General features: G+C 42.7%; 1 protein-coding gene across 1 annotated transcript; it reads right to left on the bottom strand.

Moving 5' to 3' along the window:
* Positions 1-1,664: 1,664 nt before the first annotated feature.
* On the bottom strand, positions 1,665-99,686 carry CRISPLD1 (cysteine rich secretory protein LCCL domain containing 1). Its single transcript, XM_044293229.1, has 15 exons — positions 99,505-99,686; positions 94,604-94,927; positions 55,203-55,321; positions 54,985-55,117; positions 50,215-50,330; positions 50,029-50,129; positions 48,601-48,783; positions 46,517-46,577; positions 46,077-46,143; positions 42,098-42,228; positions 41,024-41,067; positions 40,856-40,928; positions 30,186-30,261; positions 13,598-13,731; positions 1,665-5,413 (listed from the first exon to the last, which is right to left on the bottom strand). The coding sequence occupies exons 2-15, from the start codon at positions 94,859-94,861 to the stop codon at positions 5,362-5,364; spliced, it is 1,548 nt and encodes a 515-aa protein (XP_044149164.1). The 5' UTR covers positions 94,862-94,927; positions 99,505-99,686; the 3' UTR covers positions 1,665-5,361.
* Between the last annotated feature and the right edge of the window lie 44,493 nt (positions 99,687-144,179).

Genomic DNA, 144,179 nt, shown 5'->3' on the forward strand with positions numbered 1-144,179 from the left:
TAGAAGCCAATTTTCCTCAATTTAGTGGAAAAAAAATCCTTCCTGACTCCAATCAGGCAATCAGAATAACTCCCTGGATCAACGACCCCTCTCTAGTAGCTATAGCCTGTAATATTATTACACTCCAGAAATACATCCAGGCCCCTCTTGAATTCCTTTATTGTACTCACCATCACCACCTCCTCAGGCAGAGAGTTCCATAGTCTCACTGCTCTTACCGTAAAGAATCCTCTTCTATGTTTGTGTACAAACCTTCTTTCCCCCAGACGCAGAGGATGTCCCCTCGTCACAGTTACAGTCCCGGGGATAAATAGTTGATGGTAAAGATCTCTGTACTGACCCCTGATATATTTATACATACAGTAGCTATTAGATCGCCCCTTAGTCTTTTTTCTAAGTGAATAACCCTAATTTTGATAATCTGGGTACTGTAGTCCACACATTCCAGTTACTACTTTAGTTGCCCTTCTCTAAACCCTCACCAGCTCTGCTATGTCTGCTTTTTTCATAGGAGCCCAGAACCTTTCTATATGTAAATGAAGGTCATGGAGTAATTCGGTAATCTTCTTACACTGTCTGAATCACCAAATCATCCCAGTGCGTCTGAGATTAAGCGCATGTGCTGTTAGTTTTCTTTCCCCTTCTCCTTATCCGACATGGAATAATTGATGAGCAGCATAGGCAATATTTTTTTTTCGAGATATTTTGCTAATTTTTTGCCTAATATTCTCCATATATTCGCAAATTCTAGAATTCATAATCTCCAGTCATTATTTTCTCCAGTCATTATGATCGGCAATGTAATATGCGCGTATTGCGCTCGCAATACAGGCGTGGCTCACTTTTGCTACATTTTTCAAGCTGCTAGAAGTTTCCTAAGACTGAAGAAAATGCACAGTACAGTACTACCTATCACACTACCTAACACCCTGCACTGGAATCAGCTATACTACATCAGGATATAACCTACACTGACTATCTCCCACTAACTATCTGTACTATATATATATATATATATATAAGCTAACTATCTAATGTAATTGAATAAGGATCCAAAGCACAGAGCACAGCAATGTCACTGCTCTTTCTCTCTCTCTCTCTCAGAACTGCAAAAAAACTGCAGAAAACGGCTGCTGGGGAGTTTCCTATATATAGTAAGGGGGAGGCAACTTTCCTATTGGTTGCTAGGGATGTTGCTAAGCTCAGACAAAGATATTGCAGCCTTCTCATTGGCCCACAAGCAAGAAGCAGGGAGGGTACTGATGAAAAATATATATATTTGCGATTACGAAGATATAGCACTATATTCTACATCTTTGCAAATTCTCAAAGTGCTGATATTCGCGATAAAAATTAGCAATTAGAATATTCGTGATCAACACTGCGTGGAATACATTGAAATGATTGGGATGGCACTGGGATGACTTGGAGCAGGCACTGGGTTGTTAATCACAGTGAGATAGAACGGCTTGTGGCAGTGACTCCATGACTCTAACCAATGATTTTGCTCCAATGTGATCTCCTACTCTACATAATTATTTGCATACAGAGAATTGTGATGACAGGTTCCCTTTAAAATTAGCACTCCCAATCCAAATGTTATGCTTTGTCATTTGATCAACTTTTTCACACAAACACAGAAAGAATAAGAAATCATACATTCCTTCTCACAATATATATTTATTATGTTATCTCTAATAGAAAATACAACACAGAGGAAGATTTCATTAAAAGAACGTGACTAACAGTTGGTAAAAATAGTGTTGTGAAGATAATCATAGAATGTAACTGCACTACAAAAGAAATTCCAGCTGCAACATCTTCAACCTTTAGAAGGCAATATCTCATATAAGCATGTTTTATAAGTAATATTTTTATACCAACATGTGGACAGGGTGCAACAATAAAAGTGAATGCACATTAACGGCATTATAAACTACTTTGCTGTACACTTCCTGGCCTGCAGGAATATTTGCCAGGCTATAAAAAAAAACACCAAAAAGTTCCAAACTTTTTGTAGAGTAAATTCATTCATCATAAAAATATATAACAAAAGTAACAATCCTACTCAAATATGAACAATATTTACACAATAAAAACCCTAAGCATCATTTTCAACAACATATTGTTTTATAAGAAATAGCAGCAATAAATGATCCACTGCAAACATTTATGTATACAGATTTTAAATGTGTTGTCTCAACCCCCTTTTTGATTCAGAAACATGTGGCAATTTCTAAGGTTGAGCCCCAGTTGACACCTCATGGGAAATGTAGCATTATGTCAGCCCTTCAAATAAATGGCGCCAAAGTGCTGTGTGGATGGGCTGTTTCCACCAGAGTGAGAACTGTCTTTCATTAGCAGCTCTCCGCACTCAGAGAGAGGGTACCAATTTGGACACTCCCTCTATGATATCCATAGGTCCTTTGGTTTTAACCACATCCTTATTTATTTATTTATTTTTTAAAGATAATCAGTTGCCAAAATGTGACAACCCCATTTATTAAAATCCCACGGTGACTTAGAAATTACAGCTCATGCTGTGGACATCAGTCCTGGTCCAAAGTTTAGAACTTCTGGACCTTCTCATGAAGGAACATTGAAACACATGGCTACCACGGTCCAACAGTGGAGTAGAAAGACTTCACAAAAAGGTCAGGATGGCAATACTCAGGGCCATTGTGTTCAGCATTCAAAAATCACAATGGGACAAACTTACAAAGTTGTTGCTATGACTGATTCTTCACTAAATCCAATAAAAAGGTATAATGGGGTTATAATGGATCTCCTAATCCAGTATAAAATTTGCAATAAGATATTTCAGTAATACTGTAGGTCAAGATAACATTTTTTGTGTATTATATTATGTGTCTTTCAATTGGTTTTATGTAACAAATATGGTCTTGAGGGTCAAGACTCAAGATGGGATTCTATAGTAAGAAGAGGAAACTACTGTAGGTTTGAGACTCAAGGCATTTAAAGAATATTCAATGGAAATCCTCACTTTTCAAAATAACTTGACTGTGGCAAAAAGCACAGGACTTTACTTACATGATAATCCATTTTTAACAATCCATTTGATAGAAGTGTCAAATAATCCTAAAGCTAAGCAGAGAGTGTCACTGCTGGAATTCCCAGTCATCTGTTGGAGATACTGACAGCAAGAATTCATTTTTCCTTTGGTATCACCACAGGGAAAATAAAGTATTTTACATTGCCTATTGAAATAAATGGGCTGCCTATGCATTTTCTTTGTGTTTTGGGTTCTCTAGAAAAAAAATATTCTTTATGAAGATTCCCCACGCTGGCAAAATACTATCATGAATTGCTGAGTTGGATTACATTTAATAATTCAGAATTCCCTCACAGGATATTTGAAAGTGTTTACAACCCTATTAAAATAAAGTTGCACGTTAGTAGTAAAAAGTTTGATGCTAAAGTCACACATAGCGGTAGTGGTGTGGCAAAAAAGCTGCACCTCAACATCGGTAAAAAATAATTAAAGAAAGAAATTGAAAACCTGTGATAGCACACTGGGAAGATTTACTTTCAGATTTTGAGTTAAGATAAAATTACAGATGAAATAGGCAGAAACTTTGCCAAATGTGACACACACTATGTGATGCATCTTGTTTTTCTCTTCCTTATGCCACCCCTTGGCTGGCTTTTTTAAATCAATATTTTGAATCAAAAGAATGGAGCACACCTTCAATAAATGGGGTGCATTGTGCAACTTTTCTTAGCCATGCTTCTTTTTCAGATACATTTCTAAATGGTCGTGTGGTGCATAACAATTTTCTGTAAATATAATAATTATGCTACAAAGTATTCCGCTTTTTTGCCATAATTTGTGCCAGATTAATTTAGCAGTTTGCTTAGTAAATCTACTCCTTAAAGAAGCAGTTCCATGTTATGCACCTAGAAATGCTTCTATTATAAGTAATGGTCAAAATTTGTACATGTTCCTGTCAATTTTGCAGTCTTCACCATTACAGTAAAGGTGGAAGACTGCTGAAGGACAACCACAGAACAACAAAACAAAAAGTGAATACAAATAAATCCACCAAAGTCATCTTATGCCCTGAAAACAACGGCACTGTATTAATGGGATTTCATAAAGTCACTTGAGAAAAGTGAAGGAACCTGCATCCAGGATGAAGACCCTTTGCTGCCCTATCAAAGCTTAATAAGTCATCACAATTGTACCTTTAAATTGTCGTACCAACAGGAGGCTATAAATCTTGACAGTTTCACTTCTCAATTTTAAGAACCAGGAATCCACTTATTTCTAGTAGCAGATACAGGTAAATTGGTCATATGACCATTTCACAGTTCTGTAAATTAGAACCTGAGAACGATTGGACTCGAACATGTATGCACAAATATGTTGATCCTCACCACAGTGCTCTTGGAAATTGAACTATAACAGTATATTAGATACATTTGTTTTCTGGAACTTGGATCAGATCACCCTTAGAATAAATCATCAATGCTTGACTAGCAGGTGTCTGACTGTCAGCCCCCCTGCTATCAACAAAATGAAGACGCTGCAGTTCTCTGCAGAGCTCTTCATCCCATTGATCATTTACACAGTTACAATGGCTTGTTTGCATAAATGTCTGTGCCTGGAATTGCAGTTCTTTCCATTGACTTGGATGGGACAAACTACAGAACAATACTCAGCTGTCCATATGGACATGCCACTGTGCTTGTGTGCTTGTGTAAATAATGGAGAGCAACATCCCTTCAAGATTGGTGACTAGTGGGGATCCCAAAAGGAAGTCCCCACTGGCCTTACATTAAGTCCATGAGAATCCTTTGATTCATAATTAGACAAAGAATTTTTAGATTTTCCAAGCTCCTTTATGAGTGATCAAACATTCTGTAAGAACTAGAAGTTTATGTTGTCTCCTCCACATGGTGCAGATTATACATTAAGGGGTTTAAAAGTGCCCATTCCCAAAGCCAAATACAATGCTAGAATATCTAAAATTGGATTAACTGTGTACTCTCCTTTAAAATGTTGCTTGGTTCATTATTTAGGTCAGTATTACTAATTTCATTTTGTGTTTGATTTTAAGGGCTAGACTGCCCCAACCCAAAGAACTGAACAATAAGGCATACTTCTGAATACACCAGTGGATCCTAATACTATAGCTTCAATGCCAAGAAGAGGTCAGATACAGCAGGAATTAATAAACTCTAAAAAGTTAATATTCTATAATGAATACAGCCTCGTTTTACTATGATCCACAAATGTTCTTACAATAGATATTATGGACTGTACAATAATACACTTTTATACAAATCTTGAGACATGTTCTTCTGGATTGTTGGACTTCTTATATTTCCACTTCCTTCTCAGATGACAGCAAATATTCTAAATGCCTTGCTTCCCAATGGGTTATGTAAACTGCAAAACAAAGAAATGTGATTTCTTTAGGACTAGTTGGCAATGGCAGCCATCTGAAAGAGGTCATGGATTTGCACAAGCTATGGCAATAGTATGGACAGAGCCTAAAATTGTAATTAAAGTAGCTACAAACCTGGCCTCTATTTGGCCTATCTTACAGAAGTACAGAAATAATGCATTCACTAAGGCAATGTTGAAAAATCAGTAATTGGGTTATCTTCTTCTGTTAGATATAACTCTTACTTTCCTCCTTTTCACAAAAGGAACAAGCTACAGTTCTGTAAATTAGTTTAGCCAAATGGAGATAATCAGTTGTTGGTTTCTCCAATTGTGATAGTTGGGAGAAGCCACAGCTGGCCATAGGCTTCAGGCTACTGCAGGCAAAATTGAGAATTACGTGGTGGTCATTCTAAAGAAAGGCTGTCAATTTAAAGCATGCACACATCGGGTCCAAATCAGCACCTGCTCCTATGGTTGATAAACCCTTGGGTGAATGGGACATCAAAACTTTACCTTTAAACTTTACTTTCAATATATACATGTTTGTGTTTATTTCCTTTGCTAAACTTACACAGATGTGAACATTTAATCTAAAAAGATTTGCACCATATCATAGTAGAATGCCATTTGGGTAAAAATCCAGATGGCTATATCTCTGGAACCCCTTGTACCCTCAGCAGAAGCATCCGATTTGCATAGGGAGATCTTTACCAAATACAATGTTCTTCTCTGACATTGTCTCTTTAATTGATTAGAAGAAAATGTTTTATTCGCTGTCTATGTATTCTAATCAGCGGTCTTTAAATATCAGGAATTATGGCTTATCTGATCCGCTTATGGTAATTTTAGGAATCTTGCTGTAAATGGAGACTGAGAGCTACAGCATACAATCACTTTTGGCCTCATTGCGTGCCTATGGTGAAGCAGTTTTAGGTTCTTAGTAGAAAGCATTGAATCAAATATTACATTATACACAGCAGAAGACTAAAACACAGAGCTGGTCTGACTTGTAAGCAGCTTGTAAGGGTATGATTTATGGGATTACAGGAGACAAGCAGTTATGGTACCACAGCTTCTCCTGAGTTTGCTAAATACCATCAGTTACACAATTTAATAAATAACAATGGTCAGCTTATTCGACTTGTTGCACATACACTATGAATTTCTGTAATACATTGCATGCATTGCTTTATATGAACATGCACATACTTTTTTCTCCTCTACAAAGGGGAAAACATAACATGAAGTGATGAAAAGACCATCATATAAATGTGCATAATACATTTAATAAGTACCCTAGATTATCTATTGGTGTAGTATATTGCATAGAGTGATACCTGAGTGGTATGGTATATAATGTTGAAGACAAATGGCTGCTCACTTCGTGTTGTGATTAGTCACAAGTTCACAACAACTATAATGGTGTTGAATAGTGTTGAGTGAACCCGAACTGTAAAGTTTAGGTCCGTACCAAACTTTGAGAGTTCGGGTAGCTGGACCCGAACTTTGCCGGAAAAGTTTGGGTTTGAATTCGGTGTTTGGGCATTTAATAAAGCTTTTGAAAAGGCTGCAGGGCAGCCAATCAACAAGCTTTTAAGCTGTGGGCACTTAGAAGCCATCACAGCCATTCCTAGTAATGGCAGGGCTGTGATTGGCCGGTGCATCATGTGACCCAGCCTCTATACAAGCTGGATCATGTGTAGCTCTGAGTGGTGCAGGGACAGGAAGCAGGCAGCTGAAGTGAGGGAGAGTGTTAGAAATCTTGCTACTTGTTTTGTGAGTGACTTATAACTAATTTTTGTGGGTGCAATACACCAGCTTTGCAACCCTGTCACAGAAATATAATAATACATCTGGCTGTTAATTCTGTGAGTGACCTATAGTGATTTATTGTGGGTATTATGCCCCATCTTTGTACCCCTGACACAAAAATATAATAGTTAATCTGTCTGTTAGTTCGAGGGGTCACATAGACCCATTTTTTTTGTGTGAGATACACCTGCACTTTATACGTGACAGGGAAATTAATATAGTTAATCTGACTGTTAGTTTGGCCAGAGACATACAGTATACCCATTTTTGGTGTGAGGTACAACTGCACTGCATACGTAACAGGGAAATTAATATAGTTAATCTGTCTGTTAGTTCGGTGGGTGACCTCAAAGAATGAGGAAAGAATCAAATAAGGGACGTGGCCCTGGTCATGGTGCTGCTGGTGCTGGTGGAGCTCCTGTTGCAGGGAGAGGACGTGGTCGATCTGTGCCAGCTACATGCCCAAATGAACAAGTAGAAGCCGTAGTAGATTGGATGGCTGACAGTGCCTCCAGTTCCTTCACATTGTCTCCCACCCAGTCCCCTGATGAAACCGCAGAGTTGGCACCTGTCTTTCACCTCACCCCTTGCAAATCAGCCAAGCAGTCTGAGCCCCAAGTCATGCAGCAGTCTCTTATGCTTTTTGATGACTCTGCTGCCAGGGTTTCCGTGGGCCATCCACCTAGCCCTGCCCCAGAAGTGGAAGAGATTGAGTGCACTAATGCCCAACCACTTATGGCTCAGGATGTGGACATGGGAGGACCACCGCAGAACGTCTGATGATGACGAAACACAGGTGCTAACTGCAGTGGCTTTCTGCCGTGTGCAGATCGGCAAGGAGGACAGGGATGAAGAGTGGGTGGAAGATGATGTGGAGGATGATGAGGTCCTAGACCCCACATGAAATCAAGGTCATGAAAGTGACGTGTGCAGTTCGGAAGAAGAGGTGGTTACACAGCGCCATCTGGACAGCAAAATAGGAAGCAGGACGCAAAAAAGAGAGTGGCCGTCCCCTAGCCAGTATGCCTGCTACTGCCCACCGCACCCAGGGACTGAGCACATCAAAGGTAGCTCAAAGGAGTTCCCTGGCGTGGCAGTTCTTCAGACAATGTGCTGATGACAAGAAGCGAGTGGTTTGCAATCAGAGCCTGAAGCGAGGTATAAATCTTCTAAACCTGAACACCACCTGCATGATCAGGCATCTAAATGCAAAGCACGAGCTGAAGTGGAGTACACACCTGAAAACCCACAAAAGATCTCAGGCTCCTCTTCCTTCTCTTCTGGAGAGACACTGGCACCTGCCACCCCGCAAACCCGGATGCAACACCACCACCTCCACCACCATCACCCGGAATGTCCACACTGTCCCATGGAAGCGTTCATCCCCAAAACACTGGAGAGAAAGAGGAAGTACGAATCATCCCTGCCCTGCACAACCAAGTGGCAGTCAAAATCAGGTGTGCTCTGCACAACGCCATCTGTGGCAAGGTCCACATAACTACTGATACGTGGACTAGTAAACACGGACAGGGACATTATATCTCCCTAACTGCACACTGGGTAAATGCAGTTGCGGCTGGGCCTGAGGCGGATAGCAGTTTGGCTCATGTCCTACCACCACCAAGGATTGCAGCACATTTTTCGTTGCCTCATCCTCCAACTCCTCTTCTTCCTCCAGTCAGCGTAACAACTTCACCACCAACTTCAGCACAGTCAGGGGGAAATGACAGCAGGCTGTTTTGAAACTCATCTGTTTGGGGGCAAAAACACCACACCTTGCAGGAGCTGTGGACGGGCATGGAAAAACGGACCGATGAGTGGTTGGTGCCGCTGAGCCTCAAGCCTGGCCTGGTGGTGTGCAATAACGGGTGATATCTCATAGCAGCTCTGGGGCTAGCTGGTATTATGCACATCCCTTGCCTGGCGCAAGTGACCTGCTGCAGAATATGCGGGCCGTCTGCTTACTTTCGGCGTTCTCACCCTGCTGCTGCTCGCCTGTCTGCGCTGCTGGATGGAAGAGGGTGTAGCACAAGAGGGATCATTTCCACGGTTATCAGGCCAGTCATTCACAAGTGGCTCAGAGGGTGGGTTCTTGCACCAACAGAGGCCAGGTACACAACTGTCCAGCCAGGACAGACCAGCCAGGCCAACTGTCCAGCCAGGGCACCGTTCGGCAGGATGAGGAGGATGATGAGGATGACAAACCATTCACAGCAGGGTGGCACCCAAAGCAGCTTATGGGCATCAATGGAGCTTGGCTGAGGGATACAGAGGACACAGACGATACCTCTGGGCAGCCTGGCACACAAGTGACCACATGATGCATGCCTGCGCATCGACCGCCGAGTTGCCCACATTCTAACCAGTGCTGATTACTGGGTGGCCACCCTGCTGGATCCCCGCTAATTCCGTCACTGGAGTGTGATCCGAAGATGCGCTGCTGATGGCATTCACACCTGACAGCAGGGGCTCAGTGGAAGCACAAGGCGAAGGCAGAGGAGGAGAAGGTTGAAGTAGCTGTGGCACTGACAGCACCTCAGAAGGCGGGTTAGCATGGCCGAAATGTGGAAAAGATTTGTCAGCACGCCACAATAACCAGCACCACCAGCTGATACGAAACATCTTAGCAGGAGGCAGCATTTCAGCAACATGGTGGAACAGTACGTGTGCACATGCCTACACGTACTGACTGATGGGTCTGCCCCATTCAACTTCTGGGTCTCCAAATTGGGCACATGGCCTGAGCTTGCCCTTTATGCCATGGAGGTGCTGGCCTGCCCTGCAGCAAGTGTATTGTCCGAACGTTTGGGGGTAATCACAGACAAGCGCAGCCGCCTGTCCACACCAAACATGGACGAGCTCACGTTCATTAAAATGAACCAGGCATGGATCCCACAGGACTTGTCTGTACCTCGTGCTGAGCAGTGATGGCCAGTTTGCAGTGTTCGCCAATAAACACATGCGGGCTGCCATCTTAACTCAGGCAAGTCCGGCGATGCACAGGTAAACCCTTACCTGTGCCTGCGCCGGGAGCCAGTCTGAAATCAAATGCGGTCACCGGCAGCAGGCAGTCCCGAGAACAACCCGATGAAGGCCCCCGGTGGCTGTTCTTGGAACATGCCTGCTCCCGGTGACCGCATTTGTTTCAGACCGGCTTGCGGCACAGGTAAGGGCTTACCTGTGCATCGCCGGACTTGTGAGTTAAGATGGCAGCCCGCATGTGTTCGTTGGCGAACACTGCGAACTGGCTATCACTAGTGCTGAGTAGACAAATATACCAGCCGCACCCAGTCATTGTTATACTCTAGCGCTCAATTTCACTTTGCATTCTCTTTTCTATTTCCCAATGTTTTGGGGTCTTTCCAAATTTATAAAAAAATAAATAAATAATGAAAGTAAATAAAGGAAATAAAATAAAAAACAACAAAAACTGTGTTGGCTACCTCCTCCTTCTCCACTGCCGCTTCCACCTACACTGCCACATCCACCGCCTCCTCAACCTCCTACTCCACTTTGAACTCTGCCTCCTAGTTCAAGATTATTATTTTTTTTATTCTATGTTATTTTCAGTAATTTCCCTATCCACATTTGTTTGCAGGGCAACTGTCCTGCTCTTACCCCCATTTTGCTTTCTTTTGCAGCCCTCTACCCTTACTATGACTATTTTACAGCCATTTTAGTGCACCAAAGTTCAGGTCCTCATCGACTTCAATGGGGTTCGGGTTTGAGTTCGGGTCCCGAACCCGAACTTTGACCCGAAGTTTGGCCAAACCTGCCGAACTCAAACATCCATGGGTCCGCTCATCCCTAGTGTTGAATTAATATGCAGCTGATGGCTGGACTTACTACTTAGTCGAGCAGACTCACGTCGAGGTTATTGGAGTGCCCAGACTTGCTGATTTGTGGCGAGAGGAAAAAAAAAAAGGATCAGGGACCTGCCCCTTACTCAGATGGAAGAAAGAGGCAGGTCCCCGAAACACCTCTTTTGGATTTTATTATGTATTGTTTTGCATATTTCAAAGAATATCGTTAGGAAAGCTCTGGTCCAGGATCCTTTTGTTTCTTTTTTTTTCATCTATTGGTTTGTCTGGTATTCCTGCTTACCCCGATTAATTAATTATAACTAAGGAAATCTATGGACATTTTTGGAGAATATTTTCTTGCTTATTGCATTGGCTTTAATCTGAAATAAAAGCATACTTGCAAGTAATTTATTTACATTCTTACATTGAAGGCTTCTCAGTCCTATTCAGTGTGGAATCCATCAGATAAACTCTATGATTGCTCAGTCTGTAGCCTACCCCATTTTTCTGGAGTGCAAATCTAAGATGAGATCTTCTTTACAACCAAGTAAAAAAAAATAATATAATCAAAAAGGCAGGTCAGCTTTTTCAGCAATAAGGAGCACAAAGGAACAGAAAGAGACATCAGAGAACTTCTTTAATGGATTTCACAGTGAATGGGACTGAGCCGCCTGCAATATATGAGAATACATATAATATGCAAAAGTCGAACAGGTCAACATTTTTTATTAAAAAAATTGCATCTATGTTTGTTATAATATAGTCAATGCAATAAAATAATTACTTTTTTAGCAACTGAGGCTGAGCTGCAATACCAGACACAGCCAATGAACAAATGTTGTACTGTTTTTTGAGAAAAATTGCAGACACTTCTTCTAACTTTGGACAGCCCGCTAAGGGCTCATGCACACGACTTTGGTTTTTGTCCACATCTGATCTTTTGAGGGTTGGATGCAGAACCATTTACTTCAACGGGGCCACAAAAGATGCAGACAGCACACTATGTGCTGTCTACATCTGTATGTCCATTCCATGGCCCCCATGGCCATGTGTCCTAATCTTGTCTGTTTTACACAAAATGCAGAACACAAACAGCTGGCATCCATGTTTTGCAGATCCACAATTTGAGGACCGCAAAAACGGCAATGCCCATGTGCATGAGCCCTTAAGTATTCATACTTTGCTTACCATAATATTTTAATACAGTTAACTACAATATCCAACTCCCCCATGCCATACTGACAGGACTCCAGGAAGCTGGGATATAGAGATCTGTTAGTCACAAGCCTCATTCTGGTAGTCAGAGGTCACTGTTGTTTTTTTCCCCCCTGTCCATTAAAAATAAATAGCAGCCCTCTAGTCATTACTTTTTTGTCAAGGGAAACAAAAGAACCAGTTAAACAGTAGATTTTGAAGCCAAGAAAGCCTTTACAAACTATCATTGCCTCGGGTTCCTTGAACATTATAAGCATGATATGGGGGAAAGGGATGTCTTATGAATTACCGTGACATGAAAAAGACTGTCACTGTGCACAATTTTAGTTATAAGGATCTCCTGATGATAAGTTTGTCACAGGATGTCCCACTGATGTTACCCCCCAGTGATGATCTATAGTCCATGGGGGAACCTGGAAGTAAGTGGTTAATTTACAAGCAGCACAGACGCAGTGCCCATTTAAATCAATGTGTCAATCAGGCAATGCACGGCCATCTTGGAGCCTACATAGCGAGAGGTTCCTTTTGGAACTGCTCTCCACTTGGGCTAATAGATGAAGGTCATGAACCATGGGCCCCCTCTTGATTTTCTCGAATGAGAGGTAGAGCATACATGCGAAGGAGTGAAGGATTAGAAGGAAAATGGCCAGCTTGTACCTCATCTGAGCACGTTGTTCTGTGTAAAAGCCTGCTGAGGCTTGTAAAAAGGTGCCACTTGAAATCCCCACTACCAAAATGTTAATGTAGGAAAAACAAGAGCGGTGCGCTCACCTGGCTATGATGTGAGAGGAGGCACGGACAACGCCGGGGGTCTAGGCGTCAGGGTAAGCATCCAAATAAAGCAGAAGAGAAGTCCAGCTTCCAAACAATCGTGGCAACTTTATTGTTTCAGTGCATTAAAAAACAAAAAGACAGTCCATGTCTACGCATTTCAGAGCTAGTGGTGTTGATCCTTATTCATGACATTTCATGAATAAGGATCAACACCACTAGATCCGAAATGCGTAGACATGGGCTGTCTTTTTGGTTTTAATGCACTGAAACAATAAAGTTGCCACGATTGTTTGGAAGCTGGACTTCTCTTCTGCTTTATTTGGATGCTTACCAAAATGTTAATGTCTGACAAAGGGTCCCTTCTGGAACCAGAACATGTTGCAAATTAACTAATAAAAGCATCCTTTGCATTTGCACAGTACCCAGACTATATCTGGGAGGTAGCGCTGTGAACTGAAGTCCCTGTTCTCCTCTTCCGCACTCCCGTCTCTTTCTTCGAATTTGTATGGAATGTGAAAAATGGAATTCCTAAGCCAGACAGCTCTTAACATTAACATTTAATTTACAGAGATAAGTATACCTTTCTGAAGTAATTCCATTTTGGGATGATCCAAAATAGTGTTTCTTTTTATCAATTGGCATAACATCCACATAGCCTCCTTGAAGATTACGGACTACACCAGCGTGAAGGGCTGCCTTGCAGATACTTGAGATCTTTAAAACAGATTGGAAATTTCAATATTGCTTGGATAAAATTTTACACATGCAATGCTAAATATTTCCCAACATCCTGTGATAGATTAAAAACTAAAAACTACATGGAGACAAGTATTTTATGGCATGAGAGAAAATCTCCATCCTTCCCGTACATCATTTCAGAATAATCAGTAAGGCCCCATGCACACAACCATATTCGTCATCTGTCTGCTCTCCACATTTTGTGTGGATAGCACACTGACCCGTTCATGTCTATAGGGTCATGCACATATCCGTATTTTTGGCAGATCAGTGTGGCTGGTCTGCTAATTATAGAACATGCCCTAAATTTTTTGTGTAATGAAGACAAGAATAGTCATATCTATTGATGGGGGTGAGAAACATGGAATGGATTTGACACATGTCAAAGACAGTCCCAACAACTAGGAAGTCAGTAACATCTTCCTCATACTATCTGCTTTACAATGCGTCTTTCCTGTAATGAGGACCTTTACAATGCTAATAAGAGCAAAGACTAATGGCCAATCCCTGCTCTTATAAGCACTGTAAAGCTCCTCCCATCCACCTCTGGAACCTACCTGCTCCTGTCTCAAGAAAACTAACTTCACACCATCGTAAATATGGAGTAAGTGCACTTACTCTGCTATTTTTGGAAGTCCCATAGGAGTGAATGGAGAGAGTTGTGCATATATGGCCCCCTCTCCATTCATGGTGGCATGGTGGCCCAGAGATGGAACCTTATGACAACTGCCAAGTGTGTCTATTTACTTATAACAACTTTTTTATTCACATTTTAGTAAGATTCACATATTTTGCTGAGAACAATTCAGCTTTAAGAACATAGCTGGGAAGATTTTTCTAAAGGGGTTGTCCGGGCCTTTACTGTTGATGACCTATCCTCAGAATAGGTCATCAATATCAGATCGGTGGGGGTCTGACACCCCCGACGATACGATAAGCTGTATAAGGAGATGGCGAGCCCAGTGCGCATGTGCCATCTCGCAGCTCTCTTCTTGTTCACCGTTCAACCATTTTTATATCTTTGCTGGAGAGTAGAAGAGGTACAGATGAACATATGACTGCAATATCAGACTAGATGGAAGACAGTAACCATGCAAACACATAGGTCTGCACAGCAGCTACAGAGCTTCTTATTGACCAAGAATGTATTGCAAATTAAATGAATTATTTTATTTTAGATTTATAGCAACATTTAAAAGGGTTGTCCGGGATCTTTTTCTTTTAAGCCACTAAGGCTAGTTTCACACCTTCAGCAAGGTATCCAGCAGGCTGTTCTGGCAGAGAAACACTCTGAGAGTACACTGGGTCTGGCCTACAGATGTAGCAGGATTAACACTCAAACTCTTAACTCCAATTTCTTAACTCATCGTGTTATCTTGAAACAAAAGCCATTGAAAAGCAAATGAAGGTTTTGCTTAACGCATTTAGTTTAGATAACACTCATGCTTTATGTAATATGTTAACTCTACTGCATCTGTAGCTGGATACTGCTGCATTCACCAGCGAAGCTCAGTGTCTGTAATGGGATCTGGTGGGATCCAGCCACTTCCCGGCATGAGCGCCAGATTTTGGCAGGACAAAAAATAGTGAATGCGCCAGTTATTCTCCAGCCGAAACCTGGCTTAATCTCCACCAGATCCCTTTATAGTCAATGAGCTCAGGCGGTGCATGGCCCTATTGGCTATGCTGGATACAGTGAACTCTGGCAGGCTGCTCCTCTGCTGCAGCAACCTGCTAGATACGTTACCGCAGGTGTGCAAGTAACCTAAGCGTACTAAAACGGTCAGTTCCACGACTCTCCAACGAACTGTCTCCCCCGCAGCGAAAATGTCAGATACATCGTTCACATCACCACTGCAGCCAATCACTGATCTCAGTTGTGACTCTTGCCTGTATGCACGTAACTGCTCAAGCCAGCGATTGGCTGCCTTAAACATTAATGAGATATGTGACATCATTGCTGCAGAATTTGCTTATTTATTTTAATCACATTGCTCACCCTTAACCACAGTATTAAAAACATTGACAACGACTTTAACATTGTTTGCAAAGGTGTTCATAGCATGTAAGGTATCTTAAAATTGAAGAAAATACTTTGAATTGTCTTGAAGGGCAGAATGAATTTTGTTACCATTTCTGGCAGATGCCTTCAGCTATATGTGACACAAAAATTGGGCACATTTACAAAAATACAATTACAAATAGCATGTGAAGTGAGGAGTAGGGATGAGCGAACTCGAACTGTATAGTTCGGGTTCGTACCGAATTTTGGGGTGTCCGTGACACGGACCCGAACCCGGACATTTTCGTAAAAGTCCGGGTTCGGGTTCGGTGTTCGTCGCTTTCTTGGCGCTTTTGTGACGCTTTCTTGGCGCTTTTTGAAAGGCTGCAAAGCAGCCAATCAACAAGCGTCATACTACTTGCCCCAAGAGGCCATCACAGCCATGCCTACTATTGGCATGGCTGTGATTGGCCAGAGCACCATGTGACCCAGCCTCTATTTAAGCTGGAGTCACATAGCGCCGCCCGTCACTCTGCTCTGATTAGCGTAGGGAGAGGTTGCGGCTGCGACAGTAGGGCGAGATTAGGCAGATTAACTCCTCCAAAGGACTTGATTAACTGATCGATCTGCAGCTGTGGATCATTGAGCTGCTGATCCTCAATTGCTCACTGTTTTTAGGCTGCACAGACCGTTTGTCAGTCTCATTTTTCTGGGGTGATCGGCGGCCATTTTGTGTCTTGTGGTGCGCCAGCACAAGCTGCGACCAAGTGCATTTAACCCTCAATGGTGTGGTTGTTTTTTGGCTAAAGCCTACATCAGGGTGAAGCTGTCACACCAAGTGCATTTAACCAGCAATAGTCTGTTCATTTTTTGGCCATATACAAAATCAGGGGCAAGCTGCGCCTGTCACCAAGTGCATTTAACCCTCAATGGTGTGGTTGTTTTTTGGCTAAAGCCTACATCAGGGTGAAGCTGTCACACCAAGTGCATTTAACCAGCAATAGTCTGTTCATTTTTTGGCCATATACAAAATCAGGGGCAAGCTGCGCCTGTCACCAAGTGCATTTAACCCTCAATGGTGTGGTTGTTATTTGGCTAAAGCCTACATCAGGGTGAAGCTGTCACACCAAGTGCATTTAACCAGCAATAGTCTGTTCATTTTTTGGCCATATACAAAATCAGGGGCAAGCTGCGCCTGTCACCAAGTGCATTTAACCCTCAATGGTGTGGTTGTTATTTGGCTAAAGCCTACATCAGGGTGAAGCTGTCACACCAAGTGCATTTAACCAGCAATAGTCTGTTCATTTTTTGGCCATATCCCAGTCTAATTCTGTCACTAAATCCATACCGGTCACCCAGCGCCTAAATACTAGGCCTCAAATTTATATCCAGCTAAATCTGTCCCTAGTGCTGTAGCTGGGCGAGTTATTTAGTGTCCGTTCAAGCACATTTCTTGTTCTGGGTTGAAATACAATTCTCAATTTAGCAATTTCATAATTTAGTGGTTCCTGCTATATCAGAGCTCTTTGAAATCTATCCCAAAAAGGGTATATAATATTGAAGGTGCACATAGGGTCATTCAGAGTAACTTCACACACACCCGCTACTGTGTATTTCCAAGTCTAATTCTGTCACTAAATCCATACCGGTGACCCAGCGCCTAAATACTAGGCCTCAAATTTAATTCCCTCTAAATCTCTCGTTACCCACCGCTGTACTGTTGTTGCTGGGCAAGATATTTAGTGTCCGTCAAAGCACATTTTTTGTTCTGGGTTGAAGTACAATTCCCAATTTAGCAATTTCATAATTTAGTGGTTTCTGCTATATCAGAGCTATTTGAAATCTATCCCAAAAAGGGTATATAATATTGAAGGTGCACATAGGGTCATTCAGAATAACTTCACACACACCCGCTACTGTGTATTTCCAAGTCTAATTCTGTCACTAAACCCATACCTGTCACCCAGCGCCTAAATACTAGGCCTCAAATTTAAATCCCTCTAAATCTCTCGTTACCGTTGTCCTGTTGTAGCTGGGAAAGTTATTTAGTGCCCGTCAAAGCACATTTTTTGTTCTGGGTTGAAGTACAATTCCCAATTTAGCAATTTCATAATTTAGTGGTTCCTGCTATATCAGAGCTATTTGAAATCTATCCCAAAAAGGGTATATAATATTGAAGGTGCACATAGGGTCATTCAGAATAACTTCACACACACCCGCTACTGTGTATTTCCAAGTCTAATTCTGTCACTAAATCCATACCGGTGACCCAGCGCCTAAATACTAGGCCTCAAATTTAATTCCCTCTAAATCTCTCGTTACCCACCGCTGTACTGTTGTTGCTGGGCAAGATATTTAGTGTCCGTCAAAGCACATTTTTTGTTCTGGGTTGAAGTACAATTCCCAATTTAGCAATTTCATAATTTAGTGGTTTCTGCTATATCAGAGCTATTTGAAATCTATCCCTAAAAGGGTATATAATATTGAAGGTGCACATAGGGTCATTCAGAATAACTTCACACACACCCGCTACTGTGTATTTCCAAGTCTAATTCTGTCACTAAATCCATACCGGTGACCCAGCGCCTAAATACTAGGCCTCAAATTTAATTCCCTCTAAATCTCTCGTTACCCACCGGTGTACTGTTGTTGCTGGGCAAGATATTTAGTGTCCGTCAAAGCACATTTTTTGTTCTGGGTTGAAGTACAATTCCCAATTTAGCAATTTCATAATTTAGTGGTTTCTGCTATATCAGAGCTATTTGAAATCTATCCCTAAAAGGGTATATAATATTGAAGGTGCACATAGGGTCATTCAGAATAACTTCACACACACGCTTCTGTGCATTTCCAAGTCTAATTCTGTCACTAAATCCATACCGGTGACCCAGCGCCTAAATACTAGGCCTCAAATTTAAATCCCTCTAAATCTCTCGTTACCCACCACTGTACTGTTGTTGCTGGGCAAGATATTTAGTGTCCGTCAAAGCACATTTTTTGTTCTGGGTTGAAGTACAATTCCCAATTTAGCAATTTCATAATTTAGTGGTTTCTGCTATATCAGAGCTATTTGAAATCTATCCCTAAAAGGGTATATAATATTGAAGGTGCACATAGGGTCATTCAGAATAACTTCACACACACGCTTCTGTGCATTTCCAAGTCTAATTCTGTCACTAAATCCATACCGGTGACCCAGCGCCTAAATACTAGGCCTCAAATTTAAATCCCTCTAAATCTCTCGTTACCCACCGCTGTACTGTTGTTGCTGGGCAAGATATTTAGTGTCCGTCAAAGCACATTTTTTGTTCTGGGTTGAAGTACAATTCCCAATTTAGCAATTTCATAATTTAGTGGTTTCTGCTATATCAGAGCTATTTGAAATCTATCCCTAAAAGGGTATATAATATTGAAGGTGCACATAGGGTCATTCAGAATAACTTCACACACACGCTTCTGTGCATTTCCAAGTCTAATTCTGTCACTAAATCCATACCGGTGACCCAGCGCCTAAATACTAGGCCTCAAATTTAATTCCCTCTAAATCTCTCGTTACCCACCGCTGTACTGTTGTTGCTGGGCAAGATATTTAGTGTCCGTCAAAGCACATTTTTTGTTCTGGGTTGAAGTACAATTCCCAATTTAGCAATTTCATAATTTAGTGGTTTCTGCTATATCAGAGCTATTTGAAATCTATCCCTAAAAGGGTATATAATATTGAAGGTGCACATAGGGTCATTCAGAATAACTTCACACACACGCTTCTGTGCATTTCCAAGTCTAATTCTGTCACTAAATCCATACCGGTGACCCAGCGCCTAAATACTAGGCCTCAAATTTAAATCCCTCTAAATCTCTCGTTACCCACCGCTGTACTGTTGTTGCTGGGCAAGATATTTAGTGTCCGTCAAAGCACATTTTTTGTTCTGGGTTGAAGTACAATTCCCAATTTAGCAATTTCATAATTTAGTGGTTTCTGCTATATCAGAGCTATTTGAAATCTATCCCTAAAAGGGTATATAATATTGAAGGTGCACATAGGGTCATTCAGAATAACTTCACACACACGCTTCTGTGCATTTCCAAGTCTAATTCTGTCACTAAATCCATACCGGTGACCCAGCGCCTAAATACTAGGCCTCAAATTTAAATCCCTCTAAATCTCTCGTTACCCACCGCTGTACTGTTGTTGCTGGGCAAGATATTTAGTGTCCGTCAAAGCACATTTTTTGTTCTGGGTTGAAGTACAATTCCCAATTTAGCAATTTCATAATTTAGTGGTTTCTGCTATATCAGAGCTATTTGAAATCTATCCCTAAAAGGGTATATAATATTGAAGGTGCACATAGGGTCATTCAGAATAACTTCACACACACGCTTCTGTGCATTTCCAAGTCTAATTCTGTCACTAAATCCATACCGGTGACCCAGCGCCTAAATACTAGGCCTCAAATTTAAATCCCTCTAAATCTCTCGTTACCCACCGCTGTACTGTTGTTGCTGGGCAAGATATTTAGTGTCCGTCAAAGCACATTTTTTGTTCTGGGTTGAAGTACAATTCCCAATTTAGCAATTTCATAATTTAGTGGTTTCTGCTATATCAGAGCTATTTGAAATCTATCCCTAAAAGGGTATATAATATTGAAGGTGCACATAGGGTCATTCAGAATAACTTCACACACACGCTTCTGTGCATTTCCAAGTCTAATTCTGTCACTAAATCCATACCGGTCACCCAGCGCCTAAATACTAGGCCTCAAATTTATATCCCGCTGATTTTGAATACAATACATTGGGCCAAATAATATATTTGTTGTTGTGGTGAACCATAACAATGAGAAAAACATCTAGTAAGGGACGCGGACGTGGACATGGTCGTGGTGGTGTTAGTGGACCCTCTGGTGCTGGGAGAGGACGTGGCCGTTCTGCCACATCCACACGTCCTAGTGTACCAACTACCTCAGGTCCCAGTAGCCGCCAGAATTTACAGCGATATATGGTGGGGCCCAATGCCGTTCTAAGGATGGTAAGGCCTGAGCAGGTACAGGCATTAGTCAATTGGGTGGCCGACAGTGGATCCAGCACGTTCACATTATCTCCCACCCAGTCTTCTGCAGAAAGCGCACAGATGGCGCCTGAAAACCAACCCCATCAGTCTGTCACATCACCCCCATGCATACCAGGGAAACTGTCTCAGCCTCAAGTTATGCAGCAGTCTCTTATGCTGTTTGAAGACTCCGCTGGCAGGGTTTCCCAAGGGCATCCACCTAGCCCTTCCCCAGCGGTGAAAGACATAGAATGCACTGACGCACAACCACTTATGTTTCCTGATGATGAGGACATGGGAATACCACCTCAGCATGTCTCTGATGATGACGAAACACAGGTGCCAACTGCTGCGTCTTTCTGCAGTGTGCAGACTGAACAGGAGGTCAGGGATCAAGACTGGGTGGAAGACGATGCAGGGGACGATGAGGTCCTAGACCCCACATGGAATGAAGGTCGTGCCACTGACTTTCACAGTTCGGAGGAAGAGGCAGTGGTGAGACCGAGCCAACAGCGTAGCAAAAGAGGGAGCAGTGGGCAAAAGCAGAACACCCGCCGCCAAGAGACTCCGCCTGCTACTGACCGCCGCCATCTGGGACCGAGCACCCCAAAGGCAGCTTCAAGGAGTTCCCTGGCATGGCACTTCTTCAAACAATGTGCTGACGACAAGACCCGAGTGGTTTGCACGCTGTGCCATCAGAGCCTGAAGCGAGGCATTAACGTTCTGAACCTGAGCACAACCTGCATGACCAGGCACCTGCATGCAAAGCATGAACTGCAGTGGAGTAAACACCTTAAAACCAAGGAAGTCACTCAGGCTCCCCCTGCTACCTCTTCTGCTGCTGCCGCCTCGGCCTATTCTGCTGCTGCCGCCTCGGCCTCTTCCTCCGCCTCTGGAGGAACGTTGGCACCTGCCGCCCAGCAAACAGGGGATGTACCACCAACACCACCACCACCACCTCCGTCACCAAGCGTCTCACGTCACACGCCAGCGTTCAGCTCTCCATCTCACAAACATTTGATAGAAAGCGTAAATTCCCACCTAGCCACCCTCGATCCCTGGCCCTGAATGCCAGCATTTCTAAACTACTGGCCTATGAAATGCTGTCATTTAGGCTGGTGGACACAGACAGCTTCAAACAGCTCATGTCGCTTGCTGTCCCACAGTATGTTGTTCCCAGCCGGCACTACTTCTCCAAGAGAGCCGTGCCTTCCCTGCACAACCAAGTATCCGATAAAATCAAGTGTGCACTGCGCAACGCCATCTGTGGCAAGGTCCACCTAACCACAGATACGTGGACCAGTAAGCACGGCCAGGGACGCTATATCTCCCTAACTGCACACTGGGTAAATGTAGTGGCAGCTGGGCCCCAGGCGGAGAGCTGTTTGGCGCACGTCCTGCCGCCGCCAAGGATCGCAGGGCAACATTCTTTGCCTCCTGTTGCCACCTCCTCCTTCTCGGCTTCCTCCTCCTCTTCTTCCACCTGCTCATCCAGTCAGCCACACACCTTCACCACCAACTTCAGCACAGCCCGGGGTAAACGTCAGCAGGCCATTCTGAAACTCATATGTTTGGGGGACAGGCCCCACACCGCACAGGAGTTGTGGCGGGGTATTGAACAACAGACCGACGAGTGGTTGCTGCCGGTGAGCCTCAAGCCCGGCCTGGTGGTGTGTGATAATGGGCGAAATCTCGTTGCAGCTCTGGGACTAGCCAATTTGACGCACATCCCTTGCTTGGCGCATGTGCTGAATTTGGTGGTGCAGAAGTTCATTCACAACTACCCCGACATGTCAGAGCTGCTGCATAAAGTGCGGGCCGTCTGTTCGCGCTTCCGGCGTTCACATCCTGCCGCTGCTCGCCTGTCTGCGCTACAGCGTAACTTCGGCCTTCCCGCTCACCGCCTCATATGCGACGTGCCCACCAGGTGGAACTCCACCTTGCACATGCTGGACAGACTGTGCGAGCAGCAGCAGGCCATAGTGGAGTTTCAGCTGCAGCACGCACGGGTCAGTCGCACTACAGAACAGCACCACTTCACCACCAATGACTGGGCCTCCATGCGAGACCTGTGTGCCCTGTTGCGCTGTTTCGAGTACTCCACCAACATGGCCAGTGGCGATGACACCGTTATCAGCGTTACAATACCACTTCTATGTCTCCTTGAGAAAACACTTAGGGCGATGATGGAACAGGAGGTGGCCCAGGAGGAGGAGGAGGAGGAGGAGGAAGAGGGGTCATTTTTAGCACTTTCAGGCCAGTCTCTTCGAAGTGACTCAGAGGGAGGTTTTTGGCAACAGCAGAGGCCAGGTACAAATGTGGCCAGCCAGGGCCCACTACTGGAGGACGAGGAGGACGAGGATGAGGAGGAGGTGGAGGAGGATGAGGATGAAGCATGGTCACAGCGGGGTGGCACCCAACGCAGCTCGGGTCCATCACTGGTGCGTGGCTGGGGGGAAAGGCAGGACGATGACGATACGCCTCCCACAGAGGACAGCTTGTCCTTACCCCTGGGCAGCCTGGCACACATGAGCGACTACATGCTGCAGTGCCTGCGCAACGACAGCAGAGTTGCCCACATTTTAACCTGTGCGGACTACTGGGTTGCCACCCTGCTGGATCCACGCTACAAAGACAATGTGCCCACCTTACTTCCTGCACTGGAGCGTGATAGGAAGATGCGCGAGTACAAGCGCACGTTGGTAGACGCGCTACTGAGAGCATTCCCAAATGTCACAGGGGAACAAGTGGAAGCCCAAGGCCAAGGCAGAGGAGGAGCAAGAGGTCGCCAAGGCAGCTGTGTCACGGCCAGCTCCTCTGAGGGCAGGGTTAGCATGGCAGAGATGTGGAAAACTTTTGTCAACACGCCACAGCTAACTGCACCACCACCTGATACGCAACGTGTTAGCAGGAGGCAACATTTCACTAACATGGTGGAACAGTACGTGTGCACACCCCTCCACGTACTGACTGATGGTTCGGCCCCATTCAACTTCTGGGTCTCTAAATTGTCCACGTGGCCAGAGCTAGCCTTTTATGCCTTGGAGGTGCTGGCCTGCCCGGCAGCCAGCGTTTTGTCTGAACGTGTATTCAGCACGGCAGGGGGCGTCATTACAGACAAACGCAGCCGCCTGTCTACAGCCAATGTGGACAAGCTGACGTTCATAAAAATGAACCAGGCATGGATCCCACAGGACCTGTCCGTCCCTTGTCCAGATTAGACATTAACTACCTCCCCATAACCATATATTATTGGACTCCAGGGCACTTCCTCATTCAATCCTATTTTTATTTTCATTTTACCATTATATTGCGATGCTACCCAAAGTTGAATGAACCTCTCCTCTGCCTGTGTGCTAGGCCTAAATATATGCCAATGGACTGTTGCAGTGGTGGCTGACATGAAGCCTGATTCTCTGCTATGACATGCAGACTAATTCTCTGCTGACATGAAGCCAGATTGTCTGTTACGGGACCTCTCTCCTCTGCCTGGGTGCTGGGCCTAAATTTATGACCATGGACTGTTGCAGTGGTGGCTGACGTGAAGCCTGATTCTCTGCTATGACATGCAGACTGATTCTCTGCTGACATGAAGCCAGATCGTCTGTTACGGGACCTCTCTGCTCTGCCTGTGTGCTAGGCCTAAATATATGCCAATGGACATTTGCAGTGGTGGGTGACGTGAAGCCTCATTCTCTGCTATGACATGCAGACTGATTCTCTGCTGACATGAAGCCAGATTGTCTGTTACGGGACCTCTCTGCTCTGCCTGTGTGCTAGGCCTAAATATATGCCAATGGACTGTTGCAGTGGTGGGTGACGTGAAGCCTCATTCTCTGCTATGACATGCAGACTGATTCTCTGCTGTCATGAAGCCAGATTGTCTGTTACGGGACCTCTCTGCTCTGCCTGTGTGCTAGGCCTAAATATATGCCAATGGACTGTTGCAGTGGTGGGTGACGTGAAGCCTCATTCTCTGCTATGACATGCAGACTGATTCTCTGCTGACATGAAGCCAGATTGTCTGTTACGGGACCTCTCTGCTCTGCCTGTGTGCTAGGCCTAAATATATGCCAATGGACTGTTGCAGTGGTGGGTGACGTGAAGCCTCATTCTCTGCTATGACATGCAGACTGATTCTCTGCTGACATGAAGCCAGATCCTCTGTTACGGGAGCTCTCTCCTCTGCCTGGGTGCTGGGCCTAAATTTATGACAATTGACTGTTGCAGTGGTGGGTGACGTGAAGCCTGATTCTCTGCTATGATATGAAGACTGATTCTCTGCTGACATGAAGCCAGATTGTCTGTTACGGGACCTTTCTCCTCTGCCTGGGTTCTGGGCCTAAATTTATGAAAATTGACTCTTACAGTGGTGGGTGACGTGAAGCCTGATTCTAGGCTATGATATGAAGACTGATTCTCTGCTGACATGAAGCCAGATTGTCTGTTACGGGACCTTTCTCCTCTGCCTGGGTTCTGGGCCTAAATTTATGAAAATTGACTCTTACAGTGGTGGGTGACGTGAAGCCTGATTCTCTGCTATGATATGAAGACTGATTCTCTGCTGACATGAAGCCAGATTCTCTGTTACGGGACCTCTCTCCTCTGCCTGGGTGCTGGGCCTAAATTTATGACAATGGACTGTTGCAGTGGTGGCTGACGTGAAGCCTGATTCTCTGCTATGACATGCAGACTGATTCTCTGCTGTCATGAAGCCAGATTGTCTGTTACGGGACCTCTCTGCTCTGCCTGTGTGCTAGGCCTAAATATATGCCAATGGACTGTTGCAGTGGTGGCTGACGTGAAGCCTCATTCTCTGCTATGACATGCAGACTAATTCTCTGCTGACATGAAGCCAGATTGTCTGTTACGGGACCTCTCTCCTCTGCCTGGGTGCTGGGCCTAAATTTATGACAATGGACTGTTGCAGTGGTGGCTGACGTGAAGCCTGATTCTCTGCTATGACATGCAGACTAATTCTCTGCTGACATGAAGCCAGATTGTCTGTTACGGGACCTCTCTCCTCTGCCTGGGTGCTGGGCCTAAATATATGCCAATGGACTGTTGCAGTGGTGGCTGACGTGAAGCCTCATTCTCTGCTATGACATGCAGACTAATTCTCTGCTGTCATGAAGCCAGATTGTCTGTTACGGGACCTCTCTGCTCTGCCTGTGTGCTAGGCCTAAATATATGCCAATGGACTGTTGCAGTGGTGGGTGACGTGAAGCCTGATTCTCTGCTATGACATGCAGACTGATTCTCTGCTGACATGAAGCCAGATTGTCTGTTACGGGACCTCTCTGCTCTGCCTGTGTGCTAGGCCTAAATATATGCCAATGGACTGTTGCAGTGGTGGGTGACGTGAAGCCTCATTCTCTGCTATGACATGCAGACTGATTCTCTGCTGACATGAAGCCAGATTCTCTGTTACGGGACCTCTCTCCTCTGCCTGTGTGTGTGCTGGGCCTAAATATATGCCAATGGACTGTTGCAGTGGTGGCTGACGTGAAGCCTCATTCTCTGCTATGACATGCAGACTAATTCTCTGCTGACATGAAGACAGATTCTCTGTTACGGGACCTCCCTCCTCTGCCTGGGTGCTGGGCCTAAATATATGCCAATGGACTGTTGCAGTGGTGGCTGACGTGAAGCCTCATTCTCTGCTATGACATGCAGACTGATTCTCTGCTGACATGAAGCCAGATTCTCTGTTACGGGACCTCTCTCCTCTGCCTGTGTGTGTGCTGGGCCTAAATATATGCCAATGGACTGTTGCAGTGGTGGCTGACGTGAAGCCTCATTCTCTGCTATGACATGCAGACTGATTCTCTGCTGACATGAAGCCAGATTCTCTGTTACGGGACCTCTCTCCTCTGCCTGTGTGTGTGCTGGGCCTAAATATATGCCAATGGACTGTTGCAGTGGTGGCTGACGTGAAGCCTCATTCTCTGCTATGACATGCAGACTAATTCTCTGCTGACATGAAGACAGATTCTCTGTTACGGGACCTCCCTCCTCTGCCTGGGTGCTGGGCCTAAATATATGCCAATGGACTGTTGCAGTGGTGGCTGACGTGAAGCCTCATTCTCTGCTATGACATGCAGACTAATTCTCTGCTGACATGAAGACAGATTCTCTGTTACGGGACCTCTCTCCTCTGCCTGGGTGCCGGGGCCTAAATATCTGAGAATGGACTGTTCCAGTGGTGGGTGACGGGAAGCCAGATTCTCTGCTATGGAACCTCTCTCCAATTGATTTTGGTTAATTTTTATTTATTTAATTTTTATTTTAATTAATTTCCCTATCCACATTTGTTTGCAGGGGATTTACCTACATGTTGCTGCCTTTTGCAGCCCTCTAGCTCTTTCCTGGGCTGTTTTACAGCCTTTTTAGTGCCGAAAAGTTCGGGTCCCCATTGACTTCAATGGGGTTCGGGTTCGGGACGAAGTTCGGATCGGGTTCGGATCCCGAACCCGAACATTTCCGGGATGTTCGGCCGAACTTCTCGAACCCGAACATCCAGGTGTTCGCTCAACTCTAGTGAGGAGGACTGGGGACTTGGTTTACACTATCTCAATATAAAGTGCATTTTTGTCCACAAGTGGCTGGGTCAATACATAAGTTTAACACATTCAGACCAACATGTCTCAGCTCACATATCAGTTGCTTGCCAGAGGTCAGTCCGTGTCAGACTGGGAGTCACTAAGGGAAAGCTTTCTGATGGTTTTTCAAATGCACTGGCCTGAAATCCTTAGTGGAATAACAGATTCAGGCCGAGCCATGTATCAAATATCATTAGAGTGCACTTTTGCTTGGACAGCCTGTTATTAGAGCACAGCAGGTGTTTTAGACAGTAATCTCTTGTAAAGCTGTCAAAGATATTCTAAGACCACGGCACTTAACTGTCAAAACAGACCTTTACACCATGTGCCAGGGAGGCATTTACTCACCAGCTTTCCTGCAAAATCTAAATATTTTAATTTATCCAATTATGGTTTTTATACCTGACTGTGAAGAAAGTGTGATGGACAAAAGCCTGCTAAGTAGGCAGTTTACTTAACCTTCCATCCTTTGATACCTCCTACATGACTTATACATACGTAATTCTTATGGAAATATGGTTACATCCCAGGGGTATAAAAACAGTTTGGGCAAATGCCGTCATATCCCAAAACCACTATGTGTAGTTTACGTGCTCTTACACATGCTAATATTAATAGGTCCGGTCCTTTACCAGGTCTTATAATTCATAGACTGCACAGGAAGTTCTCCAACTTTTGCATTTCAATGCCAAGATGCATTGCAACAGCCTAATAGTAGAACAGATAAGAAAAAAGACAGACTGTGCAGTGATGAAATGTACTGTGCGGGACGCTTGTGCTTAAGAAGTGGCACTTATGTCTGTCTGCTCTAAGGCCTATGGAACGGTTGCAAGCTCAAGTTGAACGTTTCCCATCCCTCTTTCCTAATGACTGAGTGAACCCTTCTCTCTCCACAGGAAGCACAACATTAGTAGACAAAGCTGGAGAAACCAGATGAAGGGTCACTAAAGAAGTTTAGGACACTTCAAAGTATCAGACCATCCAGATCAGGTTTCCAGACCTACAGCAGGAGGGGAAACCATTTTATTATGTATTTCGAAGCTTATCTGACCTTTAGAAGCTTCCTCTACCCTGGTGCTTTTCTGATCTGAATGTCAGATATGAAAGGAGAGAAACGGAGCTGTGTGAAGTATATTTAGATGATTTGGAGCAAGATTTCTAAGTAAATCGTGAGAGGACTCCTAGGAGACACTGAGAGTCCTGCTGACCCCTCTCACACAAGATAATTGATATACACATTAATACAGAGGGCTGTGAGGCACTGTGTATAGGTGGAGTAATCAAGACTCTTAGGCCTCTTGCACACGAATGTTGTGTGCCCGTGGCCATATTGCGGCCAGCATGCGGCGGGTCCGCAATACACGGGCACCGACCCGTGTGCACTCCGCATCACGGATGCGGACCCATTCACTTGAATGGGTCCGCAATAACGAAGATGCGGAACGGAAGCACAGATCGGAACCCCGCGGAATCACTACGGAGTGCTTCCGTGGTGTTTCTGTCCGTGCCTCCGCTCCGCTAAAAAATAGAACTTGTTCTATTTTTTTGCGGTGCGGATCAGTTCACAGACCCATTCAAGGTAAATGGGTCTCGATCCGTCCCGGCCGCTACACGGACATTGCCCGTGCATTGGGGACTGCAAATTGTGGTCCCCAATGCATGGAACGGATGCACAACGTTCGTGTGCAAGAGGCCTTACTGTATCTCCTATGAGTCCTGAGTCCTGGATTATACTCCACTTTTTACTCAGAAATCCTGCCCCAAATAATAAAAACCTATATATCACTAAACTCAGCTTCTCTCCTTATCATATCCTTCTCTCAGATCAGGAAAGCAACATAATACTGATAAATGACAGAGCAAAAGGAGGAAACATTCCTAAAGGTTGCTAAGCAGGTGATGAAAGTGGCAATAAGTTTACAGGTATGGACACCTCTGCATCATGTTGGTTATTATTCAATTCTTTTATTGGCTTTAATTGAAATTGTTGCTTTGTTTGACGTCTAAATGTATGCATATATACAGGACACAGAACAGCTTTCTGCAGCTGGCTATGATAAATCTGTCGGACTTGCTGTCTGAAGGCTCAGGTCTCCGGTCCTTCTCCTGAATGGTCAACTAAGTTTGTGGAACCCAAAGATTTTTTTTTTTAATAATTCATAATTTAGCATTTAGCATTTATCATGTAGAGAAAGTTAATACAAGGCACTTACTAATGTATTTGTATCCTTAATTTTCCCAACACATTATACACTGCTTATTTCCAGGAGTTACGGCCACGGCTGCAGCGCAAATACAAGATGGCCGGGATGGGGGCTGCTGTGCATGCGTGTCTATGCGCTTGCCTATGGACCAGGCCATCAGAGAGGCCAAAGCTTTTTTCTATAGTGTGTAAGCATGGCTGCAACTGCTGAAGAGGCCATAACCCAGTCCACGAGCAACGTATAATGTGATGGAAAAATGAATCCAGGCAGCAAAGGAGGCAATATGGATAATACCAATACATTAGTAGGTGCCTTGTATCAACTTTCTCTACATGATAAATTGCTGAAGTGAGACAACCCCTTTAAAGTTACTATGACAAGCTTCTTACTTCTGCTTCTCACCTGTCTCTAAGAGGTAGACTAGCAGTGGGGTCCACAATGTGAACAATCAAATAAGGAAACATGTTCACAGACTTCCTCCCCAGCTGACCTATGTGGAATTGGACCATTGGCAAACATTACATAGCACTACTAGGTGAGTTTATTAAAATTTAAGTGAAAACTAGAAAACTTACATCAGAATAAATACGGGTCCCGAAAACTCGAGCATAATGTGGACTTGCTTGGGCACAGTTACGTGGACAGTACACCCTAAACAAAGCAAAGAGAACATTATTACACCACCTATAACACATTCTGTATATGACATGTGGCAAAAATGTCTTTGTACTTCTTTTAGGCTGCTGGAACTGGCTAAATAAAATAACATAGAAATGTCACTGTAATTCAGGCTCTGTATGACAATTATTGCACTGCAAACAATGCATTTTGTACCAAAAGTCTGCGAGATATCCACCACATCTGAACATGGCATAAATGGTAACATTTACCAATGTCCATCTTCCAAAACTAAATGACTGCCATGTATAGGAACTGAGAAGTCTAGTCCGATTAGAATGTAGATTCACCTAAATATACATATACAGCCCAACAGCCAGGGGCGTAACTACCACAGCGGTGAACCATGTGACTGCTATAGGGCCAAGGGCAAGAGGGGGCCCAGTCTTAATTGGGATTGTCTCCTCTTCTTCTGGAGGTGAAAACTTGGTCAGGACCCTCTAAAGGAGCAACTTTTATCAAGTGAAGCAGTGGAAATATGTCCCAAGGGTCATTGAAAAGGGTGTAAGCAGAAACCCTTCTGTCCTGTGTGGGGGGCCTGGTTTGATCCTTGCTATGAGGCCCTTACTTCTCTATGTACGCCACTGCCAACAGCAGTTCTAATCCTTGCCTAAGCTCCATAAAAACACTGGACTTTATTTTATTAACATGGACTCTGTGAACTCTATGAACATCCCTGCAGATTTATTTGGTATTTGAAACAAAAATAGTCTTGTCTTTTATCTTTAAGATATATTACATTGTCTTTACCAGAATACAGTCTGTTCAGAGCAAGCATGCATTTCTAATTAGGCCTCTTTCACACTTGCGTTGTCCGGATCCGGCGTGTACTCCACTTGCCGGAATTACACGCCGGATCCGGAAAAACGCAAGTGAACTGAAAGCATTTGAAGACGGATCCGTCTTCAAAATGCGTTCAGTGTTACTATGGCAGCCAGGACGCTATTAAAGTCCTGGTTGCCATAGTAGTAGTGAGGAGCGGGGGAGCGGTATATTTACAGTCCGTGCGGCTCCCGGGGCGCTCCAGACTGACGTCAGAGCGCCCCATGCGCATGGATGACGTGCCATGTGATCACGTCATCCATGCGCGTGGGGCGCTCTGACGTCACTCTGGAGCGCCCCGGGAGCCACACGGACGGTAAGTATGCTGCTCCCCACTAGACTTTACCATGGCTGCCAGGACTTTAGCGTCCCGGCAGCCATGGTAACCATTCAGAAAAAGCTAAACGTCGGATCCGGCAATGCGCCGAAACGACATTTAGCTTATGGCCGGATCCGGATTGATGCCTTTCAATGGGCATTAATTCCGGATCCGGCCTTGCGGCAAGTCTTCAGGATTTTTGGCCGGAGCAAAAAGCGCAGCATGCTGCGGTATTTTCTCCGGCCAAAAAACGTTCTGGTCCTGAACTGAAGACATCCTGATGCATCCTGAACGGATTTCTCTCCATTCAGAATGCATTAGAATAAAACTGATCAGGATTCTATCGGCATAGAGCCCCGACGACAGAACTCTATGCCGGAAGAAAAGAACGCAAGTGTGAAAGAGCCCTTTACTTGTCTAGATTTTGGGTATGACAGGTTTCTTGATACAGTTTATGAAGCCAAAAGCAGAAGTAGATTATAAAAGGAGAGAAAGAATTAAAAGGAGTTGCCTGAGTTAAATAAAAACTGAGGCAGCAGTGGTAAATGCAATAAAAAATTTATAAATTATTTTTTTTTTTAAAAACACACAAACATACTCACTCGTTGTCTCTCTAGTGTTGAGCTAATTGAAATATCCAAGGTGGAATTCGATACGAATTTCAGGGAAAATTTGATTCACCGTAAAGCTGAATTTCCTTGTGCTTCATGGTAACTAATCAATTTTCCCTGAAATGGAGGTACAAAAAGATGCATACTCATCTCATCTATTTGAGCTCGAAGAGGCCGACGCCATATGACATCACCACACCGGCCATCACACACACGGCACAAGATTTTGCGCAGGAGCTTCAATCAAGATGGCCGCAGCGGCCTTTTCGTGCTGAAATGGAGTACTATATTTTTTTTTAACTGAAAGCCCTCATTTTTCACCTCATATGCCACGATCACCAATGAACGCAGCATCAGGAGGGTTCAATAACGGGGTGCTGCACAGTCATTGTGCCCACTACTAACAAACACTAAACTTCTGTGCTCTTGTTGGGACCCTCGGGATAAATACAAAATAACAATCACGGTCAATTGACCACCAAACCCCTTTAGGGGTCCCAACTTGTGTGTAATAAAATTACATACTTTATTATTATTTATTAATTAAAAACTACAAAACCGAAAATGAACCACACGTGTAAATTTAAAACTGTCAGGGTGAAACAGGGGGCAGTTATTGATTTCACTAGTAGCGGCAATACTTAATAAAAGCTTATTTAATAAAGGCGAATTGTGTGGTGTTTTTATTTATTTCCACAACTTTTCATTTAATGACACTCGTTGCCATGTGTGTTTTTGACCATGTGCACAATGTGTCAATATTTTATGTGGTGGATTTTCTGTGTGGAAGTTTCCTGCGGAGATGAGATGGAGCTTGCTATAATGCTCCTACTTGCTGCAATAGGACTCCATCATTCTGTTTACTTTTCTCCCCACATTGTTAATTTGGATACAATGTGGTTGTAAATGTGTCCACTGCTGCAACTTTACTGCTTTGAACTGACAGTATAACCATTGATGTAGTAATGGATCTAAGCCGCTATCTCAAGCACCCGCACTTACAGCTGTAACTGTGCTTACATGCTGTTAACTAAACCCAGGCACTTCTAGTTCACACACTCTTTGTTATATGTGCTGGTAACTGACCCTATACACTTTCCCTGCTAAGTAATTGGTAGCGTCCCCATGCTTAGCTACGGCTAAAAACAGACACTACCCCTCCCGACATGTTTCACTGTGTGTGCGGCTTCGTCAGGGGAGTCGGGTATTAGCCTGATACCCCAACTCCCCTGATGAAGCCGCACACTGGTCAAGTTTGGTAATGCCGCATTCGTATCGAGCCGCGGAATAAGAATGTCAGGTCATTTTTAGTGCATAGTGAACGCTGTGATGTTAAAACCCCAAAAACCTTGGTGGAATTCTGTTTTGTTTTTGTTTTTTTTCAAATTTTGCCACACAAAGAATTTCTTTCCCGTTTACAAGACATTGTAAATTAAATGGTGGCTTAAAAAAATGCATTTTGTCCCGCCAAAAATAAGCCCTCATATAGCTATGTGTTAACAGAAAAATAAATAAGAGTTATGGCTTTTGGAACATGATGAGGAAAAGTCAAAAACGTCAAAAAGAAAATAGGCCAGCTCTTTAAGGGGTTAAGGAAAAACAAAGCCTAAACTAAAAGTGTGTATTTCAATCCTTTCTGTTTCAAATGTTTGTTATGAGAAGATCTGAAGTAAGAGCCACTGATGTAATACGTAGTTTCTATATTGTGAAGCAGCAGATGCCAACAAAGGAGGAGCAGTGCAGATCAGATTGCTTACTTTGAAACATTTTTCAATGGAGAACAGGAAGACAGAACACATAAAATAACCTGCGCGTAGGAGGGGATTTCAGCAGACATATAATCATAACAAATAACAAGTTTCAGATTCCATCGAGTAGAGATTTTGGATCTCCTCCACTATGCCACAAAAGCATTCATGGATTATTTTCACATACTGCTAGAGATTAAATGGCAAATTGTTCTTAGTTTAACAGTTTTTTGCCTCTGAAAATATAAGTCTTGTGCCAGATTTATCCGTCACACAATTATCTGTCAGATGTAATCTGACCTAAAGGTTTTAATACACATTAAGAAAACCTTGTTTGAACCCACTGGCAACCTAATGAGCTTTAGGGTCTTACAACTCTCTTCAGATAGCAGATGTTGGGGGGAATTGTTTGTTCCCATTAGGAGATAAGTCACTGTTAGAGATAGAGAGACTTTTCCAGGTAATCAGAGCACTTTCGAGTCAGGTCGAATTTATTTGGACCTGAAACGAATTGGACTGGAGATTCAACCAAGTTGGACCAGAATTGATTTTTTTAAAATTCATTAACCTCTATCCATGACATCCTACCTACTGATTTTGTTAAAATTTTGATCTATCGGTCATGTGCACTAATGAATATGAACTATGGTAGCAATGATACAACAGAAAATTCTAAAAATGACTAACCATTGTACAAATTCTCAGATCACCAGAATAGTTGCTGAGCATGTGACCAGCTTTTACCTCGAATCTATGGGATTATATTAAAGAGAAATGCCAACTAAATCACCTTCAGAATTGACATGTAGTTTAAACATACCAACTGAGATATGATTTAGAGTTTGCAAGTCAAGACTCATGGCATATGTTTTTAAGATGCCCAGTGAAGAAAATCTCTTTTCGGGGGTAATATTTTCTTATTTAGTTTTTATTCATGAAAAGTAATAGAACTTTTGAATGATGTATCTTCATAAAAATGTCCTTCCTTTATCTGATGTCCACAGAACTGAGTGCCACTCCATGTAATGACTGAACCAGCATGATCTTCTCTCCTCACTCTCAGTTGAGCAATGTATGGGTTTCCCCCAAAATAGCTGTGTGACACTTACACGAAAGGTCATGGTCTCAGTAGAGCTGGCCTCTATACACTCCATGTCATAAGTAGGTATAGGGACAGCTAAAGGAGCTCTGTCAAAGACCACTACAGAAGTCAGCTTCCTGGATCTCAGACAGCAGTACATGAGGGGAACTGTGATATTGGGTTGGCTGCACTTATGCTTTCAGGTTCACAGTTAGGCTGGTGTTAAGGGTGTTAACAGTAATTATAATTACAGCACTAGTTGTAAAATAGGCCATCAGTCTTCCAGCTGTCCCTGAACACTAACAGGCAGCTAGGCGTTATGGGAGGTTGACCTCATACATTGCACTCCCAAGGGCTCAAAACATTAAATCTCATCCTCCGTTTGAGCACTGATCATTTTCTCTCTTGATTGACTGCTGACGCAGTTCATTAATGACTCTTCAGGAGTAAATCACCTTTCCCAAAAGTCTTCCCTGGATTTACTGTAAATGACTTGTGAAGCCATAATTTTCTACTGGTGTAATAATCAACACCTATAGATCATAAATGACGTCAGACTGTAATAAACTCTAAGAATTTGGATTGTAAAAATTCACTGTGCAATTTGTAAATTTTATTAGTTAACATTTTCCAAGGACCCATCGGAGGATATTATTTGGAACATCCACCATTAATTTATAGAGAATATATAAATGTCCACTTTAAAGTATATCATAAGATATGACATCATTACTGTGCACACACGTTAATCATTTTAATAGGCTATTTGTGACTCACTGCCATAACAATTGCCTCTAGCAACACAAACCTGTCTCCAAATGGGAAGGTCTTTACATTATGCACAGGAGAAGGTGATACACAGCCATGTCACCACCAGCTTATATCCAGAGTAACCACCATGTGCAGCACAGACAGCAGCTACACGGGCTGGGAGTAATTCAAAAAAGGTCCTAATAGGTTGTCATAGGTATCTAGACTTCAGTGAATCCCACAGCTGCTAGAGGGTACGTGGGGAGGATCTATAGAGCACACATTGATCAAGCTGGTCCCATAGCTCAACTGGGTACACGTCTGGAAAATTTTGGGGCCAGGGTAGTACTTAGAATTCTTGATCATCTCTACCAACCAGTGTTGGACTTTTCAAGCCATATGACATGTTAAATTGTCTTGCTGGAAGATCCTATCCACCCTAGGGCAGGCAATCCACATGCATGGGTGTACATGATTTGCAAAGACTAATTTATACCCAAATTGGGTGGGAGTGCCTTCCAGATGGATGAGTGGGCCCAGAGAATTCCATGAAAATATTCTCCAGACCATAATTCTGCCACCACCATCCTGTGTTTTTCCAGCAATGATTGCAGGGTGTTTGGCAAGCTGAATGCATTTAGGCATGCAAATCATCAAGATCAGTTACTGGCAGCTCCATTTGCAATTTCCAACCAGTGAAGCAATGGCATAACAGATGTGCTAGATACAGAGACAAGTTAAGATATGCTGCAGACCATGGAAGCATGTTTAGGCCATGAAGAATGCTCGCAGTAGCACAAGCGTTGTCCGGGGACACTTTAGAGAAATTGCCATACTACTGGGTCCACAACCAAATCAATGTAACACCAACCTGTTTGTGTACTTGAAATAAAGACGACAGGTGTCTGGGGACTATACATCATGCCACCCCATAATCCTGAAAGTAGTACCAGTGTGACAATACCTGGAGAAGGCCTCTTCATGGAAGTGCCTTTGTGGTCTCCAGCTACTGTATCATTGTATTTGAGCCAAAAGTGGAACTCATTGCTGAAAAAGATAGACCTCTGCTCCAGCCTCCTTTACAGTCTTACTGTGCACCATGATAGCCTTTGAGAGTGGTGTAATGAAGTTAATGGTACCCCTGTAACTGGACATCTGGCTTGTAGCCTAATATCGTGCAAACACCTTCTGATGGTTTATGTAGATGCTGTTTGCCACACTAGGCTTGGGATAGGACATCCAATTTCACTTGCAGTACAGAATGGATCACTACACACCATTCTTCTAATCAGGTGATCTATCTGTGCAGAGATTCACCTCCGTGCACCTCTTGCTCTCATTCTAATTCATTGTAGTTCTCCTAACCTCCGGGACATACAACATTGAACAGTTGACATCTCAGCCAAGGCACATTGAGATCTGCCAGAGAGATAAACCAAGGTCTCTCAGTTCATGGATTCTGTCCTTCTCATTTTGCATACGTAGCGATAACTGGGACATCAATGAACAGGAAGGACTTGATCCGATTTTTGAGGTTTCATATGGCTAAAAAAAACTGCTTTTAATCAGTTTTTTATGCCCCTCCCACGTGCCACAGATTAGAGCTAGGTGCTTACAAATTCGATAATTTGCAGATATTAGCAACACTTGCTACTTCCTCGATTTGTAGAACCTTATGGCTTGTCATTGCTGGTGTTGCAATATCAGTTTTGAGGAATGTATGTGTATTATACTTGCATTTGACATCACTGCTTGTATAATTCCAGTGTTGTGACATTGCTGAGTTAGATTATCCCTGTACTATAACATTAGTGTCTTTATCATCTCTGTACTGTGATATCACTGTGTATATATTCTACCAATATTGTGTGCACTATCCTTATACTGTGACATTACTATGTACATTATCCTTGTATGACACCGTTGTGTCCTATAGCCCTGTGCATGCCCATAAGCATTTATGAACATGTTGCTGAAAGTAGTCATGGTGGAATGGGGCCCCATTCTACGTTTTGCTATGGGCTCCCATGGTTACTGTTGTGCTTCTATTCCCCAGCCTTCTCTAAAGAAAGTACAGCTCATAACCAAGATGTTTCATACCCCATATTAATTTGGTTGCCTATCGTACCTTCTCTAGCTGTATGGTATCTTTATTATGGACCAGTGCCCTAAATTGGATTGTGTACTCAAGATACAGTTACTCCCATGCTTTTTAATGAGGTGAAATAATACTTTCTTCTGTAGAGGCCATTCCTCTCCTAATACCGGGAAATATGTTCTGAGCTTTTGATGCAGCATACAGGGCATTGTATGTTACAATTTGCCATTTTGCTGCCCATTTGGCCAATTTATCTACAGTAGGTCAGCCTGCAGTGATTGGACTTTCTGAACTATATCAACAACACCACAGAGAAGACCAACTTTTGCATCACAGGTTAAATAGTAAGGGTCAAGTGACTCTCAGGCCATTATAGAACATCAATGTTAACTCCAAGGGGCCCTTTCAATGCTTTCTAGTATAATGCTTTTATGGAATTGAATGTGGTTTTCTAATAAAAGAGAGTTAAATCTGTTTATAATGAAAAGTTTTGGAGATTTCTAGTAAATCTTGTGTAACTTATGATGGAGTAAAATACGATAAAAGCTAATGGAGCAGTTAGATAGGATAGGTACATCTTTCCTTGAAAGAGTCATGATTTCAATTTCATGGATTCTGTTTGAATTAAAAATAAAAACTATATGGGGGAAATGTAATAATCATCTATGGCAGGTTTCTGGCATAGAAAAGTCTGAAATGTTTTGTGCCAAAATGTGTGCTTTTTCTCCCACATCCAACACCCTTGACACTTTTTTTTTTTTAATGGATCGGGTGTGGGTAGGCCTGTCGTAAATGGGATCTTTGCTGCTGACACATTTAACAATATGTATGCCATAAAACTGTCACACATTTAATTTGCTGGCATGGGTTTCATTTTCTGGCATGTGCCAGCAAGCTTTATTATTAAAGGGGTATTTCATTCTTGGTCTTTTATGCTCTAGATGGGAATAAGCACACTAAGCATCAGACGGGGGTGGCCAGACTTCGCTCTGCTGTTTCCACAACTCCCAAGAAGTAAATGGGAACTGCACAAACAGAGTAGCACAACAAAGTATATTGTTTCCATAATTCAAGAGTTACAGAAACAACATAGGTTGAGGTGTTCTGCTGTTTGTGCAGGGAGCCGGTGGTTCACTGCTACAGGGGTTAATGCATTTTCACTGCAAGTTCTGTGATCACAAGGTCTGTATTTGGGAGGGAGAGTTAATATACCAGTCCAAGATTCAGTTGCTGGGTGTGGGTTGGTCCCACCCCTCTGATCTGGAGCAGAAAAGAGTGTGTGTGACTAGCTGATGAGTAAGGACCTGCTCTGTGTGTCAGTGGAATTACAAAGAGAAGCAGCAAGCAGGAATACAAGCCCCTGCAAGCCAAGAACAAATGGAAAAGTGAGACTGAAGCAAGCCAGCCTCTGAGGTCAAGAAGCATTGAACTTTACATAATGTTGATGGCCAATGCAAGGAATAGTACATGAATAAAAAGACAATGGAGTTAATGCATGTATGTAGGCTATGGACTACACTGCATTTGGTTGGGGTGATAAGCTTCAAGTACCCAGCATTATTACTAAGACATACGGGCCATCTGTTAAAAGTTTACACACTGCAATATTGAGTGCAATTTTTTTTTTTTAGAGAAAGAATCTGCAACTTTTGGCCAAATTGGGAAGGAGCAGCATGCAGTGGCTCAGTGGTTATCACTGGTGCCTTGTAGCATTGGGTTTGAATCTGATCAAGGACAACATCACATAGATTTTGTATGTTCTCCCCACTCCAAAGCCATATGGATAGAAAACTTAGATTGTGAACTACACTGAGGACAGCAAGTAATGATAATGTCTGTAAAGCATTGTGGAAAAAGGTCAGCGCTATATAAGTAAATAAATAACTGGGAAGATACTTAGAGATGTTATGAAGCCTATTCCACACCATAAACAGACTTATTGATAAATTGAGAAAAAATATATTTTATAATATGCAAATGAGCTTCTAGGAGCAGGGAGGGCATTGCTCCTGCTTCTAGAGGCTCCGTTCTCCCACATTTGGCCACGCCCTGCTACACTTGATTGACAGGGCCAGGCAGCGTTTGTCTCCTCCTGCCGACAGGCTCACTCATTGCGCCTGCTCCAAATACTGAACAGGGCGGCGCATGCGCGACATTTCCACGGCAGACCGGGCCGGCAGGAGGAGACCAACGCTGCCTGGCCCTGTCAATCAAGTGTAGCAGGGCGTAGCCAGAGGTGGAAGAACGGAGCCTCTAGGAGCAGGAGCAACACCCCCCCCCCCCCACTCCTAAAGGCTCTTTTGCCTATTAAAAAAGTTATTTTTTCTCAATACTGGCGGCACGCAGTGAGATGGCACTAATATAGTTATGTTGAGCTGACATTAGTACATCACTGTCAGCCAGGTTAAAAACCATTTTCTTACTGACAGAAACCCTTTAAAGGGAACCTGTCATTAACTTTATGCTGTCCATATTATCAGCAGAATAAAGTAGAGGCAGGTGAGTTGATTTCAGCGGTCTGTCATTTAAAAGTTAAAAGTAAGTGGTTGCCGAGAACCAACATCACAGTCATTGCAGACTGGGCCTGGAAAAGAGTCCCGGCCCCCTGAGAAGAGTCCTGGTTACTCATGAAGTCCTGCTCTCCCCCCACCTGCTGATGGCTGACAGTCTTCTTCCTAATTTTCTCCCTTTCTCTCTAGGAGAGAACTGCCAATCATCAGCAGGTGGTGAGAGAGCAGGAGATTAGGAATAACCAGGACTCTTCTCAGGTAGATTTGACTCTTTTCCGGGCCTGGGCTGCAATGATTAAAATGCTGGTTCTCAGCAACTACTTACTTTTAGCTCATGAGTGACACACCGCTGAAATCAGCGCCTCTGTCACTATTGTATGCTGCCCTCAGTGAGGTCAGCATAAAGTTGATGACAGGTTCCCTTTAATGCCAATTGGACATTGTAAGTTATGCTTTACAAATTATGCAAAAGGTGCTGAAAATTGAAAGTTATTGTTGCCTGCTGAGACAGACACTTTCTATCAAACACATGTATTTAAAATAATACTTTATGCAACCCCATTTCTACAATTCCAATATTTACCAATTCAATTAAAAGTATAACATTTATATTTTGCATATACCTCACCTTGGACAGTGCGAAGCTGGAGTTTGAAATGGACATAATTGCTCCACTGTTGTCTCACATGTCACAGCCTGAACTGTATAAACAATATGGAAATAAATTATATATGCATATTTATTGTATTGGATTTGTTTTAATTGTACAATATTCACACCAAAGTTAGATACTTACATGAAACTTTAGAGATTGTAAAGGAATTAGCTGATTGATATTTTCTGTTGGATAAAGAAATTCATATTTAGAGGTGTTTTCATTACTGATATTTTACTGTTAGGTATAGCAAACATGATGTAAGCAAAATAAAATTACAAATCCTGAACAATTATTTATTTCTAGGTTCCTTTAAAGAGTAACTGAGTGTAGTAATATTACAGGTTATAGTTCCTAGAAATCTGGAGAAGGGTTATTGATCCAGGGAGTTATTCTTTGTTTATTTATTCTATTTTATTTTCCAAAATACAAAAAAACGAATACATTATTGGACCGTCCAAAAGGTCAGTTTACAATACACCATCATATATTAACATTTTACCCCAAATACCCACCCACCCCCATTGAAGGGAGTTATTCTGATTGCAAAATTTTGAGCCGTGAAGGATTTTTATTTCCCTAAGATGAGGAAAATTGTCTTTTACCTCATGAGAATTTTTGCTTTCCTCTATCAACTTTGCAGGATAATATGCTGAGCTGGAAGAACATATGTCTTTTTTCAGTGATACAATCTATTTTACTAGTCTACCATATGGATTTCTATGTCAGGCTAATTCCTGACTCAATCATATTATAGAAAGGTTGGGTTCACCTAAAAATCCCCTGCCATTACACTGTAGTCAGTGGATGAGCAAAATGCCTAGAACAGCAACCTTCTGCACTCCAGCTGCTGTGACACTACAACTCCCAGCATGCAAACATGGTTGTTTCAGCTGTTGTTACTCCCACAGAAGTGAATGAAGCATTCTGGGAGTTGTAGATTCTGAGCAGCTGGAGGTTGATGATCCCTGTCCTAGAACCTTACATAAAGCCCAAATCTTGGACTCTTGCATTATTATGTCTAAACAATAGTCACCAGAACATCATCGCAGGTTCCTACTGAAATAATCTCCTTACAAACCAGGTACATCTAAAAGGCAAAATTACTAACAATTGAAAGCTTAGAAGAATTTTCTGGAACTCTACGTCAGTATGCCACAAGTTATAGGGACCCAATGGTTATTAGTAGTTAAAAGCATTTATAGGGGAACTCACCCAATTGCCTGGACTCCATTTCTGTAAGATTTTATGAAGTAATTTCTTCTCCCTTGTCGAGTAACATCTACCCATCCTCCTTCATTATCTATTACACCAGAATGAATGGCTGCTCTACAAATACTTGATTGCTGATAAGAAATAGAAAATTTTCAATGGATTTTGTAACAAAATAATGCATAAATATGATTTTTGACTTATAAATTGAATAAGGGGGGGGAACATAAAACACTGAGGCAGATTTACTAATCCAGTCTAAAATCACAGCTAAACAGCCTAAACAAGGCATGGAGAAGATGCACCAAATCCCTCACATTGGCGCACACCGTGTGATAGATTTGGCACATTTTAGACACTGTGCACTTCTATAGGCACTCTTGATTGGCTTATTTTAGACCAGTATTTTGCACCAAAAATGATGCACAACATTAATAAACCAGGCAAATTTTACAACTCCACTTTTATGGAGACGAAACAAAATTAGTTTCAAGCAGAAGTTTTACAGTGTAATCAAACCCTTTCCAAAAGCTGGCATTTAGCTGTGAACGAGTCCCCTTCATCTACAACATCTTGTCATATGACATGTCACCCTATTCCCATACACAGCCAAAAGAAGGTAATAGGCGAGGAAAACGTATTAACTACTGAACCTGAAAGGGTTCCCCAATGTGGAAACCTCTAATGGCCTCCAAAATAAAAAATTACAGAACGTAAGAAGTTTATCTTACAAAAGGAAAATAAGCATTCCTTCTTTTCAGAGTCAGCACTGCACCTGCCATTGGAAATTCAAGCTACTTAGACTTTCAGCTGACTATAGACATGGTTGTGGCTGAGATAGAGACACAATGTGGAACTAGTTATTAAGAAATGGTACAGGTGATGCTTCCCTATTTCAGGGGGTTTTCAAGAATGTAACTATTGATTACCTAGTAGTTGTTTTTATTAGCTGCGAAGCCGGAAAAAGGCACCGGAAAGATAAAGCATTTAACACTGTAGTGGCCATTCCTAGTTACGGTGATGCTGCTCACAGTCAAATCAAACCCCGCTTATCTGATATTGATGTCATATCTTAAAGTGGTTGTCCAGTTTCAGGAGGAAACCTGCCTGCTCTTTTCACCCGGCGGCAGCTGGGTAGACAGAGTTCAACCTATAGAAACCAAGTGGCGGTGCAGATCGGCCATCTAAGTAATAATCTATTCTTTAATGCAGGCAGAAAGCATGTGTGGTCTGGTTTCCTGCTGAAATACAGTAGTACAACCCCTTTATACATAGGTTAAAGGGATTTATTATGGTTCAATTGCAGGGGTGTGCTTAAAGGGGTTGTCTTACTTCAGCAAATCACATTTATCATGTAGGTAAAGATAATTCAAGGCACATACTAATGTATTGTGATTGTTCATATTGCTGTAATGACCGGTGTCACGCACAGGAAGGGAAAAGGGAAGGCCCGCTCAAGGGAGAGGGAAAGGTGGTGACCCCTGACTCACCTTGCGGCTGGCACCTGACTGCCCTGACGTCCCTAGACGGGTTCCTCACCCGTGCGGCGATCACGTGCCTAAACCCTGGCTTTCCCTAAAATGAGCCCTAGATAGTGAATGGGCCGGTGGGATCGCTAGTCCGCACCACTGACACTAAGGCCTCTTTCACACGGGCGTCATGTTTCTTGCCCGGATAAGAGGCGGGTGCGTTGCGGGAAAATGCGCGATTTTTCCGTGCGAGTGCAAAACATTGTCATGCGTTTTGCACTTGCGTGAGAAAAATCGCGCATGTTTGGTACCCAAACCCGAACTTCTTCACAGAAGTTCGGGCTTGGGATTGATGTTCTGAAGATTGTATTATTTTCCCTTATAACATGGTTATAAGGGAAAATAATAGCATTCTGAATACAGAATGCTTTGTATAATAGTGCTGGAAGGGTTAAAAATAATAAAAAAGTTAACTCACCTTCTCCTCTTGTTCGCGCAGATGCCACTCTGTTCTTTAGCTGTGGACTGAATGACCTGAGGTGACGTCAGATCACATGCTCCAATCACATGGTCCATCACCATGGTGATGGAGCATGTGATCTGACGTCATCAAAGGTCCTTTAGCCCACAGATAAAGAACAGACCGGCATCTGCGCTAACAAGAGGAGAAGGTGAGTTAACTTTTTTATTATTTTTAACCCCTCCAGCACTATTATACAAAGCATTCTGTATTCAGAATGCTATTATTTTCCCTTATAACCATGTTATAAGGGAAAATAATACAGTGAATAGACTGTCACCTAGAACCCATGCGTGAAAATCGCACCGCATCCGCACTTGCTTGCGGATGCATGCGATTTTCACGCAACCCCATTCATTTCTATAGGGCCTGCGTTACGTGAAAAACGCACAAAGAGGAGCATGCTGCGATTTTCACGCAACGCACAAGTGATGCGTGAAAATCACCGCTCGTGTGCACAGTCTCATAGAAATGAATGGGTCAGGATTCAGTGCGGGTGCAATGCGTTCACCGCACGCATCGCACCCGCACGGAAAACTCGCCCGTGTGAAAGGGGCCTAAGAGGGAAACACCAGGGAGAGGACAGACAATACAGACAAACACATAGACCCAGGTGGGCGACCACAGCAGACCACAAAAGGTCCAACAGGGATCCGGAGGGAAACGTTCTGGACCAACAACCAGAGAATGCAGCAACACAGCTCCAGTGGGTCAGTATAGAAGTCCAGGCAAGAAGCTCTATATCTGGCAACCAGAGAAGTGTGAGAGGGGAATATAAGGAGGTTGGGAGTGCTGGACAAGGAACAGCTGAGGAGAAGGAGCTACGGATCCCTGAGTGAGCCAAAAAGGGTTGCAAAGCAAACCCAGAAAGCTACCATAAGGAAACAGCCCTATCTTACATAGAGCGCGCAGCCAACCGCTGCGACTTCCTGACCCCGGGTATAACGGAGACAGGCGTGGGTCTTGACACCCTCGTGACAATTGCCTCCATGCTTGCACACTATAGGAAAATTGCCCTTTTACTATAGTGTGCAAGCTCGGCCACCACTGCTGGATTACAGAGTGGTCGTAACCCCTGGATATTGTGATGGAGAAATTAATCAAGCCAGTAAAGGAGGCAATATAGACAATCCCAATACATTAGTAAGTGTCTTGTATTAACTTTCTCTACATGATAAATGCTGAAGTGAGGGAACCCCTTTAAAATACATTTTAAAAAAAGTTAAGCCACATTGCCAGTCCCATTTTTAGATCACTGGGGATTCAACCATTGGAAACCTCAAATCTCAAGAATACAGGGGCCCTGTATCTCACAGATATCACCTAAAAGATAAACTTCTTACGTTCTGAATTTTTTTTGGGGGGGGTCATTAGAGGTTTCCACATTGGGGAACCCTTTCAGGTTCAGTAGTTAATACGTTTTCCTCACCTATTACCTTCTTTTGGCTGTGTATGTGAATAGGGTGACATGTCATATGACAAGATGTTGTAGATGAAGGGGACTCGTTCACAGCTAAATGCCAGCTTTTGGAAACGGTTTGATTACACTGTAAAACTTCTGCTTGAAACTAATTTTGTTTTGTCTCCATAAAAGTGGAGTTGTAAAATATGCCTGGTTTATTAATGTTGTGCATCATTTTTGGTGCAAAATACTGGTCTAAAATAAGCCAATCAAGTGTGCCTATAGAAGTGCGCAGTCTCTAAAATGTCAAGCATGCGCACTGTCACTTCATTCATCTCCATGGGACTGCGAGAGAAAGCCAAGGGCAAGCCCTCAGCTATTTCCAGCAGTCTTGTAGAGATGACTGGTGCCCGACTTGCCACTCCATTCATTTCTAGGAGACAGCAACTGGACACCCACCAATCTAATAGTTATCCCCTATCCTGTGAATAGATGATTACATGGAAACCCCTTTAAGGACTTAACTGATGTACAAATAATACGTTCTACATAAAACTGGAGAAGCTTAGAAGATGGGACTTTGGTACTTACCATTTCATAGAATACACTTCCAATTACTTTGGAATTGCCCTCCAAACAGCCAGCTGAACATTCATATCTAAAAAATATAAATCTAAACTGTAGCATAATGCTGTAGTATAAATATTTAAAAACATAAAAATATATATAAAAAGTAGAGAATGTTAAGAAAAAAGAAAAAAACTGCATTTTAGAAAAGAAAAAACACAATAAAACAGCAGGAAATTAGGTAATAAATGAAAACAAACCATGACTCATCTGTTCAATCTGGCTAATGCTTCAGGGGTCCTTGATGGTCTTTGCAGACCAAGTAAATAAGGACTGAGCACTAGTTATATTTTTATTTTATCACCTTGCTACATTTATGATCATTTAAAAAAAAAACTTAAACATTTCAGTTACATGATAAGCGATTTTCCCTATATTGCATGCTTCTGAAGGTGCTCAATTACCTATTGCATGTTGTCCCTTTGCATTGATCCCTCAAGCGGACTTCACAAGTTACTATCTGAGCTTCAAGAAAAAACAAAACATAAAGAAACATTAATAGAAAACTGAAAACTATAAAGTTAAAAGGCAATTTTTTCTCTCCCCTCGTTCTAAGGGTCAGTGTGGGTCTCAGCACTCAGACCCCACCTATCTAAACTTTTGATAATTCCTTGACATATCAAACCTTTGGGAAAAGTTAGTAACCCTTACCATCCTGAAACCTCCTCTGTCCCCTTGTTGCTGTTCCTCCCCTCCATTGCATGATGTAGCAAGACTGTTCATGTCAGTGTTTGGCCGTACCAGTCAAGTGTTTTATCATGTCACAAGGAGTATATTAATGCTCGATAGTAAGGGCGGAGGGGACGAAGAGGCAGAACTGACACAGTGGGAGTTTGGGATGATGAGTATTTTTCTATAATTAGCAGTCTCCCTGTTTTAAAAAATTAAATAAAGTAAGTTGGAAAACTCCTTTAAAGGCAGTAATAATACATCTCCCCAACTGTTCATCAAATACAAAGACATTCTAAGTGAATCTACATAAAATCTGTTGATCTGCTGGTAATCAAATAGGTATGTGTAATTAAAAAAAAATAGACAACAGGAGACAACAGGTAAAACAATTATTGTGAAGAATATTAATATGTATAATGTATTACTATATAAAAGAGTTAAAGTAGATTTACACATGAAAAGAAACAGCCAATATTTGGGAAGGAAGCGTTTCTTCCCGACAACAGGCTGCCCGTTCAGTTGGGGTGAAGCACTGCATTTACATGCAGCGGTCACTTCCACGGTTTAAGAACGAGCGATGGCTATTGTGATTGCTCTTCTTTATATGGCTGAATTGTTTCTGGGCAGAAGATCGCTGTTTAGACAACAAAATCTGCTACCCAGAAACAATAATTTACTTGCTGCATGTCATATTCTAGTGAGGGTCATACGGACCCCTAGAACATTTCTCAGGCAAACAACACCAAGGCAAGAAATCAGACAACAAGGCAAGGACCATCACAAATGCTTTCTTAGCAGAGATCCAGACAGGACAGGAAAATGGAACAGCAAGTAAGGGTTAAGTGGCAGGTGATACTACTGGACCAAGTACGCTGTTTGACTTGGTGTCATACCCATAGGGCGAAGGCTCAGTGAGCCCCGTTCTTCACAGAGCTCCTGATGGTGGGGATGAACTTACCCGAGGGCTCACTGGTGACACCTGCAGGATAGTCCCGATGCACTTTGCCACTTACCTCTAGAGATTGATGTTAATTCAAGCACCAGAGGTCCACACAAACATAAGACAGACTGGAACCCAGACACACAAACAGTAACCCAAACATTATCGAATTGTAACCAGACAAGCAGATGTCTGGACCCCATGCGGAACGGATGAATGTAGGTCACAGACAGAGCTGCTAAGACAAAACGGGCAGAAACATGAATGCGAGGAAACATTAAGCAGAGACCAAGACAAGGTGACCTTGGTGTTTCAGTAGGTGACCACACAGACAGGGCACAAGCCAAAGCCCCAGGTCAGGTGCATAGATCCCTGCACCCTACAAAGCTGGAGACAGACTGACCCCCAAACCCACAGCTCACAGGATAATATAGCAGGTTAACAAAGTCATCTGACAACCTAGCACACACACCCAGACCAGAACATTAATCCCACCTGAACCGGACAAACAGGGAGGGGAGCATGTATCTACAGGGAACAGTTCACACACAGCCCACCGCAACTACAAGTCACCCAAGGCAACCAGTCTATACAGAAGCCTGCAGCCAGTTTGCAAGAGCAACTGAAGAGAGTGGGCACGGCAACCCATGACACAGTGAACATACTGACACTGCACTAATGACAGTTTCAACCAATGAACAAGCATTTCGCTCATTCATCAGGTGATCGGCTACACCTTAAGATGGGCAGATTTTCGAGAACGATTTTTCGCAGGAGCATCCGTCCTCGATAATCTGCCCAACTATCGTCATGTGTAAATCTACCATTACAACAATTTGTAATGAACATCCTGGGGTATCATGCTGCTTAACTCACACATTTGTTCTGTACTGATCACTTCATTGCTATCATAGCTGTCAGTCCTAGTGGAACTTGTTGGGGAGTGGGTCCTCGCTCTACTCTGTGAAGTTGTGTCAAGTGCCTTTGAACGCTGCCTCTCGATCTCATTGGTCTCTTCCTCAGGCTCAGGAATAGGATAGTGCAAATCTGAACCATCTCCTGAAGGAAAAAGAAGCATGTGGATATGGACCAGGCCTATACAACATATATATTATACATAAACATATACACAATATTGGTTGGGGTTAAATCCCACTTCATAGTGCATTTTAAAAATGATATTATAGCTGAGGTTGTGTGAAGAAATGTATGTTGGGAATGGGCCCAGAAGTATAGTCTACACACTCAAGTGACCTTGTTTGATCTCTAGGAAAAAGCATGGCCAGACCAGTAATAAGCATCTTCCCTACACGACTGCCAACTGTGTAAATCTCAACCTAATTACTAGTTGTGGTTTAAAAAAAGAAGACTCTGGTTCACTGGAGACTGAGGTGAGACCACCAAACTATTTCTCCAGGGGACGTCAAGATGGTCATTAATCCTCATGTCAGGAGGCATGACTCCAGTGTTGAAATGTCTTACAAAATATGGATTATTCAGTATGAATACACAAAAATACCAGATACACGGCCCTTTCACTGCAGTAGGTAAATATTATTATCCATGAGTATGTGCCAAGTGAGTTCAACAAACAATACCTTGCAGGTTATTTTTAAATCTTCAATGAAATGATTCACAGATTATATGCGTTTTAGAACATAAAACAAGATTAGCCCCTTAATTTAGAGGGGACTGAGCACTTCTGTGGGTGCTCCTGATGTACGGACGCAATGTAACTAAAAGCTCCGGCTCTTAGAGTATCCCAACTGATAAACCTTTGATTGCCGTAGTCCGTGACTGTGGCATTATCGAAAGGGGATTTTCCTCTCCGATTAGATTCCAGCAATCTGATCGGCCCTGGGGACGTAGAAAGGACCCCCGGACTGTCATTTCAGTGATCCTGCTGTTAGGGCACCCTAAGGTTGCTCTGATCCCAGCCTGTGCCATAGAAACACAGATAATGTAATGCCATACAGGAGTATGTAAGTATAAAATTATTTTGTGAGATAGTAATTCCTTAATGGGATTTTTGAAAGATGTAATAAAAAATTTATGTAAAAAAAAAAAACTAGCAAAAAATAATAAATATGTGATTATTTGACATTAATTACATTTTACTGCAAATACATTAAGTAAAAGCAAAAAAGAAAAAAAACCTACACTTATTAGGTATCTTCCTGACCAGGTATAAACAATAAACTGCAAAATGGTGTTCAAGAGTGAACATATGCATTGACGATTGTAAGTATGTCTTGGAGGGCTTATATTTGTAGGACTGTTAACAGTTAACAATCTATACTGTACCTCGGAAACAGAGATTATCCCTGCAACCTCCTCCATAGCTGGGTGGGCAAGCTGAGCAAGGACGGCCATGTTTATAGGGAGCATGGCCCCACCAGTTTCCCCTTTAAATATAAACAGGACTATTAATTTACAAATTACTAAAATAATATGCTTGTAATTGTCAACAACTTGTTTGTCTTTACTTACTTTGGAGAGTAATTGCACACTAGGTATATTGCCTTTGGCCATATTTGCCCCCAAACATTCATGTTGTGACACAGGTTTATAGCACAACCAATTCTACTGCTTGTCGCCCAAACGACCTGAACAGAAAAAGCAATGTAAAGATCAATAATATGATATATAAATAATATAATAAAAAAATGTTGTCTGCATAGTCGTCTTGGAACCCATGCGAAAGTTCATGTTAACTCATCTTAAACTGAAGCTTTGTCTCTGATTACAATTAACTTATACATTATACAGTACATGGAATTGCTCTTTTTAACCACAGAATCATCTAAATAGTATTCCATAGGGCAGGTGGAAATAAAAAAATATGGCTGCCCTTCTCCTGAAGACCTGGAAGCAGCTTACAGTTGAGTAAATAAATGCATGAATAAAACTTTTACAGACATTTACACCTGCTTTTTGGATTATCCTTGTCCTTATTTAATGGCTATGGACAACTTCTGAATCATTATTATTAGTTATCAATTTACATGTATTTGGGGCCAAAAGAAAAAGTTTTTGCAATTGATTTATAAAAAATAAAATCAAAATTGTTCACTGTTGGCTACTGCAGTTTCTATGTTTCACAGTACATAGCAGCCGCAAAAGGCCACCTCGTGACTGCTTGCTCAACAGACCCTCTCTGACCTCTTCTGAATGATATTCTAAGCTGCTTAAAAAAAAAACGAAGGAAAAAAAAATTATGGAACCTATTGCAAATATGTCTCCTAATTATTATAGTCATGATCTTTACATTTTGAAACCTTTGAAAACTGATCAATCCTCCCTTACACTACTGAATAAAACTTCCTCTGATACCTTCAGCATTGTGTCTGCATAGAAAGTCAATCATTCGGACATGAAGAAAAGTATGACCCATATCGTGAATGCATCTTTTATTCAGGTACTGGAGTGGTATTAGGCTTTCTCTGCACCACTTAAAGGGCTTATCCAACCCTTATAATGACTGTCCTAATGCCCAGGACCCTCATATAGGTTATACTTACCCACCTCCCCGGCACCTGCGTCACTCCTGCTCCCCGCATGGCCACCACTGTATCACCCCATCACGTCAAAACATCAGGTGACGGGCGGCGAATAGCAGGCCGCTACGGGGATGACCCTCCCTAACATCACAGGTGACGCAGCAGTGGCCATGCGGGCATCAGGAGCAATGCGGGTGCCGAGGAGAGAGGTAGTATAACCTATATGAGGGCTCGGGAATTAGGGGGGGGTCATTATAGGGGTTGGATAACCCCTTTAAGCTATTGCATCTTGTACTGTCAATAATTTTAGAAGAGGACCTGACAGCTCTTCTGATGTGTCTTAGTTCATACAGATGTGTACATCTTTACCTAGTTTGAATTTAGTTAAGCACTCTAGTTTCTTATTAAACATATTCAACACCATGGCCTAATATTCTAATGCTGTGTAATAGACATTGCAAACTTAGAACCTGCAGTCAAAAAATGTTGATTGTGTCTTTTGGGATGACATGTAACCCAGTAGCACATTACCATATATGTCACCAGTGATAAAGGGAAGGGTGTGTATGGGAGGTAGGAATGAACAAACAATTGCACTTGATCAATTATATGAAAACCACCAATAACTACTATACTTACCTATCGCAAATTACCTTGTGGCCCTACCCCACAATTCAGAGTTTCCCTTGCCAAACTTTTGGCTGAGGGTATGTCTCTAGGAGTTTTGAATGAAGAAATGAGAGACTTTTTACTAGTCCCTCATCCAATTGTCCCTATATTCCACTCACTGCCCAAAGCCCACAAGGAGGTATTCACCCCTCCCATGAGACCTATAGTTGCAGGTATAGGCTCTTTGAATAAAAGACTAGGTCAGTGGGTGGATCAGATCTTGCATCCTATAGTACTACAGGCCCAAGGTTATCTCCGTGATAGCAAGCATGTTTTGCAGTCTTTTCAGGGCATTCAGTGGAAATCCAGTTATTATTGGGTAACTTGTGATGTTGCCTCTCTGTATTCCAGCATACCACATGAATCGGCACTACAGGCTCCGTCGCATCACCTGAACAGTTACAGTTCTTACAATAATGAGCTAAAACTGTTTACTTTGTCCTCAGTTGATTGTTTGCTGAAACACAATTATTTTGTTTTTGATAAAGAGTTCTTCTTACAGGTGCAAGGCGCATCTATGGGGGACAAATTCACACCTTCTTTAGTCAACCTTTTTGTGGCGTGGTGGGAGGAGTCTTATAGTTTTTCTGAAGATACTCCCTTATCACCACACCTAATATGGTATGGCAGATTTATAGATCACCTCCTCATTATATGGGGGGTTGCCAAGAAGACATCATTTATTTTGAAACCTTTATCAATAACAACGATCGTAACTTAAGTTTCACTTTAAATTATGAATACAACGAATATACATTTTTTGTATTTGCCGCTTACTGCATATAATCATGATATTGTTTCTGCCTCTTACAATAAACCCACTGCGGGTAATTCTTACTACATGCAAAATCTTGTCATCCGCTACACATTATTAAAAATATTCCGAAGGGCGAGTTTATAAGGTCTAGACGTAACTGTTCAGATGATGCGACTTTTCAGAGTGAATGCCAAATAATCTCTAGTCATTTTTTAGCAAGAGACTATCCCACCTGGTCATTGGATCGAGGCGTTGAATATGCCTCCCGAGCTAGGAGGAGGCACTTATTGGCTTCATCTTCTAGGAGTACACATATGAGCCAACCCAAGAAGAAAGGTATTTTTTTTTACAGTGTATAGCTTGGAGTACAGACAGGTTGTCAACATCATAAATAAATATATTCCCATACTGTACCAAGATGATATTTTTTTCAAGAATTTTACAGGGGGGTAGTAAATGTGTTGCTAAAAGGGCCTCTACTGTAGGTTTTATACTTTCCCCTCGCATGTTCCCCTCTGAAAAAACATCATCCCTCATCTGCTGCACCTCTTGGATGCACTACTAATACCTTAATAACGATGATTCGGAAATATTTATCCGACGCAAACTATGAAAAAACATTGAATGCCTCTGCGGTTTCTCAACATTTTTTGGATGTCCACGGAGGTGATTTATCTTTTTTCACCTTCTGCGGAATTGAAAGTGTATTTAAACCATACAAAGGGGGCGATCGCAGGAAAATGTTATTGGCAAGGGAAACCTTTTGGATTTTTATGCTCGAGATTAGATTTCCAACAGGTTTAAATAGGAGACAGGATGTTATTTACTATCATTGATGTTGGAAATTATACATATATTAATTTACCATCTTTATTTCTAGTATTTTTTCAGTGGTGTTGATAATGCATCCTATGTGTGTCTGAACAGTGTTCTATTCACTTGTGCTGATGAATTGTTGAAGCACATTCCATCCACAGATGCCCGTTATCCTGAAGCTAATTTAACACCAGGTTTACTCCCACCTGTTGATTAGAGATGTCGCGAACAAAAAAAATTCTGTTCGCGAACGGCGAACGCGAGTTTCCGCAAATGTTTGCGAACGCATTGCGATTACAACTTAGAAGATCTGAGTTCCTAATGGTTGTATTGCTAGAATTGACAACGAATATAGCACTATATTCTCAATCTTCGTTATATTCTATCAATATAACCATTAGCTGTAAGTTGCAATCGCAATGCGATTAATATAACCTGTATTAATCGCATTGCGATTACAACTTTGTGACACTGCAGCTTCAGAATTAATCTAAGATGGATGCTGTCCTTGCTTTTTGATAGGCGGTGGGAGGGTCTGGGAGGGAGGGTCTGCTGCTGATTGGCTGGAATGTGTCTGCTGACTGTGAGGTACAGGGTCAAAGAATGCTCAATGATGACGTATAGGAGGCGGACTGAACATCGCATATGTTTGCCCGCAGCGGCGAGCGCAAACAAGCTATGTTCGCCAGGAACTATTCGCCGTGGAATAGTTCGGGACATCTCTACTGTTGATGACGTGTCTTCTCTTGATAGGTAAATCTAATTCTAACATGTATTTTAACTCCAGTTTTTCATGATCATGCCATTTTTTGGATAAAGGGCCTGGGTGCCCGAACGCGTCAAGAAGGTTATGTTTTTTATTGTTTGAGTGTTTTTTCTTCCAATAAAGTGACCAGTTTAGAATACTGCAGTGCTGTTTTTTTCTCTCACTTGGATTCAAGAATAATATATATTTATAGTAAATGAGCGCCCATTAACTTGCTACATCATTGACCAGCAGTTCTTACAGGCCATTTATCTATATGCATAAAAGGAAGCTCATTACAGCCTTAGGATGTGACCGCATGTCAAGAACGGCTCAGACATGCAAGCCACAGAGATATTTAATTAACTCATTAGAAACTGTTTATTTAGGGTTCATTGTTCATGGCTGAGTGGTAGCCTGCAAAACCACATGTCTGTTAACAGCTAAAACGAAATAAACAGTTTCTAATGAGTTAATTGAATCACACTATGGCATATTGCCCTTGCATGGGCGAGCAGGTCTTGCCACTCTTGGCCATGCCATGTTGTGGTATGGGCACACACCACTGACAAGGACAAAGGATAGGTCATCAGTGTATAGAACCCTGAAAAAGTTTTTGGGATATCATCCAAAGAAAACCCTCTTTATACAGCATTTTTTCAACTTTGTTACTGTGTACTAGTAATAATATACAGTGAATGGGCATTAAATGTGCTCCAAGTTCAAAGATTCTCTATGTAAGTTACATTAATCGTGCTTGATATAAAACATACCTGTGTATAATGAGTACATACAGGGCCGGAACACCTGAATGGACAGTAAGGGTTACACTCTTGTGGATATGGAAACGTGTAATCTCTGACTTCATCATACCATGCCTGGACGTGGTAAGTGGGTGGTCTGTATCTTTTAAGGAAGTACAGAAAAGGTCTTACTTTTCAACATAATTAAATTAAGTCTTTTTCTAAAAACTGAGGGATACTTGTCTTACCTTCCCCAATGGGCACCCAAATTCTGTCCAATTGACGGAAGCAAATTTGCAGGACCATGTTCCCATAGACAAGTTGTGGCCCACGCTTCAGCAGATCTTTCCAGTTCTACATCCCATATCTTGGGGGGGGGAGAAAAAAAAAAGCTTGGTTACTTTTGAAAATAAATATAAGACAGATATTGTGCAGAAATTATCCATGAAAGACAAAGGGGGGAATTTATCATAGACCAGCACTTTACGCCAATCTATGATATCCCTGTGAACTGCTGAAAAGCTGAGCCTAATTTATGATGTGGAGTAAACCTTCAGTCTGTGTGCCGGAATTGAAATCTATGCCAGCCTCTAGCTGGAGTATATTTCAGTTTTCTTTTACACCAGAAAACTGGTGTAAAAGAAGATAAATATGCCAGTTGTTCTGGCCCCACCCCCTTTTCACAAAAGTGACAGGGACGACTGATCACATTGGGCATGCGGTGACATCATCAGCAATGACATCACCATGCACACCCTGCGTGATCACATGGTGAGGTCATCACACTCGCCGCAGGTCCTTTGGTAGGTTTTCTTCAATCAAGATTGAAACAGATGGCCTTTCCGAAATGAAATGGATGAGGTGAGTATAATTTATTTTTACTTTCAGCCACCATTTTAGGAAAAATTGATTCGCCTTTGTGGAGAATCAAATTTTTCCTGAAATTCAGATCGAAGTCCACTTTGAATACTTCAGTTCGCTCAACATTATTGATGATTATGGCTCACAACTAATGAAAACCCAAAAGTCAGTAGCTCTGAAAATTAGAATATTGTAAAAAAGTTCAATTTTGTAGACTCATGGCGTCACACTCTAATAACACAAAACACCTGCAAAGGTTTCCTAAATGGTCCCTCAGTCTGGTTCACTAGGCTATACAATGATGGGGAAGACTGCTGATTTGACAGTCATTGACATCCTCCAAAAGGAGGGTAAGCCACAAAATGTAATTGCTAATTAAGCTATCTGTTCACAGAGTGCTGTATCCAAGCATATTAAAGGAATAGTTGAGTGGAAGGAAAAAGTGTGGTTGAAAAAGGTGCACAAGCAACAAGGATAACCACAGCCTTGGAAGGATTATTAAGAAAAAAGAATTTAAGAATTTGGGGGATATTGACAAGGAGTGGACTCTGGCTGAAGTCAGTGCTTCAAGGGCCACCACACACAGACATATCCAGGACATGGTGTATAACTATCACATTCCTTGGTCAAGTTTCTCATGACCCAAAGACATCTTACATGGGCTAAGGAGAAAAAGGGCTGAACTGTTGCTCAGTGGTCCAAAGTCCTGTTTTCAGATGAAAGCAAATTTTTCATTTCATTTAAAAATCAAGGTCCCAGGGTCTGGAGGAAGAGTGGCGAGGCACATAATCCTAGTTGTTTAAGGTCCAGTGTGGAGCCATGTCATCTGCTGGTGTTGGGCCACTGTGCTATACCAAGTCCAAAGTCAGTGCAGCCATCTACCAGAAAACTTTAGAGCACTTCATGTTTTCCTCTGCAGACAAGCTTTATGGAGATGCAAATTTCATTTTTCAGCAGGACCTGGCACCTGCCCACACTGCCAAAAGTACCAATACCTAGTTTAATAACCACAGTATCACTGTACTTGATTGACCAGCAAACTCGCCTCTGATCTAAAACGCATAGAGAATCTAAGGGGTATTGTCAAGAGGAGGATGAGAGACACCAGACCCAACAATGCAGACGAGCTGATGACCACTATCAAAGCAACCTGGGCTTCAATAACATCTCAGCAGTGCCACAGGCTGATCGCCTCCATGCCACGCTGCATTGATGCAGTAATTTATGTAAAAGGAGCCCTGACCAAGTATTGACTGCATATACTGTACATACTTTTAAGTAGGCCAACATTTTTATATACATATTTTTTTTTTATTGGTCTTATAGAATATTCTAATTTTTGGAGATACTGACTTTTGGGTTTTCATTAGCTATAACTTACCCAACAGTTAAAGAAATACATGCTTGAAATAGATCACTCTGTGTGTAATGAATCTAGATAATACAGTTTCACTGTATATGAAATGATTACTGATGCCCCTGTATATATTGCAACATTTTTTAGGATGTATTTTTTACTAAATTGAGTCTAGCGGGGGGGAAAAAAAAAACATTTGTCCATGAGTTATGGGGCTTTACTTGACCCAAAAATTTCAATTACCAATGTGCTATAACTTTTTTCCAACTAGGCATCACTGTTATGGGCCTTCAGAGTTTGTATAGGAAATGCTGCAAATATGGACGATCTTTGGTATATACCCAATGAATGATTCCCTATAAATGCATTCAGCTTTTGTGCCAGGAGCTTTCATGCTACATATACTCAATATACTCAATACATATACACAATAGTTTAAATAGAAGTGTGAAAGGAGTATAACAAATAGCTGAAACTTGACAGAATAGAAGACCTCAATAACATAAAGCCCCATGTTTATATACATATTAACGCCTGAAATAGGGTATCACAATGAATCGCTAATGTAAGGACCAGAAGCCTCTAGTATACAAACTGCTCCTAATGGTATCTACTGTGCAAACATTATACAAAACTATCTTCTAGTGGGCTCCAAAATTAGAAACTGCCCGACTGTCTTGATTGGCAATGTCACCACCTTAAGCATTACAAGAGGGAAAGAGAAAAGGGAAAAAACTGTCTGTATAGAAAGGGTATAACAGAACTGAGGAGTGTTACTACAGTAGACTTCACTTTTACATCCATCTTTCATCCATTACAATATAAAAATATCGGTATGACCACACAGTTACTGGTACAGCAGGTGATTTGTTTGACAAAGCCTTCAGACTAAAGATTGGTGGTCATCAGAGACTTTACCAAAAGCAATGGATCTACAGAGTAAGGCCTCTTTTACACGACCGTTTTTTTTTCCATCTACGGAAAAAAACCCGGAATGTACTCTGTATGCATTCCGTTTCCGTATTTCCGTACCGTTGAAAGATAGAACATGTCCTATTATTGCCCGCAAATTACGTTCCGTGGCTCCATTTAAGTTAATTGGTCCGCAAAAAAAGGAACACATACGGAAATGCATCCGTATGTCTTCCATATCTGTTCCATTTTTGCGGAACCATCTATTGAAAATGTTATGCCCAGGCCAATTTTTTCTATGTAATTACTGTATACTATATATGCCAATACGGAAAAACGGAACAGAAACGGAAACAAAAAAACGGAACGGATCCGTGAAAAATGGACTGCAAAACACTGAAAAGCCATATGGTCGTGTGAAAGAGGCCTAAAGGGGAATCTGTTACCCGAAAATTCATTGTTAAACAAGGCACAATGTCTTGTAGGACTCAACTGAATGTAATGATACTTTTACTGCAGAGTGAAAGGTATTTTTAATCCACATGCAAATGAGCAGTTAAGTGCACCAAGGGTCGGGCCAAGCCACTCACTGCACCTTTGCTCTTCCTGCTTCCTTTGTCAGGCCCCACCACCTACAGTCATGTGAAAAAATTAGGACACCCTTTGAAAGCATGTGGTTTTTTGTAACATTTTTAATAAAAGGTTATTTCATCTCCGTTTCAACAATACAGAGAGATTAAAGTAATCCAACTAAACCAAGAAAACTGAAGAAAAGTCTTTTCAAGATCTTCTGTAAATGTCATTCTACAAAAATGCCTATTCTAACTGAGGAAAAAGATAGGACACCCTCACATGTATTCCCTCTTAAATTGGCTCAGATCTTACACAGGTATATCACACCAGGTGCACATAATTAGTAGATCGTTACTCTGCATGTTGAATGAGGCTTGCCCTATTTAAACCTCAGACATTTAGTTTGGTGTGCTCCTGACTGTTGAAGTGAGAGTGAGCACCATGGTGAGAGCAAAAGAGCTGTCAGAGGACTTCAGAAAAAAGATTGTAGCAGCCTATGAGTCTGGGAAGGGATTTAAAAAGATCTCAAAAGATTTTGAAATCAGCCATTCCACTGTCCGGAAGATAGTCTACAAGTGGAGGGCTTTCAAAACAACTGCCAACATGCCCAGGACTGGTCGCCCCAGCAAGTTCACCCCAAGAGCAGACCGCAAGATGCTAAAAGAGGTCTCCAAAAACCCTAAAGTGTCATCTCGAGAACTACAGCAGGCTCTGGCTACTGTTGATGTAGAAGTACATGCCTCTACAATCAGAAAGAGACTGTACAAGTTTAACTTGCATGGGAGGTGTGCAAGGAGGAAACCTTTGCTTTCCAAGAGAAACATCGAGGCCAGACTGACATTTGCCAGAGATAAAGTTGACAAAGACCAGGACTTCTGGAATAATGTTCTTTGGACAGATGAGTCCAAAATGGAATTATTTGGACACAACAGCAGAGGACATGTTTGGCGTAAACCAAACACAGCATTCCAAGAAAAGAACCTCATACCAACTGTGAAGCATGGAGGTGGAAGTGTCATGGTTTGGGGCTGCTTTGCTGCAGCAGGACCTGGTCAGCTCACCATCATAGAATCCACGATGAATTCTACTGTGTATCAGAAGGTGTTTGAAGAACATGTGAGACCATCAGTTAGAAAATTAAAGCTGAAGCGGAACTGGACCATGCAACATGACAATGACCCAAAACATACTAGTAAATCAACCAAAGATTGGCTGAAAAAGAAGAAATGGAGAGTCCTGGAATGGCCAAGTCAAAGTCCAGATTTGAATCCCATTGAGATGCTGTGGGGTGACTTGAAAAGGGCTGTACGTGCAAGAAACCCCTCAAACATCTCACAGCTGAAAAAGTTCTGCATTGAGGAGTGGGGTAAAATTTCCTCAGACCGATGTCGAAGACTGGTAGATGGCTACAAGAACCGTCTCACTGCAGTTATTTCAGCCAAAGGAGGTAACACTCGCTATTAGGGGCAAGGGTGTCCTATCTTTTTCCTCAGTTAGAATAGGCATTTTTGTAGAATGACATTTACAGAAGATCTTGAAAAGACTTTTCTTCAGTTTTCTTTGTTTAGTTGGATTACTTTAATCTCTCTGTATTGTTGAAACGGAGATGAAATAACCTTTTATTAAAAATGTTACAAAAAACCACATGCTTTCAAAGGGTGTCCTAATTTTTTCACATGACTGTATATGAGTGACAGGGCCAGGAGAGATGACTATGTGACTATGCAGGAACTTTCCATAACAAAATATCTCTTTTTAACCCCTTCCCGACATCCACCATACAGGTTTCATACAGCAGGCACCCGTGGCTAATGACCGCAATTGGCGGTAACGCCCACTGCGGACATTTAACCCCTCAGATGCCAGGGTCTTATGTGACCACAGTATCTAACAGAGCTAAAACAGCATCTGACAGAGCTAAAAATTGGAAGCACGGAGATCAGGGAAAGCAATCTGTTCTAATAATGAGCCTGAACCTGTACCAGGCTCATTATTAGTATATCTCAGTTCAGGCCACTAGGTGACAGCACTGAACTGTGACAGTGATTGCAGTACAGAATAATGGACCATTTTCCATTATTCTGCACAAGTTGCAACTGATGATTGCAAGTTGTGGTCCAGTTGGGGACCTAACAAAAAGTAAATAATGGCAGGTTTGCAGTTTTTCCATCACTTCCATCCATCACATATCGCCAAAAAATGTTGTGATTGAGTGATCAAACAGTCATACACAACCCAAAATGGCATTATAAAAAACAACTGATCGTCCTGCAAAAAGTGAGTCCCCACACATCTCCCAATAAAAAAAAGTTACGGGGTTCAGAATAGCGATGAAAATAATTTTTTTCCAAAGTTTTTATTTTTTTTCAGTATTTAAAACACAAGAAAAACTATACACACAAGTAAGGTTTACTGCATAATGAACACCGTAAAAAAATAGTTTTTTTTTTTGTTCCCAATTCCGCCCCCACTTGGAATTTTTTTCCCGCTTCCCGACACATCCTATGTAATATTAAATTGTGGCATTAGAAAGTTCAACTTCTCCTGCAAAAACCAAGCCCTCATATGGCTATGTGATGGGAAAAATAAAACAATTATAGCTCTGGGAAGGCAGGGAGCAAAAAACAAAAAACAGCAAAATGGAAAATTGCCACGTCGGGAAAGAGTTAATTTACCAGAACATTTGCTTTTTGAAAAAAGTAAGATGCTTGGACAAGGCATCCCGTTATTATTAATTATGCATCTAGAGGCAGCATCTCAAAAAGTATACTCTCTTTGTTCTTTCACCATGGTATTTTGCTTATGTAATTTCCCGCTCGTTGATATTTCCCCCCCTCCCCCCTAATCCAGGAAGAGGTTTTATATTTTGTTTTATACTTATTTTGGCCCTTGTTCCTTACACCAGACCTGTCCCTTTGGCCTCTGAGAAACTTTTCTCACCTCTTCAGCAGTTTCTCTAACTTGAGAAAGTATCTGTCCACTGTTAACTTGCATTAAATGGAAGGTGCAAAAACAAGGGTTCTGGTTTGGTAGCACGTTAACAGCTTGGCTTGCACTTGCTGTCTTCTTACAGATTGCCAAATCATATATCTATTAGACATGCAGGAAAAAAACTAAATCTATTGTCCATTTATAGGGCAAACCATTGATGATTGGGCTGAAATCTATCACATACTGTATTTTACAGGGGTTTTCAAAGTTTTTTTTTTTTTTTTTTTTACTGATGACTTATCCTTTTCTCAGCTTTTCCTAGGCCATGTGACGTCACGTTCATTAGTCACATGGCCTAGGTGCAGCTCATCCCCATTGAAGTGCATGGGGCTGAGCGGCTATACAATGTACTGCGCTGTGCCTGGTGAGCTGAGCGAAGGCTGCGGCACTACTGCAACCTTTTAACAAAAAGTTTGACTACATGGTAGGAATGTTGGGTTCTGTATGCAGATTTAGGACTCTTGCATACAAACGTATTTTCATTCCGTTTCATTTTTTTCCACGGACCGTATACGGAGCAATTCATTTCAATGGGTCCGCAAAAAAAACCCAGAAAGTACTTTGTGTGCATTCCGTTTGCGTATTTCCATTCTGCAAAAAAAAAGGACCTGTCCTATTTTTGCCCGCATTACGGACAAGGATAGTACTGTTCTATAAGGGGCTAGCTGTTTCAATCTGCAAAATACGGAATGCACACGAATGTCATCCGCGTTTTTTGCAGATCGCTAAATATATACGGTCGTGTGCAATATTCTCACATTTTTGAGGTCCAGAATTTTACTAAAAAGGCGGAAAAGATCCCAGCAGAGGTAATAGGTAGAGTCTTCACAGGAAGGGTTTACTTCTTGCCTCTACATGAATCCCATTGTATCATATAAAAAAAATTATGGCTATGGAAACAAGCACCAATCTTAAAATATCTTGTTTTCACGCTGACTGCATTGAATAACGTCTCCTTGTAATGAAAATTGTAGTCAACAACCATTTCCAATATCATTTTAAAAAGCTATGATTTCCAAAAAGACTTTCGTTTTCATACATTGGTTCCATTATACACCGTGCATATCTGTCATGCGCTTTTTCTGATGTATATATAGGACATATGGAAAAAATGTGAACATTTCCTTTAAGTATTTCTCAAAACGTCATCCGTTGTTATGAAAATGTTTCTCAAGGTTTTACTGATTGTGCGAGACTAAGACATACTCTGTACTGTACTACTATAATGTACTATTTCTATCCGAACTATGTCATAACATATATTTTCCCTATTTATTTGATGTTGGTTGGTGCAGGCCACGAATTTGCAGTGTCCTCCAGCTATAGAACTGACTCAACTGCCCTCCCCCAGGCCTCACTGATTGGACAGAGTCAGACACACCCGCTACTGGTAACACCCAGCAGTACCTTAACCCCTTAAGGACCGGGCTCATTTTCACCTTAAGGACCAGGCCATTTTTTGCAAATCTGACCAGTGTCACTTTAAGTGGTGATAACTTTAAAACGCTTTGACTTATCCAGGCCATTCTGAGATTGTTTTTTCGTCACATATTGTACTTCATGATACTAGTAAAAAAAAGTCAAAAAAATTAATTTTTTTGCATAATAAAATACCTAATTTACCAAAAATTTGGAAAAATTAGCAAATTTCAAAGTTTCAGTTTCTCTACTTCTGTAATACATAGTAATACCCCAAAAAATTGTGATGACTTAACATTCCCCATATGTCTACTTCATGTTTGAATTATTTTGGGAATGATATTTTATTTTTTGGGGATGTTACAAGGCTTAGAAGTTTAGAAGCAAATCTTGAAATTTTTCAGAAATTTACAAAAACCCAATTTTTAGGGACCACTACAGCTCTGAAGTCACTTTGCGAGGCTTACATAATAGAAACCGCCCAAAAATGACCCCATTCTATAAACTACACCCCTCAAGGTATTCAAAACTGATTTTACAAACTCCGTTAACCCTTTAGGTGTTGCACAAGAGTTATTGGCAAATGGGGATGAAATTTGAGAGTTTCATTTTTTTGCCTAATTTTCCATTTTAACCCATTTTTTCCACTAACAAAGCAAGGGTTAACAGCCAAACAAGACTGTATCTTTATTGCCCTGACTCTGCTGTTTACAGAAACACCCCATATGTGGCCATAAACTACTGTACGGCCACACAGCGGGGCGTAGAGTGAAAGGTGCGCCGTATGGTTTTTGGAAGCCAGATTTTGCTGGACAGTTTTTTTGACACCATGTCCCATTTGAAGCCCCCTGATGCACCCCTAGAGTAGAAACTCCATAAAAGTGACCCCATCTAAGAAACTACACCCCTCAAGGTATTCAAAACTGATTTTACAAACTCCGTTAACCCTTTAGGTGTTGCACAAGAGTTATTGGCAAATGGGGATGAAATTTGAGAATTTCATTTTTTTGCCTAATTTTCCATTTTAACCCATTTTTTCCACTAACAAAGCAAGGGTTAACAGCCAAACAAGACTGTATCTTTATTGCCCTGACTCTACTGTTTACAGAAACACCCCATATGTGGCCATAAACTACTGTACGGCCACACAGCGGGGCGTAGAGTGAAAGGTGCGCCGTTTGGTTTTTGGAAGCCAGATTGTGCTGGACAGTTTTTTTGACACCATGTCCCATTTGAAGCCCCCCTGATGCACCCCTAGAGTAGAAACTCCATAAAAGTGACCCCATCTAAGAAACTACACCCCTCAAGGTATTCAAAACTGATTTTACAAACTTTGTTAACCCTTTAGGTGTTGCACAAGATTCAATGGAAAATAGAGATACAATTTCAAAATTTCACTTTTTTGGCAGATTTTCCATTTTAATATTTTTTTTCCAGTAACAAAGCAAGGGTTAACAGCCAAACAAAACTCATTATTTATGGCCCTGATTCTGTAGTTTACAGAAACACCCCATATGTGGTCGTAAACTACTGTACGGGCACACGGCAGGGCGCAGAAGGAAAGGAATGCCATACGGTTTTTGGAAGGCAGATTTTGCTGGACTGGTTTTTTGACACCATGTCCCATTTGGAGCCCCCCTGATGCCCCCCTAGAGTAGAAACTCCATAAAAGTGACCCCATCTAAGAAACTACACCCCTCAAGGTATTCAAAACTGATTTTACAAACTTTGTTAACCCTTTAGGTGTTGCACAAGATTCAATGGAAAATAGAGATACAATTTCAAAATTTCACTTTTTTGGCAGATTTTCCATTTTAATATTTTTTTTCCTGTAACAAAGCAAGGGTTAACAGCCAAACAAAACTCATTATTTATGGCCCTGATTCTGTAGTTTACAGAAACACCCCATATGTGGTCCTAAACTACTGTACGGGCACACGGCAGGGTGCAGAAGAAAAGGAATGCCATACGGTTTTTGGAAGGCAGATTTTGCTGGACTGGTTTTTTGACACCATGTCCCATTTGAAGCCCCCCTGATGCACCCCTAGAGTAGAAACTCCAAAAAAAGTGACCCCATTTTAGAAAGTACGGAATAGGGTGGCAGTATTGTTGGTACTAGTTTAGGGTACATATGATTTTTGGTTGCTCTATATTACACTTTTTGTGCGGCAAGGTAACAAGAAATAGCTTTTTTGGCATGTTTTTTTTTTTTGTTATTTACAACATTCATCTGACAGGTTAGATCACGTGGTAATTTTATAGAGCAGGTTGTCACGGACGCGGCGATACCTAATATGTATACAATTTTTTTTATTTATGTAAGTTTTATACAATAACTTCATTTTGAAAACCAAAAAATTGTTTAGTGTCTCCATAGTCTAAGAGCCATAGTTTTTTCAGTTTTTGGGTGATTATCTTGAGTAGGGTCTAATTTTTTGCGGGGTGAGATGACAGTTTGATTGGCACTATTTTGGGGTGCATATGACTTTTTGATCGCTTGCTATTACACTTTTTGTGACGTAAGATGGCAAAAAATTGCTTTTTTTACACAGTTTTTTTTTTTTTTTTTTACGGTGGTCACCTGAGGGGTTAGGTCATGTGATATTTATATAGAGCCGGTCGATACGGACGCGGCGATACCTAATATGTATACTTTATTTTTATTTATGTACATTTTACACAATGATTTTATTTTTGAAACCAAAAAAAATCATGTTTTAGTGTTTCCATAGTCTAAGAGCCATAGTTTTTTCAGTTTTTGGGCGATTATCTTGAGTAGGGTCTCATTTTTTGCGGGATGAGATGACGGTTTGATTGGTACTATTTTGGCGTACATGCGACTTTTTTGATCACTTTTATTACCTTTTTTGGGAAGTAAGGTGGGCAAAATTTCAATTTTCTCATAGTTTTTATTTTTTTATTTTTATGGCGTTCACTGTGCGGGGAAAGTAACATGACCATTTTATAGATCAGGTCGTTACGGACGCGGCGATACCTAATATGTGTAGTGTATTTTATTTTTTTAATTTTTATTCAGTGATAAATGTTTTTTTTTTTTATCTTAACTTTTTTCACTTTTTATTTGATTTTTTTGACCCAGACCCACTTGGTTCTTGAAGATCCAGTGGGTCTGATGTCTGTAAAATACAGAACAGAACCTATATTGGTTTCTGCACTGTATTTTACTTACACTGAACAGGTCTATGCTTTCAGCACAGATCTGTTCAGCACCATGGACAGCAGGACGCCTGATCAGGCGTCCTGTTGCCATGGGAACCTTCCCCGTCTGCTCAGTTATGGTCAGAACTTCGCAGACGGGGAAGGGTAAGGACGGGGTTCTGGGGGGGCTGTCTGGGGGCTCTCTCCTTCTCCCATCGGGGGGCTGCAAAGGCACAGCAGCCCCCCGATCGGAGAGGGAGGGAGCTCCCTCTTACTGTTAACCTTTTCCATACAGCGGTCCGTACGGACCGCTGTATGGAAAGGGTTAAACGGCTGACATCGCATCAACGATGTCAGCCGTTTATACCAGGGTGCCAGCAATGTACTGGCACCCTGGTATACCCACTGTACACCAACGATTATGCAATGGGAGGCGGGCGGGGGATCGCGATCCCGCCTGCCGCACCGCCCGCCTCCCGCAATGCCCCCACTGCATGCGACACCCCCCCTGCACCACCCGCCGCCATCAAATCGTGCAGGGGTGCAGGGGGGGGTTAACAATATTGATTTCGGGCACTCTGAAGTTTCTGATCCCCGCGGTCAGGGACCGCGGGGATCAGAAACGGCAAAAAGCGCAGCAAACCGCAGGTCTGAAGTGACCTGCGGTTTTCTGCGATCGCCGATACGGGGGGGTCAAATGACCCCCCCCTGCGTTGTTACGGGATGCCGGCTGAATGATTTCAGCCGAAATCCCGTTCCGATTAACCCCAGCGGCGCCGGAATTAAGATTTTAAGTTAGGACGTACCGGTACGCCCTTGGTCCTTAAGGACTCGGGAAATAGGGCGTACCGGTACGCCCTATGTCCTTAAGGGGTTAAGGCTGGTTTCACACGGGCGTTGCGGATTGGGGTTCAGAGTGCGTTCAGTGAAACTCACACTATTTTGCAAGCAAGTTCATTCAGTTTTGTCTGCGATTGCGTTTAGTTGTTCAGTTTCTTCCATGTGGGTGCAATGCGTTTTGATGCGTTTTTCACGCACATGATAAAAACGGAATGTTTACAAACAACATCTCTTAGCAACCATCAGTGAAAAACACATCGCACCCACACTTGCTTGCGGATGCAATGCATTTTTCACGCAGCCCCATTCACTTCTATGGCACCAGGGCTGTGTGAAAAACGCAGAATATAGAACATGCTGCGATTTTCACGCAACGCAGAACTGATGCGTGAAACACAACGCTCCTGTACACAGACCCATTGAAATGAATGGTTCAGGATTCAGTGCGGGTGCGATGCGTTCACGTCACGCAATGCACCCGCGCGGAGAACTCGCTCATGTGAAAGGGAATAACAAAGGAATGCTATAACATAGTCATAGGAATAGATGCTCCAGAATTGTTGTTACATGGGGAATGCAAGTAATTACTAAGACAGACATGTCGGAAGAGGTGAAAGGTCCTCCAAAAATTTTTAATTATTAATGATCTGGCAGAGTGTCGGAGAAGTTGTCTTACCAATTATAGAGAGACCTGTGAAGCCATCCAAACACTGCTGCACAGTCCTCTCTATCCCTTCCCTACCATCAATGCAGAGGGGACACAAGAAGATAAATGATCAATATTCAGCTTCCTGCTATGGATGGTGGAGTTACTGCTAATTAGTGTGAGAGATTGTGACATAACAAGCAGTCTGTGTGACATGGAGGTCCATGTACAGAAGTCTTGGAGAGGGAGGCATGGTGAGAGGTCTGTGTAAAAGGGGGCCCACAGAGCAGTTTTTGTAACGGAAGAGGGGACTGGGGAACTCATGTGTAATGGGGGGTACCTTGGGAACAGTCTGTGCAACAAAAGTGGGCCTGTGGAGCAGTCTGTATCACAGAGGGGGGGGGGGGCTTAGGAACATAGGAAGAAGTATTTAAGGATGGGGAGGTTGTCCATTCTTGTCTCAGACTTCCTGCTACAGGAACAATCATGGAGCATGGGGGGAGGGGGGGGGTAACCCACAGGATCCTGGGTATTCAGCAATAATTCCCTCTCTTCCCTAGACTACCAGGGTTGCAGACATTCATTTCTTCTCTGCCTTAGACCCCAGAAATGTGAACCCACTAACTACCCTAGCTTATAATAGTAAACTATTTGGCAAGATAGAGCAATATTTATTTGGATCATCCAATTACTCAAATCCCCAACTGCCCCAATGACTAGCTTCAAAGGGAAACATTGCCCACATGTCACATTAAAACAGCATATATTTTTGTAGGATGTTAGGGCCATTAAACCATTATATGCACAAAGTGACTGAGAAGTGTCTGATCATTTAAAACCAAAGCACTCTGGTCATTAGGGGCTAAACAAATAAAGCATAATTTATATTTAGGTTCTTCAAAGTGGCGAGCCTTTGATAACATAGTTTCACTCTCTTGGGATTCTTTCAGCGGACATTATGAGATAACTACCTGCTATGCTTTTTTAACATTGATGGACAAAGTTCTCATATAAGGCTGAGTTCACACTTCACACAGTTATTTGGTCAGTTATTTCGATCAGTCTATTTTTTTTCGGGACCGTATTTGTAAACAACCATTTCAATGGGTCCGCAAAAAAATGGAAGGTACTCCGTGTGGATTCTGTTTCCGTATGCCTGTATTTCCGTTCCGCAAAAATCTAAAACATGTCCTATTTTTGTCCGCATTATAGACAAGGATAGGACTGTTCTATTAGGGGCCAGCTGTTCCATTCAGCAAAATACGGAATGCACACTGACGTCATCCGTATTTTTAGCGGATCGTTTTTTGCGGACCGCAAAATACATACAGTCATGGGCATGAGGCTTTACTGTGAGCCAAAACTAGGTGTAGGTAAAAAAAAAAAAAAGAATAGGTAGAAATGTTTTCATTATACCTTATCTCCCAGTAGGCTTCACTACTGGTTTTGGCTCAAAATAACTGATCAAATAACTGAAATGTGAACTTGGTCTTTGGTCTAAGGCTACACTCACACTAGCGTTTTTGCTGGATCCGGCAGGGTTCAGTAAAAACGCTTCCGTTACTGATAATACAACCATCTGCACCCGTTATGAAAGGATCCAGTTTTATTATCTGTAACATAGCCAACACGGATCAGTCATGAACTCCACTGAAAGTAAATGGAGGACGGATCCGTTTTCTATTGTGTCAGAGAAAACTAATCCAGCAACATTGACTTGCATTATGGGTCATGCTGGATCCGATTTGCTCCGCATCCCATGACTGAAAGAAAACCGCAGCTTTCCACGGTTTGCCCTCCGGTATGGGAACTCAACCAAACGGAACGGAATACATTTCGGAGCATTCCTTTCTGTTCAGTTACGTTTTGGCCCCATTGACAATGGACGAGGGCAAAACTAAAGCGTTTTTCTCCGGTATTGAGATCCTATGATGGATCAATATCAATATCAGAAAATAGAAACACTAGTGTGAAAGTAGCCTAAGCTGTGCATTTATCAGCTGCTCATTTACTCTCTGCTTCAACTCATTCTAAAACATCATTTTGGGGGAGTCAGATGACTGCGGAGATCAGATCATCAGATGCAACACTTCATTACTTTGCATCTGTGTGAAATAATCCTTACATGCCTGGAGGGGTTTTATAATGCCGGCAGTCCATTTTCACCAACATCCCCTCTCTCCCTGTGGCATGACCTCCGGAGTACTCACCGCTCCCTCTACACCATGCTGCTTGCTGCCTTCTCCTCTGCCTTGCCCCTGCTCTGGCTGGTGTGTGCTCCAGAGGGCACATGTTCTTCCTAACTTTTAATGGACAGTGTGCACACTGGCCATTCTGTCCTTAGCTTATGGAAGCATTTCCTAGGGTATATATGGTGCCTCCCCTATAGGAAGGTGCCTGAGAAAAGGGTACCTGGTTTGTCTAGCCCCTACAAATACGTGCTTATATCGGATTCTGATGTTTCATGGGAGCTAACCATATTGACCCTATGCCACCTGCCCTGGCATATTGCCTTAATTCTCCAGAACCCCTTTGGATAGGTGATAACTTCAAATTTTGGCACAGCCCCTTTAATATACCATTTATGAGGCTGGTGGCTCTAATAACGTGGTCATAGACTATTGAGATATCAAATGTTCACTTTTTGAATGACTTGTGCATGATCGGTCTATGAAGGTTGTTTTTCTGTATTACAGTGCCATAAGCGAGAATGATACAATGACAAAATTTTGCAGATCAAATGTTGCCTAACTCATTGACTTGAAAGACCAAGAGTGAATAACAACTTTTTTCACTTCTCTACTACTCGGTACTTTTACATATTGTCCTATATGTTGCTTTTGAGTGACAGATAGTTAAGAAGCAATATCTCCTGTCCATTAGGTAGTATATGGAAGAAGTAAGAGCAGCTAGTCTCCATCCATATGTTGAGGGAGAACTAGTAATTATACTGTAGATGAAGTCCACAGATGGAAAAACTGCTAATAATGCCAGACACAAGTCATATAATACAGATGAGCAAGATTTAGTGTTATCACTAATGTATACATGCCTAAAAGCTTAGTATGAAATCATGAAAGGGTTGTGCCCTTTTTTTTTGGGGGGGGGGGGGGGCAGCCCTACAAAAGGAAGCATATTTACCAGCTTGGCTTTTCTACTCATCTCCCAGGTTGTAAACGTCTCTTTTGACACTCTGCAACCAACTGCTGGTAGCAGCAGTCACCTGCTCCCCTTGTTTCATGCCAAATAGTCATGTGATGTAAGAGGGGCGGGTAAACAATTGGCTGCAGCAGCGTCAAAATGGAAGCTTACCCCCTGGGAGCCGAGTGGAAGAGCAGAGGCCGGGCAGAGATGGAGTCGGGAGCTAGTGCCAGGAAGCTGGAAAGTATGCATTCTTTCACAGGTCTTCCAAAGTGAGGGAGGGGGGAATTAACCCCCCTCCAACGAAGCACAACCCTTTTACTAAAATTATGTGTATGTTTTAAAACTGAAAATTCAGCATTGAACCAAACTTATAAAAGCACAAAGTAGAGATGGGCGAAAAGATTGTGTGTACTTTTTCCACAGTGGGTTTTTCTCTCAGTTTTGTGTTTTAAATAACTGCTTTTTTAAGCAAAAATCTTAAATTATGTCTCTGAAGGCCCCAAATTAAAGCAAAATATATGCACCAAGTACAGTATTTGCTGTATACAATTGTCCTTTTAAAACACACTCGGGACCCAGTAAAGCCAACAGAGACAAAAATAACGGACAAAAGCTATGAATACTTAATCAGGCCAAAGTCTTTAAAAAGGAGGCCTGTATCCTTTCCAAACAAGTACTGTAGAGAGCTCTGTCTGTGCAAGTCATATTGGAAGCAAAATTAGTATCTCTAAATGTATTCAGGCTCTAGTAATAGACGGACAGAAGCGGCAGAACCAAGCATCAAAGACAATGACTGTATAGTTCTGAATGGGACCCTTCTAAAGCCATCTCCCTGCCTCTGCCCCATTGGAAGGAAGTCTTCTTTTTAATTTGCAGAATCACAGTAATTTGAAGTTACTGTAGTGATCTTTTTATTCGTAGAGCGTTTGGCTAATACTAATGCTTTTAAATCTTCACTGACCTCAAATGTTTCTTTACTTAGCTAAGTCAAGAACATACAGCTCCAATGGAGATGTACAGCTTCATTTTATTTATCTGCAAAGATTTATGAGCAAAGTCCAGATTGTGTCTTCTCCTCTGAAGGTGCTTTGTGGTCACCGATTGGCATTACAACACCCTCTATCAGAGACACATACATAATGCAGGGAATCATTCAGTCAAGCTACTACATGGTAAGGGTACAGTTTTGCAGTAGCATAATTTGACAAAAAAAGCCACATGTCACACTATAGTGAAGAGTAGGGATGAGCGAATCGACTTCGGATGAAACATCCGAAGTCGATTTGCATGAAACTTTGTTCTAATACTGTACGGAGAAGGAGCTCCGTGCAGTATTAGAATGTATTGGCTCCAATGAGTTGAAGTTCTTGCTTTGCGAAGTCTCGCGAGACTTCGCGCAATAACTTTATAAATTCATTTGTATTGCATAAAACCATTTCCCGAACTCAGGTTCAGTTTCAAGCGGTACCCAATAACTTCGACTCATCGGAGCCAATAAAGTATTGCTTTTTTTTTTTTGCAGATCCATTGTAACAATGCCTATCCTTGTCCGCAAAACAGACAAGAATAGGACATGTCCTATCTTTTTTGCGGAACGGCCATGCGGACATTGAAGTGAATGGTTCCACATACAGGGCACAACAAAAAAAAAACGTAACAGAGGAGGAAAACAAATATGTTCATGTGTATGAGCCCTTAAATACAGTATATAGCTTCAAGATTTTAGTGTTATATTGCAAACCGGTTGAAGGACCATTTCACTAGAAGAAGCAATACATTTGTCAATATGTCCCAGATCTGAAAAGTGTTCTAATATTTCCTTTAGTATTGAGACACTGGGCACTGAGGCATACATTACAAAATATCAGAATGTTTTTCACAAAATCAAGTGTTTTGCTTGTTGAAATAATCATTGTGTGTATTGCAACACATTGCAATTTCTGGCACAATAAATAATATTTCAAACAAGTCCTCGGTCTGCTACAAACACTTGCACAAATGTTCAGTGCTGTGGAAAAGTTTGCGGCAGGTGTGGAAAAAATGCTGCAAAGTAAGAATGCCTTCAAAAATAGAAGTGTTAAAGAGATTATCCAAGATTAATAGAGACCTCCCAGAGTGGCCAACCTGTGGAGGTGATTTTACTTACCTGGTCTACACCGCTGGGTTCAGTGTCTGCGGTGACCATTGGTGTCAGCAGTGACCTGCTCCCCTTGTGTCACCACAACTGGTAACATTTCCCCCCATTGATGAAAGTCTTTTTCATCGCTGCAGGCAGAGGAAGAGCTGGGCCAGATACCAAACCCAACGGCAGAGATCAGGTAAATATGATCACCAATGGAGATTGGCCACACTAGGAGGTTGTTTGCAGCATTTTTCCTTACCTGCCTAAAACAGAACAGTTTGAACTGATTGTTTTGCTAACATACATAGGTCGGTCATAAGAGGCTCTATGAACAGTACGCCACATTTAAAGCATATGTTCAGTTACAAAGAGTGTCTCTCTCTCTTGAGGACCTTTCCCATATTATAAAGTCAGCCCCTTTTGAATGAGCACTCTAATGCTTAATTTCCACTTTGTGGCACCACAGGAGCTTGACCACTTACTGTCTGGTTTCACACAGATTGTCGCTGATCTATGTATATGACAACAGGGGGGAGACCCCCTACCCCTCCCCACCCTTTTTGCCACCCTTTTCTGTGATTTAAACACTTTTCAATCCATTATCAATCATGTTACTGCTCCGTGTCTCTGCTGTCCGAACGGGGCTTGGCTGTCTTTCACACAGCAGATTACCTGCACGGCATGCGCTCATGTGAAAGAGGCCTAAGTGTGGGTTCCCTTTCTGATTCAAAAACCACACTAATGAGTAACTGGCTTTTAACCCCTTAAGGACCTCCGCCGTAATGTACGGTGGAAGTCCATTCCCTAAATCTGGCGCCCACTCGCATGTGCAAGTGGGCCCCAAAGCTGCCAGGTTTCTGCTATTTAAAATAGTAGAGACGCGCTGCACATGTCTGCGATCAGCCATGAGGCTGATCGCATACATTTTCCCCTTTGGATGCCATGGTCAAATGTTACCATGGCATCTGATCAGTCGAGAAGAGGAAGTTGTGTGCTTCCGCTCTAGTAACAGCATTCCCCGACTGAGATCGGGGAACCTGTTACATTGCTGAAATAGCTCAAGCAGGCTTTGGTGCCTAGTTCAGGAGTATACCAATACAGGCCACTAGGTGGCAGCATTGTATTGTTATATTCCAAATGAAATGTTCAATGATGGCTATTCTAGCCATCAATGAACACAATGGGCAAGCTAATGATTGCCAGTTATTATCACCCAAGGTGACAAAAAAAAAAGTAAAAAAAAAAAAAGAATTGTTTTTACAAAATATTAAAAAATAAAACCTAAAAGTTCAAATCATCCCCCTTTCCTTAATATAAAAATACTTAACCAAAAAATTAAAAAAAACATCATTAATTCAACTACCCAATATTTTTTTTTATAAAAAGTGATCAAAAAGTCGCTCACTTTTCAAATTGGTATCACTGGAAAGAATAGATTGTCCCGCAAAAAAGGAGCCCTCATATAGCCCCGTACACATAACTACAAAAAAGTTATAGGGGGTCAGAAAAATGATACAAGTGTGGTATCATTGTAACCGTACTGACCTGGAGAATGAAGGTAACAGGTCAATTTTACTGCATAGTGTACAGTGTAAAAAAAGTTAAAAATGATTAGAATTGCGTTTTTTAACCAATTCTACCCTGTTTGGATTTTTTTTCCCGCTTTCCTACTACATGGCATGCAACCGTAAATGGTGCCATTAGAAAGTACAACTTTTCCTGCAAAAAATCCCTCATAAGACTATGTGAATGAAAAAAAAAAAAAAAAGCTAGGACTATGGGAAGACGGGGGAGTGAAAAACGAAAATGCAAAAATGAAAAGTCCCAGAGTCCTGAAGGGGTTAAGATGATTGATTTCTGTACAGTATGAGAGAGCCCCAGTGAGGATAATGTGAAATTGTATAACCTGCAGAATTAGATATCCTTGATTAAAAGATAACGTCCTCAGAAGACACAGGACATCATATTAACTCTGTTCGGTTTGAAAAACACAAATTGCAATTTTCATTGAAAGAGAAAATAAGAGCTCTACAGCATCATTTAGAGAGGATAGAATTACCTCTAAGTACGCTGCTACAAGAAACAAGTTTTGCATGAAAGAGGATGTATTGCTTGATATCATTTCCAATACATAAAGCCTCCTTTCTTACAACAATGGTCCACTGTCCTTTTTCATCCCTGGTGTTGTTTAAACGACAGGACTTCCCTTTACATCCGTAACTCCATTAAGGAAAGGAAGATGTGTCTCTGATTTCACTTCAAGGACAGAGGATGCATTTTGGAGCTGAAAGCAGAATTGTTTCTTACAACCTGAGTAGGCACTCTTCAAAGCCGGCGTTCTCCATGAAGCACAGTTATACTGCACCATCACATGATCATATTTTACATACACTTGCAAAAAGATGAATCCTAGCTATTAATAATATTCTTTATGTTCAATATCAAGTGGAAAGTATAGAGTCCCTATAAGCTCCATGTGAAACTCTTTTTAAAGGGATTTTACACTTTTTTAAATACCACAGATAGTCTTCAAAATGGGGTTCACCATTTGAGCTTTATTCACATCTTATACGAGGGGTGTTCAATAAGTTATCTACCCCAGCATGTTCTGTCAGTGTTAGATAGCTGAGCCTGTCTATGCAGGTTAAAACATGTCTAGACATGCAACACACACGGTAGCAGTTCAGTCTGATGAAAACACTGGAAGTGACAGGATGGCAAGTGCAGTGCAGTACAGGTCTACAAAGAAAGTGGCGGATTTGGAGCTTCATTTTGTGATTATATTCCTTACAAAAGGAAGAAAATAAGACTAAGGAAATCAATGAAATGAAGATTGCTGTATATAGTGATGATGCCCCTTTCTACTACCAAGTAAAGTTTTGGGCCAAGCAGTTTAAACGTCGTAGCATCTTCAGAGTAAATGTGCCGTAAAGTGGAGGCCATGATTTTGGAAGAACTTCAGGTCAAAGTCAGTGTTATAGCTCATGAATTAGACATTTCAGTTGGCACAGTTTCCAGTATCATTCTAGATGTTTTGATGTGAAAGGTTAGTTCCCAATGGGTGCCACAAATGTTGAAGTCTGAGCAGAAATTTAGACATGCTTAGAGAAAATCCAGGGGATTTCTATTCTCAAATTATTATGGGTGATGAAACATCATGATCCTTAGAACAAACAAGAGTCCATGCAATGGAACCACAACCAGTTACCAACCAGAAATTTTGTGTGCAGCAGTCAGCTGGAAAGATCATGGCAATAGTTTTTTGGGATACAGAAGGCATTTTATTGCTAAAATTCATTCTACACAAGACATTAATTAATGGAGACACCTATGCGTCAACAAGGAAGGCATTACATGAGGCAAGGAGAAATGCTGTGGGATGTTGTCGGCAGGCGTTTTGCTGCTTCATGACAATGCAAGTCTCACAAATCACAAGCTGCTATCAGGGAATGCAGCTTCATGGAGCTTAACCATCCACCCTACCGTCCAGACCCAATTCTCAGTGATTGATTACATTGTCTTTCAGAACCTGAAGAAATTTAGGAAACGATTTCCTGATGATAATGCAGTCAAAGAGGCAGTAACAGGGTCTCCTATTTTGAGGGCATCCAATTATTGGAGGTGAAATAAATGTGTTGAAGTCAAGGTTGGGTTATATTCAAAAGTAGCAAGTTTAATTTTCTCAGAAAACTCTGATTTAATATTTATGTACATAACTTATTGAACACCCCTCGTAAGTAGAAGTTTGTACAGCCATCCAAACTGACTCTCTGCGGTTTCTGTCTCCAGTAACAAACATTCTACGAATGCGGTCACATATAGGTTTTGCTGCCATTTTTTTTGCATTAATTATTATTTTTTTTCAACCAAAGCCTTATGTGGCTTGTAAGGGAAAGAGAAATATAAGGGAAACATTTTATACATCTCCTTCCTGCTGGATCCACTTCTTGATTTGGAATCTGTGTGTGACAACAGCCTTAGGCCTCATTTACATCTCCTTTAGGAGATCCAGCAAGCTGTTTCAGCACAAAGCAGCCTGCTGGATCCTCAATTTAATCGCCAGATCCCCCTTGACTGCAATGAGGTCCAGCGGTGATCCATCCAATTTCAAGCACAAATACAACGTTGCACCGGATCAGGAAGCCGTATATCCTAAACGGAGATGTGAATCAGCCTTACAAGTTTAAGAAAAATTACTTAAAAACCCCGGAAATTTGTGTGTTTTTATGTAAGCAGAAATAAGAGGCTGATAAAGTGTGTGTGAAAGAGGCTCCAATAAGATAAACTTAGCAAATTCAGTCTACCTGTAGAACATGATCAGATGGAGTTGCTCTGTCATATCCAGGTATGAGACTTAGTTATGGGGGGGTCAGCAGGACATTGATTTCATTTGCCAGAGGCCTCCGTGTTACTGCACGTGTATCTACAAAATAATTTCTATAACCAAATGAATTAACAAGTTATGGTTTTCAAAGCCACGTGTGCTAAAAAATAAATAAAAAAATGATAATTTATCTTGTCATGAAGCATGGACCAGTCTTGAGCTGGTTAGCGTCATTCATTATGACATAGTACAACTGTGACTGGCTTGTCACTTCCACAAGCGTTCTGAAATCACGTTCCAATACCACCATATAAATTAATCTGATAACTCTACTATATAAGCCTCATCGCATGCCATTCTCTAATGTCAGACAGATGGAACTGCAACTACAATGCTATAATAGGTGAATGAATAGATGGATAAGATGCAATACTGTATGTTACCATTATTACCTTTACCTGATAGCATTTACCTAATGTTCTTACTAAGGCTTTGTATTGTACAGTCCAATAGTGGCAGTAATGTATATAGAGCACTGACTGAGCTGTTTAGACCAGCTGCTCTCAGACCATAGGGTGGGCCTCACTTGACTTTTTATTTAGCCAGACAGTTTGTCCTCCCTGATGGACAGTGGAATGCACACACTACTGACACAATACACCGTGCCTGCTGCTTAGCAATTCCACTTATTAGACTTGTAAAAGTGACTGCATAAAGTGAACAATTACTGACAGTGATGTCAATGTGGTTGCTGTATAATGCAGGTCCATTAAACCAGTTTGAAAGATTCTTATTTGGAGAGAGAGCATTCAGATCATTCACAAATGGTCTTTTACTATTTATTTGGCAAGACATTTGTTGGCTTCAGCTGGCATTTCAGTGGAGGTGCAACTTCCTACCAAACCACTACTAGCGCATGTGAACATAACTAGTGACGATCGAGCATGCTCGGCCGAACACCAGTTCAGCTCGAGCATCGCAATACTTGGCACATCGCGGTGTTCGGCCGAATACTGCGTGTGCTCGAGCGCCATGCTAGAGTCTCCTCCCCGCACTTTGTTGGCTGCTACGCAGCCAATAAACGTGCAGGTAGGTACTGCCACTCACTGTAATACCGAAGCCATGTTGGTTAATGGCATTACAGCAATTGGCTGGCCAGAACGCGTCATTGGGTGCTATTAAGCACCTGATAACACGTGGTTCGGCTAGTCTTAGTCAGGAAGAGCTGTGCTGTAGAAGGGACAGATAGTGTAGGGAACTGAATTAAATGTTTGGGTTAGGCAGGGTTGGTGTTAGAGACCCAAAAGTCCTTTTAAGGACTATTGTTGTATCTGGCAGCAATATATATTTTTAGTGCAACCTGCGCTAAATAGCTTGCAAATGTTTGGCCGCTGCAGACAGCGACATTATCTGCGCTACATCTCCTGTGTAACGTTTGCGCATCCTAAAAATATCTGACATCCAGTGTACTTTTTCTGTAGACGCTGCGGACAGCAACATTATCTGTGCTACATCTCCTGTTTAACGTGTGCACATACTAAAATATCTGTGACCTCCAGTGTAATTTTTAGTAGACAGTGTCCACTACGGACAGTCACATTACCTTCGCTACATCTCCTGTATAACGTTTGCGCATCCTAAATATCAGTGACATTCAGTCAAATTTTTTCGCCGCTGGTGACAGTGACATTATCTGTGCTACATCTCCTGTATAACATTTGCACATCCTAAATATCAGCGACATTCAGTTTAATTGATTTGCGCATACATTTACAAAACCTGCGCTACTGTATGTGTGACATACTTGCAAGCATATGTACCATTTAATATGCAGAAGGCGAGTAGTAAGGGACGGGGCCGTGCTGCTGATGGTGCATGCAGAGGCCGTGGCCCTGTGCGCGGTGAAACTGTGCCTGCTGCCAGAGCACAAGAAACACACACATCCACGATACCTAGCTTCATGTCCCAGTTTGCAGGGTGGCGCAGGACAAGACTCTCAAAGTCACACCAGTGCGACCAGGTGGTCGGTTAGATTGCAGCAGAAAATGCCTCCAGTCGGTTAAGCACCACCCTGTCTTCCACAAATTCCAGTCTCAGTAGCCAAGAGTCTGGTCAACAAAATCCTCACCCTGATCCTCCTTCCTCCCACCATGGAGAGTCTTGGCAAACAAGTGATCCCACACTCAGATATTCTGAAGAGCTCTTTTCATCGCCATTCCTTGATTTGGCCCTCTCGCCGAGAACGCTTGAAGAGGGACATGAGGAGATCTTGTGCACTGATTCCCAAACTCTTGAGCATCCACAGTCAGAAAAAGATGACGGTGGGGAACGGAAATTAGTGTTTTACAAGGTGGATGATGATGATGAGACACAGTTGCCAACAAGTCAACCGCAATTAGTGTCTCAAGAGATGAGGATGAGAAACAGTTATCAATAAGTGAGGTTCTTGTTAGGTCAACAAGTCGGGAGGATGACCAGAGTGAGGAAGTAGAAGAGGAGGTGGTGGACGATGAAATCACTGACCCAACTGAAGAGCGAGTACAGCAGTACAGAGGGGAGGGATCCGCAGCACCGCAACAAGCTGGAAGAGGCAGTGGAGTAGCAAAAGGGAGAAGGCGGACCACACCAAACAGGCCCGCAACTGTTCCCCGGAGCACCCCCTTGTGGCAATCTCTCTTGCCAAGGGGAAGGTGTTCCACAGTCTGGAGCTTTTTTGAAGAAAGTAAGGACGATAAAAGAATTGTCATTTGCAACCTGTGCCATACCAAAATGAGCAGGGGCATGAACACTAGCAACCTCACCACCACCAGCATGATCCGCCACATGGCATCAAAGCACCCTAATAGGTGGGCCAAAAGCCTGGGTCCACAATCAGTGTCTGCAGTCACACTACTGCCTCCTCTTCCCTGTGTTACATGCCAGCCAATCCCCTGTCCAAGGTTCGGATGCCTCCCGCCCTGCACCTGGACCTACACAAGCACCATCAGCTAGCACATCCACTTCTGTGTCCCAGCGCAGCGTACAGATGTCCATACCCCAGGCCTTTGAACGAAAGCGCAAATACCCAGCCACCCACCCACAGGCCATAGCACTAAATGCGCATTTTCCAAACTTCTTGCCCTGGAAAAGTTGCCATTTAGGCTTGTGGACACTGAGGCTTTTCGCAGCCTGATGGCAGCGTCCGTCCCTCGTTACTCACTCCCCAGCCGCCACTATTTTTACTGGTGTACCGTCCCCGCCTTACACCAGCATGTGTCCCGTAACATCACCCGTGCCCTGACCAACGCAGTTATTGGGAAGGTCCACTTAGCGACTGATACATGGACAAGTGCCTGTGGCCAGGGACGCTACATTTACCTGATGGCACACTTGGTGAATGTTGTGGAGCGAGTCGCACCCTGGGATGGCACAGGTGCTACCTACCCCAAGGATTGCGGGCCCTACTTCCATCAGGGTTTCCGCCAGTACGTTAGTGGCTCCAACCCCCACTTCTCCTCCTCCGCCTCCTCCTCCACTTTCACATGCAAATTTTCCGCCTGCAGCACTAGTCAGTCATCAGTTAGTAGCTGGAAGCAGTGTAGCACTGCAGTGGGGAAGCGGCAACAGGCTGTGCTAAAGATTATATGCTTAGGGGACAAACAGCACACCGCCGCAAAGCTGTGGCAGGGTATAAGGGACCAGACTGAGCTGTGGCTCTCTCCACTCAACCTACAACCAGACATGGCTGTGTCTGATAAATGGTCGTAACTTGGTGGTGGCTTTGGAGCTCTGCAAGCTCACACACATATCATGCCTAGCCCACGTGTTCTACCTAGTGGTTCAGCGGTTTCTCAAAACCTACCCCAATTTGCCTGAGCTACTGGTGAAGCTGCGCCACATGTGTGCCCATTTCCAAAAGTCATCTACAGCTGCCGCTGGTCTGGCAACGCTGTAGCAGTGCTTGTAACTGCCAACTCACCGACTGTTGTGCGACGTGAGCACGCGCTGGAACTCCACGTTACACATGTTGGCCAGGCTTTGTGAGCAGCAGAGGGTAGTAGAGGAATACCAGCTGCAACATGGTCGTCGCTTTTTCAGTCAGCTTCTGCTCTTCACAAGCAACGAGTGGGCATGGATGTCTGACCTCTGTGAGGTTTTACGCAACTTTGATGAATCAACACAGATGGTGAGCGGCGATGCAGCTATTATCAGCATAACCATGCCACTTCTGTGTCTACTGAAACGCTTGCTGCTCACAATGAAGACGGACACTTTGCATGTGGAAGAGGTGGAAATGGGGGAAGACAGTACACAGGGAGATAGCCAAACCACCTCCGTTTGTCTTCTCAGCATGAATTGGGTGATGATGAGGAGGAGGAGTAGGAGACGGTTGCCTCCGCTACAGAGGATAGTACCCATAGCAGGTTTATTCCATCTGTTCAGCGTGGATAGGTCGAAGAGGAGAAAGAGCATGAGGAGATTGAGAGTCATCCTCCTGATGAGGACAGCAAAGTCTTGTCTGTTGAGACTCTGGCACACATGGCTGACTTTATGTTATGCTGCCTTTCCCATGACCCTCGCGTTATACACATTTTGGCCAACACCGATTACTGGTTGTTCACCCTTCTTGACCCCTACTGAAAAGAGAACTTCTCATCTCTCATTCCTGCGGTGGAGAGGACTAACAAATTGGTGCAATACCAGAAGGTCCTTGTGGGAAAATTGCTCCAAAAATTTCCAGCTGACAACGCTGGCAGCAGAGTACGTAGGCAAGGCAACACTCTCCAAGGACTGGTACATCTACATGACACCCGCCAGCAACATTACCCTGATGCACGGCCTAGTGTCACAAGGAGAGAAAAGTTTTGGAAGATGGTGAAGGAGTACGTAGCAGACTGTCAGCGTCCTCAATGATCCCTTAGTGCCTTACCACTATTGGGTGTCCCAGCTGGACACGTGGCACAAACTGGTGCTCTACGCCTTGGAGGTGCTGGCCTGCCCTGCCACCAGCGTTTTGTCAGAGCGAGTATTTAGTGCTGCTGGGGGCATAATAACTGATAGTCGCAACCGCTTGTCAACTGAAAATGCTGACAGGTTGTCTCTTATCAAAATGAACAAAGCCTGGATTGCCCCTGACTTCTCTACTCCACCAGAGGAAAGCGGCTGAACAAAAAGGCACTTTAAATGTGGCTTTTATGGTGTATTGAATACACTGTATTCCGATGCACCCCTTCCACCACATAAAATGGTATATGGTTCAATCTTCCTTTTCTTGTCCTCCTCCTCTATCATATCAACATGCTTACTAGGCTGCCCTCGCTCTTAATGTTTTAGAGAGTCAGCTCAGCAGCAGGCCCTCAACCATAATTTTTTCAATGGTCAGCTCAGCAGCAGGCACTCGCCCCTATTGTTTTAGAGCAGGGCTGGCCAACCTGTGGCTCTCCAGCTGTTGTAAAACTACAATTCCCACCATGCCCTGCTGTAGGCTGATAGCTGTAAGCAGTCTAGGCATGCTGGGAGTTGTAGTTTTGCAACAGCTGGAGAGCCGCAGGTTGGCCATTCCTGTTTAAGAGAGTCAGCTGTTTTAGAGAGTCATCCATTCAAGGTTCATTCCCATCTAATGAACAGGGACCCACTGAGCATGATAAGTAAGCAGTCTAGGCATGCTGGGAGTTATAGTTTTGCAACAGCTGGAGAGCCGCAGGTTGTCCATTCCTGTTTTAGAGAGTCAGCTCAGCAGCAAGCCTTCGACCCTAATGTTTTAGATGGTCAGTTCAGCAGCAGGCCCTCGCCCCTAATGTTTTAGAGGGTCAGCTCAGCAGCAGGCCCTTACCCCTAATGTTCTTGAGGGTCACCAGCAGGCCATCAATCATAATTTTTCAGGGGTGTGTATGATGCCCTCCTTTATGTGTAATAATGGGTGTATTGGAGCGCCGGTTCCTTGTAATTTTTGGCAGCCCTTTCACTTAGTGCATAGGCTTTATGAGTGTAGGAGTCCCACTACCTGAACTATTGTACCACAATGTGAATGAAGCCCTCCTTTATGTGATATACGTGAGGTGTCGGAGTGCCTCTTCCTTGTAATTTTTGGCAGCACTTGCACTTTATATACAAGTAAATATACAGGAAAGAATGTTTACTAATTTTTTTCCTCAAATCGATTTTATCTTCGGTTTTGTGCGTATTATTGTCAGTCTGTAAAATTTGCATACTACTCGGACAACATCGTTCCCAGCATCAACCTGGGAGTCCAAGATGCATCCAGACATCCTCCCCATGCTGTTCCCGAACCACTTCAGTGGTGTTTCCATCAATTTATGACCTTTTCATGTGAACCACATACCCTCCCCTCTTCGGAGCAGGGGGTGCCTGGTTTAATGCTCGGGTTCTCCCATTGATTTCCAATGTGTTCGGGTGCTCGGCAGAGCACCCGAACATCCCGAGGTGTTCTACTTGAGCACCCGAGCACTTTGGTACTCAATCAACACTAAAAATAACCCTTTTTTCGAATAAAGCTACCCTTTTAAACAACTAAAACCTGCAAGTTCAACTCTTGAAACCCTTGGTGAGGAGCACATATCCATGGGGTAATGTCATACTTAGGTTTCCTATGCATTGGCTGATGAATAAGCAATATGAATGGATGATTTTTTTTTTACATGGCCAAGCTCTTCTGTCTAATACAAGGGATCCCAAGTAAAGAACCCACCTCTTCCGTCACCATCCATTCAAGGTTCGTTCCTATCTAATGAACAGGGACCCACTGAGCATGATAAGTATGCATCGCATGTATGGTATCATCTCCATTGAAACGCTATGGGACATGCTTTAGAGCATGAACTGCCAAAATGCCATACCATCACAAAGGTGTTCAGGTTTTTAAAACGTATGGATAAATCATCAATAGTAGTTTGGTGAGGGTCCAGCTACAGCATCGATTCATATTGCACACACTGTGTTTTTTTGGATGTGCCCGATATTGTAGCTAGTGCCCAAAAAATATGAGGATAGTCAATTGAACTTTGAATAGTTGGATAACCCATTGAACTCCATAAATGCTGCTGTGGTAGAACCTTAAAATGGAAAATCACTCTCTAACCCCCCCCCCCCCCAATATAATTAAAGGGATTGTCCAGTCAAACATTTTTTTTAAACTAGTTCAGGACAATAAAACGAAATACTCAGCTTACTATGTTCACAAAGCTCTCATTCTGATGCTTCCAAGTCTCCTTTCCTTCATGATCACTCGAAACAAGCAGGTCATGCCCATTCAGCCAATGGCTGGCCAAAGCGGTGACCCATCTTTGTCAGTGATTGGCTGAGCAGACATTTCCAGATATTTCCTGTTTCGAGGCAGGACACAGAAGTGGAAACCAGTGGGGACTTGATAAGTGTTGGTACATCTGGAAATGAGTGGTAAGGTGATTATCTCTTATATAATTGCTTTATGCTAATCTGAGCTAGTCTTAAAAAATTGTCAGCAGCTGGAGTAGCCCTTTAATAGTTATGCTTGTGGTGTACATTCACTTTATAAACTGCGAGACCTTCCTACATGTATGCTGAACGTATCCATAACAGTGATATATTTTTTATATATACCGTATGTTGGGAAATTTCCCTCGCGTGTACACCAAATCTGAACCATAAATGTAATGTGAAAAAAGCCCTATGTTTCTGGCAATAGGGGCATTTTCATGTGATCCACATTCTTTACATTGCAGAGGATAAAATCCATACTGCATATCGATTTCTGCTCATATCTCGCACCGATTTTTTATTTAGTGTGGATAGAGCTTGTTAAGATGTCGGGGGTTAACAGTGGATCTTCAAAACTGACAAACACTATGAACTTTTTGAAACTTGACCTAATACACCCATGTATTGATCTTCAGGACGGAGAGCTAATGATGCAATAATCATAAAGGAAAGCCGTAAACGGTTGTCAAACTAGTCACAACACATAATTGTTAGCAGTAAGAAATTGTAAGCAGAGGCGTTATTTTTTGGTAACCGATTTCATGGAAATACCACCACAATATTTTTTTCCTCACTCACTTCATGGAAATACCTCCATAATATTTTTACTTCAATTTATTACAAAGCCAGAAACCATATGAAAAAAGAAATGGAGATAGAATTACATGACTCCACAGCTGAAAGTCTTCTGAACCATTTTTTTAAGGAAATGAAATTCTGTCCACACTGCACATATTTGTTCTTTAAACAAGTGAGCAGAAAGAAGACTTTTTTTTTACCCTCAATAATGCCATAAACAACTTTAAAATGCTGAACATATGTCCCACACACGCACCTACTGGAAAATGTAACTCAATGAGAAAGATGACAAATAAATGGATTTTAACCAGTGTATATGGCATGGTTTATTCATCGATATCTGCTCATTCTCTCCTTCATTAACAGCTTGGAGTGGGAAATGAAATGCTCTAAACTTCAAGCGGAATTAAATTCTTGTCACGAACATGTCAGCTGGAAGGATTCCAAAAGTAATCAGTGGAATTTCCTTTTATAGTTTAACTAGAAGGGAAAGGGCACATTTTATATTATTTCCTTTCTAGATTGATGTTTTTTTTTTCCTTGTGAGAATCAGGCCTTATGCACATAGGCATATAAAGAACTTTTAACAATCGGCACAAAGGTTCTTTATTTTACAATATCTTTGACCATATGATGTTCCATTTGGCTACCTACAGTATGAGTTTTATATTTGTTTCTTGACTTCCATAAAGCTTTTCATATAGCATTCTATACTATTCCAAAGTACTTCCCAACTCAAAATCAGTTGTTCTTGCCAATGGGCCAGGGGAATTTTCCGATTTCAATCTATATGAACTTCTCCAGGTGAATATATCCTCCTGAGTGACACATTGAGGGGTCTGAATCTCCATAGGATAACATTCAGAACTGGTACAGGCCATAATTGTCACGGTGGGGAGTGGGGGAAACCCCCCACCGTACAATTTAAAGGATACGAGATAACTGCTAGGCCAAGAAGCCAGGTAAAGGGAAGCAAGTTACCTCCTATAGCGTCCCTAATCCTCTCCCTAACTCCTCACTGTATGAGCGGACCCCAATGGTAGGATGGCTCATATCCTGGAAACCTGGGACCCTGAGTCGCCCTGATAATACCTCAGATAGGAGCAGGGGGGAGACGTCCTGTTCATCCTAGACACAGAAGAACAAGAGTCTCTAAAGACCTATTAGCAAGGAAAAGGAGGGACCATACACAGCAAGAGGATCGGCAGGTAAGAACACAAGACAACACACTTACCTGCCGAAGTGCCCACGACTGGAACTCGTGCTTACATACAGAAGCCCTAACACCAAACAGGATGCCGTACCAGCAACTCCCACAAGTATCCAGCACACCAGACTCCTCCAGGACCCCCATGCCGCAAGGTGCATGGCAGCCCCAGGTAGCGCTGCATACAGGCTTGTGGTTCACCCCTCCGGGAAATCAACCCCCTTCCGGAGGACACAACACACAGGGAAAACGTCTTACATACATGCAGGGACAAACACCAACAACAGCCCATACATGAAACAAAAATCAAGACCCTCAATGTTCATATAGTCACCATATATGCCATAGACTGCACCAAATATTCATTCAATGAGATCAACTGTGGTCAATAACTGCATAAGACAGTTTAAATGTTGGTACTTTACCACTCTTGATACAGGTTCGGTATTGGCGTCTGAGGTATTCCTTTTCTTAAATGGTTAAATGCATCCATATGGCCAGATATTGAGTGCCCTCGTTACATATATAATTTTAAGTCTGGAGTACAACTGACTCCAGCCAGGAAGCCACAGGTAAAATCCACATAGTGGCCACACCCAGGACACACCTAAATCCCCACCAGCTAGAATATTAACCTCTTTCTCACCAAACAGTAGGAAAACACACCTTAAAGGGGAAGTGCAAGTGCAAACCGACAACACATTGCCACCGGCAACCAGTCTGCACAGCAACAACGTCACGGTCAAACAACAATACGACCGTGACAATAATATAGCTGCTTGCATGAGCCCAGAAAGAGTCATCCAGTAAGTAGTTTTCAACTAAATTATTATGTTTAAAGGAGTTGTCTCACTTTAGCAAATACCATTTATTATGTAGAAGGAGGTAACACAAGACACTTACTAATGTATTATGATTATCCATATTGCTTTATTTTCTGGCTGGATGAATCGCATTAAACTCTGCTCATTTCCATGGTTATGATAACCCTGCAATCCATCAGTGGTGGTCGTGCTTGCACAATATGGGAAAGAGTACTAGCTTATGTGCGGTACCACAGTCCTGGCCAGCAGAGAGGCCGAACGAATAAACTCTGTTTACACATTATAATGGAAGCCACAAAGCTCAGCCAGATTGGTCATATGACAACGACCCCAAATGGACACCATGCAGCACTATTACTCCCTTCAACAGGATGACACAAAAGTGAACAAAGAACGCTCATCCCACCTCACATCGCTTAGCACAATTCGCCCATCCATATTTTTAAAGTTTTGTTTTAAAAGGGCCCTCACCTACAATTGATTAAAATGAAGTGTGTGAATGTCTTTAACTGTGCTTTCTATCTATAACAATTTGAGACAATTCATTCAGGTTGGTGGAATCTACTTCTAAAGATAGGAAGAAACTCAGTCATAGGGCTTACCCTAAACATAATTACAACTTCAGTTGTTCACAGGCTACAGATCAAGAAAATAGTTTTTTTTGTTTAAAATTAGTGTCTGCTAATTGTTACTACGCTTCTTCAGAGGTGGATCATCTAAGCAGTAGTCTAATTGATTCAGACTAAACTGGAGCAAATCCTTCACCCTATGTACCCTGCAAGGAGGTATAGATTTTCCCACAATAAATCCCTTAGAGAAGTCTTGAATTCATGTTGGCGGTATCTCAGTGGCAAATGTAGTCCCGTAACATGCATAGGTCCACAACAGGTGGAAAACAGAAGTACCAGGAATGAAGAGAATAACAAAGTCTAAAGCAAGCTGGGGTCAGAGCCTTGGAGTCAAAGGTCTCAACAATCCAGGAACAAAGCTGTAAGCAGGTCAGAGAGAAGTCCAAGAGTCAGCAACAATTAAGAAACTGTGGAGTTCATCAACTAGAGTAGCAATATAGTCTGTATGTTAGCAAATGGATTAAACCTGCCACCTAGGACATCATCTTTGGGTGCTAGCTGCCTCGAAAACCCAACTCCATAGTGCCGGAGGGCCGAAACTGATTTCAGGAAATGTATATAGACTAGAACTAAAGCCTATGTTTCCTTATAGATGTTGTTTGCATTTAAATAAATATTTCTAGACACATTATATCAAATTTAAACAGAAAATATGTAACAGAAAAAATGACAAAGTGATGCATTTCTATATTCATGTCACATGAGCCTCATATTGATCTACTGCTGTCTCCGCCATTTTTCTACCACTGCTCTTTATGATCACTTTGGCTAGTCACCAAATTGGTTTCAATACATATCATAGTCATGACTCACTTCCACCAAAGTTGCAGTCCTCTGCCTGTTGTCAGGCAAGATCCGTACCTTGTAACAGAGACTCAGAAGATGTCTGAGAGGAAGTGGGGGCATGTCAGAGCTAGCTGAGATCCTGAGCCTGATAAAACAACTGCTTCTGCAAAACTATTGAAGATTATAGCAGCCTCTTGACTTTCTATAAGTGTGATCTCTCCCTTCTTATCTGTTCAGTGAGCTTCAGAGTTGAAAACATAGTGGGAAGTAAGGAAAGGATGTCACAGCAGTACAGTGCTGGCAGATCCACAGAAGGAGACTTCTAAAGTATGCTTTAATTTATGCATTTAAAAGGGATTGTGCCATGAATAGGGCATTCCAAATGAAGCATTATTGCAATACACTGTACATGCAATACAAATTTGTAAGGTGTTTTATGTATAATACACTTTATTCTCTGGTAGCATTCATTGCTGTTCCTCCTGTGGCCGAAATTAAGGTCAACCTTCGTCTGCATTCAGTGGTCGGCACACATGCTCATTTGCTTCCCTGCTCCCTTCCTCCTCTCGTTGCTGGCATACTGATTTTACAGTGAAGCAGGTCAAGGAGCACAGACACATTTCATTAATTTGTCTGTTTATAGCTGTATCTCTCTCTAAACAGTGGAACAAGAACTTGGTATGGACTGTTTTATATGCAGAAGGGAAAATGATTAATAAGAATTCACTGCATTGCACTCCTGGAAAATGCAAGGTGCTTGATATGCTGCTACCCTCACACAGAAAGTGAAGAGACCCAAGCTGCAGAGGGGTGAGTTAAGAAGATAAAAATTGTGAAAATGAGACTGGAGAGCAAAGTTATTCCATTGATATAGTTAAAGTAGTGGTATGCATTTCTCCAGATCATTTTATTATTTGTGGAATAATTTAGTTAAGGAATAAAGTTATCTTACAAAGTGGCAGAACATTGGCTGAGCAGTTAGCCTTGTTGCAGACCATCAGATCAACAGCAACATCTGCATGGAATTTTGTATGTGTTCAAAATAATTATCTGGGCTTCACTTAAGTTATACATTTTATATAGTCATGAGAGAAGTAATCACCTCAACCTTTCTAAAAGAGCATTATGTTCTATGCACCTGTTCTTTGTTTCGAACCTGCACCTGGTTTTGGCTCATAATCACTGATAGAAATCACCGACCACTGACGTGTGAATGAGGCATTAAAGGGATTTTGCGGAGTGTGAAAGTTATCCCCTATCCACAGGATAGGGGATAATAACTGATCAATGGAAGTCTGACTGCTGGGACCCCCACCAATCCAGATAACAGGGGTCCCATGTTTGAGCCATGATGGAGAGGCAGGCCCAGCATGTGCCCTGTTGCTCCAAAAAGCCAAGTACAACACAGTTAGAGAATAAATGGAGAAGCAGGACTCCCTAGCTTTTCATCAGGATGGAAACATAAGACCCCCATTCTGGGAATCAGTGAGGGTCGAACCCCCCACAATCAGAAAATTTTCCCCTAGCCATAACTTTCATACTTTACACAGCTCCTTTAAATGTATCCTTTTCTTTTAGAGATAATGGTTGTTCATGGTAGATGTATGTGGAGACGGGGGATTGGACCCACGAAGGGCAGCTCACACATGCTTTAGATAGGAAGGAAATAAGACTCAGGGCAGTTTGCAGGGGAAAATATGAACTGTAGTAAAAAAATAAAAAAATTAAAATAAACGCATCTTAGTCCCCTGTGTAGTATTCATATTCAAATGATAAAGTAACCTAGTCAAAGTCCTGAATTAAACCCAACAATAGTCTGAAGACGTGTAGTGAGGCTAGTGGGTAGTTCAGGGCAGCTACTGCAACTATAGCGCTACCAGCAATCCCCAGTCCAGAACAGGTTCATGGAAGAAGAGACAACAGCCAGAACACTGCACAGCAGGAACTGTTGGATTTACTGCAATGAGGCTTAACCCATGATGGTTACAAGGCCTTCAGGTTAGGGCTATAAAGGGGTTATCCTGAAAAAAAGAATGATGACATCCTCAGCATAGGTCATCATTATTACATAAGTGGGGGTCCGAGTCCCGGCATCCACGCCAATCAGCTGTTTCAGGGAGCCACTTTGCTTACCGGAGCTCTGGTGAGTGATGCAGGCTCCCAGCAGCTTTCCAAGGACAGCACCGTACATCATATAGTGGTAGTGCTTGGTATTACATCTCAGCCCCATTGACTTAAATTGGGCTGGTCTGCAACTAAACCATGTGAATGATGTACAGTGATGTCACTGGCCTATGAAAAGGCTGTGGTGCTCAACAGCTGATTGGTGGGGGTACTGGGTGTCGCACCCCTAGAGATCTGATACTGATAACTTATCATGATGGTAAGTCATAAATAGCTTTTCCTGGATAAACCCTTTAACAACATTACACAGAGTGGGATGGTGGTTATTCACCCTTGGTTCTAGGGCCGAAAGCAGCACAGGGCTCTACTGGGGCCAGCTACTCTAAGCGCTCTGAACCCTCCATGCCTCAGATTAACTGGCAACTCACCGAACTCAGAGGTGATGCTTCCTCAGACCTCCTTCCCTATGCCTCTCTGTCCATCTCTCTACAAAGGCTTTTGTCATGAGATGCAGAACAGACTCAGTTTCATTTCTCTACTATGGCCCCACCCCTGTCAACAACATTATTTCTCTTTTTGGAGGTATCCATCCTGTTTTTACAGCTCCACTTGGAGCTTTGTCCCCTAGCGATGTCATTGTAAGCAGTTTGTGGCCACCAGAAGTACCTCCTACCTTGTATAACATGTGCCCAGTGAAGAACCACTAACTAACTAGCAAGTAAACATTAAACAAAAAATTTGCAAACAATTAACCATCCTCAACCTTGATAGACCATCCTGCCTGGCGAGGAACATAGAAAACAGGTTCTTTTCCTTACAGACTTATATCAAATTGTAGAAATAGTTTCAAGAGATCAAGAACTGCCTCTGGAGATGTTCATTTACTTTCATACTTTGGGGCAGATTTGGTAATCCTTCAAAGGGTCTAAGCTTGGCTGTCTAGACCTGCTCCACATTTATTCAGAGTGGCTCAGGCTGGATGATAAATGTCCTGCAAGGATAGCCGCTTTCGTCTAGCTCAATACCAACTAATGGTTGGCTTAGTTTCAGACAAAACTTTACATCTGAATTTTGGTGCTATTTGGGCTCAAAACATCACATCCTAAGCCAAGCCCACTTTCCTGCAAAGCCACATCCATTTGGGGGCAACCACGCTTTCTTTCAGACTAGGTGCATATAATTTCTCTAAACCTAGATGCATCAAATTGCCCCACATTTTGGCACAATTTACGCCACAATATAGGTGTATTCATATTATTAATGTGGGTCTATGTGGAGGCCTCTGAAAATAACATTGTCTGATGTTCGAGTGGCTTGCCTCCCACAAGAACGACCTATCCTTTCATTAGTCAACATCTGCCACCAGGAGATTTGCATGTATATACTAGATAGTCAGCCAATTATGTCAATGCCACATGTTGGGACAGTTTTTCCGTGTATGGCCAACTTTAAAATCAAAGGAAAAAGCAAATAGGAGAAGCTCCATAGGGCAGAGTCACTTGGGTAAAATGCAGAATACCAGATGTTGTCTTAAACTCTCACTTGATCAATAGAAAGTTGATGGCACACACAAACTGTTATCGTGCAGTACTGAATTTTATTCACATACAGATGTAGACAGTATCCAGATTGTATACGGGTTAGTATGGCAAATTGAGAAAAATATCAGAAACTGGATGTTTCAGTCCACAAGGACCTTTCTCAGTGGTAAATCTGTAATGTGCTATCTTGGAACGCTCCACTGCCTCTACATTCCCTACAGGTTTACTGTTGAAAAAGGTCCTAAACTGAAATGTAAGGTTTTTGTCATAATTTTTCTTACATTTTCCATACTAACCTGGATGTTATCTAGATAAATGTCTATATCAGAATGTGACTTCAATAAAATGCACTTCTGCAAGATAACTTTTTGTGTGTTTTCCATCGATTTGTATTCAAGTATTGAGGACTCAGTCCTCTGTTCGCACCACTACTTCTATACCCTTAGTAGTGATGAGCAGCAGGGGCAATATTAGAATTTGCGATATTTCGCAAATATTTGTCATAAATTTGCGAATGCGCCATTATTTTCTTGATTGTGAATATCGGCAATGTAATATGCGTGTACTGCGCGTGCAATACAGGCGTGGGTCACTTTTGCTACATTTTCCAAGCTGCTAGAAGTTTCCTGAGACTGGAGAAAATGGTTGCCACCGAAGAACATCACAATAGCTTTATATGCAGATAGAGTGCTCCAATATATTCGCGATAGCGCAAATCGGCAATTAATGATGCCCATATTTTGGCGCAATACATGCAACTTCACATTTTAGCAGGTCTGACTAACATATTACTGATTGGGGCACTATGTATTGCTGTGAACTTGTGACATCACAGCACTATGTATGTATGGACAGCAGAACCTATCAGCTACACTATATCAGGATATAACCTACACTGACTATCTTCCACTAACCATCTGTATTATATATATAAGATAACTAACTAACTAATGTAAGAAGACAGCAAAGACACTGCTGTCTCTCTCAGAACTGCAAAAAAAAACTGCAGAAAATACCTGCTGGGGAGGTTCTTATATAGTAAGGGGTAGGCAACTTTCCTATTGGTTGTTGCTAAGGGATGTTGCTAAGCTCAGACAAAGACATTGCAGCCTTCTCATTTGCACACAAGCAAGAAGGGATCATGGGTTCAGATGAAAAAATATCTAGAATATTCTCGAATACGAATATACAGTATAGCACTATATTCTAAATCTTCGTGAATTCTCAAAGTGGCGATATTCACGTTTAAAATTAGCGATACAAATATTCGCGCCCAACGCTAACCCTTAAAATGGCACTGTTGTTCAGAGAACTTTTGATATGTCATAGGGACATATCAAAAGTTTAGATCGGTATGATTCTGAGCACTGAGACCCCCACCCATCTCTAGAATGAGGAGAGAGAAGTGCTTGCTTAGCACACTTCTCTCCTCACTGACGAGACGCGAGCAAGATGGGCCCATAGACTTTCTACTGTCTCGCTTCCTGTCTTGGAGCGAGGAGAAAGAACATGCTGAGTACTTCTCTCCCCTCATTTTTTAGATAGTGGGGATCTCAGCGCTCAGGCCCCCACCGATCTGAACTTTTGCTATGTCCCTATGAAAACTGAAAGTGCAATGCCACTTTAAACACTCCCTTGAGCAGGTTGTGCTAAAGGCAGACAACACTAGTTAAGGGCATAATGCTGGGTCAGCTGTACCCATCTACTAAATTTTTGGGTTTGGGGTGGAAAGCACCTCCATCTAGTAATGCAGGGGATTATTGGGGGAAATCAGTAGTGCAGGGGGCACAAAGTGCCTTTGGTTGGATTTGATTTATTTCTGCAATGTTCTAACAGGTGATGCTAACAAATTAAATAATTTCCAATCCCTGTTCCATTATGTTATGTATTTAAAATTCAGATTGTTGTTATAATTGTATTATGGCCAGAAGAAGGTACTAGCCCAGTGCTGAAACGCGTAGCTTGCAATAAAGAAAATGACTGGATATCACTTCTAGCACCCAGCACTTCTGTTTTGCTCCATGTATCTACATCTTTAAAGTCTCATTGTGCAAGATCTTAACATTTTTATGTGGAATACCAGTATTTACTAAAATACACGTGTCATGAGAGCAGATAGGTCTTTTCAAGTCCTCAGAAAGTGAAGCATATCTTACCATATACTCCATATTGGAGGCAGGAGGGTAAACGTCACCTCTCAGTTTATTGTGCAAATCCAAGATGAGCTTCATGTCACTCTCAGTAATGGCCCTTTTACCCCTCTGCTTAGCAACCCACCACTCTCCATCCTCATCCATATATTTTTCCAAGAGGCCCTCTAATTGGGTGGCATTAGGAATGAGCATTGCAGCAACTGTTTGAACTATGAATAGCAGGACAGTCAGCCGGAGCCACTCTTGTGCTGCACAATTCATGGTTAGGGGCTTCAAACTCTTCCACGGTGACCTCCAATCTGCTTGGATTTATTCCCACAATTTATCCTGTAGAAAAAAACAAAAGCACTTTGAGACAAACAGTAATAAAGTATAAATAAATCCATCAGCAACGATTAGTAAAAATACGGCACATAAAAGTAACTAAAGTAACCAAGTGCAGTCATTATGTACAGTGGACCCTTAAAGGGAATCAATTACCAGGATTCTGGACTATTATCTGCAGTGATACATAAGTAGTACTACAGAAATAAAGAGTCCAGAGCGCCATTTTTTATTTTCCTTCTGCCCCCGTTTCACCGCTGTCAGCACTAAAGGCTGCACTGAAAATCACAGTCTGGACTGCTGTGCTGTGCTAATGTAATGGACAGGACTCATGTGCGCATGCACAGCAGTTCTGACAATGTATTTCTACACAACTTTAATGAGGTGTTCCAGTTAGGCTACTTTCACATCTGCCTTTTCAATTCCGATATTGAGATTCGTCATAGGATCTCAATAGCGGAAGAAAACGCTTCAGTTTTTTCCCCATTCATTGTCAATGGGAACAAAACTGAACGCACCAAAATGCAAGCAGCGTTTTTGTATCCAAGATGTGGTGCGGAGCAAGTCGGATCCGTCCTGACACACAATGTAAGTCTCTAACAATAGAAAACAGATCCGTCCCCATTGACTTTCAATGGTGTTCATGACGGGCATATAGAAGACATGTCATGGCTATAGAAGACATAATACAACCGATCCGTTCATGACGGAAGCATGCGCTTGTATTATTGTAATGCAAGCGTTTTTGCCAATCCATGATGGATCCGCAAAAAACGCTAATCTGAAAGTAGCCTTACATTACATTATGCCCTATCCACAGGATAGGGCATAACTATTAGATCAGTGGAGGTCCTACTGCTGGGCCCCCCACCAATCATAAGAACAGGGGCCCCTTAACCCCTGCAGCCACTTCAAAGAAGCAGAGTGGGCAGTCAGGCATGCATGCCGTTGTTCTGCCAGATTTCTATACCTTGCCAAAACTCTATACCGGAAGTAACACAGCCGCACCGGAAGTGCAATATCCAGCACTTAACTCTGCTATGTGGAGGCCTCGATATTTTGCACTCAGCTCTGCGGTAAGGATAAACTACTCCTGATGATTTGCGCGTGCGCACTCAGGGGTAGAGAGATCTGATTGAATATTCTGTGCTGGAAAATCTACCTACCCCTAAGTGCACATGCGCGGTGTACGGTTTCGCGCATGTGTATGAAGTCCTTCTCCCTTAGTGCTGCAATGATTTCTTGCTAATCCAGTGGATGTGCGCTTGCGCAGCGCCACACACATCCTCCTCCAGCTGATTCCTGTGTGGCCGTGTCACTTCCGGTATAGCGTTTTGGCAAGGTATAGAAATCTGTCAGAACACCGTCATCACATTCATTTCTATGGGAATTCTGGAGATAGGCGAGCGCTGTACTCGGCTATTTCCGGAACTCCCCTACAAATGAATGGAGCAGCTGAGTACAGGGCTAGGCTATCTCCAGAATTTCCATAGAGTGGAGTGGCTGTACGCATGCCCAACTGGTAGCTCCATTCATTTCAGGGGGCTGTAGGGGGTAGGGGCCACCGTTCTCGTGATTGGTAGGGGTCCCAGAAGTAGGACCCCCACCAATCTAATAGTTATCCCCTATCCTGTGGATAGGTTATAACAATGTACCTGGAATACTCCATTAAATCATGATAGCAGGGGAAAAGAGGGTAGTAGGAAAATAAAATAAAAAATAGCGATCTGGACTCTTAGGGCTCATGCACACGAACGCATTTTCTTTCCATGAACGGTATGCGGAACCATTCATTTTAATGGGTCCGCAAAACAAACAAACGTTACTCTGTGTGCATTCCGTTTCCGTATGTCTGTTCTGCAAAGGAATAGAACACGTCCGACTATTGTCCGCATTACGGGCAAGGATAGGACTGTTCTATTAGGGGCCAGCTGTTTCGTTCCGCAAAATACAGAATGCACACGGACGTCATCTGTATTTTTTGCGTATCCGTGTTTTGGGGACTGCAAAATAGATATGGTCGTGTGCATGAGCCCTTAATCTACGGTCGTACTCATGTATTGCTGCAGATAATAGTCTGAGAGTCTGACAACAGATTCCCTTCAAACGGAGATAGATTTCTGCTATTTGACAAACACCTCTGCACTGCATCTGACAAGCGCATATTGTCTGATCAGCTGAATGTCGGAAAGAGATTCCAAGAAGTGACTGGTGTAAGTCCAGACACACCTCTGCCCTCCCAGCACTCCCCATAGCCATGTGGTTAGGATGTCAATCAGTGCTGCTCCTGCCTTTTCATAATGACTCCAGCTCTCCACAGGATCTCCCAGCAGCTCATTAAATACTCTGCACTGCGGGAAATGCAAACAAGGAGCAGCTCTCACAGGGCAGACTCTTAACTTTATAAAAAAAATAACGCACAGAATACAACCTCTAGATGTCAGCCAGGAATTCCCAACATTTCAGGGACCTGCAGGTTACATACAGTTTAATGTCTACTGTATCTATCCTTATAAAGATGAACATTCCAAAGGCCACAGTTTAATCCATTCAGTCTACATTACAGGGAAGGCTTTTGGGCCTGCATTGAAAGTAGATCATTATAACTCTCTGAGGTAAGGTAATGCAGTACAGTGATGGCCAGTTCGCCCGCGAACATATGCTGGCTGCCATCTTAACTCACAAGTCCGGCGATGCACAGGTAGGTCCTTACCTCTGCCTGTGCGCGAGCCAGTCTGAAACAGATGTGGTCACCGGGAGCAGGCAGTTCCGAGAACAGCCGCCTGGAACCTTCATCGAGCTGTTCTCAGAACTGCCTGCTCTCGGTGACCACATTTGTTTCAGACCGGCTCCCGGCACAGGTAAGGACTTACCTGTGCATCGCCGGACTTGTGAGTTAAGATGGCAGAACACATGTGTTCGAGGGCGAACACGGCAAACTGGCCATCACTGAGGCAGTATGGAAGACCTTTATCAAATGTTTTATACACGTTTCTGACTGGACTTCTCGCGCTTAGTTGCACCACATTGCGTGACGTTTTGTGGGTTGCACCGAGTAAGCATCAAGATCACATTTATCATTTGCATCATTTTAAAAGTCACGCATAATAGTGACATCTCCACGCCGGGTAACCTCGAGGTTTGCTTCCACTGAATAGACACAACTACATTGCACATACATTGGCGCAGGAACGCATAGCGACTCCAGTCTGAAAGCCAACCTCGAGTCTGCCTACACTGATAAATGACCCCCTATCTCTTCCTGCTGTCCTGTGTAAAACAATAGATAACACTTCATAATATCTAATATAAAGCAACTAACTCAAGGCTGCTACCGTCTGACAAGTTTAGCTCTGCTGCATCTGTAAAACAATGGCTTCCTCTTCACAGGACACTAAGTACACATTTCATTGTCGGAATGCTTGACAATTCCTAAATTAAATCACCCCCTCCCAATCAGCATCACTCTTTAGAATGCCCAGGAGCTACATGATGTATTAGATTCTTTATGTAGGACACATTCACATGCATCAGGTTCAGTGGAGACATTTCTGCTCCCTTCATCAGACTGGGGTTGCCTCTGCAGCCTGTGCCTGAACCTCTGCAGACTCTGGGACTGTTAAAGACATTTCTGAAACAAAATCTGCCACATATTCGCCTCAGGGCTCATGCACACAAACTTATTTTTTTCAGTTTTTTTTTACAGATCCGTATGCAAAACCATTAATTTCAATGGGTCTGCAAAAAAAACCTGAAATGACTCCGTGTGTCTTCTTCCATTTCCGTATGTCCGTTCCACAAAAAAAATAGAACATGTCCTATTCTTGTCCATTTTGCGGTCAAGGGCAGGCATTGTTACAATGGATCCGCATAAACAAACGGATCCAACACAGATGTCATCCGTTTTTTTGGGGCGAACTGCAAAATACATACCGTCATGTGTATGAGCCCTGATTAAAATCTGCCCTTGATATTTTCCATTTATATCATTACATATTAAACCTTGAGATCTGTATGACTTGTTATCAGAGGAATTAGCCAAAGATTCGATCTCCCCCGAAAGCTAACCAGATAAGAGCCATGGCAGTCCATAGGGCAGATCTGCCAGTCGTTGTACGTCTCTTCTGGTGTGCTTTCCTATCTTTTGATCATTTCTAGCAGAAATAACTTTCAGCTGAACATTACTATGGATCATCTTGGTCATTTGAGGTGGCATCGTGGCGTATACTGCCCGCCTTAGAGCAACGGAACTTTCTAAGACTGCAGTGCCAAATGCTGCACTGTACAACCCAACCACAAAATGCTGACGGGATGGATTCAGCTGCTCGGAGGAGAACAGATGAGAGCAGAAGTGTTTATATACAACTTTCAAGAATTCTGTGAATTCCGGCTGCATACTTTCTGTGCGCCTTTTTGTAGAAAATCTACCACAACTATTGCAAAGTTCAGGCGTGCAATCCAGGACTAGCATAGTATACAAGTGTGAAGTCCACAGATATAGATAAGTGCCATACATGCACATGCTGTAGAGTGCAGTGGACCCATAGCCCTGTACAGAGAATAGCAGAAAATATACTTACTGCTCAGCGTGGGAAGCAAGTGCAGGGCAGTGCACCGACTTAGTACCAGGGGCTGTCTGAGCCGCAGTCGGGTGCTAGCACCAGCAGCAGAGCCTGTCACTCAGTAATCCCATCGGATCAGAGAGCGGGGCTTTCAAAGCAGATCCTAGCTATGGAGGAGGAGTCCGGGGAACGTGCACTGAGCTCTACCCCCTTTCTCGTCCTGATTGTCATGTGCTTTATGTGCAAGTCTTCAGGTGGGTGGTCGAATATGCTGAGAGCACAGGATTAAAACCTGCAGTTTCTGCACAGCCGCGGAGCGCTGCTTGGGGTTGAGCTGTGCTGGCTCTGGTATGACAAGATTGTGGATGCGAGCATGTTCTGCATGAAATGATTTCATTCTATTTTTGTTTTAGGGTGACGGCCACACGGTCAGGTTTCCTGATGCAGTTTTGGAAGCAAAAACTAGTAGAGAATATGAAAAAATAAAAAGAGCCTTAAGGGTACAGACACACGGTCGGGTCTCTTCATGCAGCTTTGGAAGCCAAAATCAGGAGTAAAAGTCGGATCTGTCCTTTATAGTTTCTCTCCTTTTATGATCCACTCCTGTTTTTGGCTTCCAAAGCAGCATGTAGAAACCTGACAGAGTGGCTGTATTCTTACAGAAATAATAAATAAATAAAAAATAAAAAAAAAATATATATATATATATATATATAAAAATAAAGTAATTTTCTAGAGTAAAGTAGAAATCAGGAAGGATTTATCTAATTAAAATGTACAGATGTAGCAGGGTTAACACACAAACTCTTAACTCAAATTTCTTAACTCATTGCGTTATCTTCAGACAAAAGCCATTGAAAAGCCATTGAAGGAGTTTGCTTAAGGCCTCATTCACACGACCGTATTTTGTTTCCGTGTCCGACCCGTTTTTTTTGCGGATAGGATGCGGACCAAAACGCGGACAGCACACCGTGTGCTGTCTGCATCACCGTGTGCTGTCTGTATGTCCGTTCCGTTGCTCCGCAAAAAAAATAGTGCATGTCCTATTTTTTTCTAGTTTGCGGACAAGGATAGGCATTATTACAATGGATCCGCAAATAAAAACGGATGCCATACGGAACGTCATCCATTTTTTTTGCGGATCCGCAATTTGTGGACTGCAAAACACATACGGTCGTGTGCATGTAGCCTAAGGGCTCTTTCACACCTGCGTTCTTTTCTTCCGGCATAGAGTTCCGTCGTCAGGGCTCTATGCCGGAAGAATCCTGATCAGTTTTATCCTAATGCATTCTGAATGGAGAGAAATCCGTTCAGGATGCATCAGGATGTCTTCAGTTCCGGACCGGAACGTTTTTTTGGCCGGAGAAAATACCGCAGCATGCTGCGCTTTTTGCTTCGCCCAAAAATTCTGAAGACTTGCCGCAAGGCCAGATCCGGAATTAATGCCCATTGAAAGGCATTGATCCGGATCCGGCCTTAAGCTAAACGTCGTTTCGGCGCATTTCCGGATCCGACGTTTAGCTTTTTCTGAATGGTTAACATGGCTGCCGGGACGCTAAAGTCCTGTTTGCCATGGTAAAGTGTAGTGGGGAGCGGGGGAGCAGCATACTTACCGTCGGTGCGGCTCCCGGGGCGCTCCAGAGTGATGTCAGGGCGCCCCACGCACATGGATGACGTGATCGCATGGCACGTCATCCATGCGCATGTGGCGCTCTGACGTCATTCTGGAGCGCCCCGGGAGCCGCACGGACTGTAAGTATACCGCTCCCCACTATTACTATGGCAACCAGGACTTTGATAGCGTCCTGGCTGCCATAGTAAGACTGAAAGCATTTTGAAGACGGATCCGTCTTCAAATGCTTTCAGTTCACTTGCGTTTTTACGGATCCGGCGTGTAATTCCGGCAAGTGGAGTACACGCCGGATCCAGACAACGCAAGTGTGAAAGAGGCCTAACGCATTTTGTTTAGATAACACGTCTCATAAAGCATGTGTATTAACTCTACTACATCTGTAGCATGTTTACCTATATTTCTTTGTGTTTCAGTTCCTCACTATGTTCAAGATCTCAATTTTCTGTCAATGAATGAGAACATTGCTGTTTACATTCAGAACCTGTAGACAGATAGTCCTGCTTTTAATAGAGAAGTTGATGCAATTGTAACCAGGCAATGATCTGATACATTGTTACTGATACATTGTAGCAAGCTCACAGAGAGATTTGTACCAGCTGGTGATGATGCATTTACAGTAGCTCACTGAGCATTGCCTACACTGAAGTATATCTACTTCTCAGCCAGGATTAGGACTAGCTAGTCACAGGTTTGCAGGTTCTGAATGTAAGGGATTTCATTAATACAAACGACCATAAATGTCCCTAATGCCATAAACCATAATGTAACAACAAGTGTTGTGGCCCATAGAGGGACACCCATATATAGTAGCTTGTTACAAGCTCCCGAATACACCAAATACACCAAGGAAGTGACAGAAAAAAGCAACATCCCGGCTCTACACAGACCGCACTAGTTGTAGAATACAATATTGAAAAGATGCTGATTAAAACAATATCACGATGAATCAGCAGTAACAGGATCATGAACAGTAGTCACCATCACAATGACCAATAACGCATATGTACACACAGGCCGCAAGATGATAAAGGACACGATCCCAAACAGAACAATGTAATAAAGCCGACTCACCAAACAACCGGACTGTGAGGACCAGGATGCCACTAGTGCGGTCTGTGTAGAGCCAGGGTGGTGCTTTTTTTCTGTCACTTCCTCCTTTTTTTTAACAGCACGATGTCTGTTATATATTGTATATGTAATAAAATATTACATATAAAAACTTGGTGACCTAGTATTTGAAGCATTTTCCTTCTCTTGGAAGTGATTTTACGAATTGCTTCATCAATCCCAATTTTATGTGGAGAGGTTGTAGAAGAACTTTATGGGAAGGACCAACATTTCTCGGAGGACATTTTTTTCACCGACTGTTAGAACCCTCGGCTGCCAACTCTTCTTGTTCCAATGATTTTGTCGGTCTCGACTGTCCCATAGACACAGAAAACAATGGTATTTGGTATACCCAGCTTGTTGCCCGAGCGGTATGCACAAGACCTTCAAGTCCCCACACACTTGACAACCATGGTCTTCATATTTAAGTTTATGAAGAACCAATTCCAAGTTCTCATAGGTTTCCTTCAAGTGTACGGAATGACCTACAAGTATAGAAGCGTAAAAACTACCGTTGTGGAGTAAAACTGCTTTGAGACTTCTTTTTGAACAATCTATAAAAAGACGCCATTGCTCTGAATCATATTGGATTTTAAATTGACCCATCAGACCTTCGACATTGATGCAATAAACCAACTTGTCTTCCTGTGCGAAGTAAGGAACAAACTCCTTTTCACGATGTCTGAACCATAAAGATGGCAACAATAAATTCCTGCTTTTCAGCCTTGATCCGAGTAACTCAGCGGCATCTTTGGGAAGATTCAAATCATTTATCTCCTCCTGAGAAACATCATCTTCAAAGTCAGAACTTTAATCGTCATCTGGTTCAGGTATGACTTCATCTTCATCGAAACTAGGTATCTCTTCCAAGGTAGCAGGGATCTTGGGTACTGGTGTATCTGTGCCATGGGGGATGGGACAAATTGCTGAGTGAAGATTGGGGTATAAAATGCAATGCTTCCATTTGGAATTAAACCCTTTCACATCGCATGAACAAAAGTAACAGTCGTCACTATGGTTCTTTTGCTCTCGTCATACCATAGGAATCCCATAACGGAAAGATTTTTTCTTACCTTTGAACCCGTTTTGGAGGTCCTCAACACACCGTTTGCACACTTTATGAGGCACCCAAACTTTATCTTGATCTCCAATTTTTAGTCCAAAGTATGCGAAGTATACATTTTTTTCACAAAGTCTGTAATATTATGCTGTTGCTTCAACACTGTATATTCACCACAGATGAAACAGGAACTGTCTGGCGAATTAATACACTTTTGCGGAGCCATAACATAACGGTTGAAGAATGATGAGCTAACACAAACTGCGATGAAAAAGTGTGAACAGCCTAGAACCAAGAAACTGATGATGATTCGTGCACAAGTGTGGACTGCAGGAGAGAGCAGCTCTGTGTCAGTACACAAGAAGTCACAGTGCCGGCCACGCCCCCCTGCACTGACCGGAGCTGCTGCTATCTGCCCTGTGTCTTCCTCCCACTGGATTCTTCAGGAAAGATTAACCCCTTCTACCATTAGAAGCACAGACTCATGGCTGAGGCTTACACATACAGCATGCTGCTGAGTATCCCAGTAGTCAGACATGTCACTCAGAGCAGCACTTGTATTCACCCCCTTTGCAGGGGGGAGGGGCAAAGATTTTTTACCTGCAAATAACAACAAAGGTCCAAGAAGAGAACTAGGGAAATGAGGAAATAGAATTTTTTCCCCTAAAACTTGCTTAGCTTATGTACAGTATATATTGCTGACCATCAGATTTACAGTGCTATATTTTTTTTTTACATAACTCGGACAACCCTTTTTTTGGGGGCATTTTATATCTTGAATTAATTAATAGTAATTTGGACTTTAAATTTGGTTAAAAACACATAATATAAAAAATTACCAAAAATAAAAAACTGATAAGTTTAAAGACAATTTAGCATTTTGTTGCATTTTTCAGCACACCAAAATACATGGAAATTAGATGAAAATAATCAAACAGCTTTTTAGTCGCAGACCTGTGTTACAGGACAAAAATTACAGAACCAAAATAAATAAAGATTAGTAAATGGTACAAATTATAATACATGTATGATATATATATATAGTAACATCTGGTTAAAGAGAGGGAGAGAGGAAACAGGAAGTATAGGGAAAAAAAGGGGGGATAGGGAATATATCTCACCCTCATCAGATTTGACTAGATTTTCAGCGGGTCTGTAAAAAATATAAAAGTTACATTAAATTCTTGTTTGTCAGAGGCAAAATACATGCATTAATAAAGAAATTGCATTCACAATTCAGGCCATTTGGCAATAATGTCCCCAGTTTGTGAATCCAATACTCATCTCTCTGTTTTAGAATTAATGTTCGATTGCCACCTCGTCTAGGGGGATTCGTCTGTTCCCATATTTGAAAACGTAGCTGTGACACTTGGTGTTTCATCTCAGAAAAAGCATGTGGAATCGGTAGCATTGTGTGTTCTAGTCTAATGGTGGATTTATGTTTACTTATGTGCAGGGGTGTTGCTAGGGTCTCAAAAGATCCGGGGCACAAGCCCCAATAAATATGCCCCCCCCCCCGCACTATGCTGTACTTGCTATACGGCGGCACTTACCTGTCACATACAGGGCCTCCAGGGGACGTCTCCTCTCTGTCATCATCTTCTCCATTCGGTCTGGACAACTTCTCTCAGCCGCCTCGTCTCTGCAGAGTGTGACACACAGACATCTTAGCTTCCTCACTTTCTATCATTATCCCCCAACTGGAGTCCCCACAGTGTTATCCTGCTGCTTGCTATGCCAAAACCTCAACCCCCCCCATACCCCCAAATACTATCCTAAAGAAACATTACTGCCCCCCATAGTAATTGTACTCCTCATAGTACCACCAATAGAAATTCCCTTCTAGAATGCCCTTATTAGTAACACTGCCCCAACCGTGATAATGCTCCTCAACAATGCCCTCCCATATTAATAATACCCTCACAGAGTCCCTAGTAGAAATAAGGCCCCCTATTGTTCCCCCAGTGGTAATAAAGCTCCCTACAGACCCCTCAGTAGTAATAAGGCCACCATAGTGCAGTTAGTAGAAATAAGGCAGATCTATAAGACCCTCCTATAGAGCCCCCAGTAGTAATAAGACCGCCTATAATATCCCCTGGATTTGCAGTGCCCCCTGCAGTTATAATCCTCCCTCCACCATACAGTCCCATGTAAATAACATCACCTCCTCCCCAGCCGCCTCCAACGCACAATCCCATGTAAACATCACCCCCTAAAGCTACTTTCACACTTGCGTTTGTGCGGATCTGTCATGTACTTGTACAGGACGGATCCGCACCGATATAATACAAACAAATGTATCCGTTCAGGACCAATTCGTTTGTATTAGATCTAAATTTCTAAGTCCCAATACGGATCCGTCCTGACTTACATTAAAAGTCAATGGGGGACGGATCCGTTTACAATTGCACCATTTTGTGTCAATGCAAAGGGATCCGTCCCTATTGACTTACATTGTTAGGCTACTTTCACACTAGCGTTCGGGGCTCCGCTTGTGAGCTCTGTTTGAAGGCTCTCACAAGCGGCCCCGAACGGATCCGTACTGCCCTAATGCATTCTGAGTGGACGCGGATCTGCTCAGAATGCATCAGTCTGGCAGCGTTTGTCCTCCGCTCAGCAGGCGGACACTTGAACGCTGCTTGCAGCGTTCGGGTGTCCGCCTGGCCGTGCGGAGGCGTGCGGATCCGTCCAGACTTACAATGTAAGTCAATGGGGACGGATCTGTTTGAAGATGACACACTATGGCTCAATCTTCAAACGGATCCGTCCCCCATTGACTTTCAATGTAAAAGTCTGGACGGATCCGTTCAGGCTACTTTCACACTTAGAATTTTTTTTACAATATAATGCAGACGGATCCGCTCTGAACGCTAGTGTGAAAGTAGCCTAAGTCAGGACGGATGCGTTTGGCTCCGCAAGGCCATGCGGACACAAAAAACGTTGCTTGCAACATTTTGGGGTCCGCCTCCAAAATGGAACGGGGGACCGCACGGAGCCGAACGAATGCATTCTGATTGGATCCGCATCCATTCAGAATGCATTGGGGTTAAACTGATGCATTTGGGGCTGCTTGTAAGAGACCTGAAACGGATCTCACAAGCGGATCACCAAACGCAAGTGTGAACGTAGCCTAAACCAGTGTTTCCCAACCAGTGTGCCTCCAGCTGTTGCAAAACTACAACTCCCAGCATGCTCGCACAGCCAAAGGCTGTCCAGGCATGCTGGGAGTTGTAGTTTTGCAACAGCTGGAGGCACACTGGTTGGGAAACACTGGACCCTAAACATTAAGTCCCATGTACATAAACATTATTCCCCCTCACCATCCACTTTCAACATACAGTCCCATGTAAATAACATCATTCCCTCCCCCAGCCACCTCAAACACACAGTTCCATGTCAATAACATCCCTCCCTTCAGCCCTAAAATACATCCAAGTTAAATAACTACAACTCCCAGCATCGCTCTGCCTCTCCCTTCACTTACCTCTCCTGTACAGACATCAGCATTAGGCTCCTTCTCCTCTTGACTCCGGTCCATTCCTGCACTGGTCACATGATGGTGACATCATCCAGGTCATCCTAGCATAGCCTGTTTTGCTGATCACATGACCTGTGATGTCACCAAAGGTCCTTCGCCTCTTCCCAGTGTAAGATTCTGTGTACGGCAATACAGTTGTATCTAGCAGGCAGGCAGGACATTCGGGGCATGGGACAAAACATCCGGGGCCCAGGCCCCGAATGTTTTAACCCAGCGACGCCCCTGCTTATGTGTAAAGATGGCCTTGCGGTTCGCCCGGCGGTCGTTTTGCGGCGAACTTTGCGTGTTCGCGATTTGCCGAACATGCAAACATATGGAGATATACGCACCCGCCATATTCTTTTACATTGTGAAGAACTTTGACACATGACAGCCAATTGAGACGTTTCAGCACATGGACATACCCCCTACCTTATAAATAAACCTGATCTGGCCACCATTTTACATTCAGTCTTTTGCCAGTGTAGGGAGAGGTTGCTGTGTGGAGCAGGGACAGGCTGTTAGGGACACCAAACGCTAGCTAATAGGGCCACAAAAGTCATTTTAAGCACGAGTATAGGTGTGCTATCGATAGGTGTGATACACAGAGGGGTGAGATATACTTATAATATACTTTTATAATGAGTTAAAAACACATAGATCTATATAGTGATCACCTGGAAGTCAGGGGCCTAGGGGCTAGGGGCTTACTAGGGCCATTCTTATATAGGGTAAGGTTCCGGATGGGGTCGCTCTTATCAGGGCGGGTGGTCTGTGGTTAGGCTATCAGGGCCAGAATAGTACCCCCCTGTAGGGCAATATCAGGGACAGTTCTTTGCCCACCGTGTCCTTCAATACCACATTGTCATCATCTAGCCCAGGGATAGATGGTTTTTGCTTTCCCTCCAGGATTCATGGATGTGCACTGGAACCCCCCGGATTGTGGTAGGACATATGGGTTCTGATTTGGTGCCGCCGAGCACTTGTTATTGCCTACCACGTCTATGCTTTTTGCTTAACTTTAATAATTAAATTTATTTTCATTTTGAGGGATATCTTTTCCATTCACACATCCACAAAATGGGTCCGCATCCATTCCGCAATTTTGCGGAACGGGTGCAGACCCATTCATTTTTAATGGGACCGGAATGTGCTGTCCGCATCCGAATTTGAGGATCCACATCCGCATTTGCGGATCCGCACTTCTGCATCCGTGCTTCCATTTCCCAAAAAAATAGAACATGTCCTAATCTTCAGACAAGATTAGGCATTTTCTATTATAGTGCCAGCGATGTGCGGTCCGCAAATTGTGGAATGCACATTGCCGGTGTCCGTGTTTTGTGGTTCCAAAAAACACCTACAGACGTGTGAATGGACCCTCATGGTAACATTATTAAAGGTTTATATTCTAATGGATTGCCTTCCTTGTACAATGTTATAATATACTTTATATGTTAGAAAGTATATTATAGTGCATTTGTATTGTGCGGCGGTTGTGTGCGGTTCTGCTGCGATACTGCAGGTATATAGAGGGACAAGCGTTATTGGAACAAATAATTTCTACTGGTGTGATATACCAGTCGTCCCTCAAAAAAATGATTGAAGTGGGGTTTTATATACCAATATTCTTTCTTTATAGTGCATTTGGGTACTGTATAGTGCATTTGGCATGCACGTACGCAAAAATTATATTGCTGATTTTTTGCATTGAAAAAAATAATGAATGGAGATCGCAAATTTGAATAATACATCTGGTATGTCACTGTCCATGCTGTGGGACTATTTGTGCACTTCTAGTAATTATTTCTTGGCTGCAAATATGAGCTGAAGGTTTTTCAGGTTCGCCTGCCATTAAAATGAATGGGACCTGCCGCGAATTTGCAGTTCGCGATTATTTGATCGCGTTCGCGAACCGTCCCGGCAGATGTTCGTCCATCACTCCTTATGCGGTCTCGGATATCTTGTGTGGTCTGGCCAACATATGCGAGGCCGCAAGGGTATTTCAGTAAGTAAATGACAAAACTCGAGTCACAAGTAAAAAATCCACTAATGGCAAAATATTGTCCCGTTCGTGGATGGGTTACGTATTTGCCCTTGATGACACTTGAGCATTGGGCACAACTTAGGCAGGAAAATGTTCCCTGTCTCTGGCTCCATAAGAACAATTGTCTAGATCGCCTAGTGAAGCTTCCTACATTGGCTTTAACGAGTTTGTCCCTAATGTTGTGCTAATAGTGATCAATGTTTTCTTAGAGCTTGATGGACTTTGGACATTAGTGGATGATAGGTAGTAACACAAGCTACTCTGTTTTTGTTGTCAGTTCGTGGTGTAGTGGTTTTCTCTAAATTGGTTAATGCAGTGTCTAGGAGTGTTCGTGGGTAACACCTTGGGAGGAATTTTTGATTCATGTCATTTAATCTTTCCCTTTTGGTGTCATCATTAGACACAATATGGTTAACCCGCATGTATTGTGATAATGGTAGGGATTTCTTTGTGGCTTTAGGATGGCAGCTGCTGTAATGGTGGAGGCTATTGCGGTCAGTGGGTTTATTGTAGAGGTCGACGGTGATACTGCCTATGTGATCAATCTTAAACATGGTGTCCAGAAAACTGATTTCTTCTTTGCTGGTATGTATAGTGAAACTGAGTTCAGTATGTATCTGATTCAGATCTTGGACAAAGTTGTGAATGGTTGATTCTGGACCCCTCCATATGCAGAAGATGTCATCAATGAAGCAGAGCCAAATGATAGCATGTTGGCAAAATAATGGATTTGTATATACGTGATATTTTTCAAATGCTCTCATGTACGTGTTAGCATATGGAGGGGCCACATTGGACCCCATAGCGGTCCCTCTCTTTTAGCAGTTATATGTGTCCCCAAACAAAAAGAAAATGTTTGTCAATATAATACTCAGTAGTTCAAGACAGAACTTTTGTTGTATGTCCTGTAATTTGGAGTGAGTATGTAGTAGTCCTGCTGTTACTTGTAACCCCTTTTCATGTTCAATGGATGTGTATAGAAATGCACCTCAAAAACATCTCCAGAATCTGCCCTTTTTTTACTGTGGAAACAACTCTCATTGTCGCCCTGATCAATTCTTATCTTGATTACTAATTTGTCTTTCCCTCACCAAGCTCTTTCTACTCCGATCTATCCTTGTTGCAGCATCCAGGCTCATCTATCTGTCTAACCAGTATATCACTGCCTCTACCCTGTGCCAGTCACTGCACTGGTTACCAGTCCACCAGAGAATGCAATGTAAACGGCTCTCTCTCACCACAAAACTCTCCATAGTTTCCTACATCTTCTCCTTTATCTTTGTCTACCACCCTACCCATGCCCTTTGTTCTACTAATGATTTAAGACTAACATCCATAATAATCCAAACGTCACATTCCCAGCTCTAAGAGGAAAATTCATTATTCCCCCCACTCCTGTTTTTGGCATAGAAAAATCAGTTTTCAATGCCATTGTGACTTTTCTAATCGCAACTGGCATTTATGCTGCCCTCACTAATTTTACAAAAAGGGGGTGTGGTGAGGTCAGAGTGTGGGGGGGACATCTGACTCAGCTCATTCATTATTTATGCCTGAAATTGGCAGCTCCAAGCAGCAGACCCAGAGGAGCCATGTAATTTATGAGGAGGTCTGCACCTCCTCTAGCAGCACAGGTCCCACCAAGACCAGCATAGCAGAAGTCGGAAGTCAGAAGACTTTTCTAGAGCTTCACCAGTTCTCTGGTATGCACCACCCTAGAAAATATTTTTTAATATCAATATCTACAGTTTTAGGCATGGCCTAAAAACACATATTTTTCAGAGTGGCCAAACCAATTCTCTAATCAGACTCTTCTCTGTTCACTCCCTTTTACATTATCCCTAAGAACTTGGTCCCTCCATCCAACAGCAACCTCCACACTGCATGGATTTAAATGCACTTGAGAGCTGTAGGTATACTGGCTGGTGACTGGCTCACGTAGCTTTATAGTTAATCCCATATTTAGTTATGATGGCTGGACCATTGTACAGAAGAAGCACTTTTTACCTTTTGTATTACGCCTATCTCCTCATAGATTGCAAGCTCTTGTGAGGCAGGACCTCACTTCTCTTGTTTGAATCAGTTTGTGACATTGTAATGTCTGACTGTGATTGTACATGTACCCTCTGATTTGTAAAATGCTCCAGAATATGCTGGAGCTATAGGCATAAAGATTGTTAAAATGACTATTATTTTAATTAGTCATCAAGGGACATTCCGGCTGAGTTCACACATGTCGGTCGTGTCAAGGTGTTGCGTGTTTGCTACCAGTATTTTGTACTATTCCCTTTCTACCCATTTAATTACCTGACCAGTTTATATTTCAAACTACCATGTTCATTTGATACTCCAAAATGCAAATCAATTAAATTCATAGTGAATCTCAAACTCATTTTTTCATTATAAGAAAAATTTACTTATTTATTTTTAATGCTCTAAATAGCATTTAATCATGAAATAAAAGCAAAATATAGTAGCAAAGAACGCATGCAAAACTGTTGATCAGTTACAAAATTGTGATATTAAAGAGAAGAATTGGTCATAAATACAGGATATAGTTCTTTATGGTTTGAGTACTCAAACTATGGAATGCCCTACCTCAAGAGGGGGTAATGGCAGATACTATGTCAACATTTTAAAGAGGGCTAGATGTTTATCTAATAGGAAATGGCATCCAGGCTAGTTATAACTATTTATATTGCCTAAATGAGTTCAGTCTGAGAAAGGTTGAACTTGATGGATCTATGTCGTTTCTAACCTGCATAACTATGTAAGGCTCAGTTTAAATTTCCAGTAAACCTTCTGTTTTCCTCTCCATCACAGGAGTGCTGGATCTGTCCTGTGATGAAAACCAATGGCAACTGATAGACTCTGATGACTAAAAATGGATCCATCAGGTTTCCATCATTATAGGAATAATAACCCAGCACAATGTGCTATTTTACCCATCAAATATGATGATATTTCCAATGGAGTCTCCTAACAGGACTAAATAGGGCTCGTTCCTTTAAGAATAGAACACTTGCAAAGTTATGTGGGTGAATTTCTTAACATTTGTTTCTAGTGTAATTTTTCAATTTTTTTTAAAGAAATTCAATTTGGGTATTAATTAATTCTACCCAAATAAAATTTAAAAAAGAATGGAGAAAAAGAGACTCGCACAAAATACTCCTGTGTCGGCGGTGGATCACTGAAGTTATGTAGTGGCACCGGCCTCTCCGTTACCTCGGCGTATCCACCACCGATTCTGAATGCAAGAAGCTTCCTAGCTGTCTAACATTTAAACCAGGCATAGTAAATGATGAATAAGACAGGCCTGCGGGCCCCTTCCCTTCCACACCCACACCACCCCTGCTTTTTACACCTGGCGTGAGCAGGGAAGAAGTCCAAGATTCTGCCGCAACATGGCATGCAACAGAATGTGTGCCAGATATACACCACAAAAGTGGGATTGTAACGGTCGCGTACACACACACACAGGGGGAGGGAAGTGACCACTGCGCTCCACCCTTACCCCTGGCCCTGCCTACTTGCCTCGCGAGTCCTAATGACAGGGGACAACTGGATGGCAATCCCTAGCTTGAACTAAGTGCAGGGATGCCTGACAGACAAACAACAGAACGTGAACGGACCGAGTCAATACCAGGAAAGCTACAAAGTACAAATGGAGCAAGCAGAGAATAGTCAGGAGAAGCCGGGGTCATAAATACCAGGAGAGTCATGAAGTACCAAAGGAGTAAGCAGAGGATCATCAGGAGCAGGCCGGGGTCAGAATACCAGGAGAGCAGCAAAGTACACAAGGAGCTAAGTGTCTCAAGAAAAGATTGTCCTGTTTAGTTAGGTGGCCTTTGTTGGGTTCTTGGGGTGCTCGCTCTTTTTATTGTAGTCCAGCAAACACTGCTCTGCATTTTTAGGGAAAATATATGCAAATTAGCAAATCTTACTGTCACAACCAGACAGCTGAGAAGCTCTGACAGAGGCCTTTCAGAACCTCCCCCTTGAGTTTCTGTGTTGTGGTATTCAGCTCCTCCTCTCGTTAGTCTCTCTCAGCTGTCATGTGTTGGACTAATTGCTTCCCTTTAAATTCTTCCCCAGAAGGCTTTTCTGGGCGGCTTATATTTCTTCCTGGAGTATGTGTGCATGCCCATCTGGTTCTCCTCTCCTCTACAAAGTTAAGTGTTATACTGTTATCTGTTATTTTCTGTTTGCTGGATCCCAGGTGACCCTGACTCCCTCCGTGTCTGGTGTAGGGAGCTGGTGGTCGTGTCCCCTCACTATTGTAGGGTGCTCAGGGGTATATAGTCAAGGTACGTGGATATGCATACCTCCACCATTCGGATCTATGCATAGGCTGAGCAGCCAGGAAAAGTGCCAGGTCTTCTACAGGGGTCTCCCTTTCGTTCCTTAGCTTTTGGATCCAGCGAGTCATTTATGCATGTTGTTTTGCCTTGTTACCTGTACACATTCCGTGACACTTACTTCTACTGGCATCAAATAGGCTTAGTGTTCTTTTTCTTTTGGAAGAAAAAGGTCATGTAAATATATTTCCCAGAAACCTAAAGGTATACAAATTAGTTTTTCTTTATGAAAAAGCACTCAGCCGTGTTCACTGACCACAGAAAAGAAATTCGTGGCACACCAGAGTAAATTTGATGCAATTTAATTCATTGATGTTTTACATCATTTCATTTCATAACTTCATGTATATATACATAATTGATACATCCGGATCGCAAATTAGGCTTGTATAACGTGTCCCAACGTTTCGGCCATATATCTGGCCTTTGTCAAGGGATCTGTGAAAAATTATATAAATAGAAATCACTAATAAGTACATATAATGAGGTCTCCGCTATCATAACCACAGGTAATCGCTGATCTTCTCTTTCTTCCCTAACAGGTCTGTTTACAGTAACAGGTATCTCCTGATACCTCTGACAACATATAGTGGGGCACCCAGCCACACTCCCTGGTTTATATGACAATACTTTACCAACATGGATGCATTCAGTGACTTCCACTGACTCATGTCTACCATTCGATTATATGGCGCCTTTACTATTACCCCACATATGTTCTCTGTCAATGCCGCACTGTGATTTTTCTTTTAGGGATGATACCCATGAAATTATATTTTCTCTTGTTTTGTTTCTTGATTTGACATATATACCTGACCATTTATTATTTATTGTTTATTTTTGCATATGACCCTCATTTCACTTTCATCATTATATGTACTTATTAGTGATTTCTATTTATATAATTTTTCACAGATCCCTTGACAAAGGCCAGATATATGGCCTAAACGTTGGGACACGTTATACAAGCCTAATTTGCGATCCGGATGTATCAATTATGTATATATACATGAAGTTATGAAATGATGTAAAACATCAATGAATTAAATTGCTCCAAATTTACTCTGGTGTGCCACGAATTTCTTTTCTGTGCTACGTGACGTTTTATCGTCCTCCGTGGGCACCCACCACTAAAACAGGGTGTGCGGGTCTCATCATCCCCTATACTGTGTTCACTGACCAGACCATGGATTTTCCAATTTCCCACCTGAAAGAGAACTTAGGAATAACTTCTGCCAACAGCCATTTAATTAATGTCAAACAGCAATTACCCCTGAATTTCCCAAGCTACTAATTAACCAAATATAAATAAAAACCTGATGCAGCAGATCAAACACAAGAAACGTTGATTATAGTGAGATCATTGAAAATAAAGGATTGTCTCAACCAGACAATCCCTTGAAGAGAACTGGTCTAAATGAATCTAGCCACTGATAGCTGCACATTTTCTTTTAGTAGCAGCTGCAGGAAAAAATATGGCATTGCACAGAGCACATTGAAATGAACATGCATCCGTGCCTATGCTCAGTCCATCAGAACCAAAGTTTCTCTTTGCTCTGGATGATAGAGGGTGATGTATAGATAAGGCATAAGACAGAGTTGTAAAGGAGGAGTTGTAAAGGAGGGGCTGTAGGACAACACCTTTAAATCTCATGTCTTAGTGAAGATTTCCCAAACAAGTTCTACAAGTAGACTATGTTGTGATCAAAGGAGATTCCAAAAGAGAAAAAAACAAGGAAAAAAATAGTTGGCATATATGAGACTCGTAAAGGTTGAGTCATCTCTAAAGCCAGTGGCGTACAGTCAATATAGGCAGACCACGCACTGGCTATGGGGCCCGTGAGGTTAGGGGGCCCGCCCAGGCTGCATGGCTCTGCCCTCTTTCTGACCCGAATACACGCTGCATTAGTGACAGTAGAGAGATAAATGCCGGCTATGGCGGATTATAATAGGGCGTTTGGGTCGGCAGCCCTGGGCCCAGTGTTAATGAGGGGCCCATTGCCAGCCAAACGCCCCAGTGCCATTACATATTTATATTTTCATTTGGCAGTATGCTCAGCGCTAGTAACAGCAGCGCTGGGCTGGAAGGAGGAGCATCCGCTTCCTCCAATCAGGTAGCAGCTCACTGCCTGATGTGCCTGCCCCTCTGTGATGTATTTACTTTTATCAGCAGTGATGTCCCTCATGTTGACCCTCCTCTGGGTCCTCCTGCACTTCTCTTTGCTTGTTTACCCCCAGCACCGCCAGTCACTTCCTTCACACTATTCCTAGGCTGGGTGAGAGGTCAGAAGGAAGCAGCAGCAGAAGCGCTCTGCATGATGGAGCAGAGCTGAGGTGAGAGGAGCTGACAGGAAGACGGGCTGTTTGCAGGGTGACTGAATTTACAGCTGTCAGGGTCAGGAGCCTCAGCTCTGCTCACTGTAGTGTATGTGTAGTCTTTCATATGAGACCCGAGGAATGTGCTGGATGCTCCAGATAGAATACCTCTGAGGTAAAAGGATGAGAGATGACTAAGGCTAGGTCTACATGACGACATTTGTCGCGCAACATTTTGTTGCACCAATGTCACGTGACAATTTTTATAATGGCAGTCTATGGTGTCGCACTGCAACATGCAACATGCTGTGACTGCGACGCAACAGTCGCAGAAAATCCATTTGAGATGGATTTTTCTGCGACTGTCGTGTCGCAGCATGTTGCATGTTGCAGTGTGACACCATAGACTGCCATTATAAAAATTGTCACGCGACATTGGTGCAACAAAATGTTGCGCAACAAATGTTGCAGTGTAGCTGTGCCCTATCTGTCAGCGCGACTAATGTCGTTGTATAGAAATTGCTCAGCTCTGCTCTCTGTTAATAACAAAGAGAGAAGTTGATCTGTGAGACAGAGATCTAATGCTGTGGACCTGCACAAGATCTGTCCCAGGGGTGACATTGACCAGTGTGGACAGTCCTGCTGCAGTAATTAACCCTATAGGCTCTCCCCTGCTTTACACCTATCTAAAAATAAATACAATTTAAAGGGTAAGGGCGAGTTCATATCCCGTTTTTGCTATCCGTTTCATGTATGCATACAGTCGCATCCTTCATCATAGAGTTTGAAAGAAAAATGTATGTTAACGTATATGTTTTTTCTACTGGACTGCAGGATAGAAAAGCGTTGGGTGCTGCACTTTTCCCTCCCCCCCCCAACATATACGTAAAAACGTATGGCAAAAACATGATGTGAACACAGCCTAACCTTTTATTTAACCTCTAATGTACCCCGCACACTTACTAATCAGCTTTAATAATTGGACTTTTTATTAGGGGGGGGGGGGGCAATTCTGAGTTTTGCTATGGGGCCCCATGATTTCTATGTACACCTCTGTCTAAAGCTCTGATATTCCATTGAACCACATTGAAACCAGGCTCCTGTAGCCTCAGCTAAGGTCATTGTTCATTGCTCCAGAATAAGAATGAGATTGGAACTCATTGGCGAGTAGCAAGGCGTAAATAAACCACTACTGTCCCAGAGTAACATCAATGACCATCTAAAATGTACAAAATAAACCACCTGAATGACTCCAAAGCCGTTTGGATAAAGTTCTATAGACAGATGAGTCAAATGTGAAACTCTTTGGACAATACAGGACTATGATGTCTAGCCTAAAGCAAATACAGCATTCCAGGGTGAGAAGATCATACCAACAGCATGTCATGGTGGTGGTAGCCTGATGTTAACGATAGGGAGAATATCATCTCTCTATAGGCTCAAACTAGAATGTAATTGGATTATGGAGCATTGGCAATACAATATTCCAGTGCGAAACTGACTTGAAACTTATTGGGATGGTCTAGAAGGATCTGAAACAAGCAGTTTATACGTAACCCAAACGACAGTACATTTTTATACTGATTATATTTTACCTTACATTAAATTTTTAACAAAATTGCAATCATTAAAAATAAAAGTATAATTGGGTGGCTCCACAAGATAGGTGGGATGGATGGGTGCTACTATCAAATGATCCCCACTGTCAGCAAAAGTATTAATTGTTCAAATTAGAGATAGGTACAACCAAATATTTGGGTCACTTGGAAAATACAATAGTTTTATTAAACATCCGATAACATAAGAATATAAAAGAAATATACTAAAAAACATATACGTAAAAACCTATTGGCTCTCTCCACAGGGCAATAAAACAAGGAGATGAGTATTATAAAATCACCAAGCAGTAATGTGCAATGACAAAACAATGGTCACATATACACTCACCTAAAGAATTATTAGGAACACCTGTTCTATTTCTCATTAATGCGATTATTTAGTCAATCACATGGCAGTTGCTTCAATGCATGTAGGGTTGTGGTCCTGGTCAAGACAATCTCCTGGACTCCAAACTGAATGTCAGAATGGGAAAGAAGGGTGATTTAAGCAATTTTGAGCGTGGCATGGTTGTTGGTGCCAGACGGGCCGGTCTGAGTATTTCACAATCTGCTCAGTTACGGGGATTTTCACGCACAACCATTTCTAGGGTTTACAAAGATCCAGTATGCGGCAGTCCTGTGGGCGAAAATGCCTTGTTGATGCTAGAGGTCAGAGGAGAATGGGCCGACTGATTCAACCTGATATATATGATATATACTGAAATAACCACTTGTTACAACCGAGGGATGCAGCAAAGCATTTGTGAAGCCACAACACACACAACCTTGAGGCGGATGAGGCTACAACAGAAGAAGACCCCACCTGGTACCACTCATCTCCACTACAAATAGGAAAAAGAGGCTACAATTTGCACGAGCTCACCAAAATTGGACTGTTGAAGACTGGAAAAATGTTGCCTGGTCTGATGAGTCTCGATTTCTGTTAAGACATTCAAATGGTAGAGTACGAATTTGGCGTAAACAGAATGATAACATGTGTCCATCATGCCTTGTTACCACTGTGCGGGCTGATGGTGGTGGTGTAATGGTGTGGGGGATGTTTTCTGGGCACACTTTAGGCCCCTTAGTGCCAATTGGCCATCGTTTAAATGCCACGGGCTACCTGAGCATGGTTTCTGACCATGTCCATCCCTTCATGACCACCATGTACCCATCCTCTGATGGCTACTTCCAGCAGGATAATGCACCATGTCACAAAGCTCGAATCATTTCAAATTGGTTTCTTGAACATGACAATGAGTTCACTGTACTAAAATGGCCCCCACAGTCACCAGATCTCAACCCAATAGAGCATCTTTGGGATGTGGTGGAACGGGGGCTTCGTGCCCTGGATGTGCATCCCTCAAATCTCCATCCACTGCAAGATGCTATCCTATCAATATGGGCCAACATTTCTAAAGAATGAAATCAGCACCTTGTTGAATCAATGCCACGTAGAATTAAGGCAGTTCTGAAGGCAAAAGGGGGTCCAACACCATATTAGTATGGTGTTCCTAATAATTCTTTAGGTGAGTGTATATGGGATGAACTGTGGACTCCAATCTATAAATGACGAATCAAGATTGGATCTGATACATTGTCTCTCCAGGAATTATACAACGAGTTGGTTGTGTGCTATGCGTCCTAACACTGACGTCACTCAGTGTTTTCCCCAAGATTTCATAAAGTGGGGATTTTAGATATATTGTTACTCGTCCACTTTAAATTAACCCCAGATCTCTACAAATAATTCTTTCGCAGTATCGGCATAACAGGGTACTCACGGTTGATGTAACCAAACTGCGGATAGAGTTGCACGCTGTGTGGCGTCCCACCTGTATTCAGCGTGACTGTGGTTCTTTTGTGCAGTAAGTCTCGTGACCTCCAAAATCCTGTAATAACTCACGAGACTTACTGCACAAAAGAACCACAGTCACGCTAAATACAGGTGGGACGCCACATATTTTATATTCTTGTTATCGGATGTTTAATAAAACTATTGTATTTTTCGAGTGACCCAAATATTTGGTTGTGCCTATCTCTAATTTGAACAAAATTGCAATCATGTTTAGTTTGGAAGGTGTTTGTACCAAAGTAATGACATATCTAAAAATGTCATCACTCCTGGTCTCGCGGAAATTGAACACAGCATTGAAAGGGAGCCTAAGCACTGAAACAGCCAGATTTTCCACAAATAAATGTCATTTTTTTGTTATACACTTTCCCCCCTGGCTTTAAGTTTTCAGTTGTTTCAGACACCCCCTTTAATTCCTATGATTGTAATATAATCTAGAATGTGCCATAAAACAACTATAAGGCTGAAATATTTGACCAACTAGTTCTACTGCTGTTTTGAAATTAAAATGTGCAGAAAAAATGCATTGAAAGTGTGAACTGAGCTGCAAGGCACACAAATTGAATGGTCATGAATCAGTGCAATTGCAGCAGTAATCTGCACTTCCCACAGTATGGGATAGGAACAAGCTCAGCATTCTTGTACGAAGTGAGGCCTGTGAGCCAATGTTTGGATAAAATACAATAAAAAGCCTGAAAGTACACAAGTACTTCTGGATTTGTGAGTATCTTTATTCATTTACTGATATACCGTATATGGACTACAACATGTCTTGCTGCTTTTTTTTTTTAAGTCAAAATGCACGAGGCATAGATACGTGAGGATTTTCACACTCCTCCGGTTGAGGCCAACCATCATGTTCTGTACCGTATGGCTGCTGCTGCCCCCATCATGCCACTGTCTGCCTTCCTACCATTATGTTCCATACCATATGGTTGCTGCTGCTATCATGCCACTACTGGTGTCAGACTTCTTACCATCATGTTCTGTACCGTATGGCTACTGCTGCCCTGCCACCACCGTATCTGTTATTCTCTGCTGCTAATCCATTTTTTCAATACCCCTACTGCCAATACCATTATCTCTACACAGTTGCCACTACTAATACCCCTGGACAGCCGCACACACATCTACTGTCTTGTCTGTTTCATGCTGTGCCGCTACTGATGCCGCTACTATTGTGGCTACATGCCACTGATACCTGATCCTTTCTACATCCACACTGTACTGCTGCTGCTTTCAATTAAAAGTGGGAATTTTTCAAGGCTCCTTTAAAACAAGCCACTCTTTTATCTGATAATTAACACTTATGTGTGTATAAATACAGACAGTATTCTTCCCCTGTCATTCAGAACAAGTCACTCTTTCTTATGACATTAACATGTTTGTGTGTATAAACAGGGGCATGGATATGTCCCCATTAAGGCATAATTTTGGGATGCTTGTTCTCCACAAGCCACAGTTTTTTTCCAATAACATCATATGTGTGTAAACACCATCTGACCCTGATAAAGGACATTTTTTGGAAGGGTTCTGAATATGCAAAAAATATAACACATGCAACAACCCCAAATGTTTTCAAACATGCTATTTGTTAACACTGTCAAACATGCGTTTACCCATAGTGAGATATGTCATAGTGACAATATCAGGTATTACTGTCAATGCATTTAAGTGCTTAACCCCTTCAAGACCAGGCCTATTTTCAGTTTTACATTTTTGTTTTGTCCTCCGTCATGTTCCAAAAGCCATAACTTTTTTATTTTTCCGTTCACATAGCTATATGAGGCATTTTTTTTTTTGCGGGACAAGATGCATTTTTTAATGCCACCATTTAATTTGCCATGTTTTGTATTAGAAAAAATTGTTTTATATGTAAAATCGGGAAAGGGTGGTGATTCAAAATTTTAATATAGTGGTGTTTATTAGAACTTTATTTAACTTTTTTTATACAGCAATTAGCCCCCATAGGGGCCTTGTACATGGGATCTTTTGATCCCGTCTCCTATTCACGATAATAGAGATCTATTACGGTGAATAGGATTTTTACACACTCCATTCTGCGCTATGCCTCGTGCATAGCTCAGTATGGAGAAAGCCATGGCAGGCCTGAATAGCTTCAGCAGCGTTCATGCTGTCATGGCAACCGATCGGAGCCCCGCGATTTCACTGCAGGGGCTCAGATTGGAAGGAAGATGGAGGCGCATCACGTCACAGATGCCTCGATGAGGGGTTGAATGGCAGCTTCCTGTTAGTGCGGCCGGATGCCGGCTGTATGATATAGCCGGCAGATCGTGCGTATGGAGCGGTCTCACTGCAGAGGCCCGCTCCATACATCCCCTGTCACGCAATGACATTCCTTTACGTCATAATGTGTGAAGGGGTTAAAGAGGGGCACCAAAAATTCATAAACAATTTACAAAAAGTGATATATTTTGATTTAAAAAACTCCTGGGTGACTTTCAGGGCAATTGGATCAACTTTATTTTGTGTAGATTCGATTTGGACAAGAAAAAAAACATTGTGAATGAATAGAAATGTTAATAGAGAAAAAATCATAAAAAGAAAGCATTTAATCATAAAAAGAAAGCATTTAAATTCGCTAAAAGAGGAAGGTAGTGAGGAAGTTCTGAAAAACGAAAAGGAAAAATTAAAATGTGTAGAAGACAGATAAAAGCGGGCAAGCTGGAGACAGAGAGACTAATTGCCAAATAAAGTAAAACTAAACTTAAAATGTTCTTCAATACAAATGGTAAAAAGTTTAAACCAGAGTGTCAAAGTAAACTCCCCTTTAAAAGTGGTCTGTCTGTCCCAGGAAGAAGTGCAGGGGCATCTTAAAAAGATTAAAATAGACAAATCACCAGGTCCAGATGGCATACACCCCCATATCCTAAGATAATTAAGTAATGTAATAGACAGACCCTTATTTCTGATATTTACAGACTCTATAATGACGGAGTGTTCCACGGGATTGGTGCTTAGTAAATGTGGTGCCAAATGCTAGGCTGGTAAGTCTAACATCTGTTGTGGGTAAACTAAAAGCTTTCTAATAGATGCTATTCTGAAGTATCTCAATAAAAATAAGCGTATAACGCTGTATCAGCACGACATCATGAGGGACCGGTCCTGCCAAATAAATTTAATCAGTTGCTTTAAGGAGGTAAGTTCTGGACTTAACCAGGTTGAGTCAATAGATGTCATATACCTTGATTGATTTCTTGCTTGATTTCTCTAAATCGTTGTATATAGTGTCACATAAAAGGTTAGTATATAAAATCAGAATGCTTGGACTGAAAGAAAATGTCTGTATGTGGGTAAGTAACTTACTCAGTGATAGAAAACAGAGGGTGGTTATTAACAGTACACACTCAGATTGGGTCACTAGTGACCTCAGGGGTCAGTATTTTGCCCTATTCTCTTCAATATATGTATTAATGATGTAAAAGGCTTGCACAGTAAAATATCAATTTATGCAGATGACACTAAGCTGTGTAAAGGAATTAACAGTAAAGAGGACAGTATACTACTACAGATGGATCTGGATAAATTGGAGGCTTGGGCAGAGAAATAGCAGATGAGGTTTAACACTGACACATGTAAGGTTATGCATATGGGAAAGAAAAATACTTGTCACCAGTACATACTAAATGGAAAAAAAAAATGGTGTAACACTGGCATAGAAAAGGACTTAGGAATTTCTGTAGAAAGCAAACTTAACTTTGGAAAGAAATGTCAGGCAGCTGCTTTCAAAGCCAGTAGGATTATGGGTTGCAGTAACAGAGGCAAAGATGCCCGTGATGAGAACATAGGCCTGCCACTTTACAAATCACTAGTCAGACAAAACATGGAGTACTGTGTACAGTTCTGGGCTCCTGTGAACAAGACATACATAGCAGAGCTAGAGAAGGTTCAGAGGAGGACAAATAAAAAAATAAATAGAATGGGTGGACAACAGTACTCTGAAAGATTATCAAAATTAGGGTTATTAAGTTTAGAAAAAAGACGATTGAGGGGAGATCTAATACCTATTGTGAGGATTCGCTCTGGTAGGCAGGGTAAGCGGACGCAGAACAGAGGCAAAAGAAACAGTTTGTAAAACAAACCTTCGGTGTTTATAACACACAGGAGGGAAAAAAACCAGTCAGTCTTCAGTCTTGGTGTTCGTTCACACAAAGGAAAGTACAAAGCACAAAAACAGTCACCTTGTTAGCAGGTTCTTTCAGCGTCCACAACAGGCTTTAGGGGGCCTGTTTCCCCACATGCGTCTCTCAGCTCTCTAGTACGGTACCATGCCTCAGATCCCAAGACAGAGACCTTGATCTAAGCCCAGCTGCCTTTTTAAAGGACAGCCAGGTGCTGCCAAAACCCGGACCGGCACTTAAACTCCGGTTCGGTATTTGATGTCACCTGGCTGGAAATCAGCCCAGCTGCCCATGTCGGGAGGGAAATACCTGTCTTCCCAAACAAACCCCTTGCTATGTCACATTATGTAAAAATATATCAGGGGTCAGTACAGAGATCTCTCCCATCATCTATTTATCCCCAGGACTGTGACTATGACAAGGGGACATCCTCTGCGTCTGGAGGAAAGATGGTTTGTGCACAAGAAGATTCTCTAAAGTAAGTGCTGAGACTATGGAACCATCTACCAGAAAAGGTGGTGATGGTGAATTCATTAAGCCTTGAGGATCTTAATACCAGAGAAAAACGCTTAAGTTTTGTCCCCATTCATTGTCAATAGGGACAAAACTGAACTGAACAAATTGAAATGCTCCAAAATGCATTCCATTCCTTTTGGTTGCCTTCCCATACTGGATAGAAAACCGCAGCAAAACGTTTCTCGTACACAATAGAAAACCCATTGACTTACAAAGGTTTTAATGCCGGATCCGTCATTGCTATTTTAAAGTTAATACAACCTGATCCATTCATAACGGATGGAGCCGGTTGTATTATCACAAATGGAAAAGTTTTTGCTGATCCCTGCCGAATCAGGCAAAACGCAAGTGTGACAGTAGCCTAAAAGAGTTCAAGAGGGGCCTGGATGTATTTCTGGAGTGTAATAATATTACAGGTTATAGCTACTAGAGAGGGGTTGTTGATCCAGGGAGTTATTCTGATTGCCTGATTGGAGTCAGGAAGGAATTTTTCCCCTAAAATGAGGAAAATTAGCATCCACCTCATGTTTTTTTTTTTTTTGCCTTCCTCTGGATCAACATTGCAGGATAACAGGCTGAACTGAATGGACAGATGTATTTTTTCAGCCTAACAAACTATGTTGCTATGTTATAAATGTGTTGAATAGGAATTCAAGAAATTTGCTCCTCTCTATTACATAGTAATACTATTTATTGAATAACTCATTTCATATTTGACAGTGGCAGTATCACAGTATGCCATCAGCACTTTTTACATTGGTCTGGGAGATGATGGAAAAGCAGTTGTTCAGTTCTACAGGGGTTTTAACACTACCGACAGTTAAGAAGGAGCATAGAGCAGTGATCCGGCATGGCATGGAAAAGGTTAACTTGTTTTCACAGGTATTCAGTCTTGCTGGAAGTATATAGCAGCAGTTAGCCTGAAGATTTCCAGGAAGAAAACATCCTCCACATTCCTGCCAACCAGTTAAGTTATAGAGAATATTTTAGTTAGAGATGGATTTTGTCTTTTGTGGTATTTTTTTTATTTGCTGATCATTACTTTCACACTAGCGTTAACATTTTCCGGTATTGAGATCCGTCATAGGGTCTCAATACCGGAAAAAAATGCTTTCGTTTTGTCCCTATTCATTGTCAATAGGGACAAAACATAACTGAACAGAACGGAATGCTCCAAAATGCATTCTGATCTATTCTCATACCGGAGAGCAAACCGCAGCATGCTGCGGTTTGCTTTCCATCCTGGGATGCAGAGCAAGAAGGATCCGTCATGACCCACAATGCAAGTCAATGGGGACGGAAGCACATGTAGGTAAAAGAAACAGCAGCACTCACCAATATTCTTTCTGAAGCTTTTATTGATCCATTAAAACATGGTGGATGTGGGTACAGCACGGCAAAAGGCAACAGCCGTTTCGCACTTCCTGCGCTTCGTCAGGCCTCAATGGGGACGGATTAGTTTTCTCTGACACAACCTGGCACAATAGAAAACGGATCCATCCCCCATTGACTTTCATAGGAGTTCATGACGCAACTGTCCTTGTTATGTTAAAGATATTACAACCAGATCCGTTCATAACGGGTGCAGATGGTTGTATTATCAGTAACGGAAACATTTTTGCTGAACCCTGCCGGATCCAGCTAAAATGCTAGCGTGAGAGTAGCCTAACCTTTTTTGCCTATCACTTGTATTTTAGAAATATATATATATATATATATATATATATACACACTACTCACAAAAAGTTAGGAATATTTGGCTTTCAGGCATTTAAGTAGAAGCAGCAATGGTGATTTCTTAATCTCAAACAATTTATTGAAATAAAAGCCAACAACAGTAGTGGGTATACCCCCAGAAAAATGTCAGTGTCTCAGTAACTTGTCCTGTGGCCTTGAGCATCAATTACAGCTTGACAACACTGGCGTAGCTATAGGGGTCGCAGCGGTCGCAATTGCGACCGAGCCCCTAAGTCAGGGGGGCCCACGAGGCCCCCTCAAGCCAGAAGAGCCACAGTAAAGCGGGCGGCGCGGCCCGCAGCTAAGCTAAGTTGATAACTAAAATCACAGGGGGCAAAGAGCGAAGTGAGGAGGGGGAGCAGCTTAAGTTCAGGAAGAGGAATCTGGTAGCGAGACACTGTTTATACTGAGGTAAGCTTGCTCAGTGCGGCGCCGGCGGCGTGATAAACTGGACCGGGGTCCAGCCTCCAGGTCCGGTCAAGTGAGTAAATGACTGTCCCTGAGTCCCCTGACCCGCCTGGTGGCTGAACCAGAGCGCCGGTGAGATAGCGTTCACAGGCTGCGTGATAAACTGCCAGTCAATACCCCCTTAGGAAATCTCTCATGAGATGTGAGAGCAGCAGCGATCGATCAGCCAGGATTAATGGAGACTGACACATCTCCCACCCTCCGCACTGCTCCCCCTCTGCCACCTACTATAGCGCATCTCCAGTGCAGAATTTCCTCAAAGGCACAGTCTTATTTTTTTATGGACCCCCTCCTCCGACAGTTGGGGTCAGTTTCTTTATTCTGACATTTAAAGGGCCATTGACTCAATTTTTCATGACCGTCCAAGCACCCATCAGAAGTTCTACACATCTTGCTCTGTCAAGGGCAAGGCGCTCTCCAAAGAACTAAAACCCGTTTGCCTTACACGCAGATAGAATATCCCTCCTTATTCCCAAACCCTGTACAACGCCACCTTTAAACATCATTCGCCCCATCATGACCTTTGATAGGGCGGCAGGTGACATTAGACATATCCTCCCAAAAAATTGGGGCATCCTCCAATTAGACCCAGATCTGAGAGAAGTGGTGGGGGACTACCCTCACGTCACGTACCGGCGAGGACGCAGCCTCCGTGACACACTCGTGTCGAGTGAATTTACACCCCCACCCATTGTATCAGGCTCTACTTGGCTCAAATCTGACATTAAGGGTGCTATAGATGTAGTGGGTGCATTGCCTGTCCCTACTTGAAATCTGGTAAAGACTTTAGCAGTATGGTTACAGGAAAGGAATATCGCATACACCACTTCATCAACTGTAGGACTCGCGGCGTCATTTACCTCCTATCGTGTGAATGCGGGAAAGGCTATGTAGGAAAAACCATCCGCGAGTTACGAAGACGCATTGGCGAACATATTGGCGACATAGCTAAAGCAAAGGACACCCCTGTCGCCAACCATGTTCATAGCCAACATAATGGTAAAGCCTGCATTTCCGTAATGGGTATAGACCGCGTCCTACCCCCCAAACGTGGAGGTGATTGGGACCGCGCCATACTACAGCGAGAATTGCGCTGGATCTACTACCTAAAAACAATGACCCCTCTGGGCCTAAATAAGCAGCTTAATTTTAGCTGCTACATTTAATTGCCTTATTTTCTGTATATCTCTCTTTCCTCACTGAGCCAGTTATACCCCTCCTGTGGCCGGTGCGTATTTAAACCCGCCTCTAATAGCCTGGCTAAGTTTATTTATTCATATTGTTACCATGGATCCTATCTACCATGGGTCCCCCTGGCGATTAATTGAACTGCATTCACCATTGTGTTCAATTTCTATCGCCCTGTGCACCAAACCGCCCCCTGTATATATATAACAAATGCTTCCACATTGGTTCTCGGGTGGTGGGCGTGGTCTTCCCGGCCCGGCGCGCCCCTTGGCCTTCGGTCATGTGATTACTATCACGTGATGCGCGGCGTCACTCTCTGGCGCCGCGCTCCACGGGCCGCGTCCGGCTGGAACGCACGCTCCCTTCCTGCGTTCCACCGGACATGTGACTTCCTGTCAACAGAGTTACATGTCCGGAAGTAGGAAGTTACAGTGGAAACCGGCGGATGGGGAGCACATTTAAAAAGACACAGAGTGGTGAGTACACTCTGCTGACAGCCTGCCCCTGGATTGACCATCCTGTGGCCCCTCTTATCCTTTATAGTTGGCACCCACTGATGCAGCTGTACCTTTTGGATAGAGAACCTTGATGCGGTCGTGTCCTGTGTGATTCAGCCTGACTGGCTATACACACTGACAGACACTTGACCTTACCTTCCCCTCTTTTTGTACTAATTTTTCCCCCCTCTCAATGGTTGCACAGGCCCCATCCATAGCCCTGTGACCACCATTTGATCTCCCCTGACGATATTCTTCACGAATTGAAACGTGACACGTAGGGAGCAAAAATCTTTTTAGGGATTACTAGGGAATCTGTCCCCCCAGGGCCAGGTATCCGGACGGGGACGCTCCTTGCGGGGCAAGTTCCCCGTATAGGTAGGTAGGGCGTACTAGCCCCTGCCCCCTATTCAGGGCCGTCTAGGGTTAATCGCCCTGTTACCCACCTATGTTAAAGGGGCACCTATACCTACTTGTCTCAAGTGTGGCCATCAAGTATTCCAGCGAGAAACCCTGGTCGTTAATCGGGTGAGAACGTTCCTAACTTTTTACTTATACCATCTTGGCCACATTTTGTATGTATATGTACAAGTTTATGCCCATAGGGCTGTCTTTAATTATTGTTTGTTGTAGAGGCTCATCCTATGGTGTCTACCTATCTATTTTAGAATTTATTGACATTAAATGTTAAGTTTTATCCCTCTGTTCCGCTGGATCAGTACGTACGCTATTTAATTTGGGATTAAGCAGGCCCGGTCGCCAAATCCGGCCTCTCTGGTTTTCTCCGTCATGAAAGAACTGCAAGACATTAAACAAGACATGAAGAGTATTGGAGGCAGAGTCGAGCAGCTTGAATCCGCCCAATCACAGCTGATCTCCTACACTGAATCGGCCTCCTCGGTCTGTAACTCATGCCGAACACATATGAATAAAATGGTGAACTGTCTAGAGGACCAAGAAAACAGAGCACGCCGTAATAATCTACATCTAAAGGGGATCCCCGAATTAATCCAAGCTGAAGCATTACCTGACATTGTCAAACAGATTTTCATTTCAGTCCTAGGGGACTTATACCTCCTAGAGATTGCCATCGAAACGGCACACAGATCCCTGAGAGCAAAACCTGCGCTAACAGACCCCCCCAAGAGATGTAATCTGTCGGCTATTTCACTCAAAAGTCAGAGATGACATCCTACGCTTATACAGAATGAATCCCCCCAGACCTGTTGAGGGGTCAACAATCTCAATATATCAGGACTTTGCAAGAGTCACACTCTTAAAAAGAAGCATCCTCAAGCCACTGACAGAAATACATTCCCCTTCAGGCTCTCCCCTTCAGGCTCTCCTTCACGATGGACGGGAAAATGTTCATCTTGAGAAATCATTCAGAATTACCTGAGATTTTGCAGCTGCTAAGGATCACTGATCTAGACATTCTGGAATGGTCTCCAAAATACAAGAGCTCACAGCCCTACCCATCTCCTACTACTTGGGAATTAGTGGGCACAGAGAAATGCAACAAGAACCGGAAAGTCAAGGGTAGCTGACCCCAAGAAGGATTGATGTTGACCCCACCTGATCTACCCCGCAGATGACGGGATAAGTGCTTACACCCACCTTGATGGGAATTATATTTTGAACATGTTCATCTTGTTATGTTTAGCATTATAGTAGTTATTGTTGATTAGTTACGGGCCGGGGCCGACGCACGGTCGGTATCCGCAGCAATGGTCGGTGGTCCCTCCCGTATTCACGAGGCCGACGATCTGTAGCTTCCCCCCATACTGGGGGGTGGCTCCCTGAGCGATGACCCCGGCTCGCCTTCACGTTAGTGGACACAGATTGGCCCTTGCGCCTCTTTCGGTGGGGCCTGGGCCAACACTGTACTTCCTTTTCTTCTTCCATAGCATCATGTAAAATTTTGAATTGGCCCTAATGCTGGCCTGTTGACTAAGAAGCCTAAATGTTTCTTTCTTTGTATCCCTGGCAAATAATATTTCTGCTTATTATTTATTTGAATGTTACAGTTCTGTACACTCCCTTCCCCCCTCTCTCCCACCCCTCTTACCTAGGGCACCAATGGGTGACACAATCCACAATCAGCGCTTCCTACCTCATCCAAACGGGTGCTTACCACCTCACCTCACAGTACCTCACACCTCACAATACCACCTCACAGTATTATAATGGCCACCATTAAATTGGTATCCTACAATGCTAGATGCCTCAACTCAGTGGTAAAACATAGCCAAATTCTCCATCACCTCAAAAAAGCTTGAGTAGATATCTTACTCTTGCAAGAAACTCACTTTCTAGAGTCAAAAACTGCCTCCTTCCACAGACACTATTTTAACCAATGGTTCCATTCTCACACATGAACCAAAAACTCCAAGGGCATATTCAAACAATTATCATTCAAACAATTAGATCTATTCTTGGACCCTGATGGTAGAATACTATATTACCAAGAAAACTGAATGGCTCGCTGACCATATTGACCAACATCTATGCCCCTAATACCCAACAATCACCTTGGGTCCGTTCTACAATGACACTACTAGATAGTTATAGGCGCTGGCGCTTTATGCACCCATCTGACAAAGACTACACTCTCCATTCTGCCCCACACAATTCTTACCACAGGATTGACTACTTCTTCCTCCAACAGTCATCTCTCAGCAAAATGCAATCAATCAGCATAGGTTTTAGCATTCAATCAGACCATTTCCCAGTAGAGCTTGTTTTAGTGTTGTCCGAGCAATGCTTCTCCAGACCGCCATGGCATCTTAACAAGATCCTTTTATCCATATCCTGTGCTCTATGCTTTCCACATTACATTAGATATATAGTTAGATAGCTAATATATATAATACAGATAGTTAGTGGGAGATAGTCAGTGTAGGTTATTTCCTGATATAGTGTAGCTGTTGCAGTGCAGGGTGTTAGGTAGTGTGATAGGTTCTGCTGTCCATACATACATGCTACAGACGTAGTACTGTGATGTCACAACAATACATAGTGAACCAATCAGTAATATGTAGTCAGACCTGCTAAAATGTGAAGATTCACGTGCTGCGCCCAAATGTGCACATCATTAATTGCCGATTAGCGCAATCGCTAATATTTCAGAGCACTCTATCTGCATATAAAGCCATTTTTAATGTTCTTTCTATGCCAACCATTTTCTCCAGTCTCAGGAAACTTCTAGCAACTTGTAAAATGCAGCAAAAGTGACCCCTGCCTGTATTGTGCGTGCTTTACGCGAATATTACATTGCCGATTTTCGCAATCAAGAAAATAATAGCGAATTCTCAAATATATGACGAATATTCTACAAAATATTCGCGAAATATCGCAAAATTGAATATTGCCCCTGCCGCTCATCACTACACCCGATACGCAGACACTCCTCTGAAAGTGGCAGACCTGAGATATATCCCAATTTCCTCCTATCTAGATGCAGGGGAGAATGAAGATCCACTAGCCTCCACCCCATTATACTCCCTATAAAAAGATGTCAGATTATTGCTATCCTACTACCACAAGAACTCTGATTCAAGGAGAGACCTCACACAGTTTGGCAACCAAACTCCCCCCCCCCCCCCCCCCGAGACATCTATTGACTCAGGTTTACAACATCCTCCAACAGCTAAAACATCCTCACAACAGAAGCTATATGGCTGAATGGAGTAAAGATTTTGACACGATATGGACAGTCAAATATAAAACAACTTTACCGCCTATCTCACAGAATCTCTCGTTGCACATGTTTTCAGGAGAATTCATTTAAACTGATTACAAGGTGGTATCTCACTCCAGTCTATCTCAAACAAATGAACTACGACATGTCCGACTTTTTAGTCCGGCGGCCTCTCGCCGTGCACTGCCGTGCTGCGCCGGAGCTCTGCCCCGTCCCCATTATAGTCAATGGGGACGGAGCAGCGGTCCGGGGGTCCGGCGGCACAGCGAAATAGCGGCAGGATGGATCCGACAGGGTGAACAGCCTGTCGGATCCGTCCTGCCACTAGTGTGAAAGTACCCTAACACAATGGCTACACAAGGTGGACCATATCTATCATATGGAGGAGCTGTCAGCCTGGGAATCCAGATCACATACCAGTTTCCTACAGATCTGGGCTGAATGGATATCCTTCCGGAAAACCTGACCTTTTCTCAATAGATTCTCAGAAGCCAATCTTACTACGTGCAACCCCCGGCAATTTTGTGCATACTCTATTATCTGCCCAACTTCCCAAATCCCTAACCCCCCCCCCCCCTTTTTAGTATTTTGCTTCAACTGATACTGTAGGTTTACCTCAGCAGACATTGCCCACTCTCAACAATAGAATGTGTAAATTTGACTCTTTGGCCCCTTTCACACGGGCGAGTTTTCCGTGTGGGTGCGATGCGTGCGGTGAACGTATTGCACAAGCACTGAATCCTGACCCATTAATTTCTATGGGGCTGTGCACATGAGTGGTGATTTTCACGCATCACTTGTGCGTTGAGTGAAAATCGCAGCATGCTCTATATTGTGCGATTTTCACGCGACACAGGCCCCATAGAAGTGAATGGGGTGCGTGAAAATCGCATAGCATCCGCAAGCAAGTGGGGATGCTGTGCGATTTTCACGCATGGTTGCTAGGTGACAGTCTATTCACTGTATTATTTTCCCTTATAACATGGTTATAAGGGAAAATAATAGCATTCTGAATACAGAATGCATAGTATAATAGTGCTGGAAGGGTTAAAAAATTTTTAAAAAAAAGTTAACTCACTGTCTCCTCTTGATCGCGTAGTTCCCGGTCTCTTTACTTCTTGAATGAGCTGTGGGCTAAAGGACCTGTGGTGATGTCAGATCACATGCTCCATCACCACGGTGATGGACCATGTGATTGGAGCATGTAATCTGACATCACCACAGGTCATTTAGCCCACAGCTCATTCAAAAAGTAAAGAGACCGGGAACTATGCGATCAAGAGGAGAAGGTGAGTTAACTTTTATTTATTTATTTTTAACCCCTCCAGCCCTATTATACTATGCATTCTGTATTCAGAATGCTATTATTTTCCCTTATAACCATGTTATAAGGGAAAATAATACAATCTTCAGAACATCAATCCCAAGCCCGAACTTCTTTGAAGAAGTTCGGGTTTGGGTACCAAACATGCGCGATTTTTCTCACGCGAGTGCAAAACGCATTACAATGTTTTGCACACGCGCGGAAAAATCGCGCATTTTCCCGCAACGCACCCGCCTCTTATCCGGGCAAAAAAACTGACGCCCGTGTGAAAGAGGCCTTTCTGTCAGATCGCCCTTCTCTACATCCCAAACTCTGACTTTAAGAGGAACAGTCTTTCAGAATGGTACGTTAATGTTTTAAGTGCAAGCTGATGTTTGTTACGCGAACCTATCCCTGTACCAACTGTCTATTTTATCACCATGTGAAAATCAATAAAAAGATACTTGAAAATAAAAAAAAAATGTGCCTGGAGTTGTGTGGCATTCATCATCCGGTTCCGCAGGGCCATTGTTCGCAATAAAGCGGTCATCAGGGTGGGATGTGACCAAAGGACGTCCACTTCTATGCCTTTCTGTGACTCGTCAAGTCTCTCTGTATAAACCTGCTGATAACACTTTGTGACACTCTAAGGGCTCTTTCACACTTGCGTTGTCCGGATCCGTCGTGCACTCCATTTGCCGGAAGTGCCCGCCGGATCCGTAACACCGCAAGTGAACTGAAAGCATTTGAAGACTGATCCGTCTTCAAAATGCGTTCAGTGTTACTATGGCAGCCAGGACGCTATTAAAGTCCTGGCTGCTATAGTAGTAGTGGGGAGCGGGGGAGCAGTATACTTACCACCCGTGCGGCTCCCGGGGAGCTCCAGAATGACGTCAGAGCGCCCCATGCGCATGCACTCTGAAGCGCCCCGGGAGCCGCACGGACGGTAAGTATGCTGCTCCCTCGCTCCCCACTACACTTTACCATGGCAAACAGGACTTTAGCGTCCTGGCAGCCATGGTAACCATTCAGAAAAAGCTAAACGTCGGATCCGGTAATGCGCCGAAACGACGTTTAGCTTAAGGCCGAATCCGGATTAATGCCTTTCAATGGGCATTAATTCCGGATCCGGCCTTGCGGCAAGTGTTCAGGATTTTTTGGCCGGAGCAAAAAGCGCAGCATGCTGCGGTATTTTCTCCGGCCAAAAAACATTCCGGTCCTGAACTGAAGACATCCTGATGCATCCTGAACGGATTTCTCTCCATTCAGAATGCATGGGGATAAAACTGATCAGGATTCTTCTGGCATAGAGCCCCGGCGATGGAACTCTATGCCGGAAAAGAACAACGCAAGTGTGAAAGAGCCCTAAGTTCAGTGGCCACTTCCTTCTGAGAACATCCTGCTTGAAGCCTCGCTTGGCGAGGTACTGTTGATCAATTGTTAGGTATCGTCTTGGTCTCTATTGACTCAGGTTTACAACATCCTCCAACAGCTAAAACATCCTCACAACAGAAGCTATATAGCTGAATGGAGTAAAGATTTTGACACGATATGGACAGTCAAATATAAAACAACTTTACCGTCTATCTCACAGAATCTCTCGTTGCACATGTTTTCAGGAGAATTCATTTAAACTGATTACAAGGTGGTATCTCACTCCAGTCTATCTCAAACAAATGAACTACGACATGTCCGACTTTTTAGTCCGGCGGCCTCTCGCCGTGCACTGCCGTGCTGCGCCGGAGCTCTGCCCCGTCCCCATTATAGTCAATGGGGACGGAGCAGCGGTCCGGGGGTTCGGCGGCAACGCGAAATAGCGGCAGGATGGATCCGACAGGGTGAACAGCCTGTCGGATCCGTCCTGCCACTAGTGTGAAAGTACCCTAACACAATGGCTACACAAGGTGGACCATATCTATCATATGGAGGAGCTGTCAGCCTGGGAATCCAGATCACATACCAGTTTCCTACAGATCTGGGCTGAATGGATATCCTTCCGGAAAACCTGACCTTTTCTCAATAGATTCTCAGAAGCCAATCTTACTACGTGCAACCCCCGGCAATTTTGTGCATACTCTATTATCTGCCCAACTTCCCAAATCCCTAACCCCCCCCTTTTTAGTATTTTGCTTCAACTGATACTGTAGGTTTACCTCAGCAGACATTGCCCACTCTCAACAATAGAAGGTGTAAATTTGACTCTTTGGCCCCTTTCACACGGGCGAGTTTTCCGTGTGGGTGCGATGCGTGCGGTGAACGTATTGCACAAGCACTGAATCCTGACCCATTAATTTCTATGGGGCTGTGCACATGAGTGGTGATTTTCACGCATCACTTGTGCGTTGAGTGAAAATCGCAGCATGCTCTATATTGTGCGATTTTCACGCGACACAGGCCCCATAGAAGTGAATGGGGTGCGTTAAAATCGCATAGCATCCGCAAGCAAGTGGGGATGCTGTGCGATTTTCACGCATGGTTGCTAGGTGACAGTCTATTCACTGTATTATTTTCCCTTATAACATGGTTATAAGGGAAAATAATAGCATTCTGAATACAGAATGCATAGTATAATAGTGCTGGAAGGGTTAAAAAAATAAAAAAAAAGTTAACTCACTGTCTCCTCTTGATCGCGTAGTTCCCGGTCTCTTTACTTCTTGAATGAGCTGTGGGCTAAAGGACCTGTGGTGATGTCAGATCACATGCTCCATCACCACGGTGATGGACCATGTGATTGGAGCATGTAATCTGACATCACCACAGGTCATTTAGCCCACAGCTCATTCAAAAAGTAAAGAGACCGGGAACTACGCGATCAAGAGGAGAAGGTGAGTTAACTTTTATTTATTTATTTTTAACCCCTCCAGCCCTATTATACTATGCATTCTGTATTCAGAATGCTATTATTTTCCCTTATAACCATGTTATAAGGGAAAATAATACAATCTTCAGAACATCAATCCCAAGCCCGAACTTCTGTGAAGAAGTTCGGGTTTGGGTACCAAACATGCGCGATTTTTCTCACGCGAGTGCAAAACGCATTACAATGTTTTGCACACGCGCGGAAAAATCGCGCATTTTCCCGCAACGCACCCGCCTCTTATCCGGGCAAAAAAACTGACGCCCGTGTGAAAGAGGCCTTTCTGTCAGATCGCCCTTCTCTACATCCCAAACTCTGACTTTAAGAGGAACAGTCTTTCAGAATGGTACGTTAATGTTTTAAGTGCAAGCTGATGTTTGTTACGCGAACCTATCCCTGTACCAACTGTCTATTTTATCACCATGTGAAAATCAATAAAAAGATACTTGAAAATAAAAAAAAATGTGCCTGGAGTTGTGTGGCATTCATCATCCGGTTCCGCAGGGCCATTGTTCGCAATAAAGCAGTCATCAGGGTGGGATGTGACCAAAGGACGTCCACTTCTATGCCTTTCTGTGACTCGTCAAGTCTCTCTGTATAAACCTGCTGATAACACTTTGTGACACTCTAAGGGCTCTTTCACACTTGCGTTGTCCGGATCCGTCGTGCACTCCATTTGCCGGAAGTGCCCGCCGGATCCGTAACACCGCAAGTGAACTGAAAGCATTTGAAGACTGATCCGTCTTCAAAATGCGTTCAGTGTTACTATGGCAGCCAGGACGCTATTAAAGTCCTGGCTGCTATAGTAGTAGTGGGGAGCGGGGGAGCAGTATACTTACCACCTGTGCGGCTCCCGGGGAGCTCCAGAATGACGTCAGAGCGCCCCATGCGCATGCGCTCTAAAGTGCCCCGGGAGCCGCACGGACGGTAAGTATGCTGCTCCCTCGCTCCCCACTACACTTTACCATGGCAAACAGGACTTTAGCGTCCTGGCAGCCATGGTAACCATTCAGAAAAAGCTAAACGTCGGATCCGGTAATGCGCCGAAACGACGTTTAGCTTAAGGCCGAATCCGGATTAATGCCTTTCAATGGGCATTAATTCCGGATCCGGCCTTGCGGCAAGTGTTCAGGATTTTTTGGCCGGAGCAAAAAGCGCAGCATGCTGCGGTATTTTCTCCGGCCAAAAAACGTTCCGGTCCTGAACTGAAGACATCCTGATGCATCCTGAACGGATTTCTCTCCATTCAGAATGCATGGGGATAAAACTGATCAGGATTCTTCTGGCATAGAGCCCCGGCGATGGAACTCTATGCCGGAAAAGAACAACGCAAGTGTGAAAGAGCCCTAAGTTCAGTGGCCACTTCCTTCTGAGAACATCCTGCTTGAAGCCTCGCTTGGCGAGGTACTGTTGATCAATTGTTAGGTATCGTCTTGGTCTCATGACATTAAATTGTGAACAGCATGATAAGGAGGGATATTTAAATACCAATTCTAATTGAACCAGGAAATTTATTGGGCGATTCATGGATCAAACACCTGTTGTGAATTTCCTCATTTCCCTGGTTCTTTTCTGGCTCTTTGTTTACCTGCAATAAAAACAATCTCTGCCCCCCCCCCACCCCCCCTCCACTGCTAAGGGAGTGAGTACAAGAGCTGCCCTGAGTGACATGTCTGCCTGCTGGGAGACTCTGCAGCATGTTGTATGTGTAAGACTACAAGTCCAAGCTGTATAATGACACTGCTAAGGGAGTGGATACATGAGCTTCCCTGAGTGCTAGGAGAAAACAGCAACTTGTAAGTGTAGAACTACATGTCCCACCTGTATAATGACACTGCTAATACACATAGGATCTTCCCCCTACCTTCTTGTGCAATGCTCTCTCTAGTATGTCAACTCCAGTGCCCAGCATTGTCTCCTCACTGCCTGCAGAGCTGTGCAACTGAAGGGGTTAAGAATCCTAGCAGAGAGTAGACTGCAGTGAAGGAGGGGGGGGGGGGGCGTGGCCAGCACAGTGACATCTAGTTTACAGGCTTGTAAACAACCTTTATCAGAGCAGGGAGAGAAGCTGACATCACAGGTCATGTGACCCTCAGTGAAATCCGAGAAACCAGCTCTGGAGATAAAGTGAGTGAATTGGAAAGCTGTTACATTTGCTTAGTTAGGAACATAGAAAGAACAAGTAAATAACTTGGATAACCCCTTTAAGTTCACCTGAAAAGGTTAGATATAGTAAAGCCTAATTCCATTGAAAAATTTTAAATGTAATAAATGTAAATAATTGAATATCAGAGCATATTTTCTTCCTAGAAAACTGGTGATTAACTGTCCATATACTCTAATACAGTACAGTAGGTCAACAATTGTTGTTCTAGCTGTGTTTCTCTGTAAATATTGGCAAATTTAGAGGTGTAGGTGCTTGGTGCCATCTGCCTCACTCATTAATGGTGAGATCGGCAAATGCTGCCCGCCTACGTGCTGGCTACGATACAGTCCAGCGCCCAGGTGCTATTACTGGTGGCGTACCATACTGATTGAACGGCATCTGTCCCAATATTGATATTTTATTATTGGACCTCACTGGAAGATATTGACCCATTTTTAGCGCATTCATACCAAATAAAGTTTTTGGTTTTACTTTAACGTCATAACATATCTGTGAATTCATTATGAATTTCAATTGAAAAATCAAAAAAGGCAGCACTACAACGTCAGGTTCCCCGGATGGGTGCTTTCAGCCTACAGATTCACCCAATCTATAAAGCTAAATAAATATATCAAGAAAAGGCTGGGCACTCACTATATCTAGAGTAAGTGGTACTTTATTAATCCAACCATAAAATCTTAAATATATGTGTAACAAGTCTGGCCAGACTAAAAAGTGATAAATAATAAATAAATATACAATGTACAATACAATAGTGAAGTTAAAAGTGCAGGTTCTCCAGTAAAACCCGATCTTTGAGGATAAATATAGTTCTCGATCCAATATGCTAAAATTTCACATACATATTCTTTCACATAAATATTTTGAAAAATTTGTGGAAATAATCGCATATAATTGCCGCGATAATAAATGTTCGTAAATAATTTCGAATTTGTCTATGCGGTTTGTGCAGTATCCATCAACAAATCGAGACTGTGTCTTTCAATTGTAAAGTTGAATGATGTTATTTAATTTGAACTATTATGCCCCTATCACAAATACTTAGTTTACCTCTATGCAGTGTGTCTACTCACAAACCAGATCGATATAGGAGGTATCCGGTGGACAGTCCGTGGCGTCCCGTGTTGTGGTTAAACCAGATCTCCCACTACTGCTTACTCACGTGAGTATCGACTTCACCAGAGGTTAGTAGTATACAATTCTTTATAGTTTCTACTGGGATATCGAGGGCGTCTCGACTATAGTGTTCTCAATCGTCTGCTTTTGACAAATATAGCTTTGTCTCACTGGCGCCAGTGACTACTTTGCATATTTCCGGTTCTCCGAATGGCACACGCTTGTATGATCTGATTGTGTTTTTTTCTCTCTCAGAATATTCGTAACTGTAAATGCCGGTGGTCTTTATGTTAAGCAGGAGGATCGAAACCAAATGCGTTTCGGGGCTCTAAGTGGCCCCTTCCTCAGTGGTTAACACAGTAGGCAGAAATCCTACCAGTGCCAATACTGCATTATTCCCAAAGTAAATTGTCAATAGCAGTATTCACTGTATTTTCTAGTAGGTGAAGGATATTTATTTATGCCTCAGTCTTCAAGTTACACAAAGCATTTTTGCAATTTGGCTATAACCGTTCCATAATTTGTCTCTGTTTACGAGGCCTGTGATTTTTCAATTAGGAAAAACATGAGTTTACATTGGACTTAGTAATAAAATGTCTAGAATATGGAAGGCTTCAAAACAAAAGACCCATGCCTTGTCCTGCCAGAATGTAGTTAGTAGCAGTACTAGCTATTTAGCCAGTAGCTATAATAGAAGGAGGAGGCCACAGTTCTCCTTGGTTTCGGAATGGTGGAGAATTAAGGAGAATGAAGATGAGATTGTGGATTAGATAGCTCACTCCTCTCAGTTACAACAGGATGATGTGGAGGTTACTTCTGAGTCTGATGCCAGGGGTGACAGCATTTATCCAGCTCCTCCTCCTTGCAGCCCCAGAGAAGCCTTTCAGTGGCGTCCTCATTGTATTCACTGCCCCCACTGTCTTCACTTTCTTTTTTCCTAAGAAAAGCCAACAACACCCCACCATGCACTTCAGCAGATAGTACAACTTTGGACTGCCATGAGGAGGAGGTTTCGGTTAAGGTGGGGGACCCCATGCATAGCCATGTTGGTAGTAGTGCTGACTACACTTGTAGTCATGATGGTGAAGGTAGCAATAGTGGTTCTCAGGTCAAATACAGAGCAAAGAATCTGTAGAGGGGCCAAAGAGCGCACCATGAGATATCTGATAAAAGTGTCAGGGAGGGTGAGGGCTATGACAATGATTGTGGGATGGACAGGATATGGGAGCCTGATTGAGGTGCTGAGGAGGAGGAGGAGACAACATCAGAAAATAAGGGTGGTGGCAATGTAAAGCCAAAGCCTTAAAAAGAAGTGGCAGGCCAGATCTCCTACTATTGTGGCCAGCTCAGGAACTGGTGATGCCATTTGTACTGTAGGTGCAGGATTAAAAAGTTCCAGAGCTAGGCCAAGCTCAGCTCCCTCTCATTCTGTGTAGGCAATTCCCGTAAGGCAAGATCTGCAGGATCTAAAAAAGCTGTGGGCCTTCAAACACAAACATAGGTACCAGGGCTCTATTGCATCACACGAGTTAGCATCATTGGATCCTGTGAAAAAATAGAACTTGCCAGCATTCTCAATCAGAACAAGTCTGTCCTCCTTATCTTGGTCTTCTTTGTGGCAGCCAGTCGTCATCACCAAGCAGTATAGCGTCTTTGTCATCATCATCAGCTGCTTTGTCTACTGTTCTGACTCCTCCTTGTCCTCCACTCCATAGTGATACATTCAGAACTGAATGTGTGGCCATGAGAAAACTATTCTCGACCAGCAGTTAGTTTATGTTCAAGCTGAACTCCCACCTGGCCAAGTTGCTGGTGGTTCAGTTGTTGATATACAATTTGATTGTGGTAAATGTGGCGCACTTCCGAGCCTTTGCTTAAATTACATTTTTCTGATGTGTGACCCGGATGGCATGCTGGAACTAACTCTTAACAAGACAAGCAAGAGTATCAGTCTGCAAAGTGGCATTTGGGCAAGCAAATGGCACAGCGTTTTTTTTAAACATGCTGTTTGTTATCCAACAAAAAGTAAAAAGCATGTATTGCACATCCACATGCTATTCATTGGTCTATCCTTGCTTCTCAGCACAATCTACCCATATCAATGTATTTCAGTGTCACTATCACAATATTTGCTATTGTTGTTATTGCGTTTCATCTCTTAAAAGGGAGGGAAGAGAAAGAGCAAAGATGTCATTTTTTTCTAAAACATTCTGAGCCTAAGAGACTATAGGGTGTTCAATTTCAATTTTCAAGGCAATTGGTGCAACTTTGATAAATTTGGAGAACCTGAAATGAACTGAAGGTTCGCTCATCTCTAGTGTACCCCATTATTAAGTATGTGGCTTCTGCTATGTTCTAAAAGACACCCAGCAATTCTAATTATTTTTGTTTGACTTCATAGACTGCTAACATAGATTTATTGTGCGTATGCAGACAGTTTCTTTTTGTGGTAGCTACGTGACAGCACCTTGGCCACGGCAGCTGAGAAACATGTTAAAGGCTTCAAAATAAACAAGAATATACAGACGTGGACAAAATTGTTGGTACCCTTTGGTCAATGAAAGAAAAAGTCACAATGGTCACAGAAATAACTTTAATCTGACAAAAGTAATAATAAATTAAAATTCTATAAATGTTAACCAATGAAAGTCAGACATTGTTTTTCAACCATGCTTCAACAGAATTATGTAAAAAAATAAACTCATGAAACAGGCATGGACAAAAATGATGGTACCCCTAACTTAATATTTTGTTGCGCAACCTTTTGAGGCAATCACTGCAATCAAACGCTTCCTGTAACTGTCAATGAGACATCTGCACCTCTCAGCAGGTATTTTGGCCCACTCCTCATGAGCAAACTGCTCCAGTTGTGTCCGGTTTGAAGGGTGCCTTTTCCAGACTGCATGTTTCAGCTCCTTCCAAAGATGCTCAATAGGATTGAGGTCAGGGCTCATAGAAGGCCACTTTAGAATAGTCCAATTTTTTCCTCTTAGCCATTCTTGGGTGTTTTTAGCGGTGTGTTTTGGGTCATTGTCCTGTTGCAAGACCCATGACCTGCGACTGAGACCAAGCTTTCTGACACTGGCTAGTACATTTCTCTCTAGAATTCCTTGATAGTCTTGAGATTTCATTGTACCCTGCACAGATTCAAGACACCCTGTGCCAGACGCAGCAAAGCAGCCCCAGAACATAACAGAGCCTCCTCCATGTTTCACAGTAGGGACAGTGTTCTTTTCTTGATATGCTTCATTTTTTCGTCTGTGAACATACAGCTGATGTGCCTTGGCAAAAACTTCGATTTTTGTCTCATCTGTCCACAGGACATTCTCCCAGAAGCTTTGTGGCTTGTCAACATGTAGTTTGGCATATTCCAGTCTTGCTTTTTTATGATTCGTTTTCAACAATGGTGTCCTCCTTGGTCGTCTCCCATGTAGTCCACTTTGGCTCAAACAACGACGGATGGTGCGATCTGACACTGATGTTCCTTGAGCATGAAGTTCACCTTGAATCTCTTTAGAAGTCTTTCTAGGCTCTTTTGTTACCATTCGGATTATCCGTCTCTTAGATTTGTCATCAATTTTCCTCCTGCGGCCACGTCCAGGGAGGTTGGCTACAGTCCCATGGATCTTAAACTTATGAATAATATGTGCAACTGTACTCACAGGAACATCTAGTTGCTTGGAGATGGTCTTATAGCCTTTACCTTTAACATGCTTGTCTATAATTTTCTTTCTGATCTCTTGAGACAGCTCTTTCCTTTGCTTCCTCTGGTCCATGTCGAGTGTGGTACACACCATATCACCAAACAACACAGTGATTACCTGGAGCCATATATATAGGCCCAATGGCTGATTACAAGGTTGTAGACACCTGTGATGCTAATTAGTGGACACACCTTGAATTAACATGTCCCTTTGGTCACATTATGTTCTGTGTTTTCTAGGGGTACCATCATTTTTGTCCATGCCTGTTTCATGAGTTTATTTTTTTACATAATTCTGTTGAAGCATGGTTGAAAAACAATGTCTGACTTTCATTGGTTAACATTTATAGAATTTTAATTTATTATTACTTTTGTCAGATTAAAGTTATTTCTGTGACCATTGTGACTTTTTCTTTCATTGACCAAAGGGTACCAACAATTTTGTCCACGTCTGTAATTACTATTCTTCCATATGCAGATGGAAGCCATAGGCTAAACTGCATTGTGGTTGGAAAGTATGAAAAACCAAGGGCTTTCGAAAACAGAAAAAAACCAGAGGATCATATGGATGAATAAAAAAAAGGATCAAGAATATCAGTAAAATAAGTTGTGCTATCTACAAGACTTGCAGTATCTTTAATTACAGTACTTATTTGCATGGACATCTCTAGTTTTAATCGATAATGTATTCACATTATCGCACAGATTCTGTCAGATTAGTTAATAAAATGTGCTAAATTCACCTCTCATTATACTGTAGCAGATTTTATAAATCTATAGTAACATAGTTTGTAAAGCTGAAAAAAGACATCCATCCAGTTCAGCCTGTTATCCTGTATTGTTGATACTGAGGCAGGAAAAAAAAATCCCATGAGGTAGAAGCCAATTTTCCTCCTTTTAGACAATCAGAATAACTCCCTGGATCAACAACCCTTGAATTCTAGTAAGTATAACCTGTAGTATTATTACACTCCAGAAATACATCCAGACCCCTCTTGAACTATTTGTCAGAGAGTCCGATAGTGTCACTGCTATTATAATAAAGAATCCTCTTCTGTGTCGATGTAGAAAGCTTCTTTCCTTTAGATGTAGAGGATGCCCCCTTGTCACATTCACATCCCTGGGTACAGATCATAGAAGAGATCTCTGTACTGACCCCTTTTATGTAGCACGGTATCATATGCTTTGGAGAGGTCAAGCTCAAGATATATGATATCCAATGACTCACCCTGTTCCAATCTAGAACTTACCTCCTTGTAAAATACTGATTAAATTAGTTTGACAGGACTGATCCCTCAGAAACCAGGATCCAGTGACTTGTCTATTTTAATATTTCTTAAAGATGCTGCTACACATAGGCCAAATTTAATTGGGTGCTTACTATGACACTTTGTAGTTCATCTTGCATTACATTTCTATTTATCCATATTGATTTTTTTCTTGTCCCTGACCCTTTTATTCCCATAAGGTATATACCTCTTATAGTGAAAATGTAGGATACTTTAAAAAATATCCCATTTTGTGTCTGTATTTTTATTTTTGAGGACATTATCCCAGTTAATGAGGCTAATAGCCTCTCTAAGTTCTGGAGGGATACACCAAATGGAAAAGGACTTAGGAAAACTAGAGGAATGGTCAAATATCTGGCAACTAAAATTTAATGTTGATAAGTGCAAGATAATGCACCTGGGGCGTAAAAACCCAAGAGCAGAATATAAAATCAGTGATACAGTCCTGACCTCAGTATCTGAGGAAAGGGATTTAGGGATCATTATTTCAGAAGACTTAAAACTGCTACAAGAGGACATAGTTTT

The sequence above is a fragment of the Bufo gargarizans genome, chromosome 5 (assembly GCF_014858855.1).
Source record: "Bufo gargarizans isolate SCDJY-AF-19 chromosome 5, ASM1485885v1, whole genome shotgun sequence".
In the NCBI taxonomy this organism is placed as follows: Eukaryota; Metazoa; Chordata; class Amphibia; order Anura; family Bufonidae; genus Bufo; species Bufo gargarizans.

Excerpts from the sequence above, each read along its gene's own strand:
- CRISPLD1 (XM_044293229.1), bottom strand. The coding sequence starts at position 94,861 with ATGAATTGTGCAGCACAAGAGTGGCTCCGGCTGACTGTCCTGCTATTC. Across the intron at positions 13,732-30,185 it reads GGACCCGTATTTATTCTGAT|ATCTCAAGTATCTGCAAGGC; the intron begins GTAAGTTTTCTA and ends TCTGTTTTAAAG. Across the intron at positions 5,414-13,597 it reads AATGGAATTACTTCAGAAAG|TTTACATAACCCATTGGGAA; the intron begins GTATACTTATCT and ends TTTGTTTTGCAG.